The sequence below is a fragment of the Sorex araneus genome, chromosome 2 (assembly GCF_027595985.1).
Source record: "Sorex araneus isolate mSorAra2 chromosome 2, mSorAra2.pri, whole genome shotgun sequence".
Classification (NCBI taxonomy): domain Eukaryota; kingdom Metazoa; phylum Chordata; class Mammalia; order Eulipotyphla; family Soricidae; genus Sorex; species Sorex araneus.
In genome coordinates, this window is record NC_073303.1 from 365,163,778 (window position 1) to 365,307,956 (window position 144,179).

Consider the following 144,179-nt stretch of genomic DNA (forward strand, 5'->3'; position numbering starts at 1 on the left):
TAACCCTAAATGCTGATTTTTTTGTAAGTGTCAGGATCACAGGCCTGATGAATTATTAATTCTCATTATTTTTCCTCTCCCCTTTCTTTTTGTTGATGCTGGTCTGATGGCAGGGGTCAGACACGCTCTTGGTTGTGGTGCTTGCATATCTGGTCATGGTTCCTGCGCATCGAACATGGTGTTTTTGCCTTGGTTGCAGCCCTCATGCACATTCTGATTTCATTGCTCACTGGAGTTCACCATGTTGCACCCACATCCTCACTGGTGGCTTCCTAGAGGTGTCCAGGCACAGAAGTCTCAGTAGCAGAGTCATTGGAACCAGAATGAGCAAAGCCAGAAGTAACCCCTAAACATCATCAGGTGTGGCCCCCAAACTAAAACTAACCAAAGAAAACAAATAAGCTTAGCTACAGAAAATGACTTCCCTTAACTCTTACAAACTTAAGACACCAGATGTGCATAGAATATCGTCATACAAACATACCAATGACACCAGTTTGATGTGTCATTTGCATTTTCTATTTTCAGAGGCTCGGAGTGACAACACGCTTGCACTTTCAGAGAGCAACTATTTCCTCCTAAACAAATGTGACTGCTTCCCAAACTGGACCAAACAAGTCCTTCCCATGCTTGGTTCCCTCCACGTCCCCTCTCTGCTGGCTGAATTTGTGGTTGCTTTTTTCCTTTTTCCTTTGGGACCACACCCAGTGGAGCTCAGAAGCTATGCCAGGCTTTGTGCTCCAGGTTATTTCTTCAGCAGGGGGCAGGGGACCATATGGTGCTGAGGGTCAAGCCTTTTCCCTACTTGTGCTCAGCTGTTGAGCTGTCATCTCTCCAGCCGTTGGCTAAGATTTCCCTAAAGGACCAAAGTACGAACTATGATTTGACCAGATTCTGTCCAGCAACCCCAGCTCCTTACTAAAACCACAATTACAAGTCACTGATCCTGGCTTTCAATACTCAGGGACTGGAGGCGAATATAGTCCTGACTCTCCTTGGGGTACAATGTTACCTAATTCTGAGGGTCTCCCAGGAGTGCTCAGAGTCAGGGGATCGATGCTCCGATCAGTGCTCAGTCAACCTCGCAGGATGTTCAGTGCTTGGGCCAGGCAATGCAGTGCTGCTTAGCTCAGCCAGTTACACATGTCCCCCAGCATTACTTGGGGGACACCAGGGCTATACCTGGCAATACTTGGGGAGTGCGCCAGAGATATATGTACCTGGAAATGTTTGAGGGTCAACAGGACTATACTTGACAGTGCTTGGGGGAACATGTGTCTTAGGGTATTAATCTCAGGCAGGATTAACCTATACATGCATGGCAGGAGTCCCTGAGCCCTGAACTATCTCCTGGACCCTGATTTTAACTGAGTTCTTTTTTTGTAGGATAATATTTGGTTTGTCCTTTTAGCCTTGATGTAGGGAGCTTAGTTTACCTTAAACCAATGTCCTTTCTGTATAGACACAGGAAGACAGTTAGTTAATGTTATGCTTTGTAACTTGGGAGTTGATTAACTCCAATAATATTTACCCCTGGGCATCTGCTTTCTCAACTCAGTTGCCCTTAGTTCTTAACACCCCAAAAGCAGGATCCCGACAAGGGACAGAATGGACCCAGGGCAAGCTGTGAGCTACCCCTGGCATCAAAATGGGCCTGGCCAAAGTGCCACAATACTCAACTATAAGTTGATAACATGGTCATAGACAAATGATGTCATGATCCAAAAGTAATAATGAGACTAGGACCTGCTGGGGTTGGGAAGACTAACCTGGCCTGAGGACTGTGGTTTGGAATATATAGTGAATGTCCTCAGGAAGAACCGAACTTTAAGTCTGATATATCTCTTTCTGTGCTCATACAGAATGACATTGCTAGAAATACTAGAAGTAGATTTATTACAACTAATTAAGTGGATTACTAGCTGAGGAAAGAAGAAAGTGACACACCCTGCATGGGATCCCGTAAGCAGATCTCCATTTAATAATCCAGAGTGATCTCCTTAGATGAGATTTTGACCTTGAGTTAATCTCCTGGAGGAGTGGTCTTACCCCTCTTTGTTGATTTGTCAATGTTCAACCCACCTTTGTGTTACTGCCCTATGTGATTGCTATATAAACTAAGACTGTAACAGAAGTGGAGAGAAGACACAGAAGCAGAGAGAAGACACTGAAGCAGGGAGAAGACACAGAGGGAGAAGAAGCAGGAGAGAAGACACAGAAGCAGGAGGGAAGACACAGAAGAAGGGAGAAGACACAGAAGCAGAGCACAGAGCTAAAGAGAATTATTGGAGCCAGAACCAGGGGAAAGGAAGAGCACAAAGCAAATGAGAACCAGAGTCAGAGTCAGAGTCAGAAGTAAGAGCGAGTGGGGCTCCAGAGACTGAAGCAGAAGGGCTCCGGAGAGAGAGATCGGAAGAAAAGAGATCGGAAGAGACCAGAGGAGAGACAGAGACAGAGTCAGAGATAGAGAGACAGATAGACAGAGCACGCAAACAACACATCATCACACATCACCCCTTCCGCTTTCGTGCCTTTATATTTTTTACACTTTTTATTGTTGCTATTGTTGTTGTTGTTTTAGGGGCTTACACCAATAATACTCAGGAGTTATTTCTGGCTCTGCATTCAGAAATTACTCCTGGCAGTGCTCGGGGAACATTATGGGATACTGAGGATCAAACCCACGCACCCTACCCACTGTACTATATCTCCAGCTTCTAGCTAAGAGTTCTGAGTCCTCCATCATCTATAACCTCTCCTAAGGTAACCCATACTCTATCGGATTTAATAATCTGCTTGCCCTTCCATTCCATACTGATTCATTCTTCATTCTTCCTCTCTGTTAGGGCTGTGCAACTTCACCATTTTTTATTATTAAAAACGGATGAAATTCTGCACCCTTCCCTGATTCAAATTACAGCTTCTACCACCGATCTGCATACCTATAGGCCCCCCCGCCGCCCACACAACATCATTTCCAGTCCAGCTCGTATCCGAGGCTAGAAACCGGCCAGCTTTGAATATCCTAGAGAATGAATCTAGGTGTTCATTTGCTCGGATGGCTAATTGGGGGACAAATCAGAGAATGCTCCTAATTTAAACACAAAGCTATTTGCCTAAGAAATGCCGACTTGACTGAAGATTTGAAATGAAATGTCAGATGAGCCGGAGAATGGCACATCCCACATCCACTGTCAAAACAGGCCCCATCCGTGCCCACCGGGAACACGTCTGCTTCCTTTTAAGGATTGTTTTAAAGACAAAGTGAGGGGTTCCAAAGTTCACCATCTCTCCTCCAGACCCAAAGCTTAAGCCCCGTATATCTGCGTGACCATAAAGCCTGGGTAATTACTTAAATGTGGCTTATTCACTGTGCACCTCACGGGTGTGTTGTCTGAATACATTTACGGGACTGAAGGAGCGACAGGGACCAGCAGGTCTAGAGAGAGTTTTGTCTGTGAACGTGGCACATTTGAGCTCAGCAATGGTTTGTGTGAGGACCTGTTGTTTGAGCAGCTTGCTTTGAGGCAGGTATTGAACCCTCTCTAGCCCCGAGGCCCTGGCCTGGAGCCCACCCACCTGCTCCCTCGCCCTCTCTCTCCTTCCTCCCCTCCTTTCTGCTCCTTCCCTTTTCAATCCTGAGCTTGTAACCCTGCCAGAGACTGGTAGATCAACACCTCCCCTGCTCCTCACCCCCTGAAAAAAAAGAAAACCTTATTACTGTAGCTACAATCAGAGCCAGGAGCGGTTTGAATGCACATATTGATAATCACAGCTGGGACTGCATAAGCAAAATAAAGCCAGCCAACTCAGAGCCCGTGGACAGTCAGAAACCATGGCAAAGCCATCGATTGCTGCCGTGGCTTCTTCCCCCATAGCAGAACGCGCGGAAGAGCTGCACTCTGGGTAATTTCTAGCAAACAATGTGCTGTAGAACGTTATTTGTAGGTCCTGAAAATCGAAGTGGGACCCCCAGCTCCCAGTAGAACATGCTTCGTTAGTGTGGAACAAAGGGCCGGCTGCAGGGGGGAGGGGACGGGGGAACAGTTGGAGGAGCCCGTGCTGAGACCCCATCAGGAGAGCCAGCCTCTTTCTGGGTGCAGCCTGCCATTTTTGAGGTCACAGCAACCAGCCTCCACACTCGTTCAGAGCCAGGCTTCTTCGGAGGAAGCGAGTAGGAGGCAGGGGTGTAAAAGCACCTGTTTGGGGCTCACCGGTATAGGATAGAGCTACGCCTGGCTTTCCGATGGTCAGGCCCTAGGGGAAATGGGGACGTCCCCAGGCAGGGAAATAGGAGGCGAGTTTGATGAAGAGGCCCCCCTGCACGTCCGGACAGGGTCAGGAGGAAGCAGGAGGGGAGGGCAGGATCCAGGGTGAGCTCGCCAGAGAGGGCCTGTCCCCGTGTCTAAAAGGGCTGGAGGAGGGGCTGGAGCTATAGTACGGCAGGTAGGGCGTTTGCCTTGCACACGGCCAACCCAGTTCAATCCCCATATGGTCCCATATGGTCCCCCAAGCACCGCCAGGAGTAATTCCTGAGTGCAGAGACAGGGGCAACCCCTGAGCATCCCTGGGTGTGACCCCAAAAGCAAAATAAATAAATAAATAAATAAATGGGCTGGAGGAGCAAACAGTGGAGGCTGTCAGGGGGTCCTTTAGCTGTAGGAGGGGACAGTCAGCACCTCCCAGAGCTGTGGCCTCCGCTGGGAGAACTTAGCCACTCCCAGAGCAGCCGGAAGAAGTGGGCGTGGGGAGGGACCTTGACTCGTCTCTCATCCCGGAACCCCCCAACCTCACTCAGGCAGAGACCAACATGGGCCCGACCCAGAGGGAAGCCGAAGGACGAGGAAGCCGCCCACGCAGCTCTCCAGGACGCGTCTCAGGTCCAGCGTCAGTGCGGGAAGGTGGAGAACCTTCTAGAAATGTCCCGCGTGATGGCCCTGCCCTGGAACCCCCCCCCCCCCGCACTGCCGTGAGCAGTGTTTTTTCCCTGCCCGCCCACCCACAGATAGGGGCTGGCCTGACTCCAGGGGGCTGGACACGGGAGAAGCGGGGACTCCTGGGCGCGGAGCACCACGGCACGCTCAGGGGGCTGTGAGTCTCGGCCGTTTCCCACGCGTTTCCCTCCACGTGACGTGCTCCAAGCCTCTCCTCACTCTGGCCTCGGTCCTGCATGGTGCCGGGGGTCCCCAGGATGCTCGGGACGTGAGGATGAGCAGGCGAGGGAGTGATGCCTGCGCGCCCCAGACGGTCAGGGAGCAGAGGCAGCCTGAGCCTGAGAGCACAGGCCTGGGGGGCCCGTGCTGAGCAGAACCCGCAGCCTTGCAGAAGGAGGGGCGACTTGCAGGCACCGTCTGCCCCCTGCTCTCACCTCCGTCACCTCCAGCTCTGAGTGCGCCCCGCTCACCCATCCTGACTCCCTCACGCGCTGCAGAGTGACGGGTGACTCCGTCTCCTTCCCAGAGTCGCTGCATCTCCATCCCCACCGCATCCCCATCCCCACCGCTGCGTGCCGTGTCCACCACTATCTTCCTGGCTCTTCTCCAGAGACGCAGCCAGAGGCTTGGACCTGGGGAAAAGAAAAGATTCTTGGTGGCCGCAGCGATAGCACAGCGGGTAGGGTGTTTGCCTTGCACGCAGCCGACCTGGGTTCGATTCCCAGCATCCCATATGGTCCCCTAGGCACCGCCAGGAGTAATTCCTGAGTGTAGAGCCAGGAATAACGTGCATCCTGGTGGAGGGATGGGTGTTTGATCATTGTGAGATTGTAACCCAAACATGAAAGCTTGTAACTATCTCACGGTGATTCAATAAATTTTAAAAATTAAAAAAAAAAGAGTAATGTGCATCGCCAGGTGTGACCCAAAAATCAAAACAAAAAGAAAGAAAAGACTCTTGGTCTCCACACTCCCACACTCTCCTCCATACATGTGGCTGTGAGGAACAGAGGCCCTGGAACAGACTCTTAATGCCTAAGGGGGAGGAAGCAGATGGAGGAGGAAGAGGAAGAGAGAGGGAAGAGGAAAAGAAGTCTGCCTCGGTCCACAGGAGGGTTAAGAAGGCGAGACAAGCACCACAGTCTCTCCAGGACACGGTTAGGAGGTGTCCCCACATTTTACTCTCATTTGTTTTCTTGGTCACAGCTAAGTTCCATGGTAACCCTGGGCTGTAAGAGAGGCTGCAAAACGGAGTCTCTGCTTTCAGTGGTCTTTCTTGCCAAAATCAGCATTTTTTCTCAAAGAGGAAGAAAAATAACTTTAGGGAAAATAAACAGACCCAGCTAAGTGTAAATATATATAAAACTTGGTATAGTTTACATTAAAACGTAGATTTAACTCCTGCTTGAAAAATTGGAAAGATATAGAATACTAGAAGATATTCCCAGGGCCTACAGTGATAGTACAGTGGGTAGGCATTTGCCTTGCACACGGTCGGCCCAGGTTCGATTCCCAGCATCCCATATGGTCTCCCGAGCATCACCAGGAGTAACTCCTGAGTGCAAAGCCAGGAGTAACCCCTGTGCATTGCTGGGTGTTACGCAAAAAGCAAAAGAAGAAGAAGAAGAAGAAGAAGAAGAAGAAGAAGAAGAAGAAGAAGAAGAAGAAGAAGAAGAAGAAGAAGAAGAAGAAGGAGGAGGAGGAGGAGGAGGAGGAGGAGGAGGAGGAGGAGGAGGAGGAGGAGGAGGAAGAGGAAGAGGAGGAGGAGGAGAGGAGGAGAAGGAGGAGGAGGAAGAGGAGAAAGAGGAAGAGGAGAAGGAGGGGGAAGGAGGAGGAGGAGAAGGAGAAGGAGAAGGGGAAGGAGGAGAAGGAGAAGGAGAAGGGGAAGGAGGAGGAGGGAGGAGGAGGAGGAGGAGGAGGAGAAGGAGAAGGAGAAGGAGAAGGAGAAGGAGAAGGAGAAGGAGGAGGAGAAGGAGAAGGAGAAGGAGGAAGAGAAGGAGAAGAAGAAGAATATTCCTACAAGATAAAACTCAGCTGGGCTTCCTAGGAGCCGAGCTCCTTCCAGGGGGCAAGTTTTCACCAGCTCCCACCTTCCACTAAGTGGAATTTGTACTGAGTCTCTCTGGGGGGTGGGGGGGGGGGTGGACAGTGTATAAGAAAGTAACAGTGTGGATTGATCCAGCTCCAAGAGGCGGGTCTCTCTCTAGCCAGGGGTTCTTCTGCACACCTCACCTCACCACCCTGGTCAGTGCCGTGAGAGCAAGAGTGCCTGCCAGTACCGCTAAACCACAGGGCTCACTCACTCATCCCCGAGTACGTGTCACAGACCCAGAGAGACAAAGAGGGAGACACAGCCTTGATTTTCAAATGCCCCCCACCTCGTTATTCTTAGTATTAGTATTTTTACTTTTGGAATCATTTGCTTTTTTTTCCCTATTGGACCTTCAATCTACTGTTTTCTTAATTAAATCAATCCCTATATTAATATGTGCCTGTTAGTCCTCTGCTGTGAGCTCAAAATAGGAGTTCTTAGGGAGGCATTTTATAAAGTTCAAGACCCGGCACCTGCTGGCACCTGGAGAACAAATAAACACAATAGAAACAATCAATCCTGAAAGGTTTCGCTGTAGGGACTTTGGGGGGATTTCTCCGACCCACCGTCCTTCTCACCTCAGATGTCTGTTACCAGCGTGGAGGGCAGTGTGCTCTTGTAGGAACGGAAAAGCCACATGTCCCCTGAGTGGAGCCTCTTTCTTTTCTGAAAGACGGTTGGTTAGCAGCCCCCAAACAGAAGCAGCCGCTGCCTTGGCTGTTCCTTTGTTTTCCGCTGAGGGTTGATTCCTCATCACTGGGTTTGGGAAGATCAGAGCCGGCCAGTTCTGGGGACCATCACATGACGAGCATTTGGGACCCACAACTTGACCTTGGACTTTGACTCTTTCATCAGATTCTACTCCCAGTCCCTAAGGAAGCATGCAGCAAATGGAGCGCTGTGAGGGATGGCGTGAGACCAGATTGTTTTGATCCCTTTGGCACAGACTTGGCGAGACGGAAAGTGGCAGCTTCCCAGTCCCCCCCACCCCCCACCCCCCCGTGCTCTGAGATTCCCCTGGGCTCCCCGCTGCCCAGTCTCTCTTTCCAGGTCACACACACCTGACTTCAAACCCAAGCTTCAGAGCGTGAACCCTGAGAGACTTTGGAGGTAAAAAGAGTGCAGCTGGCTCTTTCTGTTTGGGGGTGACACCTGGCTGTGCTCAGGGATTACTCCTGGCTCTGTGCTCAGGGATCACTCCGGGTGGTGCTCAGAGAACCATTTGTGGTGCCCGGGATCCAACTGGGGATTGTAAGGCAAATGCCTTTACCCCTAAGCTCTCTCTCACCCCTCTCTCAGCTTCTTTTGGAAATGGTAATTATGGTCTTGACACAGAAGGAGCTGAAGTGTGGAGCTGAAGTATGGAGCACCAGGTCACTTTAAGTCTCTCTCCGAGAAGAAGAAGGATTGTGCCCGCCACAGAGGCAAGAAGTGGGATGGGGTGGGGGTGTTGGGTGGGACACTGGAAACACTGGTGGTGGAGAATGGGCACTGGTGGAGGGATGGGTGCTGAAGCACTGTGTCACTGAAATGTAATAATGCAAGTTTGTAATTATACCTCATGGTGATTCAATAAAACTTATTTTTTTTTAAATTTTATTGAATCACCGTGAGATAGTTACAAGCTTTCATGTTTGGGTTACAATCACACAATGATCAAACACCCATCCCTCCACCAGTGCACATTCCCCACCATCAATATCCCCAGTAGACCCCCCCTTTCCCGCCCTCCCCCTGCCTCCATGGCAGATAATATTCCCCATATTCTCTCTCTACTTTTGGGCACTATAGAAAAAATCTCTCTCTCTCTTTCTCTCTCTCTCTCTCCTCTCTCCTCTCTCCTCTCTCCTCTCTCTGTCTCTGTCTCTTTCTCTCTGCCTCCCTCCTATCCACCCACCCATCCCCTCTCTGAGCACATGCTCTCTGGACTCTCCCTTCTGTCCCTGAACCAGGATCAGGTAAGTCAGCACACCCAGACATGGGGCCGAGCATGGGTGAAGGGGGGTCAGTGTTGGGGGGCGCAGTGTCAGACAGGGACAGACCACAGGCAGGCTCAGATGCCCAAGATAGCTCGGGTACAGGCAGAGCTCAGATGCCCAAGTAGTGACAAGGTACTGAGCACAGGAGTCTCATCCATGGGCATGTGGCCATGGCTGGAGACTGAGGGAAGTGTCCATGCAATGCAGACACAGGACCCGGACATTGACCATGGGAGGGGACGTAGACTGCACGGGACCAGACAGGGAAATCATTCATGGGACCAGGCAGCATCATAGACAGGACCTGCTAAAAATTCATGATTAAAAATGAGGTCTGGACATCTGGGGAGGAACCTGGACCCATCTACCTTTTCTCTACAATAAACTAACTTTCAACCTCCCAAGTTTTGTTTGTAACTCTTTTATACAATTCTCAAGAACCACCGGCACAGGAAAATCTGCTTTTGTGCTGACAGTAACCACTTAAGATTGTTTATAAGAATCGTTCATTCTGGGGCTGGATCTATAGCACAGTGGGGAGGGCATTTGCCTTGCACGTGGCCGACCCAGGTTCGATTCCCAGCATCCCATATGGTCCCCTGAGCACCGCCAGGGGTGATTCCTGAGTGCAGAGCCAGGAGTAACCCCTGTGCATTGCCGGGTGTGATCCAAAAAGCAAAAAAAAAAAAAAAAAAAAAAAAAAAAGAATCGTTCATTCATTCAACATACCCCTGTGAGCTCTTGCAATAGAAACACAGGTTCAGAACTTCCACTTGCATGCAGGCACAGGTTCAAACTGCCCTACTTGGGTACAGTTCATACAATAGTTGTGTGAAAGGGTTAAACACAGAGCCCAGAATGTGGTAAGTGCATTGTTAGAACAAAGGCAGAAGTGTCTACTCTGTACCAAGAGGCTCAGCCCCCCCCCCGCCGGCCCCCCCCCCCCCGGGGTCCAGGGAAGGCGCGAGAGAGGAAGCTCTTCTCCTAAACCGCCCTTGGCGCCTTGGAGCCTTCTTCCTCCTGCACAGTGCAAGCCAACTTCCCTCCTCCTTCAGTGCTCAGGGACCTTAAATCCCACAACAGGAAGGCAGGTTTGCCCTGTTGCAGCTTCTGCATCGCATTTGGGGCATCTGCTTGCTAAAGTGGGTCAGAAACTATTGAAAATGGAAAAATACCCAGAGCTATGCCCCTGACAGACTCTGGAGCAGGCTGCCTCCCCCTCGCGTGCTGCTGGGTGCAGGGGAGAGCGGGAGGGGAACTGCTGTGGGTTTTAAACACCTCCTTTCTGCCAGGCAAAGAGGAGCGACTGTGAATAAACACCGTGTGCCTTGAATAGCAATGAAGATGAACCCCTTTTGGCCCGAGGTGCCATATCATTCCAGCCAAGGATTTCCAGGAAAATCAAACCTGCTGGGCAGACTTCCTTGGAAAAGAAGGGAGGCAAGAGGAAGTGGGCAGAGGCTTCAGTCACTAATGGGCAATAATCAAGGTCAGCCGCAAGCCCAGGGGGGTCAAGTGTATCTTTTTATATTTATAGCCGGAACAGCAGGGGACGAGCCAATAGCAATTGCTCCCGTGGCTTCTGGGGCAGTTCAGCTCTCCTGGCAGGAGGGAAGAGGGTCCAGAAAATGAAAAGGACCAGCACAAGTGACTTTACAAAAGGGTCACCAGCAGACACTCATCCCCTCAATCCCCCACAGCCCTGGATGACTCTCCGCCTTGCTTTTTGGGGGGCTTGACTTGAAATTAAATGTTTTCTTTAATATATTAGTTTGTGAGGGCTTCATTGATTATCATAAGATAAATGATGTCACTTTGAAAAACATTTTCTCTCTTTCATCATCTTAAATAAAGGGGATGATACATCAAACGGCAAAAACTCTCCTTAGGTTTGGATTCTTTCTGGGTCCATATATTTTGCAAAATAGATTTTTTTCAATGCAACGGCACAAGAGACCCAGAATGGGAAAGAAAATGTAAGGGTTCCCTCTGCGATCCTTGCCAATTTCCTTGAGGCTGAAAATCCATCTTGCCTGGCCCGATGTAGGCTAATTGCCAAATTGGGCTGCTGTCTCCTCCTTCCCCTACTTATTTAGCTTCCTGGACGGCCTCCGACCACGCTTAACTGGGGCCAGAAAGGCCTGTCTGTTTTTTCACCCTGGGCCAAATTAGAGAGGGATGGGGAGAGAGATCCCAGGGCTCTCGCATCTAATACTGCCCCCAAATCCGCCCCCTTCTCTGGCGTCAGGCACACTGGACAGGGCTCTCCCCCCGGGGACCAATTTGCAACATGGCTCAGATCCCTTGTCTATCCCCTGATCGCCACCAGAGCCCCAGTGAGGACCAAGGTCAACCTCAGCCGACAGGATGGAAGGGGTGAACATTTCCTAAACTGACTTCCGAGAGAGATGAAGAGGAGGTGGTGTGGAAGGGCTCCTGTGGGGATGCTCTCCGAGGCCCGGAGGGACCAAGAGCTCTGCTCCCCGCAGCTCGCTGTCTGTGGCACTCAGACCCATGAGGCGGCTATGGGTGGCGGGGGAGTTAGTGTCCTGGATTTGGAAACCGGGGTGCGAGGCCAGGTCCAACCCACACGGCGTCTATTCTGCTCTGCAAAGCGGGTGGTGCTGGCTCCCACTCCTGACTGAGCCCCACAGGAGACCATTCAGAGGGTTCAGTGAGCTGCAATCGGCTGCCAGTGCAGGGGGCCAGGAAAAGTGCCCCCCAAGGAGCTTGTTCCAAAGCTGGTTTTCAGACCTGCGATGAAGGTGCAGGCAAGTGTACAATGGAAGTCAGGGAAGCTTCTGGATCATACAGAAGCTTCTGGATCATCCGCTCCGCAGGCCTGTGCCCAGGGCCTTGTGCTGGCTTCCGCCATCTCCCCTGAACAGCTTCTTTCCCTCACACACCCTCAGCTCTGTCTCCCTGAGGCTTCCTGGGGTCCACCTCGCAGCCCTCTGCCTCCAGAACCTCCCATGTCACCCGTCTGTTGGCCCCTCCCACGGGGATCGGGCTAAATTGCAGCTCAGCGCTGGGAGCAAGAGGAAGCGTGGATGCTCCCCTCTGCATTTTCACCTTGTGTCTGCAGTAGGGTTGGGAACGCCGGGGGGGGGGGGGGGGGCGGGAGGCGGCAGGGGCAGGGCCTGACTCATCTTTGCACCCCTTGGGAGACAGCAGGGTTCTAGGTGCCGGGTGGGGATGGGGAAATCATTCCTTCTCCGGAACTCTGTTCAGATCCCCAGAACAAAAAAGAGCAAAAAGCACTTTACAGGTTGATCTGATGGAGCGGGCGCGTATGCTCGGATCGCAGCCTGGCAAAGAATGACGTGCCTCCATTTACCTGTTCTCCCTCCAGGTCCTGATCCAGGGAAGGTTCGGATGCTAATTTACTTCAATCCTCCCACTAACTTCAGTCGGTAAGGATTTTTTATCTTCATTTCTACAACCACGATTCAGAGAGGCGGAACAGTGAGGCGAGCAGGAGCGTGCTTGGAAACGGTGGTACTGGAATTCTGAGGACGCGCCACTGTTCCCACAGCTGATGGCTGACGCTACGGGGTTGGCATGTGGCAGAACGGGACAGTGTTCAAAACGGGATTCAGTCTCCTACCAAATCCCTCCAGATTGGTGGGGAGATCTAATAAGCGCCTCCTAATGGGGGTGGGGACTGGCCACCATCTCCAACAGAGCATAGAAGGGCGCACGTCTTGGGAATTAGGGAATTTGCCAAGGTCCCACCTGGGGTATGTAGAGACACACTCTGTGCGGAACCTGGAGCTTGAATCTCAGAAAAGCATGGTGGATGCCCAATGAAAGAAAGGTAGCCAGGTACAGGGATAAGCAGACAGATCCACGGAAACGCAAGACAGAAAGTCCAGAGCAAGTTCAGAAGTACAAATAATTGACTCTGTAATAAAGGCAACTTTACAAGCTAATGGTCACAGGATGATTCAGCCAAAAAAACTTGCTAAAAATAAAAGCCATATTATGGCCTTATATAGTACATAAAAATAAATTTCCAAATAAGAACTTACATGAAAATGATTTAAAAAAAACTAGTATAAAATATGTAAATATCTGAATAGTTTATCTTCTAGGAGGAAATTTTTAATTATATTTGCAAAGGAAAGCTTACACATAAAAGAATAAACAGATTCAACTCCATAAAAATTTTAAACTCCTACAGATCAAATCAAATACCATTAAAGCTTAAATGGTACAAAATAAACCAGGGAAAACATTTGCAGCATCCATGAGAGACAGAGATTAGTATTCATAATACATAGGATGGATGCACTTACAATTAATAAGAAAAGAAGATTCATTTTTTAAAAGATTGGCAAAGGATATGAATGGCATAATTCCCAAATAATAAATGCAAATGATCAATAGGCCTATGAAAATAGATCCAAACACTAAATATTTTAAGGGCAAATTAAAATCTGAAAAGTAAGTGCATCCTTTGTTTATTTGTTTTTGATAGTAAGTGTATTGACCTGGTCCCAAAATCAAAAACAAAGAACGCAATAAACAGTTTCTCTCGACTTGTTGAAGCTTCACTGCTCTCTAAGCAGGCAGCCCCTGCCCTGAGTATCTAGCGAGCTCTCCCAGGATTTCTTTATATTCACAAGCATGTACCAGAGTGAATTTTTATTTTTCCTCCCTTTTAAAGAAAATATACCAGATTCACAATTTTATGCTTAGCTTTTTCTTCATAATAGTTCTTACTAGACATATTTTCATATGCATCTATTACAAGTTTCTTTTTTAATATGTAATTAAATAGTTCCTCCTCTGTGTATATTATACAGTGACTTATTTATATGGTTTTCAAATTTTCACTCCTACAAACAAGGCTTCAATAAATAACCTTGAACATACTTTACTTCTCCAATATGCCCGGGTATCTTTAGAATGGATTCCAAGAAGTGAATTTACTGGGACCAAGGATATATGCATTTTTTATTCTGAAAATGTTGCCAAATTGCCTTCTGCAAGGGTTTTTATCAATTTATACACACCTCTACAAGGTACAAATGTGTCTGTTTCTCCAAAGTCTTGGCAATAGGGTGTGTGATAAAGCTACCAGAACTTACCAAAGAGATGAGTGAAAGGAGGCATCTCAAGATATTTTCAACTTTCATTTTCCCCTTATAAGCAAGACTGATTACCTGCCCATTTAATAACCATAAATTTAACAAGCATTTTTATTTCTTTTCCTATAAAATGTGTACTTACTCCTTTTTCTCAAAATTTTTTTTGATAATATCTAGGGAGCATAAGAGCACAACCCAGACACAAATTGTAATAAATAGGAATAAATACTTATAACGTTTTTTTCCCCCAGGGGTCATATGGCAACATCGCTATATCACTGTATCACTGTCTTCCCGTTGCTCATCGATTTGTTTGAGCGGGCACTAGTAACGTCTCTCATTGAGAGACTTATTGTTACTGTTTTTGGCATATCCAGTACACACGGTAGCTTGCCAGGCTCTGCTGTGCGGGCTCCATACTCTCAGTAGCTTGCTGGGCTCTCCGAGAGGGGTGGAGGAATCGAACACGGGTTGGCCGCGTGAAAGGTGAAAGCTCAACTGCTGTGCTATCACTCCAACCCATGGCAACATATATGACAATTTTTGTGTGTGTGGGTGGGGGCACTTGGTTGGCCACACCTGGTGTTGCTCAGGGCTTACTCTTGGTTTTTCAGTCAGGAATTACTCCTGGCAGGTCCCATTCTAATTTCTAGTATCTGTCTGCTCTTCTGTTTTCTCAGGAAGATGGGAGCTTACTGCATTTGAAACAATCCACTAATGGATTTATTCATTCTTTATTAGTTCTGTTCAATGATCTTTGCTTTTATTTTGTCATCTCTATTTTTTGTTGTTTTGTTTGTTCTGTTTGGAGGTCATATCCAGAGATGCTCAGGGGTTATTCCTGGCTCTACACTCAGAAATCACTCCTGGCAGTGCTTGGAAGACCACAGGGGGTGCTGGGGACTGAATCCAGGTCAGCTGCATGGTAGGCAAATGCCTTACCCACTGGACTATCGCTCCAGCCCCAACATAGATAACAATTCGTAAAATGTAATTTAAATTTTTTTATTTTATTAGGTAGTTCACAATATTTGATTACATTTAATATTCAAACACCAATCCCACCACCATTACACTTTCCCACCACCAAATTTGGGATGTTTCCATCCCAAGCTCCAATCCCTGCCCCAAAGCACAACCAAAATAATATATTTTGTACTATCTGTTATGAAGAACCACTGAAAATGCTTACAAAAAAAGTATTCATATAGGAAACAGTGTAAAGATTGTCCTATTTTGGCAGGGGCCATTAAAATATTCTTTGATATCACTAACATGTTGTTAAAGGTTCAGTGGTGTGAGATTTCATATATATACATGAAAATATGTTTATATGCATATATATTTCCCTCTATGATTTTTTGCCTACTATCTGAACCCCATCATTTGTGGTGTGATATTTATAGAGAATGGTAGGTGTGTCTTATGATGTGTCGCACAGCTGCATTTGCGGCCGTGATCCAGGAGTACATTCACTCATGTGTGGGCCTCGACCCAAGTGTGTGGGAAGCGGCCTTGGGCATGGCGGTGGTTGAGTTCGGGAGGGTTTTGACTGCCAGGGCTGGATCCCTTGGGATGGGGAGGGCTCTCATCCGCCCCCCTCTGGGGTACCCTGAGTGAAACAGCCTGCTGTGGAGTCCGGAGGCATGGCTATGGCAAGCGTCGTGTTATGCTCCCTTCCCAAAATGTAATTTTTTGATTCAAAAACTTCACTCACATGAAGTCATCATTTAAAAAATAATCACAGGTATAGAAAAATGCACACATATAAGGATGTTCATCAGCACACCATTTATAGCAAATAAAACTCTTATAGTCCTCTCTCTGGTTTCTTTTGGGTGCTCACACATGCTTCTTTCTATTCCCTTCTTTTGTTTTTTTTTTCTCTAGTCTGACTTTTCTGATGCCTGTCCATGTGGATCACTAATCACTGCCTTAAAACAGCTGCTCCAATACTACAGGGCCAATAGCCAAGATGGCCTACATTGCCAAACAATATTACATCAGGACCAAAGTTGGCAACTAAGCAAGCCCAGCCTCTCTGAATTCCAACTCCACATTCCTGTGAGAGGAAACAGCACTGTCTCAGGAGGACTCTGAGGTGAACTTTCCATCTAGAAAATTGGTTTCTTTGGAAGAAGATGTTTATTCAAAAGATACTTCTTGTTGCAGAGCTGAAAAAAAAAAGAAAAAGAAAAAGCAGGACCCTGGCAGTTAGATATTAAGAGCATAAAAAAATACACATCCATGTATTACTTCCCTCCCACCACCCACCACACCCCCAGAGCAGACCCCAGAAGTTTAAGAAAGCAGGGCTGGACGAATGGACTTCAGCCATTCTTCATCATATTACAGCAGTGATTTCTTCAACCAGTTGGCATTTTGAAAATAAAACTTAAACTAAGTTCTCAAGGTCTGTGATTTTACTGGTTGCATCTGCAGCCACTTTTTGTGAAGACGGAAAAGAACATGTCAGCTCCTGTATATATATGTACAGGGCAGATATACTCCTAGTGTTCTGAGAGCATTTTGTCCCTGAAAAAATCTTCATCCTAACTTTGTTTGTAGCTGCAAGGTATGAGAGGTTTACATGATTTATTCACTGAAAGGGGAAAAAAAACATGTCCTGGTGACTTAAGCATTTTCTATCAATTTCTCCTCACACCACGGACAGATCTGGAAAGTTCGAAGATTTAAGTAATTTGATGTGATAAATGAAGTAAAAGAGAGAAATCTACTCTGGGAATTCCAGCCTAGGAACTTGAGAGGATCATGTTAACATGGGGTGATCCACAGTGCAGAGAAGGACAGAGGCAGAGATCAATGGAAGGATAGGGCAGGACTCAATATAATGGGGTTTGAGTCGAGTCGTGTAGATTTTGGGTGACAGAAGTCTATAAATGCTAATATTTGGAAATCTGAAAGTCTTCCACTGAAATTTCAGCTATAGACTGTTCTTGTTTGGGTTCTCCACAAAGGGAAACTAGAAACACTAGCTTGCATGAGGGTAGTTTATTGGAGAGGCGACACCAGGGAACAGAAGAGAGAGAGCGAGGCAGAGAATGAAGAAAAGTCAATAAAGTGTATGTTATTGAGTTGCTTATCACTGTGGGCAACTGGAGCTCAATCTCACTTAGAACCCTCTGAGGAAACGCGCAGAATTACATAGCAGCAACCACTTTAGAACCAGCCCTCTAAAGATGAAAAGTTGGAGCATTTATCCACTGACTTACATTCCCCTTTGGTTAAAGAATCAACCTGGGGAGTTCTAACTCTTTCATACTTCCTACACTCCAGCTGGTCTTCCACACTGGGCAGAACAAGCCCTGTAGGCTGGGGAAATGGCTCGCGGTGCTAGAGAACATGCTTTGCATTGTGGGAGCCCCAAGTTCAATTCCTGTTGCTGGATATCTTCTGAGCACAAGACCCTCAAGCAACAGAGTAAACTGAAAAAGAGCTGGGTGTCGTCTCATCTGCACCCCGTTAAAAATGCCTGTGATAGAAAAGTGAAGATGCTCCCTGTACACTGTTATGTATGGGGCTCTTTGGAGTTCTTGTACACAGATCCTGTGAGTACATAGCATATAAAAACATGCTACAGGAATGAAGAAGGGTAGGTCTCAGTTGAAAGCATGAAATATGGCAAATTAGTGAGTCCAGGCATAAAAGAAGAGAGAAAAGAATAGAACCTCAAGACTGAGAAGAAAGGGCAGGAGTAAACAGAGGCAAGGGAGTCAGGATGAGGGACATCTCAGCTAAAACTGCCATGGTTACTAAGAAGGAGAGGTCAACAGCACCAGAAACTGCAGGGATCCCATGGGCTGAGGCCAATGCCGACTTTAGTGAGAAAGGAAGATAAAGTCTTCTTTTCAATTTTTGCTTTTTAGGTCACACCTGGCAATGCTCAGGGGTTACTCCTGGCTCATGCACTCAGGAATTACTCCTGACGGTGCTCGGAGGACCATATGGGATACTGGGAATTGAACCCGGGTCAGGCACATGCAAGGCAAACGTCCTACCTGCTGTGCTATCGCTCCAGCCCTGATAAAGTCTTCTTTACCTTTGGAGACAACAAGTAAAGAAGGCAAAGAGGTACAAGCAACCCCTTCAAGAACTTCGATTTTGAAGGAAAGAAGAGATATATTAATTGCTGGGAACATAGGGGTTGGGGTGGTTATACACTGGTAAACTTTAACAACCAACTCCCAGGTCACAAAAACCAAAACCCTGATATCGGGAGTATAAATACACTCATGGTAGCTGATTTCAAGCTACTAACCTAACAGCCACTATCTTGCAAAATTCCTGAAATTTTAACAGTTCACTATTATGAGCTGATAGGAGTGACTCCCAGCACACACCTAGATGAAAGATTAAGATGTGATGCTGATATTCTCATTACTGTTAATAAGATCAAAGTTTAATTGAGGGAACAAGTTTACAGAAAAGGAAAAGATGAAAGACACAGAAGCAAGAGCACGGTGAATACCTTTGGGGTCAAATGTAGAAAGAACCGGAAAGGGATGGGATAAAACACACAATGACTAATTGTTTTGGAATGGAATAGAGTTTATGAGTGAGGAGCATAAAGAGTTTAGAAGTAGAGAGTTACTTAGTGAAGGTGAAGTGCATGACTTGGGTTTGAGGGTGGAGGAGCCTTCATTTTTCCATAGGTAATGTCATATACTGAAAGTCCAGGAAGGGTATGGGAGTTGGAAGCAAAAGGACCACAGGATACAATGGGAAGAAGATACTACTGGGAAGTCACAAAGGGAGTCTGTGTACTAGCTCCAAAGTTTAGCCACTGGGAGAACCAGGTACATTATTTAAGATCTTGTCTTTGATTTTTCATTTTTGGCATTTTTTTAATTATTTTTTTTCCTTTTTGGGTCACACCCAGCAGTACACAGAGGTTACTCCTGGCTCTGCACTCATGAATTACTTCAGGCGGTGCTCAGGGGACCATATGAGATGCTGGGAATCGAACCCTGGTCGACCGCATACAAGGCAAACACCCTACCCGCTGTGCTATTGCTCCAGCCCCAAGATCTTGTCTTTGATTTTTCAATAATAAAACTTGGACAAAATGCCTGCTTTCAAGAAGTCACATGTTGATGAGAGAAATCAGTAAGAGAAAATGAGACATTGATAATAAGAGTCACTTGTGCTTTTAAAGCATTTCAGCTTGTGCTAATCTGACTTCACAGTAATCTTAATTAATCCAGCGGCCCCGGGAGAAAAATTCTTTCCTATCCCAATCTAACAGGGCAGAAAATGTCTAGTGGCTTTGGCAAATAAAGAGAGCCTGTGTTTACTACAGACATAATTTGAACTGAAACAACTTAATGCACCAGATACAGCACAAAATGCCTTGCCTGATACCCAGCACAGATAAATCAACAAATGCCAATTTGGTCCTTTCCAAAATAAGAGGGACAGCTGAATCTGAAAGAACTAACACGTGGTCTGGGAATGGTGTTCAACTGAAGATGCAGGAAAGAATTCCTACGCAGTATTCACAAGTGATGCAAAAAGTTATAAACTCTTCACAGTGCTGGCCAGTCCATAAATATCTGTTCAACTAAATGAGATACTAACTACTTCCCTGTGAGTCAGTTATAACAAGAAGCTAAAAAATGAAGAGACACTGAGGTTAGGAGAGTATGGCAGACACATTGCCAAGAGCCAAAATAGTTTCTTTCCTCTCTGCTAGATTAAATCCTACCTAAATGGTTTACTGGAAGGACAAGAAGAGGATTACCTGAGAATCCAGATGTAACCCAACAGAGATTTACGACAGGCATGGTCTGACCAGTCCCCCATGCCCGATTCAATGTAACTAAGATGCATTTCTAAAGAATCGATAGTCTTGGCATCTTTCTCCCTTATTATACTTGGGATAAGAGAAAGAAGGCAAATTTTGACTCTTCTGCCAATTTGAGATCAGAAATCTGACCCTCAAAGGTTATCACCTAATGCTAATAGGATAACAACAGTGTCTAGGTTTTGGAAATAGGCTCTGCTTATTCCCTACATTGTCGTGGACTTTGGAAACCTGACCGGATAATTTGGCCATTCTAGGCAGTAGTCTCACAAGACCTGAAAGACAAAGAGATCCACAAGATGGAACAGCTGGTCTTGACTCATGTGCTTCCTTTAAAGAACACGTGAGAAGACAGGAAGGAGACCCAATGCTTCCTGAGTGTCTGTGCAGTTATTAATAGAGTCAAGTGGCAATTGTATTTACTACTCAGTCATCTGGTCAACCCAAGCCAGTGTTTCACCAAAGAACAGCTATTAGGGGGGAAAAGACCAATAGACTAGAGCTCTGCCTCTCAAGGACAAAGCCCTTTTCTGGCCCATCTTCTGAGGGAGGGGTTTGGTTGAGTTTCCAGGTCACCGAACGTTAAGTGGTGGAGTCACCTCTCATGTCCTGTAACAAAGAGATTGCAGGCAGGCCTGGCAGTTGTTGGTATGACAAACTGTCTCATAGTTTTTAATGAAAAAATGATACTTCATCTTTCTAATGACAGAGAACTTGGAGGCAGCTTACAGTAATATATGCCTTTTTTAATACATGGCTCACCAACTCAGGGCAACGGCAGTATGAAGGATGGTGCAGCAGACAAAAGGTTAATAGAGCATTGGGCCTTTTCTAATTGAAAAAATGACTGAGAGAGCCCACAGTAGACTGAGTGGTAATAGTATTACAGACTGTAAGCACCGTTCCGGAGACTTACTAGTCATCTGGGGGTAGAACAAGGGACGTCAAACCCTGTCACCAAGCCTTCACATGAGCAGGATTCTGTTCCCAGGGACATTCATGAACAACACACATTTTCCAAAAGATATATGTATTTTTGAAATTGGCCTCTCTCTTTTTTTCTGGATCTTAATATATTGTTTCCAGTAATAAATGAACACACCACATATTAGTCCAATTTGAGTTAATTCTTTGTCAACATGTCTCACCCAAATTCGTCAGCTGTTTTTCCCACATTGGCCCTCCGTCTGAGCCAGTTTTGGATTTTGCTTTCTCTTTTGCTTTACTTTTTCCTCCTTGGACAACAGAAAGAATAGACATATTTTCACTTGAATATATATGCTCCTGAAAGGGCTACTGTGAGAGAGAGAGAAGTTCAGCTGGACAGGCAAAGAGATGAGAAAAAGAGAGAATGGGTGGCGCCAGACTTAGGAGGTAGAGCTCTGCAAATAGGAACAACTCATTCAGCCTGATCGAGGGCCAATGCAGTTGTTCTTACTCGGATTTTCAAAATCTCTGCCTGTTGTGTCGCAAAGGTCCCTTGGGTTGAGCACCGTGAACAGATCCATATGTGAATAACTCATCCCACGGCAAATAAGGGGCGATGTCACTTCTCCTTGAGCTCGCAAGCACTCCCCCCTCCCCCCGAACCCAACATGCCTGTTGAGAAGTCGATGTAGAGAGCTGAGCAAACAATGGCAGAGTTGGCTGAGGAGCTGCCCATGGGGCACTAGCGGGCACTGTGAGGTGCCAGACCTCTCAGGCCCCTCATGCATAGGGCCTCTCCTGGTTGACATTCTAGTATTCTTCGCCTATTCCCCCAGGTGAGGAGAAATGACTCCAATCTTGTTGAGGTCCCTCAGCCCCTGCCCCAAGCAAGAGGAGATCCAGGAGAGGGTATTAGTGCAGTGATGCAGCGGAAGGGACAGCCATGTTCCCAGCAAGGAGCTGCCAACCCAGCCAACGATGACACAATTACTGACTCCCTTCTGGATCTCTTTCCAAGCCCCAAAGGAGCGATTTTCTGAGTTACCAGAACATGTGCTCTGGGCTCTTCTCTTGCCCACAAACTGAAGCATTTCTAAGAGACACTCCTGCTTCTTAGAAGCTGAACACGTCTTCATTTTTTAAATACTCAGTACAAGGCCAACCATGTACCAGGCCCGACTAGTGAGCACAGGAAGGCCCTTCCCACCCCCGCTGACCTGACAACAGGCACCTTAACAATGTTCCACAGGTGCCTCAGGACACACAGCTGCTCTGTCGTTCCTCTGCTTTCACATCATGGAAATGCCACCGTTTGGGAGACAAAATTACAGACCTTTTCCTTTCCTTTCTGCTCTAAAACAACGGGTTTATTAAACACCAGTCTTTGGGGAGATTACGTAGCCTGAGAGACAACTGAGTGTGGGTGAAAGGCATTTTAGCTCCCAAGAAGTGAAAACAACAGGTCCGCTGAAGCCGCTGCCCTGAGACCCATGTCACTTTCTTTTTTTTTCTTTATTTTTCTATTTCTTTTGTCATTGATCAATTTATTCTATTGTTCTTATTTTTTTCAAACAATATTAAAGTAAGGCATTACATACCTTGCAAAGACTAAATCGTGAAAAAAGAAATAACAGTTCCCTCTTGTATCTTTTATGATCCCTCTTGCTTTTATTTTATGGTTATAGGCATTTTCTTTTTTTTTTTTTTAATTTTTTCTTTTCATTGAGCCACCGTGAGATACAGAGTTACAAAGCTGATCATGGTCAAGTTTCAGTCATACAATGTTCCGACACCCATCCCTCCACCAGCGTACACGTCCTACCACCAGTGTCCCCAGTTTCCCTCTGCCACCCTCCCCCAAGACTGTCTCTATGGCTGGCAGCACTTTCTTTCTCTGTCTCTGTCTCTGTCTCTGTCTCTCCCTTTCCCTCTCCCTCTCTCTCTCTCTCTCTCTCTCTCTCTCTCTCTCTCTCTCTCTCATTCTCTCTTTCTCTCTCCCCACATCACTTTCTGCGGGGCACAATGGCTACCCAACGCCTGGCACCAATACAGGTGCCCTATCACAACTTCCATCTGCCACAGTGGATCACTTCTTCCCTGCAGTGTGCATTTGCTGTTCTCCTCACGTCCCTATTGTGAGGGACATGAAAATTTACATGAAATACAAAAAGTACATGAAAATACATATGTATTCCCCTGAAGTCTGCCACAATCCATGACAGACAGGAACAGGGAGTAAGCAGTCGGACCACATTTGCATGAACTTTTGGGGGTCAGTTGATGAGGGGTTAATTGGAGCTAATTTGAAATGCACAGGCTAGAAATATTTTCCCTGGAGAACCGGACAGAGGCGGCATTGGGACTTCCTGACTGAGAGATGATGGCTTCCAGCTTACTGTCAGTTGTTCCAGGTTTCTCAGAGAAATGATAGGTACTGGGGCCCAATAGAAAACATAAAAATAATAAATGAAACTAATAATGCAAAAAGGGTTCAGGAAAGAAGTAGTCCCTCCTGACAGAAGCTGTTGGAGAAGCCTTGGGGAAAGAAGGCTGGAATATTAAATGAAAGATGTAAATTGTAAAAATTGGAGCTGTAAATTTTCCTTCGGAAGGAGAGGGAGCTCTCTGTGCTTTGCATAGGGAAGGAGCTCACAGTAGCTGCCTTCCAGTGCCTGGTCAAGTCAAGGAGGGCCGCACCCCCAAAGAGACCTGGCAGAGGAGAGGGGTGGGGTGTGGGGGAGGCCTGCAGTCCTTGCTAAATAGGATGTACTGATTGAATGTGGGGTCTTCAGAGGCTGGTGGGCGGGCATGCAGGGTAACTCATCCTTGTCCAACATTCATTTTTTTCAACAAAGATTCCCTGATCCCCACATTCCTCATTCCCCTGTGATGACCAGCATGAAAGTACCATCATGGTAGTCAGCTGCGGAATCTTGACTAGAATGAACACAAGTGCCTGATGGAATTTGATGGAAATCTATCTCCCAGTAAGTGTGGGGCCCCAGGAAGGGAAGTTGGAGTTTGTCAGTCTCCTTGGCTCTATGAAGGAAGGAAGCGTGGGGGAGAGGACCCTCTTGTAAAGAGAAACTGTTTGGCTTCTTGTCTCTGTGGATGCCACTCAGATCGGGATAAGAAACTGCTTATCATTCATTTGGGTCATCACTTTCAATTCTCTGCTTGTGGGGAATCCCCCTGGTTATGACGGGGAAGCCCAGTCTCTCCAATTCCATCCTTTTGCTAAGGTACCACCTTCCCGAGCCCCATGGCCCCAGCCTAGAGCCAGCTCCCAATCCACACCATCCACTTTTCCTTTCTGAGCAGATCAGAGCTCTCAGGGCTGCGGAGTCACTGCTAGAGGCTCATGATTTCCAAGTGCCGGCCCCCACCCTGAGAGGCAGAGCTCAAAAGCAGGCAGGGCTGACCAACCCCCCGTGGTGGATCCTGCCTGCTGCCCTCCCGCCCCAGAATGAGTATCAGGAGCACCCGAGGGACAAGCTGCATCCTCGTCATCTCTCACAACTAAACAAGGCACAGCTTATGCTTCCTTTGTGCAAGTGTGTGCCAGGCCCTGGGTCTACAGTCATTAGTGGGGCCTCCATGGCTTCTCAGGCAATAAACAACAGAGACACGCTGAGCATCTGAAGTGGGGAGAGGAGGTACCATTTCTGCAATCCAAAGCTCTCAGTCCCACTGGTGATGCCTTAGTTCAGACATGGAGGGGAAACTCCAGGCCTCTTCATTCACTGGTGAGATGAGCCTGGTTTGGCCAAGGTTAAGTGTAGAGCTGAAGCAGAAACCCCGTCGACTCATCCTCACTCGACTGAGTGTGAGGAGGCATCAACCTTTTGAAGCCCTTTCTTCCAGGCTTGATGACTGTGGTGATTCCGCCTGGCCAGCTCTTCCTCTGGTCCCTTTCCTGCTCTGCAGCCAGTGAATGCTCAACTCAACGGCTATCAGGGGGAAAACCCTGCAAACATCAGGCTCCCGCCACCTCTGCATAAACCGTAAGTATCTAAAGTATCCCCGGCTGCTGCCTCAAAGTAGCCCATACTCAGAGCCTGAGAACAACTGAGATTTATTCTCTCCCATTCTAGAGGCTGGGATCACTGGTCTGCCAGAGTGCCCGCACAGTGAAACTTCCTATCCATCCCAGCTTCCGGGAAATTGCCAGTTCTTGGTACCCCCTGGCCTGTGGACCCAAGAATCCATTCTCTGTCTTTGTGGTCACCTGCTGTTCTCCCTGTGTGTCATCGAGCTCTGGGTCCAGTGTTCCCTCTTCTTTTAAGGGTGTGGTCCTATTGGATTAGGGCCCAGGTAATATAACTCTAGTATGACACTCTCAATTAATTGTATCTGCGAGGCCCCCGTTTCCAAATCACATCTTTAGTTCCTGGGGACGTTATGACCTCAACCTAGCTTTCCCAAGACACAATTCAAGCCCTAATATGAGAGCATAGCCAGAATTCCATGGGGGCCCTTAAAGAAGCTTCCAGAACTATAGGGAGATGAGAAATGTGTCACCTCTTTTGCTGCGGTCACCTTTTTTAATAGAGGGCTACCAGATGGTCACTTTGGTGTGGGGAAAGACTTCCAGTGGTGCCCCAAAGACCCAGGGACCCCCATGTCCAATCAGTTCAATGCAAGGGCCTGAGATGCGCTGGTGATTTGCAGTAACAGGAATTACTGGACCGCCCTGGCAGTGCTGAAGCCTTCAAGGCACACCCAGTGGTGCTCAGGAGATCTGAGGTGCTGGGAATTGAATCTGGGTCATCAAATGCCCTAAATGCTTACCCATCTCCTAGTCCCATTATACTGGTTCTCTCCGTGCTTCTCAAGTCTTGCTCTACTTCAAGAATCTTCTTCTAGACAAGTACAGCTCATCAGAGTTAGCTGGATAATTCCAATTTATGTTCCTTAAAGATGCATTAGTCAGCAACAGATCACACACATAGCTGAGGTGTGTAAGAGGCAGCACCTTTTCGTTTTCCACTTTTCACAAAGTCTGTGAATAGGCAAAGGAAAAACCACTTTTTACAACAGTATCCTGTGAATGTGTTTTTAAATCTAACATTATAGAATGAAACTTCCGTCATTATTTAAATGTGAGACAATGAGAAACTAAGCCATAACCAAGAGGCTAAATAACAGCAACCCTTGAGCCTCTGAGACAGCGGTGTGGAATTCAGATCATGTCAGGGAGAAATCTGCGGGGGACTCTTTGCTAGCCTACAGCCCCCAAGGCGGCAGCGTTGTTTCCAAGATGCCACGCTGTCTGCACGTCCACTGAGACTTTCTGCTGGGTCCTGATTACAGACAGGACTAGGAAACTCCACTCACACGATTCAGGGGTGGAAAATCTGGCTGACAATTGGTGCCTCTGAAACGAAGAGATGGATATTCTTTTCCCAGTGCAACTCAAAATTAGGCCAAGCACTGAGTTTTATGATGAATCCCCAGAACGACATCACATATCCACTTCCATTCTGCTTACTCCCATCAAGGACATCAAGGACATCACAGCCCTTCTCAACTATGTGCCTGATCCTGTGTGTTAAGCGGCAAAGCCTCTTTCATAGATGAACAAGAAATTTCCAGCATGGCCCCTGGCTCACCGTCTAACAAAGCCACCTCCACCATGCCTTTGAAGGGTGCCATTCCAAAACAAAAGCCCAGGTCCAGATGGATTTGCTAGTGAATTCTCCCAAACATTTAAAAAGAACCTATTGCCAGCTCTTCTCAAGCTTCTCCAGAAAATTGAAGAATCAGAAACTCTCCTAAGCAGTTTCTCTGAGGCACATATCTCCCTAATACCAAAAGCAAACAGATGCCACAAAATAAAATGAAGGGCACTGTGTCTCTGCAGGGGACCCTCAACCTTGCATAGCAGGGTTTATTTTATTTATTTATTTATTTTGCTTTTTGTTTTGTTTTGTTCTTTGGGATCACACCCAGAGATGCTCAGGGATTACTCCTGGCTCTGCACTCAGCAATTACTCCTGCCTGTGCTTGAGGACCATATAGGATGACGGGGATTGAACTCAGGTTCACCGCATGCAAGGCAAATGCCCTACCCGCATCACTATTGCTCCAGTCCAGCAGGGGTTTTTCCCTGAGCGTCAGTAACGGACATTCCAAGTCCAGGACATTGCAAATGTTGATGGCTTCTGCTGAAAGCTCCCTGCCCTTCGCTCTTCCTAGTTACCTTGCTGTCTGCTCCGTGAGCCACTGGGATGCAAGGCCCCTTTCCCGTCACTGGTCCTACACGGGGGACCCAACCTCACCCAACCTCCAACCTTCTTGAAGGCTCTCCAGAAGTGGAAGAAGAGTGTCCTACCCACCATTTCCCCCAGGAATTTGCCTTCTCTTCTCACACCCCGTCCTGTGAGACCCCCTCCTCCTCCACCTCTGTCCCCTCCCTTCCCACGACTTTGCAGACCATCACCAGCCTTCTTGTAAGCCCACCAGAGCCTATCCAATTCCGGGGTCTGCACCCCCAGTGAGCTCATCAAGACCTTCTTTGCACATCAGAGGCTCATGAACCAGCCCTTAAGGAGAGAGAATATCCCTCTCCATTCCCCTTCAGAGACGCCCAAGCCCACAGACCTGTAGAAGGTAGGTTGCTGCTTTCTTCTCCCAAAAGAGAAAGCTGAGATTGGGGGGAGGTGAACAATCTAACCTTTGACCTTACCCTCCTGGTAGGTCAAAGGTCAGATCACAGGGAAGGGATGGGAGGTGGTTACAAGCATGGGTATGATTCTAAAGCCTCTCCATGAAGGAACCTCAGAACTTTATCCTGGGATTATGCCTCAAGGGGAGATGGGCGGGGGAGGGGAGTGGGGAGAGGAGGACAAAGCAGCCAAAACGCAGTGAGGTTGACAAAAGCTCTTTTCAAGTTATTTAAAATAACCTGGAAAATAGAATCCTCTGGAAGGCTTGTAAGATACTGCTGGGCAAGAATTCTAACGGTCCCTCAGACTCTGCCATAGACACCGCCAGGCTGCATCTACGGCAGGTCAGGGATGAAGGATTAATTCCATTCAAGAATCGGAGAATAACTATTGTTATTATTTAGCATTGATTAATTGTTCCTTCGGCCCACAAAGCTTCTCAGAAAATCATTACTCTCCTAGGGCTCCCTGACATTCGGAGTAAAGCGCTCGTGTGTGTCCTCCTAAGATGAAGGCCATCTCAGAGTGGCCGGGCCCGAAAACCACGCTAGGGAGAAGGCCCAGCCCAGGCCCGGCCCGCAGGATGCACTGGGAGAAACACCTCACCCAGTCCTGAACACCCACTTCAGCTGCCAAGAGTCAGGGTGGGGATTCAGCTAAGGGGCGAAAATCACGGCCCACCACCTCATTCTAGAGAAAACCCAGAGGTTCCAAGTGCCTCCCACTATAAGCACTTTGGGGAGTGTATACATATTGTGTTCTAACTGATAAGGATAAGGCCTCTCTTCTGGGGTAATTATAGTAAAACAACCCCCTCTGCTCCCTCCCCCCCACACCCAGACACACTGGTGAGGCCCCTGATTAAGTGCAACGTTGTAAAGGAAGCAAGCAGTGAATTTCCATTCTGACATCCAATAACACTGCCTGACCCTTTGGATATTGTCCTCCCCAGAGGTGAAAAAATATGAATAAATTATAGTTCTGACAACCTTGACACTGAACAGCAGGGTGGGGTGAAAAGCTCCCGGGGAGAAAAAAAAATCTGACATTATATCTATGATCACAGAGTATAAAGGAAAATCCATACCCTGATTTTGCTAAATTCAGCCTAGATGGGAAGAAAGGAGGATGACGGGGGTGTTTATTGAGGAGGCCGGGTGGGCGGGGGGGCTGTCAGAGCTCAAAGCCAAGGTCCAACCTCCATCAGTCCCTGCAAGGCCATACATTTCTAGGGATGCGAAATGCTGGAGCAGGGGAGATCACGATTGCCGTGCAGGAAAGAGGCCCTGAAACAATCCGGTGGGGGGGGGGGTTGTTTCCTATGTGAGGGTGTGGGGATTGTGGACACATGTATGTCCTGATTGTGGGGCCATCTGTCACGTGCAAGGCGTGTCATTTACAGACAGACAACTGTGAGCCGAGGCAATCAGCCGCGAGCAGCTGAGCTGGGATTTATAAGGGGGGCACGAAGGTGGTGTCTTGTCCATGCGCGGGGAGGGGGAGAGCGGGTAACCAGGCCAGGAACGAGGGAGGGGAATTTACTTGGTTGGCCTTGGGGAGATGGTCTCTGCAATGAAGGGTAGGGGGTCAACGTGCAAAGACCATCCATCCATCCCTCGGAGCCAGGAGCCCATCTGCAGAGAGTTCAAAGACCCCGCACACAGAACATAAAACCTCTGGGATCTGTCACTTTGGCAGCGGGAAATGTGTGTGAGCGGGAGGGCGCCATCACTCAGCCGGGCTGGACGGGTGGCAGGAGGAGGATGAGCCAATGTCCTTGTCTGTGGACAGCGTGACCTTGGTCGGATGGTGTCATCTGTGCCCACAGAGCCTGCTCTCGACCCAGGCAGGTTCCCGGGGCTCCGAGCTTGAGAAGGGTCAATATGCCCTTGGCACAGACCCCAGAGCACTGTGACTTAGTTAGCGCTGAGAGGCTGGCCCCTCACTGGCAATCTTCCTTCACAGAACAGTGAGTCCAAGTGACTTGGCAACTCAACAGCCTCGCCCGCTGTTCCTGCGGCTGCCATGATGCCTGGAAAACTTCCTCTGGAAGTTTCCAAGCAGCAGAGGGCAGTGATTCTGCATGCAGGCGGAGGAGTCCAGGGCTGCAGCATATACCTGGCTCTGTACTAGAGCTGCGCTTTGGCTGGATGCTGTGCTGTGCCACCAGAGGTTTCTTGGGGGTGAGGTACCCCATTCTCCCATCGTACACAGCCTTGCTGTGCCAAACCTGACCGCAGCTGTGGCAAGTGGACCATGACGGCCACTTATTATCCAGTTTGATTTCCAAAGTGATGAGGTAGACCCGAGAGATAGAGGGGAAAAGGCTCGCGGGGGCCTGTACCCCAGTTCACGGGGGTCCAATGAAGGCAGGAACATGTCGCCACGTTGATATGTTGAGTCACCAGCCAAACATGGCCCAGGATAAGGATGGCTGCCCTGAGCCCCAAGCAAACAAAAGGTGCATCCCTGACCCTCCCTGTGCCATACTCAGGCCCTGACCTAGGATGGCAGTCTTGTCTGGGCTTCTGGTCAACCCCCAAGTAATAGGATGGGCTGATCCCAAAGAAGAGAGGGGAAAAGAAAGAGCAGACAATCTGCCAGGACATTGAGAACTTTTCCAGGGGATGCTGGGAGGCTCCAGTAGGTAGCCGTGTGCTTCACTGAGATCGAAGACCCTCCTCCCCCGCCCCTTCACCAATAAATTCCACTGTCCCCTCAGACTTCACATACAAAACATACGTTCAAGAACAAAATGAGTTTGAGTTTCAAAACTCAGGTGTGTGGTGTGTGTGTGTGTGTGTGTGTGTGTGAGAGAGAGAGAGAGAGAGAGAGAGAGAGAGAGAGAGAGAGAGAGAGAGAGAGGGAGAGAGAAGAAAAGTATCTGCAAAGAGACTTGCTGGGGAGATTGGGGGACAGTAGTGGGCGGGAAACTGGGGACATTGGTGGTGGGAAATGTACCTGGTGAAAGGACGGGTGTTGGAACATTGTATGACTGAACCCCAACCACGAACAACTTTGTAACTGTGTACCTCATTTAAAAAATTAAATGAAAATATTTCATTTAAAAAATGAAATATTTTAATATTAAATTGTTTTAATATTAAATATATTAATATTAAATATTTTAATATTAAATATTTTAATATTAATAAAAATGAGATATTTTAATATTAAATATTTTAATATTAATAAAAAATGAAATGTTTTAATATTAAATATTTAAATATTTAATTTTATTTAATTTTTAATATTAAAAATTAAATGAACTAACCCAGATGATCTAACCCTAGCACCACCCTTGTGGCTCCAAACAAGGCTATTGTTCGAACAAGACTGCTGGAGTTCGTGCCTTGTTCATTTTGGAGCTGCAGCAGACCCGCTGGACCCCGCAGCAGGGCCAGCCTCTGAGTGACCTCTGGGTCTCCGCTGGTCCCTCACTCCTGGGTGATGGAGATCAAGTGCCCAACACTATGGCTGATTCTGGGCAAAGGTCCCAGCGATGGGAGGTCCCCCAAATCACATGGGGAGTCTCCATCCCTACTGCTGCAGAAACTAGGGGTTCCTGGGCACCAGGTGGGAGGCCAGGCAGAGGAAAGAGGTGGGGGTCTAAATAGACACTGAGGGAAGGTGGCCAAGAGCATCGGTGGGACTGGAAGAGAGTGGTGGGGGGTCAGTGTGTTTCTGTGCCCGGGCAGGGAGGTCCCCAAGCCAAGACCCAGGCCCAGACTAACGGACACTACTATCTGGTCTCTGTAACTGAGGGAAGTGGAAAGTCTATCGGGGAGGGGGTTACAGGGACCCCAAACAGTGGTCCGGAGGGAAATAAGCCTCGTGTCTGTGAATTTAGAGAGTCATTTGAAGAGAACCCCAAAGCCCGGGCGTCCAGTGCGTGGAAGTCATGACGGTGATGGATTTCACGTTTTATCACACAACGCAATTAAGGGGGTAGGGTCTCACCCGCATCCTACGCCTGTTCGGAGGGCTGGACGGAAGCCGTCCGCCTTTTCGACAGCTCCCGAGGAGGCTGCTCCGCGTTTGTGGGGCTCGCCTGGCCTGCTGGGGGTCCCTGGGTCATCCTGTTGGGGGCTCATGTGCTGCAGGCGACAGGGAACCTCGGAAGCACAGGCCAACTCCCCCCCCCCACCCCCCACCTGTGACTCTGCAGCAGTTCAATACATCACTACTGTGGCCCCTGTCACCTCTGACAGCAAATATGATTTTAGCTGTCAGGCGGCTGGCAGAAAACAAAACGTAATTTACAGCCAAATTCAGCCTCCAGGAGCACACACCTGGCTCCCACAGGCCAGGCGAGAGCTGCCGGAACACTCCCACAGGCAGCCCCGGCTGCACGGGCTGAGAACTGAGGGTCCCCTCGCCCCGCGCCCCCCCAGCCCCCATGCTCTCTCACAAAGCCATCCCGGGCCTGCACTTCTGGGAGGAAGGGGGTGCAGCTCCGTTTCTCACATCTATAATTTCTGAAATACACTTTGGAAATTTTATTACTAATAATACATTCTGCCATAATTATATGGTTAGCAATAAATCGCCTACTGAAGCAAGGGCTTTTCTTTCTGGTTTTCTTTTTTTTTTTTCATTCTCCTAATTCCTAGGAGGAAATGATACCTTTCTTTCTGTTTTTTTTTTTTTCCTTCTTCTCCTAATTCCTAGGAGGAAATGAGACTTGATTTCTTTCACTGCCTGCTTTGTTCCTGTTCCCTCGGAGAAGGACATAATTTTTAAAACCCCCGATTCTTAAGCTGAATACTGGGGAAATGGAGCAGGTGGGAAGGAATCTGGGCGGGTGGGGGAAGATCTGGGGAAGGATGAAAACTGAGAAATGTCAAGATCTATTGCAAGCTTGGCAGTGAGCCCTTAGAACAGAAAGGATGGTGGTGTGTACATATGTGCTTGCAGGTGCCCTCCAAGAGGTAAATCTGCATCAGAAAATACGAGAAAAAGCCAAAAAGATTAGGTAATAAGAACTCTAAATTGTCTCTGTGAATGGAAAAGATTATCCTTGAATTAATTGAAAGGTTGCTGCTCAGCTCCCCGGAGAGCGGGGTTCCGAGGGTTCTGAAGCCTGGAGCAAGACCTGGATTCTGGTGGGGTTTGCTCCTAGCTCCCTGGGTGCCCGCTGTTCAATATGGTGCCGTGGTTAACAGGAAGTGCTGGGCCAAGTTCAATTCAGCTTTCATCACTTTCTAGCTCTATGACCTTAGCCAAATCCCCTAATCTTACTAAGTCCCCTCTGCTTTCCCCTCTGTGAAATGAGGATGAAGAACATACCGATCACAGGGGGCTGTAGAGTTAAATAAGACTAAGTATGTCAAGATTCAAAGCACTGTGGTCAAGATAGACCAGCCCCACAAGAATCACAGCGAGACAAGATACACATTGGTCAATTCAACAAATAATAAGCACAATTCTGTGCGAGCTCACAGAGATACGGAGGGCTAAAGGCCCACAGAGCTCCATAGCGGGGGCAGGAACTCCAAGGAGAGACGATTAAAGACCTTGACTAGACAAAGAACTCCGGAATAGGGGAGAGGGGGAAGGAGAACTCCAAGCTAGTGGAGAAACACATTATCATTTAATCAATCCATCCAACTCCCCTGTGGAAATGGGTACCATGATCTTCTCTTTCTTCTCACACTGGACTTTATATGAAGTCCTAAACAAATGGTACAGACACAAAGGAAGGAAGGAAGGAAGGAAGGAAGGAAGGAAGGAAGGAAGGAAGGAAGGAAGGAAGGAAGGAAGGAAGGAAGGAAGGAAGGAAGGAAGGAAGGAAGGAAGGAAGGAAGGGAGGGAGGAAGGAGGGGAGGGGAGGGAGGAAGGAAGGAAGGAAAGAAGGGAGGAAGGAAGGAAGGAAGGAAGGAAGGAAGGAAGGAAGGAAGGAAGGGAGGGAGGAAGGAGGGGAGGGAGGAAGGAAGGAAGGAAAGAAGGGAGGAAGGAAGGAAGGAAGGAAGGAAGGAAGGAAGGAAGGAAGGAAGGAAGGAAGGAAGGAAGGAAGGAAGGAAGGAAGGAAGGAGGGAGGGAGGGAGGGAGGGAGGGAAAGAAGGAAGTGAGAAAGGGAGGAAGGAAGGGAGGGGGAGGAAGGAAGGGAGGGAGGGAGGAAGGAAGGAAGGGAGGGAGGGAGGGAGGAAGGATTCTTTTCTCTCTCCAGGAAGAAAGAAAGGGAAGGAAGGAGAAGGGAGGGAGGGAGGGAGGGAGGAAGGAAGGGAGGGAGGGAGGGAGGGAGGGAGGGAGGGAGGGAGGGAGGGAGGGAGGGAGGGAGGAAGAGGGAGGGAGGGTGGAAAGGAGAAAAGGATGGAGAGGGGGAAGAGGGAAGGAGGGAGCAAGGAAAAAAGGAAAAATTCTTTCTGCTCTCCTGAAACTACACCTCATCAAGCTACCTGGTACCGTCTGAGCCCAGCCCCACGCACCATATGTACAAACGTATCCACCCCGTGCCCATCCCTGCCAGCAGCACGATGCCAACAGCACAAGAATACTTACGGCTCATATGATGCTCAAATTTGGGATATGTGAGAAGCACCTGTGGGCAAGTTCACAGGAAGATTTTTAGGCCCCACCCAGCAGTCGCTGAGGGAAGAGGAGGGGCCACAGTCACATATTTAATAAGAACTAAGCCATGCTAATGGTCCACATGTGGAGAAACACAGACGATAAAATTAAGGTTTTGAAAGGTAAGTGACCTACCCGGGAAGCCAGGACCCACTAACAGTAAAATGCATCAGAACTGTATTCTTCTGGCCAAAAGGACCAGTGGGAAGGGGGAGTGGCATTTTAGCCACCCACAGGACCCAGTGACCCACACTCACTACCTCTCCTATTTCCCAAAGTTTTCGAGACAAAAAGGGAACAAAATCAGAGACTGGAACTGGGAGCAAGAGTTCTCTGGATACACAGGAGAGCGCCTGAGCCCCACGGAGCAGCTTCGTTCCTGGAGTTTCCTCTGTTCCTTGATGTGTCCACCTCCTGCCCACCGCAGTCTGCACAGTATGGAAAGTGGGAGTGAGCCAAGGTCTAGGAGAAATGGCTTCATGAGTGGAAGCCGGATGCTCCCTTAACGGCGCCTTCTTTGCTCTCTCCCCGCCCAGGTGGCCCTGCAGCCCCCAGCTCTATCTCTCAAAGACCATTTCATACACATCCGCTTGGGGCTAGAAAAACTATCTTTCAAGATTATCAGAGGAATCCAAGGTGAGCGTGATTTCACTCCCCCCCACCCACACACACACTGGGCTTGAACTTGGGAAGACTTTCAACATAATGGTTGACATATAAAAGACATTTATAATAATTACTTAGGACCTAATGGCAGTTTGGACAATAAGAAGCTTGGTTCCAAAGTTCCTTGACCAGCAGTGTTTGCTGTGACTAAGGCCCAGGTAGACGACGGCCATCGACTTTGTCTAACCTTTGCACTTGTAATAAAAATGCAATAAAGTAATTGGTTAAAATAGAGACAAGTCCTGATAAAGAATATTTGCTTTTTAAAGTAACTGGCTAAAATGGGAGCATATCTGATAAATGACTTTATGGGGGACGGAAGGCCAGGCCTTGCTAATTAGTGGAGATTCTGTTTCCTACATAGATTCCTTCTTTCCCTCTTTGAAGAGAAATGAAGCAATGGAGTGAGAAAAATCTTCTATATTGCTGGTCATGAGCAAAGATCCCCCTCAAATGCCAATGTTGTTCATCTGCTATGACAATTGTTTTTAAATTCCCTTGCTTCTAAACTCTAGAATATTTTCAGAGTATTCTACAGCCTATTTAATCGCAAAACAATGATTCCCAAGAGCACCCAAATGTGCATTGACCTTTCTTGCCACAAAGCAGAAGTCAGTAAAATGCTGAGAAAGGGCCTTATATCCTCCAGGATCTTCATTCATTGCCGTCGAGACAGGAGTTGAAAAATCCATGACTGTTTTGAGCCACTTTACTTCCCTGGTGAAGGTTCCTTTTAAAAAGTTCCGATTTTTAAACAAAATTAAATGTCTCCATAAATGAAGGATGACCTTTAATGTCATAGTCAGGACTCATCTATGGAGCAGTAGTGGTGACAATACAGGAATTGGCATAGCCTTGCAAGTGCGATGGCCCCACATGCCACCTTCCCCATCAGCACCACGAGTGTGGCCACAAAGCAACATCAACAACAGAGAATAAGGAGAACCCAGGGCTGGAACAAGCAGGCACTGATTTGCTCACCTTGCTGTGTCCCTCCAACAGCAGCCAATAAACCTAGAAAGAACCAGCCTGGCTCTGAACCCTCTATAAGATGTGGAGCGCACCCCTTCACCCCATTATATCCAGGAAGTGATGCTCTCGGAGCCCTGGTCCTTGTGACTGGTTTCCATGGAAGTTCTTGAGGTCTTTTTTGCAGCGGTTGAGGGGGAGACACACCGGTGATGCTTAAGTTACTCCCAACTCTGCATTCAGTGGGCTCAAGGGACCATCTGGGATGCCATAGATCAAATCCAGGTCAGCCATGTCTAATCTCCGGTGCACGACGAGTGCCTTACCTGCTGTACTGTCACTCAGAATCGGGGGTCACCATCGTCTACTGCCTATCAACTATTGCTCCCCTACGGTCTCCCAAACATTGACTGGCTTGGGGAAAACATCAAGAGTGATACAGTTTGGGGGGGGACTTGCTTTTACAGCAGCTATCCAGTAATCCGTCCCTTTGAGGACTAGAGTCTCTCCAGCATTGAAAGGGACATTCCAAAAGAAACATTCCCAATTTCAGAGCTGGAGAAATAGCACAGCTCATCAGGATGTTTGCTTTGCCTGTGGCTCACCCTGGTTCAATCCCTGGCGCTCTATATGGTTTTCCCAAGCACAGCCAGGAGTGATCCCTGAGCACAGCACTGGCAATAATTTTTGAGCACCACTGGGTATGGCCCAAACCCTCCAAAAAAAAGAAAAAAGAATAAAATAGTTCCAATTTCAGAAGGGAGCTCTTCCAGATGCAGGTATGGAAATAGCAGAGCTCAGATTTAAACTTCTGCTCCTAAATTTCCTGAGCCTCATGCACATGCCCCTCCCCTGGGAAAGAATCTTGAAGGTGACATTCAAGGCCCGGGAAATTCCTTGATATTCTATTGTCTCTCTTAGAGGGATTCTGGGAAGAAGCTGCATCTCTCAGACCCTTCGACGTATCACAAAGCCCTGAAAAAGGCACAATAACTATTTTATAGCCAAGGATACTCACTGATGAGATTGCTCTGTTGGAAGGAATGTCATTCTCTGTCCTTGCGCTAGTGACCACAGAAACCGACTCACCATGTCCGCAAGCAGTATAGACATTCTGAAAGCAGGTTTACTGAGCATGGGCCATGGTCCAGACCCTGGTCTAAGTCTTTACGTCCTGTGAGCCTCCTCATAACCCTGTGAGATTGATTCTAACGTGACCCCATTTTACAGATGGAGAAACTAAAGCACCAAAGTGTTCTCCAGATTCATCCCTTGATAGGAACTGTTGGAAGGTCAGCCTCAGGCAGGCCATGTCTGAAGCTGGGGAGGAAGCACCAATGCTTAATAAAGGATTATTGATTGGATTCACAGAGAGATTGTTTGCTGTGGTTAGTCACTCTCGCACGCTGAGCAAATGTGAAGTCCACAGAAGACAAACATTTGACTGGCTCTCTGATAAGGCTGGAATGTCCAGTTACCAGAACATGAGGCCAGCTTCTTGCAAGGACACGATGGGAAGTCATGGGCAGGAACTGCCGGCAGCTGGAGGCTAGACCCCAGATCTGGGGCACATCTATTCAAGACATCTCTAGGAGAGATATGGGGCTCCCACGAGACTCTCGTTCCTGCAGGCTGCTCAGGGCCTGGGAGAGCAGAAGAAAGTGCTCCCACACCCACTTCCTGCTCAGCCCCGACACCAGGACGCGGGGGGTCTGGAGGCAGGCTCCTCCCTCCACACTTTCCCCTCGAGGGCACAGGATAAAGATGTGGGCAACAATCCAGAACATTCCTGCTGTCTTAGCCTTTCTTCCAGTATAAGCTGACAGGCAGATTTTGCCCTCACGGAGTCTCTCCTCCCCGCTGGGGCCCGACACCCACATCTCAGACCACCCACAGAGAAGGCCGGGCTGCCAACTGCCTCCTGAGGCCCCTCTTACTCCCCCAGCACACAGTGAACTAACTGCCCGTTTCCGGCTCCATGGAACAATCCTATTTGTTCTGTGAGCTGAGGTTCAAGGAAACCATTTCCTTATCTCCAGATCTGACAGCTGGGGTCAGGGCTGCCCCGTGGGGCATGGGGAGTTGCCCCAGTTGCAGGCCCTTGGGGGGGAAGGTTGTCTCCCAACTAACTGTCCTCAGACACTGGGGCTCGGCCTGGCAGAGGCCCCTTGCTGGATTGTCGCCCTCTTCAGCCTGTCTTACTTTGAGTTGAGATGCACCAAGCTAAGTTTTTGAAGTTGGTTGTCATTTTAGTAGGACAAAAAGGGTCAAACTCAAAGGCAACTCATCCACGAAAGAGACACATATTCTATCCACAGGTTTCCTTCTCTTGCATGAAACCTTCATTTCTTCGTCCCTAAGAAAGTGTGATCTCACCTGGCAATGGGATAAAATATCCAGGAAATGGGTCCTCGCTGGCACAATCCAATCCAGAGCTTCTGCAGTAGAGATTTCCAGCCCCTGAGCCCCAGACAAGACTGTTGCTGTTTTCTCAGTAGTGCATCCCCCCGCCAGCTAAAGCCAGTGCTCTGACTTCCTGCCCCAGCTTCACAGTACCTGAGGCTAAGGAGTCGCAGGCTTAACCAGTGACTTCACACGACTCTAACTCAACTTGGGGAGAGCGAATCCGTGAACCAGCCTGGCCATTGCCCCCTGCCCCCAAGCAGCACTAGCGGATGACCCCATTCACTGAATTCCATCACCTTCCATCTACCCACGCAGCTCTAGCGCCCACCAGGCCAGGAAAAGAGCATCTGAGTAGACAGTCACAGATTTCGTCTCCCCTGGAAATGCTGGCTTTACCCGGAAACCGTCTCAGCTGTCAGATACTCAGAACCCTGGGCCTTCTGAGCCTGGGGGTCTTGTAGCAGTTCAACTGTTCCACTGGCCTGTTATTTGTAGGTGCAATGAGCCGGAGCCGGATGGCGTTTGAGCGGTATAGTCGACTCACATCAACCCCAGGTCCTTGTGGGGGGCCATGGCCATCATCCCAGTGTCATTTTGACTCTTGGTCGGCAGTTGGCGGAAGCAGGCATGGTTAGGGAGTGACGGGCAAGGCGCACAGCAAGAATAGATCCAGCTCTGCTGGGCGCCAGCCTCCCCGGGCTTCTCCAGAGGTGCCTCAGGAAGGGCTGCTCTCAGCTCTCAGGAGGCAGAAGCAGGTGGGGACTCGCAATTAAGGCTCCGCTCAAGACACCGAGACAGTTTAAGTTCAAAGTGCTTCCCGGCCCCGACGGTTGCTCAGGTGGCGGTCCCTGGAGACAGGTGCTGCGGACACCCGCCTAATGAGAGTCAGCTCAGACACTGGGGACCCACAGGGTGGCAGTGGCAGGGACACTCCTCTGCAAGAGGCCACAAAGCTGGAGGTGGGGCTTCAGCAGGTAACAGCGTGTGGGTCCTGACTCATCTCTGCCAATCTCCCCCTCTAGGGACAGCCACCCCTCCACCCCCCACCCCAACATACATAACTCCAGGCTGGTTTGGAGTAGCCATTGGCCTGACACAGAGCCCAGCATCCTTGGCTTCCAGGGACACTGAGGCAGCTCGGTGAGGTTAGGAAAGGTGGAGCCAAGCCAATCTTCACACTTAAACCTGGCCTGGGAATTTGCAGGGCGGGACTCCTGCGCCTCATTGAATCTGAGCTTCGGAAAAGCCAAAGACTCCAGTGCGACCCTTTCTCCTGCTCTTTCTTTGCAGAGAGAACAAGGACCTGGCTCACCCGGTCCCTCTCAGCTCCAACTGACAAGGACCCTGAAGAAGGACCCACGGATTCCAAAAGGAGCGGTAGCACAGCGGGTAAGGTGTTTGCCTTGCAAGCAGCCAACCCGGGATCGATTCCCAGCATCCCATATGGTCCCCTGAGCACCGCCAGTGGTGATTCCTGAGTGCAGAGCCAGAAGTAACCCCTGTGCATTGCCAGGTGTGACCCAAAAAGCAAAAAAAATAAAAGTGAACCCTAACTCCTCTGACATTCCCATCACGGTCCTCCCTCCTCCAACCCCCACTCCCCCACCCCATCCCCCACCGCCCTCACATCTCCTCCCAACAAAGGAAATGTCCTGATTAGCCTATTAGGAGGCCTTGACTGATTGATTCCAGAGAGTTAATTTCACTGGAATCAACTCAGCCTCTAGAATCCAAACTGCTCAGATCCTTGGGCGAGATGTGGTCTACGGCAGCCAACAGCCCCTCTCTCTGGCAGAGTCACCATGGACAGGCGGACAGGCGGACAGGCGAGTGGCTTGCCACCGTCAGATGGGTCAACATATGAATCGAATCAGATGGCTATCTGGACCCGCCCTTGCTCCCCGCAGCTTGAAAGGTTCAGGGTGGGAGGGGGGAATAGAGTGAGAGCCTAGCGTTTCCCTGGTAGGGAGCTGGGCCTGTGGTATTTGGCATGTTGCCGTGTCATGTGTGAATTTGAATGGAAAGAGCCTATAAGGAAAAGGGGGATGATGTCTAAAACCCTTTCCAGTTTAGCATTCCTCAGTTCTCCAATGTGCTTTAAATCAACGGCCCCTCTCAAAGTCTCCTATGGATTAGGGTGTGGGGGTTCTGTGGTTCAAATGCTGCTTCTTAAGAATTGGATTTAGAAGCCAGAACCCAGCTTCCAAAGCTGGCCAAGGAGCTGAAGAATCAAGGTGAACTGACAGACAGCACCATCTTTTTAGGGTAATTGGAAGCAATTATCATGTAACTTCTAATTCATCAGGGACCCAGCCCACCAGCATGAAGACTTTTAAAAGGAATGTTAGGCTGTTCTGCTGTTTAACATGAAATTAGAGAGAGAAATTGGTGTCATGGTCTACGTCCTTCAACTACAAATTAGCAGGTACCTTTCGCTCCAAATATTCAAGGCTTTTGTTGTGGAGCCAAAATTGATCAAAGGTTACTGCAATCTAAAAACAAAAGAAAGAAAGGGAGCAAGAATTCTCCAGTTGCCTCGTTGCTAAGCAACCATAGTCTGTTCTGGTAACTGGGTCCGGGGGTCTTTGCTTTCATTTGCTGCTGACTTTCTCTCCATATATAATATATACCAGCATGTTTATTCTCCTGTAAATGCCCAGCAAATAAAAAGCGATAAAGCCCTTTCACTGAAATTATTCATGTGCTAAAAGCTTTTATCCACATCACTGGTGTGATTGACAATATCATACCAGCAAGCTTCCCGAATTAGTTCTTGTTCTGCTATTGTACTCCTGGGCTTTCTTTCTTTAATAAAAGAAAAGGAGCTACAGTTTTATTTAAGCTTTCTGGAGTCTGACATTACAGCTCCTCAGTACCAATGATTAAGATGTCACGTCTATACCGGGCACATTTTTCTTTCCAGTTGCTGTCAACTTTCTAGAGAAACTACCGTTCACAGGATTTTTTACCACTTCCGAACTTTGGTTTGCCTTTTGAACTGATCTGCAAGGGGAGAATTTGGGTGAGTTATTTGTCATTCTGGGAGCCTTTGAAGAAACCCAAATGGTAGCTAAAACCCTTACAAGTACATTTCAAAACGTGTCTCAGGACTCACATCAAAACTAAAAGCCTGGGCCCAGGGAATCTGCATTTCACTCACCTCCATGTTTCTTACCTGGTCACACAACATGGATGGATATACACTGATGTTTGATAAACACTGCCTGTGAGAACATGAAAGTTTTCATTTGCACACATTCACTTGAGGCAACATTGCATTTTGATATCAGAGGCGTTATTTCTCAACTCTAAGATGAAACTATGCATGTTGCCATAATATGGATGGAACTGGAGAGTATTGAGCTGGGTGAAGTTAGTCAGGTGAAGGGTAGTTACAGAATGACCTCTCTCATAGGTGGGATAAAAAGAAGCTTAGGAAGAGAATAACCAATGGCCTCAAGGCAACAGAACCTGAGAACTGGTCTACAAAACTGAGCTTACTATGATGGGGAATATAGCACAGGGGGCTATGGGAAATTGGGGGTTGAGGGGGATCCCTCTGGTGGGGGGTGTGATGTTGGAACACTATGCATGAAACTCTATCAAAGAATATTGCAAGTATGAGTGCTTAACTTTTTAACTATAAATAAATAAAAGCAGAAACATGAGGTCTCTATTTGACAAAGACTTCAGGGAAACTCATAAATGCCCAATTTCTATAACTGATTACTGTGAAAATTGGAAAGTCTGATAGTAACAGTTATCAAGATTTTGGAAGTAGTCACATAATTGAGGTTACATGGAGCAAAAGTGTTACCTCCAAAGGACCTCCGCTAAAGATGGGGCTTAGTGCCTTTTATATGGAGGTTTGTGGACGTTTCAGGCACAACTAGATTCAGGACCCCAGATGGTTGTGAGAGCGGCTTCTCCAGCTCCTGGCTCCGTGGAAGGTGATCTGATACATCAGACTACTGTGTGAAGTGAGACTCTGGCTCAAACTTACATCCCTTTGGTTTAACAATCCCAGTGGAACCAGACAGGAAGAATATTTAGGTCTGGAGGAGGATCTCATTAACTTCCAAACTGTGGACTCTTTCTGTTCAAAGAGTTATGTAGGCTGGAGCAATAGCACAGCGAGTAGGGGATTTGCCTTGCGCACAGCCCACCCGGATTCAATCCCTGCCATCCCATATGGTCCCCCAAGCACCGCCAGAGTAATTCCTGAGTGCAGAGCCAGGTGTAACCCCTGAGCATCACTGGATGTGACCCAAAAAGAAAAAAAGTTATATTACCAAGTGGGAGGGAATGTTCAGATATAACCAACTAGAAGACGGGATGCTGCTGGGCTATGCATTTTGAGACCAAAAGAGGGTTGATGGCAGATGTGGCGGTTCAGTCAGGTGTGATGATTTCCCACTGAAACAAGAATCTCACGGGTTCCTGGGAACTTATTTGCAAATCAGAAGCAATGGGGGAAAGCAGAAACCTGGGAAGAACAGAAGCTAGAAACTCCCACTGGTTTGGGTTTTCCCTTTGCTAACCCTCTTTCCCAGTATCGACTGAGACAGGCAGAAATCAATGGTATCAGCTGGGAGAGGTTCTGACTCAGAGTCACGGGCTGCATCTCCCTGACTGGGTCACTGTGACCAAGTCCCTGAAGAATGGCCTAGAAGCTTTGCCAGCCCCGAGTGGTTTAACTAGCCACGGACTTCACAGACTGCCCTCTTCCAGCTTCATCTTTTAATGTGGCATTAATTATTTTCCCCATTTCTTCCATTGAAAAAGCTTTCAACCAGAGAGAATTCTAATTAATTTGAGGCAAGAATAATTTTTTCCAACATCTTGCTGCTTCCAGTCTGTGATTAAAAGGAGTGCTCTCAAAGAGGGCATCATCGAACCTCACATGCAATATTGAGTGCTTCTGCTAAATAGCTTTTAGATGTGCTGTTCTGTGTTTTCCTGAGGAGAGTTAGTGACAGTGTTCATTTCTGATGGACTCTTGCACAATGCCAGCTCTCTTCCTCACTAATGGATATCTTTGTCCAGAGGGTTCTGCCACCTTGCTTAGTCAGATGCAGAGATTTGGGGGGTCGTGATGCGGCGTCTGCTCCTTCTTTTCCTGTGCCCATCCTCAAAGGCTGCGAGACCTTGACTGGGATTGTTTCACATCCAGACCTTTCATCTTTCCTGCCGAACTGCTATCTTCCTCAGAGCGGGTTCAAGCTTTGCCCTAATGTCACAGCTAGAGTTCTCTTGATTAAAAGGATCAGCTCATTTCTTCTGGCTTGGATTAAAAAGGAACATCTTCTTTTTATAAAAAGAATCAGGTACCCAGCGGCTTTTGGCAGAAATGCGTCCTGACTTTGCATTAGGTTACCGGTGCCGGGCTGCCCCAGGTGGGAAAAGGTGCCGTCCCTCCGCCTATTCACCCTGGCGGCTCAGTGGCCGCCATCTTCCAGAAGCCAATGTGCAGGCAGGTATGCGCCAGCAGTGAGGAGATACAGGGGGCCTCATGGGATGGGGGTGGAGCCGGCCCCTCCTCCCCACCCCCATGAGACCCCGAGTCCCCACCCATGAATGGCCCCTCTGGCTACTGATCAAGCTGCTTAACGCCCAGGATCCCAGAGCGCAGAAACAAATCTCGGAACCCAGTGGCTTTTGGCAGAAATTCCTCCAGATTTAATTAAAATTTCAGAATTCCAAAATCGCGTGGCTGCTACCCAGCCATGTGACATCGTATGCTATTCATAATCAGCAATAATCAACAAACTGTCTACTGTTGCCTTTTCAGCAGATCTGAGTGTTGGGGTAAAATTCCAAATAATAACGGGGGTCTGGTGTTGGAGTATTGAATGTAATCAAAGTAGAGAGAGAGATTAATGTGGAAATCATCTGCCACATAGGTAGGGGAAGGGTTTGGGATGGGGGTTATACTGGGGGTCTTGGTGGTGGAAAATGTGCACTGGTGATGGGGCAGGTATGAAATCATGGTATGACTGAGACTTAAACCCGAAAGCTTTGTAACTGTTCCCACGGTGATTCAATAAATAAATTTATAAAAAAAAATTTTTTTTTACAAATTTATACATTTTTTTTATTTTTTTATTTTTTATTTTATTTATTTATTTATTTGTTTGTTTTTTTAAAGTTTTATCACCATGTGGAAAGTTACAGAGTTCTCAGGTTTATGTCTCAGTTATACCGTATTCAAACACCATCCCTTCACCAGTGCCCGCATTCCACTACCAAAATCCCCGGTATGCCCCCCGCCCCACCCCAACTGTATAACTGATGAACCTCACTTCATTTTCTCTTCACCTTGATTACGTTCCATATTTCAACACAAAACTCACTATTGCTGTGGGAGTTATATCCCCAAACAAGATAGCCCTAATAAGGAGGCATTTGATAATTAGTTTTCCATTCAAAGATTGTATGTTTTCAGGTTTTAGAAAAGGTAGCGCGGCCGTGCTAGCGGCCGCGCGGCTCGGATCTGTCCCAGTCCCGAATCCTGGAGCCGTGTTAGTTGCTGCTCAGTGGCGCCGGGGTTCCATCCGGAGAAGGTGTGCTGGCGGCACCTCCTCCCTCCGGCCCCCCGGTGTTGCTGGCCCCGAATCGGGTCCGGAGCATTGTCCGGGCCGCGTTGCTCACCAGAATGCCTGCCGCTTCTCTAAAAAAAAAAATTTTTTTTTAATTATAAAAAGAATCAGGTACCTTTCCTGCCCTTCAATGGGGCACTGACCCCAGAAATAGTCTCCCTGGCATTGAGGTGGGTACTCAGGAGAAGCATACGGGATCTCCGCATGTGGTGGGCAAGGGGAGCTAAGGGCACACATGAGATACCTGGGGCAGAGGGCAAGAGAGGAATGAGAACCGGGGGTCACTCTGAGGCGGTACCGATACCGTTGATGAGTCCCTGGAGAAGGAGCCTCCACGGCACTGTGGGGAACAGAAGGAATGCAGCTTCGCCTTGCGTGAGGAAAGTCAGCTCCATTGCTGGGGTGTGCTCAGGAAGAGACGAGGGAAGGAAGCCCTAACTTGTCCGTGTTTGCACCCTGCCGTGACCCTGCTTATGTCGCCCTTGAGGTTCCGACATCCATTCTTGTTCCAGGGGCACTCGAGCCCTAACAGCCCCTCTATTGAAGACATTTGTCTAACGTTTTCAGAAAGATGAAAGTACCCTTAACTATACCGTAGACCCACTTCCGAAGTTTTGTTGCTTTCTTGAATCTTTGCAATTTAATTACTGTGGCTCAGGTTCCATGCTTACAGGGCTGGGAGGTGGGAAGGAACCTGGGGATATTGGTGGGAGGGAATTGACCAGGGTCATGGGATTGGTGCTGTAATATTGTATGCCTGAAACACTACTATGGACACATTTATAAATCACAATGCCAAAATTTTATTTTTTAGTTTTTTTCTTTTTTGCTTTTTGGGTCACACCCAGCGATGCACAGGGGTTACTCCTGGTTCATGCACTCAGGAATTACTCCTGGCAGTACTCGGGGGACCATATGGGATGCTGGGAATCGAACCCAGGTCGACCGCGTGCAAGGCAAATGCCCTATCCGCTGTGCTATTGCTCCAGCCCCACAATGCCAAAATTTTAAAACTTTATTGAAAAAGCAAAGAATATTTGTAGTTTAATCGCCACAACTCATCCACTGAAACTGCTCTCTAAATATTTTTTTAAAAAATTTGTTTTCAAAAAACAACCAGTACTGTCCCTTAAGCCCTTTCCAGACTTTATCCTGTACTTCCCTCTTCCTGTCTATAATCTGTTTGCTATTTTCTTTTTAGTAACCTCAGCTTATTGTCAATGCCCTCCAGTGTATTTCTAATTTGTTTTATCTGTACATCAATTTTATTTATCTGTATTGCCCACGTGGAAAATATCCTTCAGTACTTGTCTTTCTCCTCCTGGCTTATAATCCCCATAAGTTGCTTCCATTTTTTGCTGCAAATGGCAAATTTTCATCTTTTTTTTAATGTACAAATAGATTCTCTTGTGAATATATAACACATCTTCTTCATCCAGCCATCTCCCTGTGGCTGTTCAGTAGATTCCACGTCTTAGCTGTCGTAAATAATGCTGTGATAAAAAATGGGGCAGATAAAACTTTTCAAGTTGACACTTTCATAGTCTTTGATAGACACCCAAAAGTGGAGCAGCTGGTGGTATTGTAGTTCTATTTTCAGTTTCTTGCGGAAGCACCATATAGCTTTCCGAAATCCGGAAATTGATTCCAGCAATTACCGCTTCCATCAACAGCACTTGGAGGCTCCCTTTCCTCCACATCCTTCCCAGCATTTGTTACTATTATTCTTTATGTTACTTTTTATGTTTGCCTTGTTTGTTTTGGGGATACACTCAGTGGTGCTCGGGGCTTACTCCTGGGTCTGTGCTTGGGATCACTCCTGGCAGGGACTGGGAGGCCATTCGGGGTGCCAAAGGTCAAACTTGAGTCAACCACATGCAAGGCACAGTCCCCTCTCTCCAGCTCTGCAGTCACTCACTTTTATGAACCTTTTTCAAATGTGTGAGGTGGTACTTCACTGTGGTTTTAACTCGATTCATCTAATAGTACTTTTTATGAGCACTTTTTCATGTGCCTTTTTGGCTATCTGTATGTCCTCTTTGGAGACCTGCCTATTCAAATATTCTGCCTATTTTTTAACAGGGTTGTTGGCTTTTTCTGTTGTTGAATTTTATAAGTTCTTTATATACTTTGGGTATTAAGCCCTTATCAAGTGTACAGTATGCAAACATTCTCTCCCATTCAGTAGGCTATCTTTTCATTCTGCTAATATTTTCTTCTCCTGTAAAAAGCTTTTAAATTTGATAGAGTCCAGACTGTTTATTTTTACATTCATTTCCCTTACCATTGGGGTCAAGTCCCCAAAGACATCTCTGATGCTGATGTCATGGAACATTTCATCCATGTTTTCTTCCATGTATTTTATGGTTTTAGGTCTCACATCCAGGAACTTTAATCAATATGAAATTTATTTTTGTGTCTGGAGTTAGAGTCTTGCAGGCTCATTCATTTGCAAGTGGTGGTCCACTTTTCCCAATACCACTGGTAAAAGAGATTTTTCCTTTCTCCATCCTATGTTCAGACTCTTTTATCACAGATTAAATGCTTAGATGTGTGATTTAATACATATGCATATATATGTATATGTATATTTCTGAGCTCTTGATTCTATTCCACTGATCGTTTTTTTATCATTATTTCAAAACCATACGCATTGGTATGGTTTTTATTACTATCACTGTTTGTATATAATGTAGATAGAACACTTGCTTTAGTAATCTAGGGTCATTTTTTGTTTTATCTCCTCTTGAGGGAGGTGTCACATTTGTTGGCGCTTGGGGACTGTTTGCTCAGGAGGAGAAATTCTCAGCAGTGCTGGGTGGGGGGAAGGAGGTGTGAGGGAGGAGAATATGGTGCCAGGAATCAAACCCGGGGCTCCCACATGTTAAGTATGTAGCACAACCCTTTGAGCTATATGCATCCCTAACATATATATATATATATATATATATATATATATATAAATCATTGAAAGTTTGACAGGGATTTTATTAAATCTACATATTGCTTTGGTAATCTGGACATATTAACTATGAATATTTTTCACCCATGAAATAGGAATATCTTTCCATCTCTTCTTGTACTTTTCTAGTTATCATTACATAGGTCTTGCACCTCTTTTCTGTTAAATTTATCCTAAATATTTAATTCTTATAAATAGTTTTTCCTAAATTGCTTATTTTTCTTATTTGTTGTCTCATATGAATATGCAACCAATGTTTGTGTAATAGTTTTGCAACCTGCCATCTTACTGTGATAATATTCCTAGAAGATGTTTAGAAGACATTCTAGTGATAGGAATACTCTTCTCGACTGCAAATTTAAAACTTTAACCTTTTTTTTTCTTTTTGGGTCACACCCGGCAATGCACAGGGGTTGCTCCTGTCTCTGCACTCAGGAATTACTCCTGGCAGTGCTCAGGAGACCATATGGGATGCTGGGAATCGAACCCGGGTCGGCCGCGTGCAAGGCAAATGCCTTACCCTCTGTGCTATATCACTCCAGCCCCAAAATTTAACCTTTTTTTTCCAATTTGAATTCCTTTTGTTTTCTTCTTCTTGTTAGTATCACTGGAAAATGTCTAACATTTGGTTGAACTAAAGTGGTGACAACTTTATCTTGTTCCTAATTTTAAAGAAAGATGCCGTCAATTGTTCACCATTAAAAGTGATGCCAGTTCTTCATTTTGTTAAGATGTGTTCCTTCTACTTAAATTTTGTTAAGAGTTTTTATCATTAGTGGACATGAAATTTATCAATGCATTCTATACATCTATTTACATTATCATTTGATTTTATATCTTTCTTTTATTTTATATCTTCCTTTTAACTTATGTAACAAATTAATTGATTTTGAAAAAATGCTGAACCACCCTTGCATCCCTGGACCAAACCCCAAGTCTTCATGGTGTATGATCTCCCTTTAATATATTGTTGAATTTTATTTGCTTATATTTTGTTAAGAATTTTAGCCCCTAGGCTCTCCTGGGAGATGTGACTCGAGTGGCCTCACGTGTGCGGCCTCTCCATTGCTGGATGACCATGATCTCGGAGGCCAGCTAAACTACTTTTGGTACCAACAGCATCTTGCAGAAATATCTCTAGACAGTGAACTAAGCCATGGCCCCATGCCACCCCAGGAGGGGAAGGTTTTTCTCTCTCAGCTTTTCCTTTCTGTGGGGGGTGCTGGAGGGGAAGGCATGGCGACCGCCATCTTATAAAGACCACTAAAGAGAGGTACGAGCTTGCAATGATGCAATTTCTGGCAGAAATTTCCCTGGACTTAGTTACTAAAATACTAAAATACAGAAATCCAAAACCTCATATCTCTTCATTCTCAGCAATGGAAAACAAATTATCAAATGCTTCCTTTTCAGCAGGTCTGATTTTGGGGGGGAAACTCCAAACAATAATAGTGAGTTTTTTGTGGAAATATTTAATCTAATAAAAGTAAAGAGAAAGTAAAGTGAAAATTATCAGCTACACAGGGGGGAAGGGTGGGGCGGGAGTTATACTGGGGTTCTTGATGGTGGAATATGTGCACTGGTGAAGGGATGGGTGTTCAACCATTGTATAACTGAGACTTAAGCCTGAATGCTTTGTAACTTTCCACATGGTGATTCAATAAAAAATAAAATTAAAAAAAAGAATTTTATCCCCTATAGTTATCAGAAATATTTTTCTGTATTTGTCAATTTGTGTGTGAGAGAAAGAAAGAAAAGGAGAAGAGAAAGAGAATAAGAGAGCAATCCTTGTTTGGTTTTTATATCAGCGTATTACTGGCTTCATAAAAAGTATTACTAAGTATTCCTTTTTCCATTTTCTGGAGATCTTCAGAAGAGTGGGCATCAATTATTCTGAAACACTATACAAATGTATATAAATCACAATCAAATCTCAAATAATTTGTCTGTTTCTTTTCTTTTCTTTTTTTTTTTTTTGCTTTTTGGGTCACACCCACAATACACAGGGGTTACTTCTGGCTCTGCACTCAGGAATTACTCCTGGCGGTGCCAGGGAACCATATGGGATGCTGGGACTCCAACCCGGGTCACCTGCGTGCAAGGCAAATGCCCTACCCACTGTGCTATTACTCCAGCCCCCTCAAATAATTTGTCTGACCACCTTACTCTTATTTCTTTAAGACAACTCATTTGAAATTCTCTTATTGGTTTCTTAACTCTTTCTACCACTTCTTCCTCTATACCCTTAATGACTTCCAGAAATTTCCTCTTAACCTCAACACATCTAAAACAAAACTCACAGTCTTTATTTCAAACCGATTTACGTGTGTGTGTGTTTGTGTGTGTGTGTGTGTGTGTTATGTCATTTCCACCTCCGGGTCTATCAGGCTGAATACCAACTAAGTAGTTGTTGACTTTTCACTAATCTTACCCCCACGCTCCATTAAACTCCAACCCCTATTGATTCCTCCTGCAGAATGTGCTGTGGACTTATGCCACTCTCTTCTCTCCCTCTTCATTATCTCCTTCTTGATGCATCTTGCCTATTATAGATGTATCAGACTTCTTAAAACATTCACTGAGTCTCACCACTGATCTCTTCCCACATGATACTAAAGTCCTTGCTTTAAATTTAAACCTCCTAAACGTCAGTCACGTCTTGCTTGATCACCTTGAGTTTCCGTAACTCTATAGGAGCGTTTCCCTAAGTGGACAATACTGCCCCCTTAGGATGCTAAGGAACCATGGGGAGGGGGAGAGTGAGGAGGAAGGGGAGGAGGGAGAGTAGTAACCTTGGCACAATAGAGAGGTGTTTTCTGTTCGTTTGCTTTTAAGTTAGATTTCCAGGATCAACTGAGTTTGTGTGTGTGTATCTGTGTCTGTGTCTGTGTCTGTGTGTGTGCGCGTGTGCACGTGCACCTGCAGGTGTGTGCCACTCCTGGGAGTGCTCAAGGCTTACTTCGGTGCCTCAGATGACCATATGTGATGCCAGAGACTGAACTAGAGTTGACTGCAAGGCAAGCAAGCACCTTACCCACTTACTACTATCAGGACCCTAAGTAATTTGTCTTAAATTTCATCCACTTTGATTGACAATACTGGTTGTGATGGGGTTTTTTGTGGGTAACAATCTAGCACCATACCCTCCACTAGAGTCTATGATGCTTCCATCTGCCACTGTCTCAGGGGTTCCCCCTAGTATGCCCCAATCTCCCTTGCCAAAATAAGCTCAGTTCTATAGACCAGATCTCGGGTTCAGCTGCCTTTGGCCACTAGTTATTCCCAGACTATGATTTTTTTTTTTTTTTTTTTTAGAGAGCAGTAGGTCAAATGTGTTTGGGAGTTTCAGCTCTGCAAGGAACACCTCTTGCTGCCGTCTAACTCCACTTGTCATACTTCTACCTTCATGCAAACACGCAGTAGTTGCTTGTCTCACCAGCAGCATGGCGATGGTGCTCCTATCTGCCATGGAAACACCTTCCATTCCACTCCATTTTGCCTCCTCTTATTCATGCCTCAGGGACCTGTTCAAACTTCACTTCCTCGCTCATGTACCTGCTGACACCTGGTCACCCTGAACTCCTTTTCTTGTTTTCATTGCTGATACTTCTTATATTAGTACACGGTGCTAATTACTTTATGATGGGTGTAACTAGTCAACTCAACATATGTTAAAGATTTATTCTGACCAAATATCTAAGAAATTGAAGAGGGGAGAGGAGGCCCAAAGATACTCTTTCATGGTCTGTCACTGGCAGGCTTGGAAATAAGGAGAAAGGTTTGAGCTGTCCCTTTCCCCCACCCCCCTTCTCTTATCTTTGTTGGCGTTGCTCTGGCCAGGGGTCTCATTCCACGCTTGGGTATGCTGCTTATGTATTAAGTTATGCTGCTTGCTTGAGTATGAGCTTGCGGTGCCTGGACACTACGTTGTGGTGCTTTCTGGGGGTGGTATTCCTTTCGTGGTGCTATTCATACCTATCCTAGTTCCAGTGCTCACATACATCTGCTAGTACACACTTCCTTGAATTGCAGTACTCACATACTCCTGACATCAATGTGACTGGACGTTGCTCTCCGCACTGGGGATCATGACAATAACGCTGCCAGATGTAAGTGGCAAAGTCTCCGTGATCACCATGGAAGTACTGGGAATTGAACTCACAACCTCATATCAATTATAAGCCAGGTCTTTCAGCCACTGAGCCATTTCTAGTCCCCCCTTAATGGTCCCAGCTCTAATCCTCCCTTAATCTCCTTCAAGGACTTCATCCATTCTTTAGCATGAGTAATTGATGTTTTCTTGATTTTATAATATATGGGGCCTGTGGAAATATAGCTTTCTCTTCCATCAAATGGAAAATTTTGGAATGTCTTTTGTCTATTGTAAACCATCAAGGAAAATTTTTTACCATGAATCGGTCACAATGCAATAAAATTAGATATTAGCAACAAAATGATAGCTACCCAAAAATATCTATACTTGTATTAAATAAAGCTAGACCAGGTTGAAAAATTCTCCAAGCATACAAAATTATTCAAACCATGTAAGCAAATTAAATATATTGTATTTCATTAACCTTAGTGAAATTTATACTATTCCTTATAAATAAATGGAAGATATACATAATGAATACTTAAATCCTCTTCAAAAAATGGTTTAACATAATCATTTTTGAAAAACTCCTGTTTCCCAGAGGTCTCCATTGTAACACCATCATTATAAAGGTTAAATCACTTCCTCATTTTTACTTTATTAGACATCTTATAACATTGTGCCTTAAGTTTTGAATTTAAAAGCTGCTAGCTTTTAACCTGTTTTTATATGCATAATAACCATCTCTTTTAAATACTAATTTTCCAATCTATTGGTTTGATTGTGCTATTTCTGAATATCTGACACTTGACGTATTTAAGACAAACATTGTATATCTCTCAAATTAGAGAAGAATACAAGCAAATAAAAATTATTTATAGCCCATGTCAAAGACATAGTACAGTGGGTGGGGCATTTATCTTGCACTTGGCCTACCCAAGTTTGATTCCCAGCATTACATATGGTACCTCAGTGCACAGCCAGGTATTGTCTAAAAATCAATAACAAAAAAGAAAGATGATTTATAACCTAACAAGTGAACTCCTTAGCAAGTGTTATAGGATATAGACAAAGCAATGCTCAAAAGTCAATGAATACCAATGAACAAATTTATTAATGAAAAAATAAATTTCAATTAAGCAAACTCAGCTTTCTACCATGAAATGTAAAAGATCAACAAAATAATCTAAGAAAGTAGAAGGGGAGAAATAGAGATTAAAAATTATGAATTAGCCCACTTCGCCGCGCCCGCCGCTCCAGTAGGACCGAGGACAAGGGAGCTGCTTTGGACACCAGCAGCCCACTGAACAACTTGCAGTATGTGAGCTGAGCATTTCCGCCAGGCCGCCCGTGCGGGGGCCCGGCGTCCCTCTTTTTTTTTAATCTCTCTCTCTCTCTCTCTCTCTCTCTCTCTCTCAACCTCTCCTGGGCACAGAACAGCCTCCACCCCACTTTTCTGAGCACAAAATGGAGACACGCACCCAAATGCGCGGCGCAGCTTGCAGGAGTTCGAGGGGCGGGGAATTACCAGTCTCCGCCCACCGAGGACACTTAAGGACAGTGCAGCCACGTGGGCTTCCCATTTCGCCTCGCCCGCCACTCCAGTAGGACCGAGGAGGACAAGGGAACTGCTTTGGACACCAGCAGCCCACTGAACAACTTGCAGTATGTGAGCTGAGCATTTCCGCCAGGCCGCCCCTGCGGGGGCCCAGTATTTCTCTAGGTTTTCCCCATCTTATGAGCACCATAAAAGGGTAAAAGATTGTAGCGAGAGAATTTCAGGCAGAATTTTCCCTGGACTTTATACGGAAACCCCAAACCGCACAGCCGCTGCCGTGGCAGCGCGACCTAATATCATCTGATCATCAGCAATATAAAATGGTTCCCTCTTAACGGGTCGGATTTTGGTGGGTAACCCTAACAAGAATAGTAAGTTTTTTGTTGAAATATTGAAGGCAACCAAAATGGTAGCCATCTCTCTAGACTGAACTAGGCCATACACCCACACCAGCTGAGAAGAAATATCCTTCTTTCTCAGGAAGAAACTCGGTGTGGCGTTAACCATAGTATGATGTCCATTAAGTTGACACGGACCTGGTGGCATGGGAATGGGATACAAGGGAATAAAGTATTATGTACATGGAACAGCGGGACGCTGGTGGAATCTCGAACCGGGGCCGATACCAGCGCACTACTTTTGGTTCCAGAAACTGCAGACTTTCTACCAGACTATCAACTAAGCCAGAGCCCCATGCCGGCTGATGACAGGGAAATAACCATCTTTTTCGTTTTTTTTTCCCTTTGTCAGGCAGCATGGTGAATACTAAACATGCGTGAACTCAGTGGCTCGGGACGAGGGGGAAAAAAATAGAAAAGTTATGTAACAAACAGCGGGACTTAATATCTCTACATTCTCAGCAATGGAGAACTGTCAAATGATTCCTTGACAATAGGACTGTCTTTTTCTTTTTTGGGGGAAACCCCAGCAACAATAGCGAATTATGTGTTGAAACATAGAATGTAACCAAGATAAAGCGTAAACGAAGTGAAACTTATCACTTACAAGGGCGGGGACGGGGGGCGGGAGGGGGCGGGAGGTATACTGGGGTGGTTGGTAATGGAATAGGAGCACTGGTGAAGGGAAGGGTGTTTGAGTATTGTATAACTGACATAATCCTGAGAACTATGTAACCCTCCACATGGTGATTCAATAAAATTTAAGAAAAAAATTAAAAAATGATAATAATAATAATAAATAAAAATTATGAATTAGTGAACAAAATAAAATAAAAACAAACGTTCTGCTTCTCCTGAGACAAGATTAAGTAAGTAACAAGCATTAGAAAGTTTCAGAATGTGGGATCTGATTTGGTGTGAACTAGACTGACTTTTCAATTATTTCACAAAATAAACCAGACTCAACAAAGACTTGATGCATAGCAGAAAGAGAGATAGAGAGTGGAAGAGAGAGGGAGAGAGAGAGGGAGGGAGAAAGAGAGGGACAGTGAGAGAGATGGAGGGAGAGAGAGGGAGAGGGAGAGAGCAGGTGTGTGGGCATGCATTGCGCATCAGGGAAAACTAAAAAAAAAACATTGCTCTTATAAGGAATTGTTAGTGACTGAAAGAGGAATATTTGAGTAATTTTGTGTAGTTGAAATCACTTGAAGACTGTCGCTGGTGTCCTATTTCTTGATTTGGACACTAGCTCTACAGGTGTGCTTGAATTGTGGAAATTCCTCAATCAGTGTGTCACATTTATATTATTAATTAAAATGTACAAATGTCACTGTCACTGTCATCCCGTTGCTCATCGATTTGTTCGAGTGAGCACCAGTAACGGCTCTCATTGAGAGACTTATTGTTACTGTTTTTGGCATATCCAATAAGCACGGGTAGCTTGCCAGGCTCTGCCATGCGGGCGTGATACTCTTGGTAGCTTCCGGCCTCTCAACTCGGGTTGGCCGCGTGAAAGGCGAAAAGCCCAACCGCTGTGCTATCGCTCCAGCCCAAAATGTATAAATGTATGCGTTTTAATTAATATTCTTATATAACATTTCTAGGGTCCTAGAAAAGTGAGGCAATTCTCTGTAGGTTTTCTTTATGCTTCTCTGCCCCCACATATGAATAACTTTCCCCATTATCAACACTAGCCACCAAAGTGGTTGCATCTCTTAAAATGGATTTTCCTCCATGGCATGACACCTTCACTTATAATCCTTTCAGTGACCTATAGTTTACATTAGATTTTTTTTCTTGGTGTACATTTGAAAGTTTTATCATATGGACATGGATTTGCCACCTTAGTCTTATGAAGAATAGCTTTACTGAACTAAAAATCCTCTGTACTCCACTGCTTGATTGCTCCATCTGCACTAACTCTACACAATCACTGACCCTTTTTCTATATGCACAATGTTACATAATTGGAGTCATTATCACAATACATTTTTCAGTTTGCTTTCTTGCACTTATTAATATGCATTTTAATTACCAAATGTCTTATTTTTCATGACTTGGCAGCTCCTTTCTTTTTATAGGGCTAAATAATATTCTAATAATAATATTGATTGACCCATCTGTCCACTAAATAACATCTTGGTCACTTCCAAGTTTTTGGCAATTGTAAATTAAACTACATGGTCCCAAGGACAGGTTTGTATATACTATATTTTCAACTCATTTTGGTAATACCATAGTTGGAGCATAGTTGCTGCATCATATGGTAAAGTTGGATCTAGTTCCAAAACTCCAAAACAGTCATACCATTTGCATTTCCTCCAGCAATGAATAAATGTTGTATATTAATTTTAATTTACAAAGGTCTTTTAAAGAAAATGCAAAAATCTCACCACCAAATCCAATAAAATAAGAAAATTTTAAATATTCCACAGGTTCTAAGTATAATTCTTCAAAGAGCTTTCAGACACATTTTTAAAAGTCCTTAAGGAACTGTCAGTAGGGGCTGGAGAGATAGTACAGCAAGTATGGCATTTGCCTTGCATGTAGCCAAACCAGGTTCAATCCCCAGCACCCCATCCGGTCCCCCAAGCACCACCTGGAGTGATCCCTGAGAGCAGAACCCAGAGTAAGCCCTTAGTACAGATAGGTATGGCCCAAAATCAAACAAACAAATAAAAATAGGTATTATCAATAGAGCAAAATTGATATCAATCAACAGAATGGTAAAAAATATTTGCAAGTCAGATATTGCTAAGGGATTAATATCCTGAATATATAAAAAAAACTTCTAAATCCAACAATAAGAAAGCAACAAAAAAACCCAAATCCAAACAGTCAAGTAACTTTAAAAGTTCTCTAATGGAGAAATATAAGTACATGAAAAGTTTCTCACCATCACCAATCACTAGGGACATGCAAATCAAGTCATTTATGAGATTGACACTCATTAGAATAGCTACTATTTACCTAGCCACTGCAATACAATTCTATTTATACAACATGCCTAAAGTTCAACTCAGAGAAACAGAAAGAATAGTAGCTGTCAAGAACTGAGGGCAGAGTGGAGAGAAGTTGTTGGTTAATGGACATAGAGTTTTGCTTTTCAAAGCATAGAGTTCTCAATATGGATGGTTGCTTAAATCTTGAATGTGTTTGATACTACTTTTTAGCTGGTCAATATAGGAAAAAATGGTTAAATATGTCTGATAATAGTTTTTTTTTTAATTTGGGAAAAAGCAAAGTCCCTAGAAAGATAATTAATACATACTCTTCCTGTTTTTAGCATCATCAGATAGATATTCAATCGTGCTTTTCGAGAACAAAGCAGGGTAAGCCTTCCAGGCCCAAATGAAGCTTCCAGTTCTACTAGATTTAAAAGTCCTTAAGAAACACCCAAAAGAAAATAGAGAACAAATTGAATACCCTGCCACAGAGGCGGGGTGGGGTTGGGAGGGGACGGGATTGGAGGGTGGGAGGGATACTGGGTTCATTGGTGGTGGAGAATAGACACTGGTGGAGGGATGGGTTCTCGAACATTGTATGAGGGAAACACAAGCACGAAAATGGGTAAATCTGTAACTGTACCCTCATGGTGACTCACTAATTTAAAAAATTAATTAATTGATAAAAAATTAATAAGAAACTGTCAAGAGGGGCTGGAGAGATAGTACAGCAAGTATGGCATTTGCCTTGCATGTAGCCAATCCATAAACAGGTCTTTAGCAAAAGTGGCTGTCTTCTGAGTGTAATGTGGGTATGTGTCCAATGTCCTTCGATTGTAAATTGTGTACTTAGATATCAAATTCCATTTTACTATTTGTTGGTCAGCACATCTGTAATGCCCCTTGTCCATCTTTAACACACACACACACACACACACACACACACACACACACGCACGTACAAGATTCTTTTTGTGACAACGAACTCACCAAGAAGGAGAGAGAGGCAATCAATCACACGACCAGCAGAATAGAAGCTTCTAATGAGCATCTTGGGGCTGAGAGGTTATTCTCCTGGAGTCAGAGAAGGGCTATCTCTGCTCCTTGAACTATAACTAAGAAATGGAAGTCATAGCAGAAACTAAAATGACTGCAAAATCCCTTTAATTTTCTAAAGCATTGCCATATTCACTTGTATATTCATTCAACATGCTTCAATAAATTATCTTGCTTCCTTTTGCAAAACAAAAAAAAACTCTGAAGAAGTTGTGTGAACATTGCCCTCAAGAAATCCTTAAATACTCAGTGCATACGGTCTGTGTGTTCACAAAGCAGCTGCTTTGCCATTAGACACTAAGCTGTATTAAGAACATGAATTTTTGCACAGTAGATGATGATCATATTTAGAACAATGATCTGCCTATGCTATATCAAGGGGAATGGACAAGAACTTAGATTCAAGCCTATCATGTAGTGATCTCTCTGAAGGAGTCAACCAACTCTCTTTTGAATTTAGAACCGAGAGTATCTCACGCACCCGGCAGAGCCTGGCAAGCTACCGTGGCGTATTCAATATGCCAGAAACAGTAACAACAAGTCTCACAATGGAGACATTACTGGTGCCCGCTCGAGCAAATCGATGAGCAACGGGATGACAGTGACAGTCATTCTTTATAAACAGTCATAACTGTGACACACTGCCATTGTTGGCACAAAACTGCCACCTATAATATGTAAAATAGACATGACTGTGTCGCCATAAGACATCATTTGGAAGCATCATCAGGGAGAGAGCTGGACCCATGGTCTCTAGTTTAAAGACCCTGGGTAGTAGCTGTATACCCAGTGCCTGGGGTTGGAAAACAAAACCATAGGCACCGTTTTCATGGTTTCATTTTTCTGTGCAAAACATACAGAATGGGGCTAAATTTAATGCAAAGTTGGTACAAGTCTATTGGACTTCACATCTGCATTGTGAGTTCTGTGGGTGCTCAGACACAGAAGAGACAATCGCCAATCCTCACAGAGATCTCTAAGATGGAAGAATCAATAAACTGTCCATGTAGATTCATACTTGTCCTTTTGTCCAGAGGTGAGCACTGAGATGCGAGGGGAGGACACAAAAGTCAGCTGTAAACCAGATGCTGAAAAAGCAGCTATAAATTTCCTAACCGGTATCCTGGGCTTTCTGGATGGATGTCCACTTTAGCCAGGATCAACGGTGATCCTGCACACTTTGAAAGAGCTACAAGATATAAGGGACAGGGGCCCCTGAATTCCTACATGGAGGTTCCCATCAATCAGTTGACATATCGGGAGGTAGAGATATATATCTCCCAGGATACAGCTCTTAAATGTGAGGATTTGTCTCTTCACTAAATGACACAACATTCCCACAAAGAACACAAGCCACCTCAATGTCCGGCGTAGTCAAATCCTATTAATGATGCCCTGCAAGAATTCAAAGAAAGGAATCATGCTTCATGGGACAGACACCTCCTAACTTGGATTTCTGGGAATATATATCACAGAGCCAGTTTTTATTATGAGTCCATCTGAGCTTCTCAAACAACTTCATTATCACCAATCAACAGAATAATACTCTGAGGTGCACAGCAGTCAAATAACCTGGGCAAAGTCGTTCTACTGGTCCTTCTAGAGCCGGGACTCCTGACTCAACTACATTCTCTTCTTCCAGCATAATACTGACTCAAAGCTCCTTTTGGAGACGTCCAGCCTACAAGCCGGAGAATTGATTGGATTTGCCAGGGTTAAGCAAAACCTTCCTGCTCTGTCTGTCCCACAAGTGAGCTAGCGTCCTCTTCCAGCAGCAACCCCGCTGGACGACTCATTAGAAAGTCAACTCCGTCCCTTCCTCCCAGGCCAAGCAAACCAGGACACAGGAACTTGGGCAGTGTCTTGTCCGTGTCTCGCCCGGGATGGAAGTCCTTCCTCCAGTCGAGCATTGGTGTCCACCAGAGAAGCTCACTGACCCCTCAGCATCTACCAGCAGGCCCGGCAGTGTGGAAATACAAGGCAGGCAAAAGAAAGAAGCACAGTGGGAGAGAGGGGGAAGAGAGAACTGCTTCTTTTTTCTACTTTGAAAAGAGATTTCTTGACACATTAAGTACATGAATTTTAATACACCTGCAACACACCAAAAAAGTCAGTTTCCCAAATGTAGCTCTTACTCCAACGTTCTTCCTGCCGAGATCAAACGGCCCCCACATTGCCTGGCTGTCTCTTCTCCCTGAGCACACCAAAAGGAGATTTCTTCCTCTTTTTCCCCTACTGAACAAACAGCCCTTGATTCAGCGGACTCCAGACCTTGGGATGAAGATGTGCCGTTCTCACTCTGCACACAGCACACAGCACTCCAGTCTCTCTGCTTCCCCCCCACCCCCGTCAGCTGTGCTGAACACAAGCTTCTCTCCTTAATACTCAAGTGGAATGTATGGCAGCGGGGGCCTTGCAGCCTTGCTCTAGAATAAGAGCTGGATCGCAACCCACGAATCAGTCTTAAAGAGCACCAGAATTCACAAAAGCAGACTGCAGCAAGATAAACAACTGAAATTACATTAAGTGTTTGAATTCTCTCTCCACGACACCTCTGCCTTGCCTAGACTCACATCTGCAAACCAATTTGACCTGCCCTACCGCTGGGGTGGTAACCTGTGATGACCTTTCTGACCAGAAGTATCCCAAACCCTTAAAACCTGACATTTCCTTTGCCCTAGTAATTCCCCTTCTATCTACTGAGCTTACAGAAGTAGTCAGGCAAGCATCAAAGGTTCATAATCAAGCATATCTATCAAAACACTTCAAGCGCAAGTTTAATGGCAAAACCAAACAAACAGAAAAATTCTCCAATATTGGAATTTGGGGTATTTATATGAAATGGAATCATGTGAAGTCATTTAAAATGATACTGCTTTTAGTTGACAGAAAAAGAATAGGATGTAAAAGTCAACTTAAAATCAGTAGCATAGAGCTTATAAGACCAAAAATGTGTGTGTTGGCACTGAAAGTTTGTCCATGTAAAACTTTAAAATGATAAGAAAGGGGCTGGAGTGATAGCATAGCGGGTAGGGCGTTTGCCTCACACGCGGCGCACCAGGGTTCGATTCCCAGCATCCTATATGGTCCCCCAAGCACCGCCAGGAGTCATTCCTGAGTGCAGAGTCAGGAGTAACCCTTGAGTATCGCTGGGTGTGACCCAAAAAGCAAAAAATAAATAAATAAATAAATAAAATGATAAGAAAGATATAAACCAAAAGGCTTATAGAAAGATAGATAGCACAAAGGTTAAGATACTTGTCTTGCACACAGCTGATCCCAGCTCAATCCCTAGCCCTGTATATCGTCCCCTGAGCACCACCAGGAGTGATCCCTGAGTGCAGAACCAGGACTAAACCATGAGCACCTCTGAGCTGGGACCCTCTAAAACAAACAAAACTAAAAATATACGATGACAAAAGTATTTGATGGGTATGAGCCTTTGTAGAAATCTGTCATAATTTACTATTTTATCCATGTTGTCTTGATTTTTTTCACATACAAGACCACTAGGCCTTGTCCAGCCTTCCAAGGCCCTTTGTCATGGCACTTCAGTGAGACTTGATACAAAGGCAGTCACTGGAAGCTCCTTCCAGTCCTCTCTTTCGGTGGCAAGAGAAACAGGAGCCGTAGGGAGGAGTCTTCTGGGAGTCATGGTGGGGTGGGGGCTGGTCTTTGTTTACTCGAAGCAGAAGAAAGAGAAGGAACAAAGAGCAACCTTCAGTTGACAGGTCACTTGATGGATGCCCAGGCCATCCTCCGAGATGGTCCTGGAGCACTGGGACCCTGGGAAGTCAGCCAGGAACCAGCCATCCAGGGGGGCTCTGCAGCCTAGGGGTCCGCTTGGGGCTCCCCTCAGCAAAGGCGGGGCTGGCGGCCTTAAAGAAAGCCTGCAAGATCCATCTGCTTAATCAGCGAGCTCCCCAATGACGCCGGGAGTTGGATATGGATCATTCCAGCCTCTCTCCAATCGATCAGCCGGTATTGATTGAGTGCCTACTGCTGGCCGCTTTTGACGCAAGGCATTTCGGGAGATGCCGTGTGAGTACAGAACAAGGTCCGTGTCCTCTTCAATTAGCACGACAAGCCTATGTGTGGCCGGGTGGCAAGCGCACGCGTGTGTGAGGAATGCGAGCTACAGACATGCAGAGGGCACAGCACGCCGAGATGGGGAGGCCAGCAGGCCAGAGGACCAGAGGGAGACTTGAACCAGAGGTAGGGGTCAGGATTGCAGGTGCATAATTATGTCTTAGGGGAATGCCAGCGACAGTGACAAAACACTCTGAGCCCTCCGCGCCTTAGCACCAGAAGAGTTTATGGCTGGCTTGCATGAAGGTTAGCGGGGACTCTCCTACACTCCGTCCATCAGGGCTCCGTTATCCTTCACGTAAGTGTTTCCAGGCTATTCGTGGCTTCTGCTTTCATCTAGCAATAGGGAGAAAGGTTATCACATGGGGACTTCCAGCATCCTGGCCTGCAAGACGTTCCCCAAACTTTCCCACATCCAGTGGACGGATCATTGCCCCCACTGGGGTGAGAGTGGGTCAAGAAAGACCCTCTCTGGTGCATCAGCCACTTCCCAGCAACCTTGTTTAACAGGGGGGACACAGATCTTGGAGAAGTCAGCCATGGAAGACAAAGGCGGGATGTGAAGCTCCAGGAGATGGTGCCACCAGGCAGGCTGGTATTTAGAAGTCTAGTGAGATCAGGTGGGGAGAAAAACAATGCCAACCACAGGTGACTAGGGCTACTGGCAGCTACAGATAGCGCTGCTTTCAACAGCGAGTGCAGATAACAAGCTACAGTCAGGAGGAAAGCTCATGGAGCGAGAAGCCTGCCATCAGGACCTGGAGCTTGGCATGACTTTAGCTAGGGCCAGTGTTCCCCAGTGGCACAAGCAGGAACATGACTGAGGACCGGTGGGACCAGGGATCCCGTGGGCCCACCTTACTGCAAGGCAAGTACTGTGAACTGGATTGAAACCTCTGGTCCTCAGGCCTTCATCCGTGCTGCTCCTCTGCTCCTTCCCATGTCCTCTCACACCTGCCCGGGTCTGAGGTCAGCACTCGGCAGACTCCCCTTCCCCTTTGACCACCCACCAAAGAGCGCCCCACCTGAATGACAGTGTCCTCCAGTTGTGCTCTGGATCCAAGGAGCCTCATCTTCAGATTAGGAGCTGTTATTTATCACTCTCAGGACAGGGGTCATTCCCCGCATTAAATAGCCTGGTGCAGGGTCAGAGAGATAGTTTCAGTGGTCTTGTACATGGCCGACCTGGGTTCGATGCCTGGCATCCTATATGCCCCCCGCCCCGAGCACCACCAGGAGTGATTCCTGAGCACAGAGTCAGGAGTAACCCCTGAATGTAGCCCCAAAACAAAAAATTAAAAACACCGTGGTACACATTATTTTCTCACCAACGAGGATGACATGGGGTCTCTGTCTACCAGAGGGTCCTGAAATAGCTGTGAGCATCACTGGAGGGATTAGGCTCATGGCTTTCACCAACGTGCATGGGTCTTCTCAGCCATTGTGCTGGCTCTGAAAGGGGTCTGAAGCTGTCATTCCAGACAGAGATCTCTCAGACCTACAGCCCCGCCTCTGCGTTAGAGAACCCCCCTAGACAGACAGATGTGATCCATGAAGCTAGGCTCCATCTGAATCTAAATAATGGTGGTTTTTTAGTGATAACAAAATAAATATTTACATTCTGATCATTTAAAAAATATGTGGGGGGCTGGAGCGATAGCACAGCGGGTAGAGTGTTTGCCTTGCATGCGGCCGACCTGGGTTCGATTCCCAGCATCCCATATGGTCCCCTAAGCACGGCCAGGAGTAATTCCTGAGTGCAGAGCCAGGAGTAACTCCTGTGCATCGCCATGTGTGACCCAAAAAGAAAAAAAAAACAAAGAAAAAATATCCAAGACTTAGGACTGAATCAAGTTGTCTTATTAGGGAGGGAAACTGAGGACATTGGTGCTAAGAAATTTACACTGATGAAAAGCTGAGTGTTAGATCAATGAATGACTGGCACCTAATCATGATCAGCTTTACAACGGCCTATCTCACAGTGATTCTATTTTTTAAAAATTGTAATAAGTTAACAAATTTATTTAAATAAATAAATTTAATAAATCAAAGAGGGTAGAGGGATAAAAATAGTCTTATTATTATCTTCATTTTATTATTCTGTGCTAAGTACAGATTTGGGCAGCAGCTGTACACAGGGATGAGAAAGATGAAAAAAATGATCAGAATCCCTCAGCATGAGACTGGAAAGTCTGTTCAACCCCTTATATTCATCTCTTCTAAGAGCTGTGCTTTAGCATCGACAACCTCCACTGAGCAGGTGGTCACAGCAGAAGCTGCCAAAGATCAATCAACTATTCAACAAGTATTGAGTTAAATGAGCATTACTGAGTCCTTGCTATCAGTCTGGTACCTGCTAGGACCTAGCAAGATCCGGTCTCTGCTGTCTGGCATTAACATGGTCTCTTGAGCTGAGATCAGGAGGTCCTAGAGAAGAAGCTGAAGAGCAGAGACCAAAATGAAAATCTAGGAAGCCAGGGCATGCCTCCTCGCTGGTGCCCTCAAGCATTAAGGAAGCCCTTGTCAGCCAACTTCCCTCGCCAGTAGCACAAGTCTGGTCACAGGACCTCACCAACAAAGTCAGAGAAAGATCCCGTTTGAAACTGTGTTGTGGACTCCTGCATTTCAATACCTATGTGATTCAGAAAGTCTTCTGAACGCTATGGCAAGAAATGGCTTAAGGACAGAATCTCTTTCTAGACCCAAACAGACTGACTCCCTGTAGATCCCAAGAAGTTTACAGGTAGAGTAAGAAATGAAGTGCTCTACACAGCGGCCACTCAACACCTTTATTGCAAACCACAAGAGCTAATTAGAGAGAGAGAACAGAAGGGAATGCCCTGCCACAGTGGCAGGGTGGGGTGGGGGGGAGATGGGATTGGGGAGGGTGGGAGGGACGCCGGGTTTACGGGTGGTGGAGAATGGGCACTGGTGAAGGGATGGGTTCCCGAACTTTGTATGAGGGAAGTATAAGCACAAAAGTGTATAAATCTGTAACTGTACCCTCACGGTGATTCTCTAATTAAAAATAAATAAATTATAAAAAAAAAAAAGAAATGAAGTGCTCTAAGGAGGTGGGATATGGCCCTCCTCAGGAAGCCAGCCCCTTTTTAAGCCCCTGGTCCTCCGGGGTACCCTTCCCATGCTGGCTCCTACAGCAACTGAGATCAGAAAAATAAAAGCAGCAGAGATGAGCCACAGGGAAAGGCAACCAATGTCACAAGGTGTGTTCCGGAGTGCCTCTGTATGCCTGGGCTCTTGTTACCTTCAACATAAAACTCAAGCCCATTATAGCTCGTGTGAGAGGTGCTCGTCTGCCCCATCTTACAAGGGATGGGTCATAGACTCAATTTCTTCCCACTAGTTGAGTCGGCTAAGTAGCTGGATTTCCGAATCTGAGCTCATGTCACTCAAACCACCATAATTCAAACGCAGCAATAGGATGGAGGAGCTGCCCTGGGAAGAACGAGGAAGGTGCATGATCTAAAATGTGGTGGGGAGAGAGGCTCCACGTGCTACCGGCAAGACAGTCTGCCCGGCATGTGCAGGAGAATGCCAGGGAAGCCATTCCTACTGCCATCTCCAACCAGAGACTGGATGGTTTGGTCACAGGCCTGTCAAGCCACAACCCAGACCACTCCCCATTTTTCAACCCCTCCCCCACCCGTCAGGTGACCACTGCATGAATGCAAATGTAGATAAAGTCATTAGTACCGCCAAGGCACAGAGCAATTTCTCAGCAGTAAAATACATTTGAATGGTCATAGCAAGTTTAGCAAGTTTTCAGCTCAATTATTAGGCATTTTTTTTTATTTTTGGGTCACACCTGGCGATGCACAGGGGTTACTCCTGGCTCTGCACTCAGGAATCACTCCTGGCGATGTTCGGGGGACCAAATGGGATGCTGGGAATCGAGCCTGGGTCGGCCTCGTGCAAGGCAAACACCCTACCCGCTGTGCTATTGCTCCAGCCCTGGCATCATATATTTTCTTTCCCAGAACCTTAAAATGATGTTGGTATCTTTTGAGAACAAACTATCTGATATTCAAAATAGCCAGAGAGATAGTTCAGCAGTTTGGGCACATGCCTTGCACGTGGCCAACCCAGGTTTGATCCCCAGCATCCCATATGGTAAGCACTGCCAGGGGTAATTCCTGGGTGTAGACCTTGAGCATTGGCAGGTGTGGGCCAAAACCAAACAAACAAAAAGTCGTATAATTCTATTGGATAATCAATATGTAAAAACACTAATTTTTTGCTCTTTTTTGTGTGTGTCTCCTCCCAACTCTTGACTGCCTGGTGGCTATTTCACATGCATAGCACATCTCCGTCTGGGCTGGCGTTCTTCCAGTGACACATGTAGCTCGTGACTACTATCTTGGACAAACCATTTTAGAGAAAGCCCTCCTTTAAAGAGCGAAGACTCTCCCACACTAACTGGGGGGTGGGGAGTGGGAGGGGTGGATCATTAGAGTAGCAGGTGGTCCTGTTGGTTTCTGGGCCCCCAGGGAATGTGTCAAGGAGTCTGTTTCTGGACATAGCAAATCACAGTCACCCAAGTAGGTCCTGCTGGTAATACATTCATAGAGTTTAACACACCAGCACACAAACAAGTTCTGGCTAAATAGGCTTTTAAAAATACCTTCAGATTTGTAACCAGCCCTCCTCAAAATCCACTTCCTAGAGATCACACGCCTGTATCCCCACCCGTCCCACCCCCACTCATAAATGAGCCTCCAACGCTGCCACTCACCCAGCTCTCCGGCAATGAAATGATGCTAAATAATTTATCTGGTTTTACAGATTTTCTAAGCAGCCACTGCACTCTAGGCATCCTGCTAGATGAATGAAGATGCAGTTCCTGAATGCAAAGCTGCCAACGAGAAAACAAAAGTAATACTAGGACAACCTTTCCCAGATTTGCTTTTGGAATTTTGATCAGAACATGTCTCAGAATGGGAAATGTCACGACTACCTCGTTGTGGCTCTGGCCACTACTCTTGACCTGGGCTAGTTTTCCTTTGGTCATTGTGTACACAAAAAGAAAAAAAAACAACATTGTGTCTCTTCACCCAGCTACTCTAAATGCCATATGTAAGTGATAACATCCTGTGTTTGTTCTTCTTCTGGCTTACTTTATTGAGCATATCTTCTGATTCCATCTACGTTTCTGAGAGTTGCATGATTTCATCATTCCTTACCACTGTGTAGTATCACACCAGTGTTCATGGCAAATACCAAAAATAATGGGAACAATCTGTGTTGACAGGGATATGGTGAAAAAGGAACTCTCATTCACTGCTGGTGAGAAAGTTATATAGTTCAACATCTACGGAAAAGAGTATAGAGAGTTCTCAGCAAACTTAAAATTGAGTCAGCCTATTACCCAGCGATTTCACATCCAATGACTCAGAAATTCCACTTTTTTCTATCTACCCCCAGGACAGAAAAACATTTATTCAAACGGATGCATGCACACCACTATTCATTGAAGCACTCAGTGCAATAGTTAAGATTTGGAATCAACCTAGGTGTCCAACAATCAATCAGTGCATCGTGAAGATGTGGTATATAAACAGAATGGCACACTTTCTGTTTATATACACAATCTGTATGCCGCCTACTCAGGTTTGATTGCCAGCCCCGCATATAGTCCCCTAAGCACAATCAGAAGTGATCCCTGAGCACAGAGCCAAGAGTAAGCCTGGATCACTGCTGTGCATGGCCCACAAACAAACAAATAAACAGAAGCCACTAGCTAGAGAGAAATGAACAACTGAAAAACAAAGAGACATACCAGGGAATTGAGGGTAAAAGCGGGAGAGCCCTTAGAGCATATTGACAAGACTGATCTTTCTCTTTTAGTTGAAAGTGTATTAGAAGTCTCTGCGCTGAAACTTAACTCCCAGAATTAATCATTCTGAATGCTGTGAAGACTGGAATGGCAAAAGGGAGGTGCTGAGGCAGGAAATCTGCATGTGGTTTCAGGTACCTGCTATTCAATTCTGGATACACTGATAAGGTAGAACCAACGACCAGGATTCTCTGGTCAATTGAATGCGGAGTGTGAGGGGAAAAACGAGAGTCATGATTGACTCCCAAAACTTTGGTCTAACGCTTAGGAGGATGCAAAAGCTAAGATGAAAAACCCAGTGGGAGAAACCAATTTAGAGGAGAAAATGAGTGTTCTGTTTGGAAGATGGCAGTAAAGGTGTGGTAACTATGTAAGTGCAATTTGGGAGTTCAGAAATGGGAACCAGGCTAGAAATAGAAAATTATGAGTCAATGGCATGTACTGTCACTGTCACTGTCATCCCGTTGCTCATCAATTTGTTCGAGCGGGCACCAGTAACATCTCCATTGTGAGACTTGTTGTTACTGTTTTTTGCTTATTGAATACGCCACAGGGAGCTTGCCTGGATACTTAATTCCAGGAACCTAGATAAGATTAGCAGGAAGTGAGAGAAAAGACGGAAAATATGAGGTCCAGCAATGAAGCATTGGGGCACGCCAATATTTTGGGTTGGAGAGATGAGAACAGCAAAGAATTCTAAGAAGTGCAATCCACAAAGATGCCAGAATAGCACAGCACCCAAGACTCAGGAGAAGAAAATATTCCTGAAGAGAGAGAGATGCACTGAGTGAAATGCAGCTGTCATACAAGAGAGTGAGGATGGGGAACCTTCATCCATTGTTGATAGGAATGCTGACAGTCCCAAACTCTTTGAAAAACAATAAGAACACATCTCAGAAATAAAACTGAAAAATCATGCTCCATTGAGTATGGCACTCACTAATGAAGCATATTGTTGTCCTCTACTAGATTGATAGGTTAAAAACATATCACAATTCATCATCACAAATGGAATTTTATTGATTTATTTTCTGATAATCCTATTTGCCATTCCTTTAAATTTTATTGGACCAAGTAATATGAAATAAATTTGCTTTATGCCTGTCAGAGGGTAGGGTGGAAGATGGGAAACAACCTGGGGATACTGGTGATAGGAGTGTGTTGGGATATTGTATGCCTAACATAACTCCATGATGAATAACTTTGTAAATCATGGTGTCTCAATAAATATTTCTGGAAAAATTCATGCTCCAATATGACCCAGAAATTTCACCTCTCAGCATCTAACCATGGACCCCCAAAACACTATTTCAAAAGGACATTTGTACTTCTGTGTTCATTGAAGCACTATTCACAATAGCTAAGAAGTTAAAACAACCTGGGTGTGTAGGGACAGATGGCTGAATCAAGTAATTGTGGTCTATAGAAACAATGGAATACTACGAAGCACAATCAAAGATGAAATTATGCATCTGGTACTACATGGAAGGGACTATAGAGTTTCATTCTGAACAAAGTCACCAGAAGGAGAGGGGATGATACAGAGTGACCTGCCTCATATGTGGGATATAAAGAAACATTAAAAAGGAGCATCAAATGACCAAGGGCAACAGAACTAGAGAATTGGTCAGCAGTATTGAACTAACTTGAGGGGATGGGGTAAGGGCGTTGAGAGAGGTCCTTGGGACATTGGTAGAGGGAAGTGGGCATTCTGGTGGTAGGTGTGTTGCTGGAATAATGATTACTTCAAATCCTATCATTAACAAATTTATGAATTATGGCGCTTCAAGTAAGATCACTGTATCACTGTCATCCCATTGCTCATCGATTTGTTCAAGTGGGCACCAGTAACATCTCCATTGTGAGACTTGTTTTACTATTTTTGGCATATCGAATATGCCACAGGGTAGCTTGCCAGGCTCTGCCATGTGGGCGAGATACTCTTGGTAGCTTACCGGGCTCTTGAGAGGGGAGGAGGAATTGAACCTGGGTCGTCCGCGTGCAAAGCAAACGCCATACCCGCTGTGCTATGGCTCCAGCCCTCAAATAAGATAATAAAAATACATATATGATTTGGGGCTACACTTAACAATGCTCAGGGGCTACTCCTGGCTCTGCACTCAGAAATTACTCCTGGCTGTGCTCAGGAAACCATATGTGATGCCAGGGATAAAACCCAGGTCATCCACGAGCCAGGCAAAGATCCTGTACTATTGCTCCATCCCCCCAAATGAAATATTTTTAATTAAATTTTAAAGAGAATGAGAATGACTCACTGATATTTGAAAAATGGGAGCTATCACTGGCTTGATGGAAACAAAGCTTTTGGCAATAACCTTATTACAGTAGATTCAAGAGAGAATGAAAGACACCAGCTGGCAGTATAGATCATCTTTCAAGTTTTTGCCATAAAAGAGGGAAAAATGTGAATCAATGGCTAGAAAGGGACCAAAGAATTTGGGGTTCTATTTAAAAGGTGTGAAATAACAGCATGATGTCATTTTACATGACAGAACTGATCCAGTAAGGAGAGATTGCAATTTGACAATGCAAAAGTGAGAAGGAGAATTTCAAGGACAGTGTCCTTCAATAGGAGAGGAGAATACAATCCAATGCAAATATTGAGATTTTAGACCAACGAAAACAGGAATTACTCATCCAAAGCAAGATCAAGGAAAGCAGAACTTTCCAGAAGAGTACCATTAAAAATACTAGATCAATAAAATAGTACTTAGTAGGAGTTTATTGTATATATAAGAACAGCTCATGAACCAAAATTTCTCCTATTCAAAACACATAAAACTCAAGAGGCAATGATACTATAAGTGGTTCCTTAACCTTAATTTGTATTAAGGTGAGAGGGGGATGTGGGGAGAGAGGGGGGCTCTGGAGGTCAGGAAATTTGATCAAAAGTGAATATTAAACCATCTTTGGACAATTATTTAAGTTTCTTTACAGTATCACTGTCATCCTGTTGCTCATCCATTTGGTCGAGTGGGCACCAGTAACATCTCCATTGTGAGACTTATTCCTGTTTTTGGCATATCGAATACGCTTGCCAGGCTCTGCTGTGTGGGCAAGATACTCTCCGTAGCTTGCTGGGCTTTCTGAGAGGGACGGAGGAATCGAACTCTAGTCGGTGCGTGCAAGGCAAATGCCCTACCCACTGTGCTATCACTCCAGCACAGTATGGTTTATAAAGTGAAAATAAGAAAGCTATTTGGCCTTCACAATAATAGGCTATTATAATTAGCCTTTCTGAATAGCCAACATTGGTTAGGACTGAGTAGTTCAGTCCATTCCAGGATGACTGAGTTTCTTTTATTATGATCATAAGCATTTTCAAGAAATAACTGAACTTTGTTTATATTCAAAAGCAAAAGGTAAGTGTAGTTTTGCTAAATGGCTTAGATGGTATTATCTGCTCAGGGCATTTTAAGTCAGTTCTACAATTTGCAGTTAAGCCTGGGCACAGATGCAAGTTGATGAGTGGATTTGGTTGGGGGTGGTGTGTGTGTGTGTGTGTGTGTGTGTGTGTGAGAACTCTCTTTGTAGGGTTCCGATCTTCCCAATCTTGATCATAAACTGGCAGTAAACCTGGGGAAGGGTTGAGGAAACAACAGAAATAGGATCCAATATGAAAGCATGAGTCCTCCTGAGAAAAGCAGAATTGTAAAATTGTCCATGAAATTCAGTGGCCATGAATGCAGCAGTGTGACCACGTGGATTTCTCTACTCCCCGGGTGCACGCAATAACAGCTTCAGCACAGGAATTTTGAGAGAAGCTATGCAGGCAGGCATGTAAGGAAGGGTGTCAAGATAATAGGGCCCCTAATCTAGGGTGGGTCAGGACACTTCCATGGTGGGACCCTAGGGAAGCTAGTAAGAAGGTGCTGGCTCAGTGAGTGCAGAAGCTGACCGTTTGAGTTCATCTAGGATGAGAGAGTGAACCCAGTAGATGGGGTGTGGAGGGTCGCAGAGTGAGATGATGGAAATGGAGGGATGAGTGTTTGGCTGGCAGTCAGAGCTGGGAGGTTGGTAGAGTAAGGGGTGAGATTAATTGGGCAGGTGCCAAGGAGTGCGAGACTAGGGTGAGAAGGATCATCTCCTGATCCACACCACCTCTTTCATTACACCGTGAGTAAGGGGGGACAGGGTGGTCTCCATCCTGATATGTTCACTCCCTTGTGGGCTAAGCTGCCAAGTGTTTTTGTTTACAATTCAAAGACAGGATCCTGGAGGGTCCACTTACTAGCTGAAAAGCCACAGTAAGCCCTATCCAGTTTCAGCTGGCTGTATGATGGGTAACTGGACATGTCCCCTGAACCTTATTATTATTTTCTTGAGAAACATCCAAACTTTCCCTGAAACGCAATTCCCACGTATAACTCTCTATGAATATGTATGACCCCTCTATGAATATGTATGACCTCCCTATAAATATTCATGGTCTGCAAAATCAGGCACCCATTGCCAGCTGGGGAGCCTGGGTTTTCGTTTCAGGATCATCTCACTCCCTGCTTGTTGTAACCCAACAAATTCCTTTCTGATTACAAATAGACTAGGGTCTTTGGGGTTTCCATTGGCATCAGCATAAGACAAGGAGCCCCCAGGTGTTCTGTCCAGTTAAACTACCAACAATTACAGCAGGAAGATAATTGGCCCGAGTGACAATCACCTCAGCTGTAGCATCTTCAAGGCAGGAGGAGGAGGATCTGGGATTGGGGAATGTCTAGAGCACGGATGGAAGTGGGTGGCAGAGGAGGGGAGCATGAGACCAATGCCAAGATTTTAGGGAAGCACCAGGCCTAACAGCTGAGAACACCGGCAGGGCCCGTCTGCCTGGATTTGCCTCTCAGCTCTAACACTAATTCACTGTGTGACTTTCTTTCTTTTTTAAAAAAAATTATTTATTTATTTATTCTATTAGTGAATCACTGTGAGGTACAGTTACAGACTTACAAACTTCCGTGCTTGCGTTTCAGTCATACAATGGTGGAGTGCCCATCCCTCCACCAGTGCCCATCCCTCCACCACCAATGATCCCAGCATCCCTCCCACCCCCCTCCCCCCACCCCATAGATCACAGAGCTTCTTATTGTTGGGGAAGGGAACCAGATTCAACCCCAGTTGGTGCAGGGAAGACTGGATGAATGCAGATCAGCCCTTAGCACGGGAGGGCAAGTGCTACCTCTGATACTTGTCAGTGCTCTGGGGAGGAAGATCATGGATGTAGAAACAGACACAGCACACTATTTTAACAAGCTGTACAAGGTCGTCCGGTTCGCAACATTCTGGGGCAACCCACTTCCACCCTGCTCTGAAGTCTACTCTGCGCCCACAGGCTACACACTTGAAATGGTCGTGGAAGACAACCAGGGACCCAGCAGGACTGCTAGATGTGACGTGCTTGCCCCCGTGCCTCCTGCCCCTCTCTCCTCCCTGTGGGCCTTGTCCCCAGGGCTCTGGTGCTCTCAGGAAAGCATTTCCATTTGTGCCAAGTGTAGGAGGCTTGAAATAGGGTGGCAGCTTCCTCCACGTCTTGGCTCGACAACAAAAAGAATCCAGTGTGAGTCCCAGTGAAGGGAATTCCTTTCTGAGAAGGGGCCCTAGAGGGATAGCTGGGCTGTCCATGGCCCCCTAGGGTCCTTTCCTGGCCTTTCTTCACTGCCTATATAAACAGTTATAGTTGTCCGATGAGCCCAAGAATATTGTTGAGGCACAGATGAGCAGGATGCTGGGACAACTGGAGAAGGTGGCAACAGCAGAGAGGAGCACAGGAAAGGCCAAGAAATGGGGATCAGCCTTCAGAATAGAAATCTAGTGACCTCGTGGGAACCCACAGGAAATTCTCTAGACTCAGGGGTATAAGATGCTGCCTTGAGCTGCTGCGACAGAACCAGATGGTACCAGGACATCTAATATCATTCCAGAGCTCTTTGCACATGCAGTCCCATTCTCTGGACAGAGCCAGGCGCTTCCACCCAGACAGGCGTGGAGGCGGCTGCTCCCCACACTGGAAACACCTTTTTCTCTGAGAAAGTCATCCTGAAGGGCCTTCCCCCTCACTTTGCCACACAGAGAGTTTAGTCACTGCACCATATGCTCCAGTGAACACAGAGAGAGTCTTGGACAAAATTAGCTATTAAAGGCTGAAAAGGAAACCATCCAAAAGCCAGAGTTGGAGGCGGGAGAGTAAAATTGTCTTCCTCAGCTTGACCGTGAATCCAGACCATCATCCAAGCTGGGACAGGCTGGGACAGAATCTCCCCTGTCACATGCCAGGTAGGTGTGAGGGGAGAATGAGGGGCAGAGAGACAGGGTGGGAGACAGAAGGTGTGATGGATGGGGGTGATGAACCCGTGTGGGTGATAAGAAGTACTTACAATATTTCCTCGGTACCACATACTCTGCTCTCCACAACCCTTTGAAACATCAAGTATTATTCTCTTTATTTAGAGATGGTAACTAAGACACAGAGATGTGAAGATGTCGTGACAAAAAGGTCCTACTTGGGCCTGGAAGAAGGAGAAGTAACTGTCAGTGGCTTTTACCTTTCTATCTCCATGCTGAATCTTGGTTTCAGTGCACAAATCTGCTCTTGTTGCCCAGTTTAATAAAAAGAAGAAAATGTTTAAGTTTCCTTCGGGGACTAGAGTGATCACACAGAGGTTCAGACACAAGATTAAGCTTAAACATGCAACCAATCCCGGTCCAATCCCTGAAGCCATGATGTGGTACCCTGAGCACCCAGGAGAGACTCCTGAGCATAGAACCAGGAACAGGCCCTGGGGTTCCTCAAGTGTAGCCCCAAAACAAGCAAAAGAAACGCCTCTTTACATGATCAAGAGACTAACACACTTTCCTTCACACCCACATACTTGAAAGAGAAAAAGACACTCCCGGATCCTGCTTTCTCCATTCTGGGGCTCTCCCAGCGCCCCCAGGACACCTTTAAAATGACACCAGCTAAATCTCTCTTGGTTGGACCCTGTGTTCCTCCTCCCCAGTCTCTCTTACTCTCTTTCGGTCTCTCATTCTTGAGGTACCAAGGACCATTGCCAGTCCCCTCCTTGGAGCTTCATCCTGGTCATACTGAGGTCCCTCTGCAACTCCACCCCTCTCTCCTTCACTAACTTCTCTTTCTATGCCTACTAAACTAGCACTGCCTCCAGATCCCAGGATGGCTTTGGGACAAAAGCACTGTGACCTGGGCAGTGGTTCTCTGTCAGGCAAGACACCAAGTTCTCATGCCAAAATTAATTGAATGAATTGGTCTAGAATGATGCTGTCCAATACATACATATATATATATATATGTATATATATATATATATATATATACTTAAGTCCACCCACTCTGCGCCAGGCGATTCTAATGGGTGACCACAATGATAATCCTTTGTCCAAGGACTCTGAGCAGATCTTAGGGGAAAGGAGCCCTGCTCAGGTCAGAAGAAAGGGCAAAGGAGGACAGGAACTTTCCTCCACTCCAAGAAAGTGCCCCGTGCCTGTCCTACATATGGCTCCTTAAGCCACTTCTAAATCTTTTCTATTTCTAAATCTTCCCAAGTAAATCCTTTCTCCTCCCCCAGTGCAATGCTGAATGGTTACAAAGGAGAAGTGCAGAACAGAGCAATTTCTCCTTAAGAGGCCTTCATAAGAATGGCATTGGCACTTTATTTGGAGCTTGATTTTGTACAGGATGGAATGAAAATGGGTGCTAATATTCCACACAACCACAGAGGCAACCCTTGGTTTTCAATAACAGATGCAATAGGCCGTCCATATTCGGGTCATGTCTGGTGATATTTTTTACTCTAACACTGCCTTTGTGATTTACATCACGAAATGGAGGGGTCACAGGTCCCTGCAAGGCCATCTGCTTCAGCCATCACTGGTGAAGAGTCCTGAGGCTTCATTTGAGCTCAGACTTACCACCAGGCCAATCCAAGTTCGAGCCCCAACATGGCCACTTGCTAGTTGATGCACCTTGGACATGTAACTTAGAGCGAGGCATCTAAGCTTTTCCACTTGTGATCCCCTTTTCCCAAGAATGCAACATCACTGAGAGCTCCCAGGAACACCACACATTCATGACACAATTGCTTTTGAGTTAAATTTTGGCTGTTGAACACAAGGCTCAACCTTTAACAACATGTTGGCGATCTCTTATAGAAGGGTTTAATGGCCCCTGGGTGAAATACAATAATCTTCACACTCTTTTCTCTAAGGAAACTTTTATGTAGCATTTTCAGCAGTTTTTCATAACAAACAATACAAAATAAATTATTTCGGTTCTTCTTTGGAGCAGGGGTTGGGGTTCAGGATAAAAACATCCAAAATATGGTGATGGGAAGATGTAATGGTGGTGGGACTGGTGTTCAAATATAAAACGTAATCAAATATTGTGAACGACTTTATAAAATAAAAAAAGAATTTTGGCTGTTGAATGATCAAAAACCTTTGCTGTTGCCAAAATTTTCATAACTCCATGTTAAGTTATCCAAATCCATAAGGGGTCACAACCCACAGTTTAAGAAGCTAAAGTTTAGAGTGAGCATTCTCCCATTTGCTTTTCAATAAAACTGGGGTCATGATACCCACTTCTATCATTCCACAGCTATTGGGAAGAATGAATGGGTTGGCTAATGACAGATGCTAATCCTCTTGAATTTTGAAATATGAAAACAATACTTCAAGATGTGGTCCCCTTACCTTGGCCATACACAAAAGCATGTGATACTACCAGTATCTGTAATTAGCACTTAAGATGTTCTGTGACATCAATTTCACTTGCATGCAATATTCAGGGTACACCACTACTGGCCTACCTGACTGAGAAAGTAGGATGGGAGATCAGAGGCAGCCCATGCAAAGGAGACAAAATATCAATGGATCCCAACTCCACAAATTTATGTCTGTGTAATCTGGGCAGCAACAGAACCATTCTAAGATTCAGTTTCCTCATCTAAAAGTAAGCATGACAATTTTCTCTTATCCATATAACGGGGTCAAATGAAATTGTGTTGAGAGTAGCTTGCAATGAGATGCAGTAGGACCCATAAAGAACATGGAGAATTGTGTGTGTGTGTGTGTGTGTGTGCTTGATTATATAATGTCTCCTTTCTTTTTTTTTAATTAGTGAATCACCGTGAGGTAAAGTTACAGACTTACAAGTTTTCATGCTTATGTTTCAGTCATACAATGATCGAGTACCCATCCCTCCACCAGTGCCCATTTTCCACCACCAATGGTCCCAGCATCCCTCCCATCACCCCCACCCCGTCCCCTTCACCCCACCCCGCCTCTGTGGCAGGGCATTTCCTTTTGCTCTCTCTCTCTCTTTCTCTCTCTCTCTCTCTCTCTCTCTCTCTCTCTCTCTCTCTCTCTTTGAGTGTTGTGGTTTACTATAGAGGTATTAAGTAGGCATCATCTATAGTCTATTTTTAGCCCGTATCTCCCATCCCGAGTGGGCCCCCCTAGCACCCTTTGCTTGGTGATCCCTTCTCTATCAGAGCTGCTTCTTCACCTAGCGTGTGAGGTCAGCTTCCAAGCTGTGGAATAATCCTCTTGGTACTTATCTCCACTATTCTTGGGTGTTAGTCTCCCATTCTATTACTTTATATTCCACAAATGAGTGCAATCTTTCTATGTTTGTCCCTCTTTTTCTGACTCATTTCACTTAACATGATGCTTTCCAGAACATGGAGAATTTAGATGAATATCTCCCATTACTTTTTTTTTAATTTTAGTCAGTGATAGGGTTTTGCACATGCAATGCTCAAAATTGAAGGTGGGATACTTCTTGGGTCTTTTATTTTGGTATGTATTTTGAGGCCATATCCAGTAGTGCTCATGACTTTCTCTGGGTTTTGTGCTCATGGGTCACTCCTGCTAGAGCTTGGGGACCAAACTTAATGCCAGAAACTTGAACCAGGGTCAGTTATATCTATCCCTTCAGTCAACTACTTATATTTTTCAAAGAACCATCAGACCCAACATGAATAATAACAAATTCTTTTTCCTTTTGGTTTCTTTTGGGTCACACCCGGTGATGCACAAGGGTCACTCCTGGCTCTGCACTCAGGAATTACCCCTGGCGGTGCTCAGGGGACCATATGGGATGCTGGGAATCAAACCTGGGTTGGCCACATGCAAGGCAAATGCTCTATCCCATGTGCTATCGCTCCAGCCCCAATTCTTACCTACCCCAAATCTGTTCCTTCTCCACACCATCAATGACACTCCACCCATCCATTTGTTTATGAGCTTTTTCTACGGTTCTCTTTCAGCTCATCACCAATTCTAGCTGATTTTCCCTTTAAGGCATTAATGAATCACATAAATTTCTCTGTCCCTCCACCCTAGTTCAAGCCAACACCAGTTATTACCTGGATCACTGGCATGTTTTTGTACCTGGCCTAGCCTTCTCTTTTTCTGATCCTTCACTGACTTTTCTTTTTTTTTTTTAATTTAAATTTTATTGAATCACCATGTGGAGGGTTACAAAGTTCTCATGATTATGTCAGTTATACAGTACTCAAACACCCTTCCCTTCACCCGTGCCCATATTCCATCACCAACCACCCCATTATACCTCCCGCCCCCTCCCACCCCCCCAGTCCCCGCCCTTGTAAGTGATAAGTTTCACTTCGTTTATGCTTTATCTTGGTTACAGTCCATGTTTCAACACATAATTCACTATTGTTGCTAGGGTTTCCCCCCCAAAAAGAGAAGACAGTCCCACTGTCAAAGAAGCATTTGATGGCTCTCCATTGCTGAGAATGTAGAGATATTAAGTCCCGCTGTTTGTTACATAACTTTTCTATTTTTTCCCCCCTCGTCCCGCGCCACCGAGATCACGCCTGTTTAGTAATCACCACGCTGCCTGACAAAGGGAAAACAAACCAAAAGAGATGGTTATTTCTCGTCATCAGCCGGCGTGGGGCTCTAGCTTAGTTGATAGTCTGGTATAATGTCTGCAAGCAGTTTCTGGAACCAAAAGTAATACGCTGGTATTGGCCCCGGCTCAAGATTCCACCAGCGTCCCGATGTTCCAAGTACATAATAATTTATTCCCTTGCATCCGGTTCCCACGCCACCAGGTCCGTGTCAGCTTAATGGACATCATACTATGGTTAACGCCACGCCGCGTTTTTTCCCGAGAAAGAAGGATATTTCTTCTCAGCCGGCGTGGGGATATGGCTTAGTTCAGTCTATAGAGATGGCTACCACTTTGGTGGCCTTCAATATTTCAGCAAAAGACTTACTATTCTTGTTAGGATTTCCCACCAAAGTCCGACCCGTTAAAGTCCAGGGAAAATTCTGCCTAAAATTCTATCGCTACAATCTTTTACCCTTTAACAAAAAACTTAGTACTATTGTTTGGAGTTTCCCCCCATGTTAAGCCCTGCCAAAAAGGAACATTTACACGTTGCTGACAATCAAGAGATATTAGGTCGCGCGGCTGCTATCGCAGCCGCGCGGTTTTGGATTTCTATATGAAGTCCAAGGAAAATTCTTTTGGTAGTTGCATTGCTCGCTGGCAGTGCCTGGGCCAGAAGCTCCCAGCACACAGTTTGGAGGCATTTTGGGGGCGCCGCTCGTGTCCAAAGTGGTTCAGTTGCCTCCGGGGTCGATCTCGCGCGGGGCCGCAAAGGGACACTGACTTTTCTTGATAATCTGTCTCTGTCTATCTCTCTCTCTCTTTCTCCCTCTTTCTCTCTCTGTCTCTCTCTTGTCTCTCTTCTTTCTCTCTCTCCCTTTCTCTCCATCCCCACCCAAATACACATTCACATTAAAGCTGCTAAAAAGTCCTTCAAGTGTTTTTAAAAACCAAATTTCTTAACACCTCCTTGCCCCTGATCTCAGTCTCTTCTTTCATCCTCAATCATTATCCTTCCATTAGAGTTGACCAAACAGTGCTGGGACTTCTTTGGCTTCCTTGAAACCAACATGCCCTAAAGACTTTGTACAGGGTAAGGATCTTTACAGCCCATAACATCCTGAGTGTACCTACAACACGTCTTGCCCCCTACCTCCACCCTATCCTTTGTGTACTGATGTAGTACTTTATACTAGAAGGCTGTGATTCGCTCCGTCCCTCTGAGAACACCTACGCAAGTGTATCTTGGCCAAAGAGATGATCTGAAGATCTGAGGATCTGCTTTGCCTACATCAAACCCTGACTTCCCTGGGGCACACCCAGCAGCTCCAGAGGAGAGCCCACACTTCCCTGGGTGGAGGGGCACCTTGTCCTCCTCTCCTGCACATGACCAGCCAGCTTTGAGCAGAAGCAACACCCTACCCAGCCATGGCTGCCCTGAAGATGATGCCTTTCAAGACGTGCTCTGAACATAAGACTGGATGGAAAATATACTATGCTACATATACATCATGGAATTCTTCTCAGCTTTAGGAAAAGGTAAAGCCAGGCAATTTGCTACAAGGTGGATGGATCTGGAGAGTACCATATTGAGTGAGATCAGGAAGCGGGAGAGGAACACACCCAGAATGGTCTCGCTCATATGTGGGATAAAAAGAAATCTAATAGGGGAAAATCAAATTCCCAATGGTAATAGAAACAAAGAGCAGGAGAACTGGTCTTCAGGAGGAAGCTCGGCACTGAGGCAGGGGCAAGGGGAATTTGTTAGGGACGGGAACACGAGGATAATGCAGAAGAGGGAAAGTGTCTACCCCAAGGCAGGCTGGGGGTGGGGGGGTGGGAGGGAAACAGGGGACATTGGTGGAGGGTAGTGGACACTGGTGAAGGTGTTGGTGTTGGAAAAATAGATGCTTGGAACTCAATCATAAATATCTTTGTATTTTTGTGAATCACGGTGATTTAATTTAAACATTTTTTTTTTATTTTTTAAAAAACAGGTGCTTTTACTATTTCTCTGGCTAAACAGTGCCTTCCCCACGTATGAAATCCCAGTCAACTCCACTGCCAGGAACCAGGCTGGGTCACCTGAGCTGGACTGAGGGGGGCGTGGGGCTGATCTGCCTCACAGGAGGGGGTGCTCCTTCATCTCCTTGAGGCGGGCCTCAGGAGGCACCTGAAGGGTGCCCAGGTCTCTTCTCCGCATCCCTCTCCAGAGAGCAGACCTCAGATACCCTAACTGTGAGGATACATATTTCTACAAAAATATATAGATATCAAGTTTCCGACCAAGGGAGATTTGAGCCAGGATGAAAAATGAAAAGCCCTGGTTTGGATTTGTTTGTTTTCCTAAGGTCCTCCGTGTAACATCCCATGAAAATAGGTTTTTTTCCCATACTCTGATATTCCTTGTCTGAGTGCTTAATTCTAAAAAGGACATAAAAGAGAGGAAGAAAAACTGGGGCTGGGGGAGAAGAAAGAAGAAATAAAGGACTCACACAGAAAGAAGGGAGATAGCAAGGAGGCAGAGGGAGAGGGGGATGACAGGAGGAAAGAAGCTTATGGGGGGAGGGGGTATTAAATTCCAGCCCAGTGAAGCCAGGGTACACAGGCACCTCCTTTCCTCCTTCTGAAGCCTGAAGGCAGACCAAGATGCTGTGTCAATTACAGAAAAAAAAAATCAATGACAGTGCTGCTAGAGCTCTTCCCGCCCTCGGTACGGATGGGAGCCTTCACTTTCCAGCCCTGATTCATTTACGTGTAGCCTCTCTGGAGGCTGCTGACATATCGCTGTCTCTCAAGAGCTGGAAGGAAAAGCCCCTTTGTTCCCTACTGGAACCCGCTCACCAGCACTGTTGGTAGAGGAGCTGCTATGGGAGCTGGCGAGGTCCTCACTGGGCCACCCCAGGGGCGTGGGTGCCTTCCTCCACCAACCAGACCTCTCCCCGGAAGTGCCCCGGGGCCCCTAGGAACTCCATCAGTGGACTGAGAAACTCTATGAATTCACACCTTTTTGCCGGCTCTGTGTCTTTCCTGGTTCCAGTATGTGACGCCTGATCCGGTGCTAGCATCATCCCAGCCTCAGAGCCCACCGGAAGATGCCCTTGTGTGTGTGTGTGTGGGGGGGGGGTGTTCATTGTTCATTCCAAAGCGATGGCCTGACTGAAGGACATTCAAACGGTCAAGGAAGCCCTGGGGGCAGGCGGTGGATGAGGGTCTGACCCACGTACTGGGATGAAAATCTCACGGTGCACAAAACTGTGCACTTAACCTTTGGGCTCATTTTATATCTTTACTTCTTAATTTTTATTTACACACCAGGATTTACAATGTTGTTAATAATAGAATTAATACAATGTTCCACCACCAAACCCACCACCACTGTCAGCATCCCTCCACCAAAGTCCCAAGGTTTTCCTTTTCACTGCCCCATCCTGCTTCATAAACTCAACATTTAAATTAAATTACTATAGTTGGGCCATTGGGGCACATGTTTACAGTAGCATTGCCCCTTATAGTTTTGACATTCGTCATGACCTCACCTCTATACCACCAGTGTCCAAGTAAGTTCCCCGATCAAGGGCCTTATATCGCCATCATTCCGCCTCCTCCTTCTCTCCTTGCCCACAAGTCCGCCCTGTCTTTGCCATTCTCATTTCCAGGAGCAAGGGTTTGTTGGGGCTCATTTTAAATTTTAAACGTTTCTTAGGGAGGTTTAACCTGCAGGGCCCCAAACTAGTTTCTTACAGCTGCTCAACAAGTCACACAAAAAAATGTATGGCTTCAACAACACAGACATTGTCTCATCGTGGTAGAGGTCAGGGGTCTGAAATGGGTTAGCAGGAATGCTTTCCCTCTTGGGGGCAGGAAGTGGCTAGAAAGAGACTCTTTCTAGCTTATTTTTATTTATTTATTGGCATTTAGGAGCTGTCTGCCTTCCCTGATTCAGGAGCCTCTTACTCCACTTTGAAAGTTACAGCTTAACATTCTCCAAGCTCAGATGTTTCCATCATTGCCTTTGCTTCTCCGTGTCCTTTACCTTGTCTCTTCCTCTGCCTTAGACGCTCCTGCCTTCCTCCTGTTCCTCCCAGTGAAAAAAAAGGGGGATTATCATCGTCTTGATTCCATTAGATCCATCCAACAGTGTAAGATAAACTATCTCCAAACCTTTACAATATCATCCTAAAAAGCTCTTTTTGCTCCAAGTGGCGATAGAGCCTGTGTTGGAAGAGGCATTAGTCTAATGTAACTACCATATTTCCAACTTCTACCTCTCTCTGTCTCTCTCTGTCTCTGTCTTTGTCTCTCTCTCTCTCTAAAATTTCCTAAATTTCCTAAATAAAGTGACTTCATTATCTGTCTTTGCTGGAAATTCATTTCTGCAACAAAAAACAAAGAGCCTAAAGCCAGGTAGAGATGGATTGGGACTGAGTTGTTTTCCTGGGTATCAATATGACCTCACTTTCACCTGAGAAAACCTAGGTAATAGTGACCAACTCCCATGCTGCGTGGAACCAGCGGGCCTAGGGCATAGCTCTATGGATGTTTTAGTGAAGCTGGCTGGACCTTGATGTCCAGGCCATGCAGGAGCTCGTACCCTCACCAACCTGCCCTCCCTGGTCACTCAACCCACCAAAGATAGTTCTCTCAGAATTATAAGGGCTGCTAATATATATGTGTGTGTGTGTGTGTGTGTGTGTGTGTGTGTGTGTGTGTGTGTATTGCTTTTTGGGTCACACCTGGTGATGCACAAGGGTTACTCCTGGTTCATGCTCTCAGGAATTACTTCTGTCAGTGCTTGGGGGACCATATGGGATGCTGGGAATCGAACCCGGGTCGGCCACGTGCAAGGCAAACGCCCTACCCGCTGTGCTATGGCTCCAGCTCCTCTAATAGATATTTTTGTAAAAAAAAAAAGTATATATTGTTTTTTGGTTTTTTTTTGCTTTTTGGGTCACACCCAGCGATGCTCAGGGGTTACTCCTGGCTTTGCACTCAGGAATTACTCCTGGCGGTGCTTGGGGGACCATATGGGATGCCGGGGATCGAACCCGAATTGGCCGCATGCAAGGCAAACACCCTACCCGCTATGCTATCGCTCCGGCCCCCAAAAAAGTATATATTGTTAAAATTTTTTAATGAAGGATATTTTTAATAAAGGATATTCTTTAGCAAAAGTAATCATAAAACTATGGATAAGGGATAAGTTGCCTAATGAAACCAGAAATTGCAAACCACACAGGGAACTTTAATTAACTGTAGTCAGTTAAAAGGGAGGGAACTAGGGGTCATTGGTGTAGGGACAGGGTCAAGGAATGGTGGGACTGAAAGTGAATTCTAGGATTTCAGATCTGTGCCTGTAACCCTATTGTAAACAAATCTGTAACTCACCATGTCTAAATAAAAATTTTAGAAAAGAAAAAAGGACAGTCTGTGTTTTACTTTTTCCTCTTTGTAATGTTTCGTTTTTGCGGTGCTTGAGATTGAACCCAGGGTCTCAACCAAAGACTTTTCATTGTATACATTATGACATTTGGATGGTTTTTCCACAATGTTTTGTTTTAAAAAATCTTTGTTGTTTCAGTGTTAGTCACTATTTTGTTATGTTAAATCCCTAGCTAGACTATTTCAGGAATTTGTGACCACTCTGATAAGGCCTGCCCTGGTTTAAACAGAAGGACCTTTTAATTTCTCTCCATTGAAAAAAGTACAAACAGTTCTGGACTGAAAATTCAAGATGTGATGACTTTAACAACCATGCCAAAAATACACAATCAGAATGGATAATGCCTTCAAAAAGTGGTCTTAGGGCATTTGTAAATCTACATGCAAATGCATGAAAATGGACATTTATCTGATACTATACATTTAAAACAATTCAGAGTGAATAAGAGATTTAAAATAAGAAAACAAAGAGTAAAACTCCTATAATAGGAGGATTTGCATTTAGCCAACCCCAGTTTGATCCCCTGAACACCACTAAGAGTGATTCCTGAGCAAAGAGCCAGGAGTAAGATCTGAACACTGCTGAGTGTGGCCCAACCTGTCCCCCCAAAAGCTCATAGAACAAAACATTAAGGAACAGTTTCAAACAGTTCAATTTGTCTTGACAATAAGGTATTAAATTTGACAGAAAGTTAATGTCCCTAAAAAATACAGGTAAGAAAAGCAAAAAGGAGCAAATGAGTTCTGCACATCAAAAAGTAATATTGAAAGAAAAAAAATACCTATAGAATATGTTTGCAAACGACAAACAAGAGCTAATTTTCAAAATATATCAAGAACACCTAAGCTAAATAGCAAAAAACAAAAGCAAAATAATCTGAAGCCTAATAACTTGATTTTAAAATAGGTTAAATATTAGAAACAGGGCCAGAAGAACTGGCCTATGGTTGGAAGTTTGCCATAAGTGGGGCAGGAGGCACAAGGGGAGGGCAGTTAGGATAGAGAAGGGACCACTATTATAATAATAGTTGGAAATGATCACTCTGGACAAAAACTGTGTGCTGAAAGTAGGTAAAGGGATATACATACTAACCTATATTGCAAATCCTGGTGCCTAAAAGGAGACAGACAGACAGACAGAGAAGAAAAGTGCCTGCCAAAGAGGCAGGCTGGGTGTGGCAGGAGGGAACCTGGAGACATTGGCAGTGGAAAATGTGCACTGGTGAAGGGACGGGTGTTGGAACATTGTATGACTAAAACCCAACCATGAACAACTTTGTAATGGTGTACTTCATGCTGATTCAGTTTAAATAAACAATAAAAATAAAATAAATGAAATAAAATAGTTTAAAAAGCTGGATAGGTATTTTTCCAGAGAAAAGATAGAAATATCCCGTAAGTACATGAAAAGATGTTAGATGTCACTAATCATCAAGGAACGACAAATCAAAAGTACAATGGGATCTTATCTCACATCTGTTAGGATGGCTAATAGTAAGAAAAGAAAGAGACAAGTGTTGTCAAGGATATAAAGAATACTAGTACAGGCAATAGAAATACAAAATAATGCTGCCTTTATGGAAAACTCAAATATTAGAAATAAAATGACTGTATCGCCCACTTATAAGTTTATATTCATAGGAGTAAGATCCAAATCTCAAAAAGATATTGGCATTCTTCATTATTACCCACAGAAGCCTACATCTGGACGCAACCTAAATACCCATTGACCAGCAAATGAAGGAAATGTGATGTATACCTACAATAGAATGGGATCCACCTATCATGGAGGAAAAGAGCAGGGAGGGACCAGTCTCTGAAGGATCAAATTAATACATCATAATTAACATGTGTGACCCAATCTGTCAACCTCTATTTTCGTAAGGGGAAGGCATCATCTTGTCATATAAAAATGTTTCTGTGCCCATATAAAGACATGTGCAAGTGAGTCCCATAACCACCCCACACTCTCATTTGCAACCAGATCTGTTGTTCCAATAAAATGATCTCCAAGGGTATAACCAATCAGATAACAGAAATAAGTAATGGGCAGGATATGCAATGAATATGAACCCAGGTCTCTGTATAGAAGGGGTTGTCTTTTTCCCCCTTGCTTCTGTCCCTGCACCTTACTGAGCTATCTACCTGCCTGCCTGTAGTGATATACCAAGTTGAGCTGTTAAGTAAAAGAGACAGAGTCATAAACTAGAAGGCCGGTGGTGACCGGCATGCTAATAATCTTACACGCTATCCACAAGAACCCAGAGCAGATCGGTATCTGCTCTAACACATCTTTTAATAAGAAGAAAATCCCGCTGCATGCAACAGCATGAATGAAGCTTCAAGTGTTCTGCCAAGCAAAATAATCCAGTCACAGAATGACCGGGAGGGCATGAATCTGCCTGTGTGAGTAAGCTAAATTACTCAAACTCAGAGGAACAAACAAGAGAATAAATATTAATTAGCGAGTATTAAAATTTCAGTTATGCAAGATGAACAAATCCCAGAGCTCCACTGCAAGTCACTGTGTCTATGATGATAATACTACATTGGACACTTAAATTTGAGTTGAAAAGATAGATCCCGGACTGGGAAGAGGGTACAAGTCTGATCCTTGCGCCAACTGGTCCCTGGAGCCCTGCTGGGTACAGACTTATTGACTGCCAAGTACCACTGAGGTGACCCTCAGGCTTCTGAGCACCACAGGGCCAGAGTCACCTCTCAGCCTGGGCCCCAGCACTGACCAGCTGGCCAGGTTGCCTGAACATACCTGGGAGTGGCGCAAACATTTTGAGCACAGCTTGGATTGGGCCCAAGATACAAAAAAAAAGATGGCAGAACTCAGAGCCCAAGGATACAGCTCGGTGGCAGAGAGCCTTCTGGGGCTCTGTCTTTCCTGCATAAAGGCACGAATTAGATCCCTGGCACCACCCCACATCACTGGGTGTGATCCCCAGAACACAAGTGAGACCCCTGGAATCCTACAAAAATGCATGTGAGCCCCAGAGCTCCATAAGCAAATGTGCAGGCACCTCAACCTCAACCAAAGGTTCAGCCCTGCAAAAAAAAAGAAAAAAAGAAATGTGTGACCCCCCAGACCCCACAGCAAATGCACCCCCCAACAACGATGACGCCACCTTTACAGAGGAAACGGCACAAAGGAAAGGGGGTGGTAAATGAATGGGTAAATAAAAGACAGAATTTATTCTAAAATGGTAGATCTCACAGTTAGAGCTCTTATTGCAATAAAATATTTCCGTTTCTAACTTTAAAAATGAAAGGTGGGGGCTGGAGTGATAGCACGGCGGGTGGGGCCTTTGCTTTGCATGTGGCCAACCGGGTTTCGAATCCCAGCATCCCATATGGTTCCCTGAGCACTGCCAGGGGTGATTCCTGAGTGCATCAGCCAGGAGTGACTCCTGTGCATCGCCGGGTGTGACCCAAAAAGCAAAAAAAAAAAAAAGAAAGGTGTTATCTTGAATCCATGTCTGCCATGTGACAGCAAATTGTCTCCCTCAGAGGCAGGATCCAAACAACGGAGTCAGGCGGAAGGCCAAGTCTCCTGGTCTAGGTTTCAGTGATTCTTCCTTTTTCATGTTTGGGAGCCATACCTGACTGTGCTTAGGCATTAGTCCTGGCTCCGTGCTCCGTGATCAGTCCCAGCGGTGCTTGGAAACTATACATGATCCTGGAAATCTAACTGGGAGGCCATATGCCAAGCCAGTGTCCTACCCACTGCACTATCTGTCTGGCCCCTAAATTTCAGTAACTTTCACCGCTCTGAGAGCACCCTTCTGCTCAGACCTCCAGGGAGCTTTCTCAGCCCCATCTAAAGGAATCTTCCCCTCCCAGGCCACCTCAGAAATGCCTCTGGCCCTGACACAGTGGAAACTTCTCCCTGGTTCCAACTACTCAAGCAGGTGACACCAAGACACAGGAGCAGGCTAGCTGAGACAGGGGCGGCGCACCTGGGCGTCAGATTTCCACACGGCTTCCACTCCTGGGCTGTGTGCCAGGCCTGTTGGCTTCTCTGTACTCACTCTTCGTCTCCTGCCTCTGATCCAACACATCAAACCGATCAGTGTTCTGGTGTGCTGTTTCCCAAACACAGAACGCAGGGCAGGCAGACCTTTGGGAGGAGAGCAGAGATGTAAAAAGATCTACTGCGGCCAAAATGCATTCTCTCCAGAATACACAAGTTTTTCTGCGTCATATCTCACACTCTGCCCATATTTACTTTCAAGCAGAAATCTTGTCGCCTTCTTCAAGTAAAACTGATACCCAGGAAACCATTCCATTTCATCTTATACTGAGAGGGTGTTGTTTCGTGGAATCCAAAAGAGGAATGAGTTGAGTTTGGTGGGGGGTGGGGTGGAGGAGTGGTGGACCCCCTAATGGTGTTCAGGAGACCAGGGTCCCCTCCCAAAGACTGACTGACTCCCTGAAAAAGTGGCGCCAGGGATTCTCCAGGGACTGCCAGGGTGACACCATGTAGTGCTTGGGGGACCCCAGGATTGTGTCCAACCATGTGCCAGGGACCTCACCAGGGTCATTCACATGCAAGGGATGTGTGCCTAGCCCCTGTTCTATATCTCTCTGACCCCAAGAGGAGGGGGTTAGAGAGGACACTATTGTCCAGTGGCCCCACGCAAGCAGAGAAGGAAAGGCCATTGAACTGTAACAGTGATTGTCATGCTTGAGTCTCACTGTGGGTTGGAATCACTGAAACACCTTCCAGATTGCATTCCCAGGATGGACTGAAGTTAGTTACACCACCGTTATGATTGGTCTGCGCTGGGACCTGAGCATCGATATCATTTTTAACTTTGGTGACTTAATGAGCAGGGAGAGATGAGAAACACTGCTTTAAAAATAAAGGGATTTCAGAAGTAGAACTAGGTTGCAGAGAATAAAAAAGCAGACGTGTGGTTTTGTTTTCGGGGGGGGGGGGGGGACTTGCTTTCAGCAGAGACCAGCAGTCTTCACCCTCAGACATGAACGTTTCTCCTCACTCTCCTGCTACCTTGCTGGGTGATTTAACCTTCTCGTGTCTTATCTGTAAAATCAGAATAGAAATACTTGCTGTGCCCAACTCGCAGTTTCCTTGGGAGGTCAAGATGGGATAATAGATGTGAGAGCACTTTGAAAAAAAAAGAGATTGAAGTGCTATAAAAAGGTAAGATTTATACGGTTGTCAGTTTTCCCCCCCAAAGATGGCCCTAAAGATAGTGATTATCAGCAGTAAAGACCTCCGTGCAGGCAGCATCCCCGAGCTCACAAAGGGAACGTCCTTTGACAAGTGCGCTCAGTCACTCTAAGTGTCCGGCGCTGGTGGTGATGCTCGCTTGCCCATAACCTGCCTTGCAGTAGACCTATCGCAGAAGCAGTTCCCATCAGCTCGCAAATCCAACCTCAAAAAAAGCTGAATGCGGGACTGGAGCGCTGGAGCGATAGCACAGCGGGTAGGGCGTTTGCCTTGCACGCGGCCGACTCGGGTTCAAATCCCAGCATCCCATATGGTCCCCTGAGCACCAACAGGGGTAATTCCTGAGTGCAGAGCCAGGAGTAACCCCTGTGCATCACCAGGTGTGACCCAAAAACAAAAACAAACAAACAAAAAAATCTGAATACTCAGCACACACTGAAAACTCCAGTTGCTCTAAAGGGGGGGAAAAGTAGGGTCCCAGTCTGTTGTCCATCCTGGCTGTCATAGAAGACGGGGCAGGGGACTGAGGGTCACCTGTCAGGACAAGACGTGTGTCAGGAGCAGAAAAGCCTGATTCCCCAGGCAAACAGAGAAGACTTGTCAAAGATGAGAGCCCGAACCTGCTGTAGAACTCAGTTCCATCTCGACATCTGCTCCAGCTGCCTGAAGAAGCATCTCTGTAAGAGACAGTTCCGGGTTACTAAGAAATGAAGGGACTTGCTCCACCTTCTCCCCGCTGGTCCCGAGGTGCAGGGGGCCCCTCTAACGGGGAGGCTGTCTGGAACCATAGATGGCCACAGAGGTGAAGAGTAGGATTTCAACACACTCTCCCCTCTCTTTGGTTTGATGTGTTCCTTTGGTTAAGAAATATCAGCGTGGGGCTGGAGCGATAGTACAGCGGGTAGTGCGTTTGCGTTGCAAGCGGGTGAGCCGGATTCGATTCCCAGCATCCCAGATGGTCCCCTGAGCACTTCCAGGAGTAATTCCTGAGTGAAGAGCCAGGAGTAACCCTTGTGCAACGCCAGGTGTGACCCAAAAAGGAAAAAAAAATATATCAGCAAATACAGCTCTTTGTCAAGGAAATCACATTCAGAACTGTTAGGTCTCTTTATATTTTTTTCCTAATGAGCAGCTTGGGCTCAGAGTGAAATTGAAGAGAAGCCAGGACTTGGCTAGGAATGATCCAGGTCGTAGGTACAAGCATCAGAAAGATGCGGGGCAGATCAGTTACCTCCTTCTCCTCGAGTCCTTCCACTCCACTTCAAGGAGGGAGGTCTCATTACAGGCGTCTGCCTACTGGCCCCTCCGCTCTTCCACCCAAACCCCTAACTTACCTCTAAACTGCACCCCCTCAAAAAACTAGAAACCTGCGGGCCAAGGAGAGTAAAAGGGTTTTCCTTGCATGTGGCAGATCCCAGTGGATCCCCAACACCAAAAATGATCCCTTAAGCCCCACCAAGAGTGATCCCTAAGTGCAGAGCCAGGAATGATCCGGAGCACAGCCAGGTGCGACCCAGACACCCCAGCCCTGCAAAGAAGCCAGAAATACACTCAGCCAAAGCCAGCTACATCCTGATCTTAACACGTCTCAGATCCCTTTGCAGGTAAAGTTACAGTCAAAAGCGAGACTTGGGGTCCAAGACACAAAGTTCAGAAGCTAAATGTCAGCAGTCATGGTCCCATATAAGACCTGGCATCTCATTTTCCCGTACCTATGGAGAGGAGCAGACACTTGTGTGTGTCAGACAGGTTTTCTCATATAGCACATTATGAGCAAGAATAGCTGTTAAAGAGGAAGTCCACAGAGCACAGCATAGCACAAGCTCTCTTTCCAGTAACGGAGACTAACGTCTTCCTTCCTAGGAAGTCCAGGAACTTCCTACATTTTGTGTCCTGTGACAAGACTCAAAAATTCTCAGGGGCCAGAGATATAGCACTCAAGGAGTGTGGTAATCATAGGAGTTAAGACACTTGCCTTGCTTGCAACTGACCCCAGTTCCATCCCTGGCAACACACAGGGTTCCCCAAGCACCACCAGGAGTGATCCTTGATCATTGCCAGATTGGGCCTTGAAATGAAATTAATTAACTTTTTTAAGATCTTGGATAGGGGTATTTATCCTGAAGTAGGGACAAGGGGTTCAGAGCTCAGGGAAAAAAAAAACACTCAGCTGTTCATTCCTCAAGAATTCCTTCTCTTTCTTTGGAGGAAACAATACTCATCAATAAAGCAGCGAGAGGTTCTGCATTTTCTCAGAGGACGTGGAAATTGTACCACTTTTGTGCTGTTAGAATTACATGCAAACAAAACAGTAGATTTTTTTTCCTCTCTGCTCTCAAAGAGAGACAGTTTCTGGTGCACCAGGGATAGACAGGCCCCAAACTCAAAGTAAAGGTTAAAATTAGATTTTCTTGTAAGATAGCTCCCGGGGTACTCAGGTTAGTCGCTGCAGCTGCTCCCACAGGGACCACTTCCTCCACCCAGTCAGCCTAAGAAAGAGACACAATACACATAATAGCCTAAAACTTGGCTGTAAGATAATTTTTTCAAGTAGCTTCTCTAAGAATACCTTTGCTTCCAGAAAAAAATAACCACTGCCAATATTTGAAAAGTCAAAATTCTATGCAAAAAGAATAATACAATTGAACATAAAAGCTCCTTTCAAACCATTTCCTGGGGACTGAACCACCCCAAAAAGCCTCACAACAGCCTTCCAAATATGTTTTATTTATTCACCAAAGAAACAGCAATTTAGAGTTCTTGTATTCGTTTCACATAGAGATGCTCCACTGAGCTTTAAGGGAATCATTCATCTTTTGGTGCGAAATGAGTAATTCCTCAGCTTCCAAGAAACATAATTGTTGCAAACATCTGAAATGTGAACATTTACTCAAATTATCTTCTATAGAGGTATAGACAAAAACCTCAAAAAAAAAGTCCTTTACTCCTCTCAACATTAATGTTTTAAAAATTAATACACTGACCCAGCCTCGAGTCCCAGCCCCCACCACACATGGCCCCCCACCTGCTCTGCTGCACTGCCAGATGTGTCAAAAACAAACAAACTTCATGCACTTTCAAGCAATTAATGTGTACAAAGTAGCGCTGAACGCTGTTTCCAGGGAGAAACCAGGTGGCTCTGTCCATCCCTCCCGTGCCTGAAACATTGTACTAAGGACGAGCACTGAGACTCACCTAGCTTAGGCAAATGGCTTCGTTTCATTAACCAAGGTCCCTTAAATAGAAAAGCCAACTGATCCATCCATCCCTGGTAAGAACAAACTTCGTCTGTAGTCAGCGCAGGAAACGGGCCTTCTCCCTAGCCTGGAGCCCAAGTACCCAAAGTAAAGCGTAGGGAATTCCCCTTCCTTCCTGTCATACCGTGCCCCAGCCAAGCAGGCACCCAGGGGTCCCCTGGAAATGAAGACCAGAGAGACAAGCCAGGGCAGGGGGCACAAGTCTTACACAGAGCCAAGCCAGATTGGATTCCTGGCACCGAATATGGTCCAATGTTATATCACTCTAGTGATACACGGCATCATCAGGAGTGGCCAGAGCAGAATGAGGAGTAGGCCTTGAGCCCACCAGATACGACACCCCCTACACACACAGAAAATGAGATACTCTCTCCAGCTGTCCCCACAGGGTGGCTAAACGCTGCGCCCCCCTACACACACACACACACACACACACACACACACACACACACTCTGGTCCCCCGGCTCCAGCCCTAGAACAGGCCATGGCTATGAGGTCATTCGGTTCCCGCCCTCCACCTTGGGTCCAACCAGCCTTTTATTGAGAGGCCAGTCTCCTCTCTTCCTTGTACCCACAAGACACAAGGAGGAGATTAAAGCTCCTGTTCCTCTGAGTCCAAGAACAAATCCACACTAGCTGCTACTGGCCCTTGCCCCTCTCTGAGTCCAGCTTCTTCCTGCTTGAAATGGTCATGGCCATCCCCTACCCAGGAACTGTGACTGAGACCCGTTATCCCCTGGTCACCACGGAGAACTCTGCAGGCACCAGCGAGTCCTCAGCAACCTGGACCACCAATCCCTGCATTGTGGGTGGGGGGAGGGGGCAAGGGAAGGGGGACCTCAATCGTCCTGTCCTCGACTCCCTGATGTCCTCTTCTGGCGTGCCTCGGAGGGTAAATACACTCAACTGGCACACGGGGGCTAGTGGAGACATCAGCTCAGCGCAAAGGTCTGAGGTTCCCTCTGCACAGGGAAGGATGGGCGGAAAAAGGGATTAATTTTCTTTTCCAATGAATCTTAACACCAGTAACAGATGTTCTGACTGACACAGTGAAGAATTCAGAGGCAAAGAGGTGATCCTTCCGGAGTTCTCTCTCTTATGTGGTTCCTGAGCTGGGCTCGGTCCCCGAAGAAGATCTAGAAGGTCTCCGGTCTGTCCCCGTGCCGAGGTGCGGCCACCGCGAGGGCCAAAGCGGGAGACCACAGGGTCTGAAGCTCCAGCCTTGACCAATGCCAACTGCGAGCTGCGCGTCAGCCCCTGGGAGGGACACCGCTGCCCAGGCCAGGCCTACTCACTGACAGCTCCCCTCACAGGGAGGCCACTCACCCTTCAGGCAAGTGTGTAGTGGGCCTCGGAGGTTCTGGAAAATTCCAAGGAGGCCATAACGGTTCCCAATGCAGACAGAGGCAGCTCCCTCTTGGGGGCTTCCTTGCTGGGTGGGATGCGTGTTGTCAACGTGGAGGTGAAGGTTAGGGTGCTTGGGGGTGGGAAGACTGAGAAGAACTGAGTGCGCAAACACGTGTGCCTGTGTGCGCACACGTGTGTGTGCATGCATGTGTGTGTGCATGCATGTGTGTGTGTGTGTGAGTGCGTGTGTGTGAGTAATCACGGCCCCGGCTCGGGCCGGTTGCATGTGGGCCTCGGTCAGGCCAGAGCCACCTCCTAACCTGCACGGTGCTCGGGCGGGCCCCGGGGCTCCACGGCTGCAGGCCGCCTCCCGTTGGGCCCTTTCCTCCACCGCCGCCCGCTCCCGCTCCTCCCCGCGCTTATTGGGGAGATCCGAGTTCATTAATTAAATCCTGGGCTCAGATCGAAGTGTAACGTTATTCCAATCACATTTATCTCGCAGGCGGCGGAGGAGGTGGTAACCTCGCTGGCAACGCGCGGGGGAGCCGGAGCCGGCGGCCGGGGACGCACGGCGCTGCGCGCTCTCCGCCCCGCCGCCCGCCGCCCGCCGCGCAGACCCTCCGCCTTCCGGCTCCAGCGCGCCCCGCGCCCCGTGGCCTCTGGGGTCCCGCCGCCCTCCGGGGCTCCCGCCCGGGCCCTCCCCCGGCCCCCCGCGGCTCCCCTGCCCCGGGCCCCCTCCCCCGCCACACACGCGGCCACGCGCGCGCAAACACACACATTCACACTCACACGCGCTGACACGCCGGCGAGCGGCCGGCAGCTCCGTGCACCGCGTCCCCCGCTTTCCCCGAGCCCGGCGCGGCCCGGGATGAGAAACTGCAAAATGGCCCGGGTCGCCAGTGTGCTGGGGCTGGTCATGCTCAGCGTCGCCCTGCTGATTCTCTCGCTCATCAGCTACGTGTCCCTGAAAAAGGAGAACATCTTCACCACTCCCAAGTACGCCAGCCCGGGGGCGCCCCGAATGTACATGTTCCACGCGGGATTCAAGTGAGTGCGGGCCTCCGCTCGAGCGCCCTCGGGGGTCTGGTTTATGGGGGGGGGGTAGGGGAGGGTGGGGAGAGGGGTCTAGGGCTTCCCGGAGGCTCTGGGCCGGGAATTGCGTGGTTCTGGCACTCTGAGCTATCCTCCCGGTCTCCCTTTTATTATTATCATTGTTGAACCCGAAGCCCCCAAGCCTTTGTCCTAATCGATGTGATTGCATGCTCGAGTCTCGTGTTCCGCGGCCCTTCCCCCATCTCTGAGAGGCAGAGGGTGTGTGTGTGTGTGTGTGTGTGTGTGTGTGTGTGTGTGTGTGTGTGTGTGTGTGTGTGTGTGTGTGTGTGTGTTGGGGGGGGGGGACGGAGGGAGGTGGACACGCGCGCGATCGCGCCTTCCCCGCGCCCTGTCCGCAGCCTGGGCGCCTCGGGCTCGGCCGGTCCGGCGCGAAGTCATGGCGCAGGCGCCCGCCCCCTCCCCGCGCCCCTCCCGCGGCGCTGCCCCCGCCCAGGATGCGCGCCCGTGTCCCCTGCAGCCCCCGGGGGACTCGGCCTCTCTCCCCCGCACCGCCCGCCCCCGCCCCCTGCCCGGGATCGCCGCAATCCCCCCGCGCGCTGCGGGAAACGAGGCTCCCCCGGCCCCTTCAGCTAGATGGTGACAGGGGGCAGTGGGGGGGGGGGGCGGCGCAGCTCCTCCAGAGCCCCCCTAGAGCGGGGCCTTGCGCGGGACCCGGAGCCCAGCAACTGCCCCTGGAGGGCCCGGAGGTGCCCAGCCTTTGAGCAGCTCCCGGCGGAGTCTGCGGGCGCCTCCCGGGGGGGTCCCCCTCCCCGACCACCCCGGCGGGGCTGGGGGCGGGTCGGGGCGCGAGAGCGGAGCGGCGGGGAGTGTGGGGGCCAGCAGGGCGGGCGGGAGCAGCCCCCACCCCCGGCCGCTCGGCCCCCGCATCCGCGCATCCGTCTCGGTGGCGCTGGCGCTGTCCGCGGTGCTGACGCCCGGCTCCGCGCGCGACGGCCATTTTAAGGTCGCTCGGGCACCACGAGGGGCGGCCCTTGCGCCCACCGGGACTCCCCGGCCTCCCCCCGTGGGCCTTCCCGGGGCGGGCGAGGGGCGCGCGGTGGGAGCGCAGGCCCCGGCGGGGCGTCCCGGGGGGCCGCGGCCCGCCCCTGGGCCTGTGCGCGCGCGGGCGGCCGAGCCTTAATGGCTCCCCGGCCGCCGCCCGGGCCAGCGCGCTTGTCTGTCTGCTCACGCTCCTCTCCAGGTCCCAGTTTGCCTTGAAGTTTCTAGACCCGTCATTTGTGCCCATTTCGAATTCTCTGAGCCACGAACGCCAGGAGAAACCTAAGTGGACATTTAATCGGACTGCGTTTTTGCATCAAAGGTAGGCTAGCGGGGGGAGAAAGAGCCCCCAGAGGTGCCTGTTTGGATTCTGCAGCTCACAGCAAAGCAAATGACCCAAGGCCACAAAAGTCTGACCCCACACCCCACCCCACACCCCCAGCCCAGGTGTAGTTTTTGCATTGGGTGCTGGGCCGATTGGTTTCTTCGTGCGGAGTGTCTTCCCATAAAGAGAAAAGCACCGGGAAGATCAATTGGAAAGGGGAAAAGGAGGCCTCGGCGTCCTCTGCCCTGATTTACAGCTAGCAAGTCTGGCTCTACTGCCAAAGCCATCTGTCAAAACAAAAACAAACAAAATTCATTGCGAAAAGACCACCGATACATTTTTTCAGTCGCCTACTGAGGGGAGGGCGGGGGGGGGGCGTGGAGGAGGCTTGAAAACAATCGAATAGTATTAGCTCATTGAAACACACACCCAACGCGATCTCTGTCAAATGACCAGTGAAAATCCTGCCTAGATTTTGGGCAGGCGTCTGGACGTGGTTTTGCCTGTTTGTTTCTATCAAAAACCTTGGTAGCTTTTTAACGTCTGGCAAAAGCTACGTAACCTCATCCTTGGTTTTTCTCAGAGCACCCTCTTGTATACAAGGAGGAAGAAAAATGGATGGAGGTGGAGTGGGGGCGACTTTAGGGTGGGTGGGTGGATGGGTGGGTGGGTTTTCTAGGTGAGGGGAGAAAGGTTCGGTCCTTTAAATTCATGCTCAGTGGTTCTGCTCAGCCTTGGGGCTCAGAGAAGCCCTCCCTCCTCCATGCGTGGTGGGGGACGATGCTGGTAAATGGAGTGTGAGCCATCTAGTGTACTCATTAGGAGTGGAAATGCTTCTTTTGCAGATCCCGCTTTTACATTGCAGGGAACTGTGTGCCATACTCATAGTATCCCTAGTCGGTGCATCTTCTTTTATTTCAGTCAAAGTATGGAATTCCAGCAAATTTAGTACCTCTGGTATGACAAGAATGTCACCTGAAAAGGGTGATGGTGACTTAAAACAACTTAAGCACTGCTTAATTAGTAAATAGTCTATGACAATAATTGGTGTATGCTAAAAACTCTAGAAGTGTTCATTTTTATTTTGGGATTTTAATCCAAGGTGATTTTTATGGACAACCTAGAAAATGTTCTTAGGTAAACAAATAATACCTTTTCCCAAAACATAAGTATAATCCCATAAAAATAGTCTTCTTACTCTATACTATGTAATTTAAGTAAGTAACCAATTAGAACAGCATTTTCCTTTCAACATACCCCCTCTTTTAATCCACTTACTAGGTGATTTTTCATTAATTTTTCAAGTTCCATTTAAATTTACTTTATCTTGGTTGTGAGAATTTGTAAAGAACCTGACTGGCTTAAAATTCTAGATTAAAGTCTTCCTCTATAGTTCAACAAAAGAAAAAAATTCAAAAAATTTCAGGTAAAGGGATGCTATGTAAAGCACCTAGTGTCAAACCTGCTGATTTTAGACAAAATAAGCAGGCGATCGAATATGATTTCTGAGCGTTGAATAATCTAGTGGCAAAGTAATATGCTTCTGGTTTTCTTAAATGTTTCAAGAGCTGAAGCTTTAAGAAGACGTATGTAATTTTACTTAGAGCTCAGCATGAAAGCAAAATGAAATTAGTGCTAAATATCCCCTCTGCCTGTTTATCCTCCGAGTTCTTAGCATATACACACATTTTTCAGGACTTACCATTGCTTCTTTTGCTAAGGATTAGATTTCCCTGCCTAAATTGTGCTTTTATATAATCAAAATTTTTTAAAATCCCTGTTCCATTATTCAAAGGTCCTTAATGAGATTATCATCTCATTTCTATTAAATATTCAGCTACACCCACAGCTAGCACCATTTTCATGTTTTAATAATAGATAGTACAATACTGACTCACATCTATTTGACTCTTATTTGGACACCAGAGATATTTGATAGTCCTTGAACACTGGAGGCCAGTAGCAAACAAGTAGTGCCTAGTTACAAACTCTTGAGTTCCCAATGACAGTGCATTAATGTGAGATCTTTAGGGCCTGTGTCAATTTTTTCCTTGTATTTTCTGACACCGTTTGTTCTATGTCCCTCCGCCGCCACCTCCCCCATCAAATAGAGTTTGCACTTAGAGCAGAAAACCAATGGATGGCAGCTCAAACACTGCATTGCAACATTTACAAACCTTGAAGGATTACCTCCAGAACTTGACTAGAAGAGGAAAACACGTCTGTAGGCTCTAAAGCAGTCCTTCCCGCGCAGACCAGAGAGGGTCCCATCTCGGGTTTAGTGTGTCTTACGATTCTTGTCTAAATGAAATGGGAACATAAGACATAAAATGGGAAATCAATTCTTTTGAATGGGATGCAATTTAATGAATTTCTTTCTATTTTAGGCAAGAAATTCTTCGGCATGTCGATATAATAAAAAATTTTTCTTTGACCAAGAGTAGTGTTCGGGTTGGACAACTGATGCACTATGATTATTCCAGCCATAAATATGTTTTCTCTATTAGCAATAACTTCCGGTCGCTGCTTCCAGATGTATCGCCCATTGTGAATAAGCACTATAACATCTGTGCTGTGGTGGGCAATAGTGGGATCCTGACAGGGAGCCGGTGTGGACAAGAAATAGACAAGTCCGATTTTGTTTTCCGTTGCAATTTCGCCCCCACGGAGGCTTATCAAAGAGATGTTGGAAGGAAAACCAACCTTACCACCTTCAACCCCAGCATCCTGGAAAAATATTACAACAATCTTTTGACTATTCAGGATCGCAACAACTTTTTCCTCGGTTTAAAAAAGCTTGACGGGGCTATTCTCTGGATCCCTGCATTTTTCTTCCACACTTCAGCAACTGTTACCAGGACATTAGTTGACTTTTTTGTTGAACACAGAGGTCAGTTAAAGGTCCAGTTGGCTTGGCCTGGAAACATAATGCAACATGTCAACAGGTGTGTATATTTTATTGCCTATAAGCATACCCCACCAGATGGCAAATCAATAGTGTAATCTCTTGGGGGTAGGAGCTACCCAGTTAGCTTAGCTGGTTGGTTTTGGGGTTTGTGTTGGGGTTTATTTGCTGGGGGAGGGGCTTCACCCAACAATGTTTAGAATCTACTCCCAGCTGGACCTCTGAGAGTCATTCCTGGTAGTGCTTAGGAAACCATGTAGTGCGAGGGAACAAACCCTGAGCTACCTCCCTTGTTAGCTTAGTTTTTAGGGCACATTTTATGTACTATGAATGAATGATTCGTTGTAAGCAAGAAATTCCAGGTAAGGAATTTAGTCTTCCAACTCCCAAATGAAGGGACTGTTATTTCCCTGGTCTTCCTTCTTCATTCTCTCTTCTTTCCCTTGATGAGGAACCTAGCCAGAAATCATGAACGTCACCACAGATCAAGAATTTGGGGGGCTGAGTGGTAGTACAGTGGGTAGTGCACTTGCCCTGCATGTGGCAGTTAACCCAGGTTCAACCCCAGGAATCCCATATCATCCCCACAATCCCACCAGAATGATTCCTGAGTGCAGATCGAGGAGTAAGTCCTGAGCACCACTGGGTGTGGCAACAAAACAATAAGACAAAATGAATAATTTTCATTCTAGAGCTATCTCCCAATAATATCTATGGCTAAATTAGATTAAATGGTATTTTAAAGAAGATGAATTTGAAAGGAAGACTTTTAAAAGTCTTCCTTTTTATTTGACGTTTGAATATTTTGTAGATGTCTAGGACCAATAAACCATCTACATAAATCACAGATTGCATAATCTGTCTTTATAATTTACGATTTGAGTGCCAAAACCCCATGCAAGGAGATCTTATGAGCTTGTTCTTGTGCCTGGCCTTTGATAGACAGATTGGCCACGGAGACAAAGTTTCCAATCGAGTTTGATGAGCTTGAATTCTGGCTGCACTTTAGAATCATTGCCGAGCTTTAAGAAATACTGCTGCCTGGGCTCTATTTCAAGACATCTTAAGGTGATTTTGGTCAGGGAGGGAAATTTTGGAATTTTCAGGTTACTGCCCAGATAATTCTGACATGAAGCCATGAATCCAGAGCACTTTCAAAAGCAAGGCTCTTTTATTTGTTTCTCTTTTGCTTTACATGTACCGTCTCAGGGCCTGTGAGATAATGCACTGAGTAAGGTGCTTGCCTTGCGAAGAAGCTTACAAGGCAAGACTTAGCAGTTATTGACCCTGAGGCAGTGTCCACCCCCCCCCCCCGAGAAAAGGGTAGAAGCAGAGTGAAATGCCAGGCCTCTTGTCAGGTTGCCCTGTGGCCATTTGACCTCAACCTCTTGCTCTTGAGATGCTCAGCTGAACTCAGAATGTCAGAAGTCACTCTGATGCCTTCGGTAAGATTGGCTGGAGTGAGATGGGAGTTTTAAGATTTCAGCTGACAGGGAGGTCTTCATCTTTGCAATCCTGGAGTAGTGAAGGAGAAATATGAGTGCTTAGAAACTTCAGGATAGGCCCTCAGAGCTGGTTGAAAGCATTACCTAGAACACTCCCTGCCACTCCAACCTGAACCAAACCCAAAGGGTCGATGAAAACTCCGTTGGCATCCCATCCATAGAAACCTAATTCTTGGTTCTGCCTGTATGACCAGTGAGAATAAACATGCACCCCTAGCCGTCTCAAATGTTCAACAGTGTAGCTAGGAAGGCTCCAGGACTAAACAGGAAAGAAAACATGATCCCTCATGTAGCCTTTTTTCAAAAAAAGAAATTCAGACCATGTATAAGTGCTTTTCCTAGGTTGTAGTATGTGAAGGAAGGGCTTGGACACCTCTAACTGGAAGGCTAAGGAGAGGTCACTGCATTTTTTTTCACAAGAAGGCCAGGAAAGAAAAGTAGCCTGCCCCCCCCCCAATCTTTCCAAACTTGAAAAGACTGAAATGTGCAGTTTTGATAAGGGGATTACAGGGGACTTAGCCTGTGTGGATGGTCCTCTCCTGGGTGATCTTGATGGCATCACCATGGACTCAGAGGTCCGATGGAGTACACACCCCCTCAAAGAGGCAGGGCTGGCTCTGGGAAAGCACTGGAATTGTGTGCTCAGGAGAGTCTGGACTTAGTTTAAATCCTCTGTTATAACTCCCGTGGGATATCTGAGTTTTGTTGATGAAGAGGCCCCCATCTCTGTTTTGCACATTTGACTGTTGAGGAGCCAGCCCTGCCCAGGGGTATTACATGGGCTAAGAGATTAGGGAAAGTATTGCTTAAGGTCTGTGGACATCTCCCTCCCTCCGCTCCCCCAGACTGATCACGTGATTGGACGCTGCGACCCAGGCCTCTGAACGCACCTGTACTTATTATCCCACAGGTACTGGAAAAACAAACATTTGTCACCCAAACGGCTGAGCACAGGTATCCTTGTATACACCCTTGCGTCGGCAATATGCGAAGAGATCCACTTGTATGGATTTTGGCCTTTCGGATTTGACCCCAACACAAAGGAAGAGCTTCCGTACCATTACTATGACAAGAAAGGAACCAAATTCACCACCAAATGGCAGGAGTCCCACCAGCTGCCGGTTGAGTTCCAACTGCTGTACAGAATGAATGAGGAAGGGCTCGCCAAGCTGTCCCTGTCTCACTGTGCCTGAGAACTCCAACAGAAAGTGCCAAACGGCTGTCTAAAAAGTGCCCCAAATCAAATTGAGTCGTCTTCAGATCAGAACCTTAGACATTCTTAGAAGGACCGTCTGCCCTTTCTGAGGAGAGCGATCTCCTCTCCCCCTTTTGTACTCACGGCTCTTTGGCGGGTCTTAGCAGGACAGGCCTGGGAGCCATGCGGTTCACGCTGGATGGATACGCAGCGTGTTGCATTTGGAGCCATGCTGCTAGCGAAATGGAAGTATTTTCATGTTTGTATTTTAATAATAAACTGTCTCTCCCACTTTTTTTAAATGAGGACCAGAGCTGGGGTCTCTGCAGCTTTGTGCAGAGATAGACCTCCTCCTCCTCCTCCTCCTCCTCCTTCTCCTCCTCAGAGGCTTCTAGCCAATTTGGGCAGGATGTCGACTTCGCTTGGGTAAGATCAGACTCTTCACAGTGGAAATGCACACACAATCGGTTTGCATCTCCCAGCTGTCTCACTCTCCCTCGCTCCTGTCTAGCTTCACCTCTCACCTCCACTCTCTCGCCCCACCATGATGCGGTTGAGAAATTGGCTAGGAGCTTTGCTTGCTTGTTGTTGCCTCTGTACTTGATGTGTTCAAGGCTCTGGGTGATCTTTGATGTTTTATGACAAGCAAATCATGATAGATACCCTACTGATGACAAATGCCTCCTAGACAGTAAGAAATGCCTCCTAGATGTCCTCGCTAGTCCTTTTGTGGTGAGTGGCATAAAATCCCATGTATCTTTTCCTGTCACTTAGCAGGTCGCTATAGTGGGTTGCTTCCAGTCTCTTGACATAACTTACCAGGGCAAATCATTTTGTTGCTTTATCTATGAGGGTGATGGCCTTCCAGCCTGGGTTTAGTGCCAGCCATCATTCCAACCCAAACCTGGCACTAAGAATTCCCTCTGGTTGTATGGACAGTGGATTGGCCTAAGCTCCTGGGACAGAGCGAGGAAAGGGAAGGAGAACGGATGGTATTAGAGAGTCCTGTCTACCCTAGAGTGTTATTACCATGTTGCCCTTGGAGAATCAGGAGAGTTGGGAGATTATGGAATTGTTGACGTTGGCCAGGCTCAGATACCATTTGCAGCATGCTAGATTGAGGTTACCTTCTGCACCGTGATGTCCACCAGTGCTGCTCCAGAGTGTTCTCTTTCAGACGGCTGCAGATGCCGGATGGTCCTCCTTTCCACTGAAACTGGGCATACCCAGATGCCAATAAAGTGTTTATCAAGGAAAGCCCATTGTGCTGTAGCAAGATTTGGTACTGATTAACCCTTGGAATTTGAGGTGTGTCGACCTACCCTGGTAGAATTAGTTGGCTGTTCTCTTTTTCATTATTTCAGCCTGAGGAATAGGAATTACATCACTCTCGTCCCTGGCTTTTCACTGAGTAGCACTTTGTTCTTTCCAGTTCAGCCCAAAGTCTGGCCAAGTGGATGTTAAATTTTAATAAGAGTTTCTTCTTTCCAAATGCCAGTCAAGCACATTTGTTATGCATTTAGGAAGGGTGGCTTGTTCTTTTCCAGAAATCACTTCTAAATTGTTTTCAATGTTACAGAGACTAGTTAAAAATCATGGCTGGCATTCGTTCAGTCATTGGGTCACTGGCCCTCTTTGGAGAGGAATGGTCATATCCCCCCATGGAAATGGAGAGTAAATTAGACTGAGTCCATATGTTCCACAGGACCTCAAGGGGAGCATCCTATTCTGATTTTTTTCCCAGAAAGCTAAACAGAGGAACTTATATGGCTCTAGATACTAATTCATGAAAGGAAAACTAGACAGGCTCAGTTTTCCTGTTATTAGTTGTGTCGTGCCTTCCAATACCTGACCAATGACCATTGCCCAAAGAGATAAAATGAAGCAGTAGTGAATGTTTTGAAACAGGAAACATGAAACCAACTAGATACTCGAGATACTTAGAAAGAAAAAGATTCACTTTTTAAATTTTTTTGTTCATATTTTAACTTTGGTGGTATGACTTGATGGACATCATAGCCACACCGGAACTGTTCCCTGTCACTTTAAAGAGGAGAGGGCCACACTTCTCCTGCTGTGCTGTCAGGACCACTGGAGATGGATGAGTGACAGGAGTGTCTAGTTGGCTCTTCCTAAGCACTTAGTTCACTTGGTTACAGCTAAGTGATATTAATGCCAATGTTACGTGGGCCAGATTCTGACTCTGGAGTTTTAATCCCAGAGTGCCCATTAAGCTTCACTAAATAAAAATAAATGCACAGACACTTTGAACCAGGCAGGCTAAAATAGCAAAAGGCCGAATCCCTCAAATTAGCCTATTGTTCTGTGGTGGACCTTTTAGACTAGATCTCATCCTCATGCCAAGCTTTGGTTACTTTCTTCCCCCACCAAGTTCAGGAATATTTCTTAAAGCTCATCTAACTCTTGGTTCCCAGAGTAGCGTTAAAGGGAGAGGACTACCCCACCTTTCAATGGTGTCTATCACTTTCATGAGGACTCTGTGTGTCGAGGAAAGAGTTTTTTCTCCCAGCACTTCAAAAACTTGACGATCAGCATCAACCCATTTTCCTCTAAGCAAGACCTCCTGGAGCTGATCCGCAAGCTCAACTGATTCAGAGGATGATGTGGTTTTAAGACCACCTCACTTTAAAAAATAATCTCAAGTCAATTCCAAACCCTGTCCTAGCAGTCACTCACAATTATCGTCATTCTTTACATATTTTCAAATTACTTATATCCCTCCTATTTGCAAAACATGGAAGGTTTTCTTTTCATCTTTGGGTCACACCCAGCGATACACGGGGGTTAGTCCTGGCTCATGCACTCAGGAATTACTCCTGGCGGTGCTCGGGGGACCATAAGGGATGCTGGGATCGAACCCGGGTCGGCCACATGCAAAGCAAATGCCCCACCAGCTGTGCTATTGCTCCAGCCCCAAAACATGGAAGTTTTATGTGGGAAATCTTTTGTCTCAGTTTTACGAACTTTTACTGTCATTGTTTTTATTATTGTACCTGTGACTACAAGCATAGATTATAGATACTCGGTGATCATACAGAAGCCCAGTTTGTTGTTGTTGTTGTTGTTGTTTGCTTGTTTGTTTGGGGGCCCACACCAGGTATTGCACTCATGAGTCACTCCTGGTTGGTTGAGGGGCCATATGGGATGCTGGGGATTAAACCCAGATCGAATGCGTACAAGTCAAATGCCCTGTCCATTGTACTATTGTCCCAGCTCCTACACGCCCTGTTTTTAAAGACAGATCCAAAAACTAAACTTTCATCACCATCATCAGAATCAAAAAAGGAGGTGGCGGGCTTCCTGATTAGGAAGGCAGCAATGCAACCAGAATACCTGGACCTGTTGCTCAAAAGCAGAGAGCTGGGCAGAGGAGACCCACGTTTCCCCACCACCACCACTTCCTGCTTCAGCTGTGAAACCCACCCCTGGCTTTTGCAGAGCCCTTCTTCTCTCTATTAGTTCAAGGGTAAGTGTGTCCTATTATTTTTTAGGATACCCACCACAGAGTTTATCCTCTCGGCTACTGGAACCAATTTCATCATAAGGCCCCCAAGGCTATCTGCACAACATAAATGACCAATTCAGCTGCCCAGGGAAAATGCCCAGAAACACTTATCAGCGTGTTTAATGCTGACCTGCTAGGTTTTTATTGGTCACCTCCAGGGAATTGTCGTGTACAGACATGTAACTCCCAGGGAGACAGGGTTAGAAGGTGGGTTCAAGACTCCCATATTCAGTGGTCACATCACTGCCTCCACTGCCTTTGCTCTGTCTTTGGTGTCCTTGATCATTTTACAGTGCTGTGTGCATAGTGTGCTGTGTGACCAGCAGTGCTGACTGTGACTTCAGTGCCATCTGTCTGGAACCTTGATACCAGGTGGCTGACCCTGGCGCTCCTACCCAGAACAAACAAAGAGAGTGTCCCTCAGCCTCTTGTGCCTGCACCTCCAGTTACCCACCAGCATGAATTCCAGGCCTCATCTGGGTATTCCCCAAGATGAAAAAATGGATGTGGAAGCATTTCTGAGTGTCCCTATGCCTGATTTTTGACACTTGAAATGGGAAACATTTTTAAATGTGGTTATTACTGTGTTACTCAGAGTCTCTTAAAATTACTTTTCTTTATGATGGTTTATTAGTGAAGACAGACATGGGTTTGAATCAGTTGTGATCCTCAGTGAGGCTCATTCTCTTATTGATACCAGTGAGATCACAGCCTGCAGCGGACTAACTGCCTCTAATTTGAGATTACAGCGGTGTTAGGGGGCGGATCTGCATGGTGCTGCTGATCCCCCAGCAAACAGAGCTGTGTGCCAGGAGGGGCTCTTTAAAATACAGTTCTTGCCCCCAGCCAAGACCTTTGACTCAAAATATCCTGGGATAAACCCAGCTTGAAAATATTCCCCCAGTGACTCCCATGTTGGAAACCAACAATATATAGTAAAATCATAGATACCATTTTTACCAAAAGTATCTGAATGCTTATCACTCCTCACGCACTTAGTATCAGATCTGTTTCTTTATGTCATTATGGTACGTAGCAGTATAGGTGGTTTTAGAGACTCTCCTATAGCTCTCTTGGCTGGGTTGACTTGTCACTAATCTAAGTAAAGAGTAACTGGTAGTTTCATCAAAATGGTCACAAGCCAGAAGACAGTGCAGAATATAGCTTTCCTGCATTTTACCCCAAGACTAACTCTGGGTAGTCCATTCTTTTTGTATTTCAAACTATGGTCATCTCAGGTCACGTCTCTTTGCAAATAGGTTGAAAAACAGAAGTTAAATAATTCATTCAGATTCTACCTGGATGTCATTATAAATATTCCTAAAGGGATCTGATTTCTTGACCTCTGAGTAATGCCCCCAATTCAAAGGTCCTCAGGTTAGATTGAAACCCAAAGCCCAAGGAGTTAAAGGACAAAGACCAATCCAGAATGTTACGATGGGATATCAGTCAGCATTGGCTGCTCTGTTCCAGCCTTTGTTGGATAAAATGTAATTATCCTAAGGGACTATTGAATAGTCCTCTCAGCAGTGGCACATGGGTGAAGCCTTTAACTTATCTACAGTCTTAAAGGGTTCCTTTGATTTCCCTTCTGTGGGATTCATAGACAGTCTTGGTTCTGAGTGTGCTGCTAAATGCTTAATAATGGACTCCAGAGAAGCCCTAATTTGTAGCGTTGGCCCATTTCTGGGGTGTAAATACTCTTATCGTAGATAAGTTCACGTCATTAACTTGATGTCAGTTAGCTGAAAAACATAACAATAAGATTTCAAGCGCCCTTGTTCCAGCTCCAGCATCACACTGCCTGTACTTTCTGACTCGGAGCTCCAACTAGGAGATGCCAGTAGCAATGTCCTCACCCCCCCAACCCCCCAACCCCCCAAAAGGCATTTATATGTTAGTTAACTCTGCTCATTTTTTTGGAGTGCCACATTGTTTTTAATCAGATTACTGTGAGATGCACAGTTACAAAGCAGTTCATGATTGGGTTTCAGTCCTACAATGTTCCAACACCCATCGCTCCACCAATGTACATTTCCCACCATCAATGTCCCCAGTTCCTCCACCTCCCACCACCTGCCTCTACATGTCTCTCTATGTCTCTTCGTCTCTCTCTGTCTGGCTCTCTCCCTCTTGCCCTCCCTCCCTCACTCCCTCCATCCTTCCCACCTCCCTCACCGCCCTTTTGGGGGCATCATGGTTTGCAATACAGGTACTGAGAGGTTTGTTCCTTTACCTACTTTCAGCATGTAGCTCTTATCCAGAGTGATCATTTCCAACTATCATTGTCATAGTGGTCCCTTCTCTATCCCAGTTTCCTTCTCCCCCAGCACTTGAGGTAGGCTTCCAGCCATGAACCAGTCTTCCTGGCCCTTATTCCTACTGCCCTTGGGTATTAGTCATACACTATGTTGTTTTTTTTTAATATCCCATAAATGAATCCAATCATTCTATGTCTTGTCCCTCTCTGACTCATTTCACTCAGCATGAAACTCTCCTTGTCCATCCATCTATAAGCAAATTTCATAACTTAATTTTTTCTATCTGCTCATTTTTAGTATACTTTTGGGTCCTTGAGACCAAGGATTAGAAATGTTTCCTAGCCCTGAGTCTCATAGGAATCTCTATCCGACTTCCTATTCCTTAGGGCACCACATCTCATTTCTAAGGCTGACCTTCCAGGTAGATGTGCTGTAATGATTGCAGTGTATTTTGGTTTCATTTTTTTGATCTGGGGGGCCACAGCTGGTGATGTTCAGGGATCAATCCTCACTCAGCACTCAGGAATTACGTCTGGTGGGCTTGGGCACCATATAAGATGACGGGGATCAAATCCAGGTTGGCCATGTGGAAGGCAAATACCCTACCCTCTGCACTATCGCTCTGGTCCCTTGAAATCATATTTTCAGATCTTTTTGGCCTATCTGACATCACAATTGACCTGATTCACTTATTTTCCCATACACTTGCTCCACATCCTTCTGACACAGCACAAAATATTGAAGCAACCAGAAACCAGTACCCACTGAGGACCAGGGAAGAATAGGAGAGCCGATCAAGTCCCCTTGTCCCAGCTTACATGAGAGGAAACTTGGTTCCAATGTTTTTGCCTGCTGGGGGACATTCAGCTGCATCTGCCCTAAGTGGAGTCCCTATAAGTGACAAGAAACACCAGTAAGAGCACTATTAGGCACACTCTGAAGAGGAGAAGGTCCTGCTGCCCGTCCTTGGCTAAGCTAGGGCAAGCCTGCTCCTTGGCGGAGTGGGGGGCGGGGGTGGGGAGACACAAAAAAACTTTCCAGTAAGCATTTGGTCAGGACCTGAGCAAAGCTAGAGCAAGGATGCTCCTTGGGGAAAAGAAAAATACCTTCCAGTAAGCATTTGGCCACTGAGGTCCCCTGGGCACGGAGCAGTGGTACAAGGTTCCATCTTCCTCAGTTGTAAGTGAGGGCCCTACTTATCCAAGTACTGAGAAATCAGAGAGCTTGGTGAGCCACAGAATGAGTTGTTTGCAAATTGACCATATTTTTTCTGCTACAAGTCTTTGACCAGCAGGTTTAAGAAAATCCTTTGAAAGCAATTCTGGGGAAAACATACTTAATTCCCCTCCTACTGTACATGGCCATAAGGTTAATTGTAAGTATAGTAAAGCTAAATTAGACTCTAAAGTACTAGAAAGATAGAAAGGAAGGAAGGAAGGAAGGAAGGAAGGAAGGAAGGAAGGAAGGAAGGAAGGAAGGAAGGAAGGAAGGAAGGAAGGAAGGAAGGAAGGAAGGAAGGAAGACCTGTTTTCCGTGCTGTGGCACAATTCCTACAAATTCAACAAGGCATTTCTAAACCATAAATGTTTAAAGTCGGGGCTGGAGCGATAGCACAGCGGGTAGGGCGTTTGCCTTGCATGCGGCCGACCCGGGTTCGATTCCCAGCATCCCATATGGTCCCCTGAGCACCGCCAGGGGTAATTCCTGAGTGCAGAGCCAGGAGTAACCCCTGTGCATCGCCAGGTGTGACCCAAAAAGCAAAAAAAAATAAAAAAAATAAATAAATGTTTAAAGTCAACTTACACACTCTCTAAATTAAATTTAAAAGGCTGAGTACACGTCTGTTCTCAGTATTCCTCAATACTAAACCAGCTCTTTCCTGTTTAGAGTGAGTCAAGTTCATGTTTGGATGTTATTCTGTACTTATTTTAAAAAATCACATGTAACCTGGAAACTGGGTGCAGTTTCATCTTTGGCTTTTGTCCAGGCCCAAATGACAAAGCTAGTATGGAATGCGAGAAACTGGGGTGCAGGTAGAAATACAAGGGACACGTCCATAGCTGAGCAGAAAGTCCTTGGTGGTGGCCTCTGTCTTAACTGTGAACAAATTTATATAAAGCCAGTTCTGAGGAATCAGTCACTCCACACCATTTTCAACTAGAATGGAGGGTAAGAAAGCAGTCGGCCAGGAGAGAAAGGCCTGGTCTCTGTGTGACAGTGGAATCGCGCCATCAAATGCTCACAAAAAAGGAAGCGGAAGCTTCCCTCTGAGCTCTGGAATCTAGACAGCTTTCCTGAGGCAGAACAACCGGCCTCCATGTTAGCAATTGCTTCTAAGCACATTTCAGGATCCTTACTCTGCACAAAGGCAGCCTTGCAGCCAGAGCCTGAGGAGGCGTGATGGATGAGTAGAGATCCAATCACCAAGCCTTGGTCATGAGCTCTGAAATTCTCCAGGGATGCAGGGGAGAAAATGGAAACACCACAAAATAGCAACATCTACCCTCCTAGGACTATCAATCTGCCCTGCGCTTCACAGACAGGTCTTAGTGAAGGCCTAGATTCTAGATCGCCATCACCATGGAGCTAAAGACAAGTGATGTTCAGAAAGTAGGAAGCAACTGCCTTGCCCCAGTGAGTAACTGGAACTAGAGTCTGTCTCCCAACCAGAGGGTAAGTGACCAGGTCACATGGTCTCTGCATCTTCAGATGGAGAGTGAACGATGCATCGGGAAAGCGTTGATTAAAAGTCAAGGCAAAATAATGTGGTATCTTCTTTCACTTGCCCTGCATGGTTTCACCATTTCCTTTTAGCATCTTTTTAAAGAAGGGTTAGATCAGTGGAGCATGAGGAGAGCAGTGTTTCCAGAGTGGGTGATGTCACCCTCCGGGGCCAATTCAGGGGGGCATAGTAGCCTCAGGTGCGATTGGGGGAGGGGGACATGTCCTGTTTGCTTAGAGAAGGGAGCTTCCCAGAGGCAGGAGAGTACTAGTGGTTTTGGGGGGTTGGCTTGATTTGTTTGCTTTTCTTTTTCTGAAGGGGGTTGGGGGGCATTAGGCCAAATAAATTTGGGAACCTCTGGTCTAGACGAATGAGGAAGCCAAGTGGGAGAAGAGTGAATGTAAGCAGTTACAGGAATAAGCAAGCAGTGTGCCAGGACCAAGAAATGTATTTTGTATTTTAATAACCGTGTCGCCCTCCTTCCTTCCCACGCACACTTGTTTAGGGAAATGTTCTTCTGTGTGGCGGGGTGGGGGGGCTGGCACGGAAGACATAACTGCTTCCCAACCACGTCAGAGACTCTCCTGCTCCTTGTAAGAAGCTGCAGCTCGCAGGAAGCCAACTCGCATCTCTGCTGAGAAAGGCGGCGTCAGATGCCCTCAGAGACCAGCTGGAACTCACAGGCATGGAGAGCAAGAGGGCCAGCACCGCGGGACTGAGGGACATGTACATATCCCCTGCCTTCTTGGCCAGCGAGACTTCCGTAGGGGTAATCATATGTATCGTGACTGTGCTTTGTGAAGAAAATGCAATGATTTGCTTGGACAGCTCCCCAAACGTACCTGTTAGGTGTGAATGTGCCTGCCTCATTGCCTCATGTGCCAAACACATTACTGGATGCTTTGTTTTTAAATAAACCATTTTATTGTGCATTGGAAAACACCACTGGCTCTCTCTATCCTGCTGAAGGACTTAACACGCACACACACACACGCACACACACACACACACACACACACACACACAACCCACTCCGTCCCATGGAAGATTAAGGGCATGTTCCTCTTTTCATTCTTTGTGTTTTAAGGAATTCTTGGAGATTCTGGAACTTCACAAAGGCCAGCTGTCCTTTAATGAGAAGCAAATCCTGAAGGTTCCCCGTGTACAGATTTCTCCGTAGTGCCTTTAAATGCAGAGGCCTGTGCAAGAGGCCGAGACATTACAAATAATAACACATCACTCTCATTTTATGCCATCAGTAACCCAGTCGGAGCGGGTCCGAGGGACTGGGTCCTCACTGCAGTCAGCAACTCAGAGTTGCTGTTCATGTGTCAGCATGGAATGTGGGAGATTCGGAACTGCAGTCAGAGAGCAGGGGGGGGGGGAGATCATTCGAAGGTCTGCAGCACAGGCTTTGCATGCCGAAGCCCCGGTTTCATTCATCCCCAGTATTACCTGGTTCATGCAGTGGCCCCCGAGCACTGAGCTGGGAGTAACCCCTATCACTGCCAGGTGTGGCCCTAAAGCCAAAAAATAAAAAGTGTAGCCAAGAGAGACAGGGATGGCGGTCCCACTGATTTTCAGTGGGACAACAGAAAATTTAGAGACACCCTACACACAGGACTTATATTTTCTGAAAACTCTTTGCCAACCCAATGAAGAGATGAGCACACCCAGGGCCCTCCTGCCCTCGGAGCAATGGCAAGGCGTTCAAAGGGGTACATTTCACAAACTTGGGCGAGTCATTAAATCGACACCAAGTTTATTGCAGACTCTCCTTGCCTGGAGCTGACTAGTACAAATTCAATTGTTCAATAGTGTTTTTTTTTTAAATCCCCTAAGAAAATGCATTGCTATAGTATGATCAAGGCAAAGAGGATTAAAGACATTCACCTTGATACCCAGGTTATCCTTGACCTTTGGTCATAGAAACAGTAAGGACAGGGAAGAAAAGAGACATACAGAGGGTAGCGGGGCCAGGTTAGATGCCTGAGCTCATTGGCGGTACAGAGGTATGATATAGGCATTGATGTACACATACGTGATATGGGTTTACATAAAAAATATATAAGCTACAGAGCCAAGAACACCTCAAGCATAAGATCTAAAGTGCAATAACCAAATTTTAAAGTGCACATTCCAAGGATGCAACGGGGGTGGGAAGGAATCTGGGGACACAGGTGACGAGAAGTCAACCCTGGCAGTGGGATTGGTGTGGAACATCAGCCTGAAACTTGACAATGAACAGCTGTGTAATTCACAGTGTCTTAATATAATAGCACTGTAGCACTGTCACCCCATTGTTCATCTATTTGCTCAAGCAGGCACCAGTAACGTCTCCATTGTGAGACTTGTTCCTGTTTTTGGCATATCCAATATGCCACGGTAGCTTGCCAGGCTCTGCCGTGTGGGTGGGATACTCTTGGTAGCTTGCTGGCCTCTCTGAGAGGGTTGGAGGAATTGAACCTGGGTCGGCCGCGTGCAAGGCAAACACCCTACCCTCTGTGCTATTGCTCCAAAAATTTCATAATGAAAAATAATAAAGAACCCTCTACCTTTTTGTACAAGGGCCAACATGCCCTAAGATTTCTGGGTCAGGCAGGAAGTGGCCTCGTGCATAGGCTGATTCTGTGGGCCTGTCCCAGAGCAGAGAGGCGAGCATGGGGCCTGCATGTAGCCTGGATCTTGAGGCAGCTCTCTGAGTGTGCTACTACAAGTACAGCAGTGTGACCAAATGGGAAGCCCTGAGCACTACCTCCTACTACCAGAAGGTAACAAGGGGCCTCGGGAACTTAAGAGATTCCATCCATGCAATGTGTTCATCCTCCCTCGTCTTCGTGGGAAATAAGGCTCAGGAGAGAAAGTCCCTCGCCCAAGTGGATGCTCCTAGTGACTGTTTATACACTTCACCAGTTTATTCCAAAGCCAAAAAAAAAAAAAGAAGACTGTTTTTATTATTTACTTATTTATTTTTGCTTTTTGGGTCACACCCAGCGAAGCTCAGGGATTACTCCTGGCTCTGTGCTCAGGAATTATTCCTGGGGGTGCTCAGGGGACCATGTGGGATGCCAGGGACAGAACCCAGGTTGGCTTCGTACAAGGCAAACACCCTACCTGATGTACTATATCACTCTGACCCAAAAGGCTGGGGGAGGGGGTTGGTTTTATTTTTTATTTTTAGTTTTTTTTTTAACTTAAATGAATCACTATGAGATGTAGTTATGGACTTATAAACTTTAATGATTGCGTTCTTGTCAAATAATGTTTGAGTACCCATCCCTCCACCAGTGCCCATTCTCCACCACCAATGTTCCCAGCATCCCTTCTTCCCCCACCCCCACCCCTTCCCACCCCCTGCCTCTGTGGCAGGCACATTCCCTCTTACTCCCTCTGTCCTAAAAGGCTGTTTTTAATATTACTAACAGTCATCATCTCTCAATTAAAGTATTTGAAGACATTTTACTTACATTGGCTTTTTGTTATTACAAAAAATATTCTTTGTAAAGTATCAGAACGTGGAGATTAACAAAAGCATGTAAAACTGGGGCTGGAGTGATAGCACAGCGGGTAGGGCGTTTGCCTTGCACGCGGCCAACCCGGGTTCGAATCCCAGAATCCCATATGGTCCCCTGAGCACCGCCAGGGGTGATTCCTGAGTGCATGAGCCAGGAATGACCCCTGTGCATTGCCGGGTGTGACCCAAAAAGCCAAAAAAAAAAAACAAACATGTAAAACTGGGGCTGGAGTACAGTGGGTAGGGCATCTGCCTTGCACGTGGCCAACCCGGGTTCGATTCCCAGCCTCCCATATGGTCCCCCGAGCACCACCAGGAATGATTCCTGAGTGCAGAGACAGGAGTGACTCCTGTGCACCGCTGGGTGTGACCCCCCCCAAAAAAAAACCCAAAAAAAATGTAAAACTTTCACATCTCTTTTCAATAGCACAGCGGGTAGGGCATTCACCTTGCACACAGCCGACTCGGGTTCGATTCCTCCGCCCCTCTCAGAGAGCCCGGCAAGCTACTGAGAGTATTTCACCCGCACGGCAGAGCCTGGCAAGCTCCCCATGGAGTATTCAATATGCCAAAAACTGTAACAACAAGTCTCAGAATGGAGACATTACTGGTGCCCGCTCGAGCAAATCGATGAGCAATGGAATGACAGTGATACAGTGATACTCTTTCCCCAGTAAGAGCACATCAAGAGCATCTTTCTATGATGCTGAATTTTTTTATAAGCTCACAGTATAGGAACATTAAAACTTATTCAACAAATCTCTATGACTTCCAAAGTATGTTTGTTTTTGAGGGAGTGGGTGGCAGAGGGCACACCTATCAGTGCTCAGGGGCTACTCCTGGACCAGTGCTCGGATCACTCCTCATGGTGCTTGGAAGACCATGCATTGCTGGGAGTCTAGTTCAATCACCAACTTTCTAAACTGTTATTTACCTAGAAAGCTTTTCAAAGCTTATAAGAGCCTGGATGTAGCTCAGCAGTAGAGCACTCACCTTGCATGTGTGTGGTCTTGGATTCAATCCCTGACACAGGGGAAAAAAAAAAGAATGTAATATGGGTGAGAGAGATAGTACAAGGGATAAGACACAGGCCTTGCAGGGGGCTCATCTTGACTCAAATCTCAGCACCACATCTTATAGTTGCCCATCCACCCCCAGGTGCGGCCCAAGCCACCATTCAACTCCCCAAAAAAGATCAAATCAAATCAAAAAAATGTTTTTAATGAAAGTCCTAAGAGGGCAAAGAAGCTTGGAGGGAAACATACATCATCATTGAGGAAGCCTGCCTCAACAGAGAAATAAAACCTTTTCTGTATTCAACTAGGTAAATAAATAAGCTATTGCTGTGTGCTGCTGAAATTCACTTACCTTATCTCTTCTCTAGTAGCTGGGAGAACTTCGCACACCTCGAGAGAGAAAGCTCCTCAATCGCTTCCTCATTGCTAATCAAATAAGATGCAGCCAGGACCATCTGGGAGAGACGGACCTTCAATAACATGATAGATAGCTCTTTCCCCTATTCTGAGAGTATGTTTATTGCTTACTCAATCCTACTAACCTAATAACGCTTCCAATTCACATTAAGTCCGAGAAGTCAAAATGAGGAGGTTGAATTAAACCATCTACCTTGAAGCGACGTAAATACTATACATCAGCAGTTTTTTGTTGAACTTTTTGAAGTCAATATGTTCATTTTTATAGGGGAAATATGACTTTAAGTAAATTGAAGCTATGAACATACAGATTTTCAAAGGAGGTATGTTCAAAGTGGCCAAAGAAATTATTATTCCCTGCCAATGTCCCTTTAGTTTTTACTTAACCTTATTTTTTATTGTTGTCATAGTTAAGGTGACATGTTCACAATGGTATGAACATTTATGAGCTAGATGTGTAGTTGTGTCTAGACCTCACCACCACCAAAGTGCTCCAGTCCCTCCACTGCTATCCTCTTATTACTCCCCGTCCACCTCTTCACTCCCCGCATCTACTTGCCCGCCACTTGGTAATCTTAGTTTTGTAATCTTTAACAAGGCTTCTTTAACAGGCTTTGTCCTTGTTAAAGCTGTCTATTTCCTCATTTCTCAATGTTACAGATGAGTCAGAGCATGTAGTATTTGTCTTTCCTCTGACTTCCTTCACTTAACATGACACCCTCCAATTGTATCCCAGGCGCAGTGAACTGCACCTACTTCTTTTCTTACAACTGCATGTAGTCCATGATATATATATATATATATATATATATATATATATATATATATATATCACAATTTCTTTACCCATTCACCTGCTCTTGGGCATTTGGATTGCTTCCATACCCTGCCTATCATACTAAGTGCTCCCATGAACAGAGGTATGTATCCACCTTTCAAATTAATGGTTTTGTGGTGTCTCAGGATAGAAGCCGTGGATGGGGGATCTCCGGGCGCTATTGTTAGTTTTTAAAGACTCCTCACTGAGGGGCTGGAGTGATAGCACAGCGGGTAGGGCATTTGCCTTGCATGCGGCCGACCCGGATTCTAATCCCAGCATCCCATATGGTCCCCTGAGCACCGCCAGGGGTAATTCCTGAGTGAAGAGCCAGGAGTAACCCCTGTGCATCGTCAGGTGTGACCCAAAAACCAAAATAAAATAAAATAAAATAAAAAAATAAAAAATAAAGATGCCTCTCTGAGGCTGAACCAGCAATGTCCCTTTCTTAAATATATCTCTAGTTGCAACTATAGCAGTAAAGATATTTATCTCTAGGAGCCTAGAGCTCCTATTGTTACAACTTCCCAACCCTGATGCTGAAGCAGAAGAGCAGCCAGAGATGATACATAAATGAATGAGTGTGGCTGTGTTCCAATAAAACTTTATTTACAAAACAGACTGTGGCTAGATTTGGCCCAAGGGGCTGTATCTGCCAACCACCGCTGTAAGTAATATGTCCCTCACTATCTGCAAAAATTTTAAACAATACCTTCATAGTATTAGTATGCTAAGTTTGCCTAAAGCAGCTGAAATTTATTCTGTTATTTCAGAAGTCTGAAATAAAGGTGTCAGCAAGCCTGATTTCTTCTGAACTTCGAGAGAGTCCACCTCCCGCTCCACTCCTCACTTTCGGTGCCTACTGGTCACCCTTGACCTTTAACCTTCTTTTTTGGGGGGGTCACACCTGGCGATGCACAGGGGTTACTCCTGGCTCTGCACTTAGGAGTTACTCCTGGCGGTGCTCAGAGGACCATATGGGATGCTGGGAATCGAACCTGGGTCAGCCGCGTGCAAGGCAAACACCCTACCCACTGTGCTATCACTCCAGTCCCTAACGTTTTTTTAGTGGCTGCAAAACTCCATCTGCTTCTGTGTACAAGTGGCCTTCTCACTGTGTCTACATCTGCTTCCTATCCTCTTAAGAGAATGTATCATCAGTCTTCATCATTGGATTTCATTACCTGTCCCAATTCGAAGTGATCTTGATCTTGATCTTGAGATTCTTGACTTGACTACACCTACAAAGACCCTTATTATAAATGAGTTCAGATTTCAGGTGGGCATTTACTGAGGGGCAGCGCGCACAATTCCATCCACTGGTTCTAATTACAATAGCATTCTAACCCCCGAGTAGCTCAAAGGCACCTCAAGAAGGGCCTGTGGAGCACAGAAAGGCCATACACAGACTTCTGTGTCCTCAGAGGTGATTATTTCCTCCTAAGGTACAGATCCCTGTGGCAAACAGCCCACAGCATCACTAGTTAGTAGGTGGCGGAAGCAATGCCTAAGGTTACATGGAATCTAGTTTTCCAGTATTTACGGACGGAAACAGACGTGCTTCCAACCACTGGACGGGAAAACAAATCAAAGGCCTCCTCTCAAATCAACAAAATCTAAAGGTGTCCTAGTTCAAAAGTATACAGGAATTCATTTCCCACACCAAGAAGACGGGCGCTCAGTGCCAGGGTCATTGATCTTGTGTAAGTGGGTTTTTTGGCTGGGGTGCATGCGCCACGCTGAAGAAGAAATGTGTACTGAGAAAAATAGTGAGGTGGGCCAACCTATGACATGAAGGGAATGAAAAGTTCAGAAGAAATTTCTGAAATGTTTCAGTGGACACAGGGGTCCAAACTTAAAGATCAATTTAAAAACTCATTCTCATTTACAGCAGATAAAACTGATACGTAGATATAGATCTAAACAACGTTCGTCACAAACACTAATCTGTCTGAGTTAGCTCCCAGGAACCTTTGTGACCCAATCATCAAAGGCAAGCCTGCTGGGAACGAAGGTGGGAACTTAGCGGCAGGAATTTTCCTCAGAAATGGAACATACTGAAACTATCTTTAATAAAGTGTAGAAGAGGGTGATGGAGCGACTTAGAAGAGAGAAAATCAGAGTTAAATTGAAAATCAGAAACTGAAACAGTCACGCAGATGTGTTTCTTCTGTTGGAAATCTGTCCTTTGAAGTTCGATGTGGACAGGAGAGTTCTCCGCCCTCTGAGGACGGGCTGACCCCTGGAGCTGACCCCTGGAGCTGGGTTCTCAGGAGACAGGTGAGGCACAAGGCAAAGGACTCCGAGCGGCCAGCGCCTTAGATGGCGTCTCCTGCAGGCTGTGGAGAGTCCTGGGAGGGGAGTCATGACCCCACCCCCGCCCCCCAGCCTGGATGTTCTAGACCTGCCTGTCCTTTCTCCCACTTTACTCTGGTTCTGCTATGAGAGGGAGTTTCCCTGTGCCGGATCCGCAGACAGGAGATAGGGAGAAGGTCCCTGGCATAAAAGGAGGAGGAGTGGGTTGATGTCCAACCTCTCTAAAGAGGAGACTCCTGAACTATCAACTAGGGGCGAGAGACCAGAGAACTTTGCTCCTCTCTCCACCTCTAGTCACGCTCTGCTTCCCTGAGCTGCAGGCTGGCTCCTCCTGGGGCGGGAGTTGCCAGCCTCTTCCTGGGGTTCTGCTTCTGCATCTTTTTTTTTTTTTTTTTTTTGCTTTTTGGGTCACACCTGGCGATGCACAGGGGTTACTCCTGGCTCTACACTCAGGAATTACCCCTGGCCATGCTCAGGGGACCATATGGGATGCTGGGATTTGAACCTGGGTTGGCCGCGTGCAAGGCAAACGCCCTACCCCGCTGTGCTATCTCTCCAGCCCCATTTTTTTTTTAATTGAGTCACCGTGAGATACAGTTGCAAAGCTTTCATGTTTGAGTTTCAGTCATACAATGATCAAACACCCATCCCTCCACCAGTGCACATTCCCCACCACCAATGCCTCCAACCCCCAATTTCCAACCCTCCCCCTGCCTCCAGGGCAGATAATTTCTCCCACTCTCTCTCTACTTGTGGGCATTATGATTTGCAATACAGATACTGAGAGGTTATCACTGTTTGGTCCTTCAAAAACTAGAAATTGACCTCCCATATGACCCCCCACACACACCCCATGCCACTTCTGGGAATATATCCCGAGGGTGCAAAAAGCACAGAAGAAATGACATCTGCATCTGCATTTTAAATAGAGCCCCAGGGCTCTGCTTCCAAAAAGCCTGAGCCTCTGTCTCCCTTTGTTTGTTTGTTGACCACACCCTGTTGTGCACCGGGCTTACTCCTGGCTCAGTGCTAAGGAATCATTCCTGGCAGGGCTCAGGGGAACAGACGTGGTGGTAAGGATCAAAGGGTCAAGCCACATGCAAGGCAAGCTCCTACCCATGGTCCTGTCGCTCCAGCCCCTCTGCTTCTACTCCATTGCAGGGGCCTCCCTCCCCCTCATCTCCTGGCTTAGAGCCCCCTTCTCTGGCCTGCAGGGATTCTGTGGCACCAAGCTAGATTCTGCCTTGTTCTGCACCTGGAGAATTTTGCTAAATTTGTCCCCTCCTTTTGTTAAAATAACACTGCCATCATTTCCTGCTTCTATGATGCTCTTCTCGAGAGGCCTTTGGAATGTGACTGTGGTCACGGTAAGACCAGCACACGGGAAGAACTGTCAGATTAACCTAGGAGCCTGTCTTTGACGGCCAGTTTGGGGGTATTCACAGGAACAACTCGAGGAGAAAGAAAAAGGAAGTATTACAATCAAGAAGGAGAAAGAGACTGACTCCCGGGGTAGAGGGAGAGTGGGGTGGGGGGAGGAGAGTGGGTGGAGTGGGCGTGGGAAGGGGCATGACGCTGGGGAGGGGGGCTTCTTACTCGTCCCTAGACCATCTTCAGAATCTCTGTCATGATCCCACCTTCCCTGCCAAGTTCCAAGTTCCATCTCTAGTTCTGCAGGCAAAGCCCTGAGCTTGGGAGGTTCATTTCTTACCCAGCCATAACCTGGCCTGTCTGGTTGAATACCATAGTTGTTTAAATTGAAAAAAAAAAAAAAAGGTAACAGGTGCTGGAGCAATAGCACAACGGGTAGGGCGTTTGCCTTGCACACGGCCGACCTGGGTTCTAATCCCAGCATCCCATATGGTCTCCTGAGCACCACCAGAGGTAATTCCTGAGTGCAGAGCCAGGAGTAACCCCTGTGCGTCGCTGGGTGTGACCCAAAAACCAAAAGACACACGGGTGTGACCCAAAAACCAAAAAAAATTAAAAGGTAACAATGATCACCAAAAGATGGTGTGCATCTAGGAACCATCCCTACATGACCTCCTGTTCTAGATATTTCCTCCCCAGAGAAGCCTATGTACCTCCTCCGGCAACAGCCTTAAAAGAGACTCACATGGTACAGAAGTCTGGTCATCCCAGTGAAACCTTTTGCAAAAGAAATTTGCACCTTGGGGTGGGGGAGGGGGCCCCAGAGCGGGGAACTTAGCCTGGGGTCTCTAAGTGACCCACAGTTTGCAGAGGACTGCTCTGATTTTAGCTGACAGTACTGAGACCAAATCCTAAACAGAACCCACAAGTGGGAAAGGAGACCAAGTGACAACTTGATCGTGACTGAGCTCTATCAGTGATGAACAAGATCCTGTCTGTGGTGACAGTAGGCAACAAGTCACACGGAGAGTCGTATGGGTGACTTTGCATGAATGTCCCAGGTATTTTCATAGCACATTAAAGTGTAGCACTTTCCTGAACGTATCACATATTCATCACTGTAGCACTGTCGTCTCGATGTTCATCGATTTGCTTGAGCGGGCACCAGTAACGTCTCCATTGTGAGACTTGTTACTGTTTTTGGCATATCGAATACGCCACGGGTAGCTTGCCAGGTTCTGCCATGTGGGCAGGATACTCTTGGTAGCTTGCCAGGCTCTCCGAAAGGGGCAGAGGAACCTGAGTTGACTGTGTGCAAGGCAAATGCCCTACCCGCTGTGCTATCGCTCCAGCCCCACATATTCATCATGACTTTGAAATTGACAGGAACAAGGCCTTCCACGCGAGCTTATCAAATGTGATCATTTTATTTCTATACCTAAATTGGGGTCGGCCACGTGCAAGGCAAACACCCCAATAGCACAGCGCGTAGGGCGTTTGCCTTGCACGCAGCCGACTTGGGTCTCGGAGAGCCTGGCAAGCTACCAAGAGTATCCTGCCCACACGGCAGAGCCTGGCAAGCTCCCCATGGTGTATTCGATATGCCAAAACAGCAACCACAAGTTTCACAATGGAGACATTACTGGTGCCCGCTCGAGCAAATCGATGAACATCGGGACGACAGTGCTACAGTGCTACCTAAATTGGGGATGTTACTATTTTGACAGGTATAAGCAACATAATCCCATGTCTTAAATGATATTCTGTGGTATCAAGATTTACCAAGCCTGCTAAAGAGATCCAAGTGCACATGCACACGCGGTCCAACACTACAGAGGCGCCATGGGAGCTGAGAAACGGCCGTCGTTAGCAGCACCCCATGCTGGGGTGTGCGCTGAGAGGTTTTCAGGCAACTCCTGTCTTATCCCCGCTCCCTCTGCCTCTGACGTGGTTACTGGCCTCACATGGTCACACTGATGAGGTCTGTGCCCTTAGCAGCTGGTCAGTCTGACTTCACGAGGCAACTTGGGACGGGAGGGGACCCAACGCGGGCTCTTCAGGAGCAGAGGTCCCAGGTACACAGATTAGATGCCTGGCCCGCCAACTAGTTTAGGGACTGGCTTTGTTTTGAAAGAATCTTATTTGTGAGCCAGCAAGCTAGTACAGCGGGTAAGGTGCTTGCCTTGCACATGGCTGACTGGGCTTACGTGGTCCCCGTGAGTACGGCCAGGAGTGATCCCTGAGCACAGGGCCAGGAGTAAGCCCTGGGCACCACTGGATATGGTGCCAAACAACCACCCCCAAATCTTATTTGTTTCTAAGAGTCTCTGAACCAGCAGGGCCTCCTCTCCTTGCCCGGAAACTTCACTGTGAGGAACTGTGTGGAGGCATTTTCCAACTTGCTCCTAATCTCTACTACTTTCAGATATAGATGTAAATTTTCCACTGGGTTCTCTCTGGAAATTAATTTTAGATATAAGACTCTTCTGTCACTGTCACTGTCATCCCATTGTTCATCGATTTGCTCAAGTGGGCACCAGTAACGTCTCCATTGTGTGACTTGTTCGCACAGTGGGTAGGGCGTTTGCTTTGCACGCAGATGACCCAGGTTCGATTCCTCCGTCCCTCTTGGAGAGCCCGGCAAGCTACCAAGATTTTATCCCACCCACACGGCAGAGCCTGGCAAACTGCCCGTGGCATATTCAATATGCCAAAAACAGTAACAATAGTTACAGTAACAATAAGTCCCTTCTAATAAATCAAATTCCATCAATGCTTCATTATTACACTTCAAATTAGTCAGGACCCTAGTCACTTGGACCTTCAAGTATCATCAAGCACTGGCAGCACAGAGAAGACACTAATATTTTATCATCTGAGTCTTTTTTTAATTTAATTTTATTTTTATAAAGTAGTTCACAATATTTGATTACGTTTGATCCTCAAACACCAATCCCACACCATGACACCTTCCCACCATCATATTTCGGATGTTTCCATCCTGAATCCCAACCCTGCCCCAAAGCAGAACTGAAATAAATTATTTTGTATTGTTTATGAATAATCTGCTGAAAATGATCCAAAAAATGTCCTTAGAGGAAAGTGTGTGAAGATTGTTGTTTTTCACCCAGGGGCCATTAAGCTGTTCTATAAGAGATCACTAATATGTTGTTAAAGGTTGAGCCTTGTGTGCATATACATATATATATATACATATATAAATACATTTCCCTCTAAGATTGGTTGCCTTCTACTTTAAACCCCATCAAATGTGGCATGCTACTCTTGGAATATGAGTGGTGTGAGGTATGAGATGTCCAGGAATAGGTTTATCTTCTGAGTCTTATACATGCAGGCTACTCCGGTTCTTCTGAAAACTGGAAGCCAAAGGAGCAACTGTAATAATGGGGACCTGCTGTTTTCAAAGCAGGGAAATGGGGCCCATTTGTTAATGCATTGAGGAATCAGCCTCCACAGCAGCTTCTGATCTAGAAGTGCCAGTGCCCCCAAACCGGAAGTATCGCCCCGCGAGCTTAGGAGGAGCAGCCCATGGATGGAGAAGGGCTGAGACCACCTCCAAGAGCTCCTCATTTCCCCCTTACACAAGGGATGTCTCCCGCTTTCTTTCCCTATGAAGTGTGGTTTACATTAAACAAAGCATATAGGTCCTGAGTCTACTGTACCATAAATATCAACATCCTAAACAAAATTAAAAAAAAAAAAACACTTCAGTCACCAGGCCAGGAAATTTCAAATGGCTGAGTGCATGCTTAGTAGGTGGGAGGCCTGGGTTCGATACCAGGCACCACATGGTCCCACCCTCACTGGGAGTGACCCCAGAGCACAAAACCAGGAGTAACTGTACGAAGACAAATATGCATATGTGTGTATCCATATACATGTATATATGGGTTGGAGCGATAGCACAGAGGGTAGGACGTTTGCCTTGCATGCAGCCGACCCGGGTTCGATTCCTCCATCCCTCTCGGAGAGCCCGGCAAGCTACCAAGAGTATCCTGCCCACATGGCAGAGCCTGGCAAGCTCCCCATGGCGTATTCAATATGTCAAAAACAGTAACAACAAGACTCACAATGGAGAGGTTACTGGTGCCCACTCGAGCAAATCGATGAGCAACGGAATGACAGTGATAGTGACAATGACAGTGTGTGTGTGTGGGGTGTGTGTGTGTGTGTGTGGGTGGGTGGGTGGGTGGGTGGGTAGAGAGAGAGAGAGAGAGTTCAATCAATCCTGAAATACTCAGTCGGCCTCTTTCAGCCAAATCCTGCACCCTCAGGGCAAACACTTGGATCTCTGCTTCTGAAAACTAAAACTAGGCTAGCGTCCTGGTCTGAGCTGCACCCACTGAACCATCCATCACGCAGTGGCCCGTGGGCCTCAGCCCTGGCACCCTGACTGTCATGCCTGCGGTGGCTCTCCTTGCATTCTCAGAGGTGGTGGGACCTGTGTGTTCGTGTCTTTGATCAACCTTGATAAATTCTCAGTCACTCCCTTCGGATGCCTCTTCTATGTCCTCCTCTCTCTCCTCCTGTTCCTCCGAGCAATCGGGGCTGAGCTGAGTCTGGGTGTTGCTGAAGCTTCATCAAGGTTCCACCTGACCACCGGCTTTGGACATTCCACGGACAGAATCAGAGGTTCCATGTAGTGTTACTTGGGGTCAGGGTAACAGCCGGAAAACTGCTCTAATGCTGGAAAAAGGCAGCCAGCAGTTTTCCGAGTCAATTCTTTCTTTTCTGTACAGCCCTGCTACCACAGGGGGATGTGGAGAACTAAAAGAGTCTCTCTGTCCTGGGCTTTATATACATTGACCTCTCTCTTTCTTTTTTTTCTCTTTCTCTCTATCTGTCTCTATCTCTATCTATCTATCTCTGTGGGTGTGTGAGTGTGTGTATGTGTTCCTCCCTCCCTCCCAGTGCATCCAGGCCAGAAGGATGTGTCCTGCTCCTCTGCTCCTTCCTGTTCAAAGAGCTCCTCTTTTCACTTTTGTATCCCCTCCTTTCACTTTTACTTAGCAAAATCCTGCCATCCTACACTGCTTCAAACACTCTCCCCTGCCCCAGCCACCAGTATGGTGTGCACTGCACTTAGAGGGGCTCTGGATACTTAGGACGGGCTCTCAGAGCCCAACTTTGCCCACCGCCTTCAGCAACATGACCTCGAACTTGGAGAAGGATCTGTGTGTCACTGAGGAGTCATCACTTCATTTGCCTTCCATATACCCAGTACCTGGTATATGTCACAGGATGGGTTTTATACTTCACCTCCAAATTCCTATGTTGACTCCCAGGGAATGACATTATTTGTCACTGCAGATAGAATGAGCTAGGCGATTATTTATTAAATCTATGCCTGGGCTAGGGTGGACTCCTGATCTGGTAGGAAGTGTACCCATAAAGGGGTAGACTGGGACACAGCCACACACACAGGAAGAACCGCATGAGAATATGAAGGTAGAGTTTGAAATATGATTTCTGTCTGGCACTGAAAACCAAGAGTTACTAGAAAACGATCCAAAGTTGGACTAATCTTGGAAGAGACACCAGCCCAGTAGAACTCTCAGGTAGTTTGGTCTCCAGGCTTAGAGCTATGGTATCTTCTTGGGATGGGGAGGGCCAAGTCCCCACGCTGCTAAAGCCCCAGAATTCATACCCACAATTGACATCCTCTGACATATAAACAGCCCAGCTTCACAACTCTGTGACCAATCTCAAAGAAACGCCACTGTCACTGTCACTGTCATCCTGTTGCTCATCGATTTGCTCGAGCAGGCACCAGTAACGTCTCCATTGTGAGTCTTCTTGTTACTCTTTTTGGCATATAGAATACGCCATGGGTAGCTTTCCAGGCTCTGATGTGGGGGCGAGATACTCTTGGTAGCTTGCCAGGATCTCCAGGAGGGGCGGAGGAATTGAACCCGGGTCGTCTGCGTGCAAGGCAAATGCTTTACCCGCTGTGCTATCGCTCTAGCCAACAAAAACTCCCAGGTTGATGGTTCTCCAGACAGAAAACTCCATGACCTTCTTGAGATGGGGGCAGGCCAAGTACCCCACCTCTGAGGGCCCAGTAGCCATACACAGACCCAATGGTGCTAGCATATAAATGGCCCACCTTCACAACAAATCTCAAAGAGACAACAAGTCAACAAATCGTCCCAGTTTCATAGACCCTGAAGTGTGCAGCCACACATGCAACACCTCCACATTATACAAGGTTGACAGCACAGTAGGAGCACAGCAAATTAGATGGGAAATTTGCGTACAAGTCCACTCAGCTCCATAAGCGAAACGATAGCACGGAAGGATCAAATTGCTCAGCAAATCCCCAGACAATGACTTTACAATGCCATTCTGAGATACAAAAATTTTCATGGACCAGAGCAATAGTACAGCAGGTAGGATGTTTGCCTTGCACTCAGCCGACCCAGTTTCAATTTCTGGCATCCCACATGGTACTCCGAGCACTGCCAGGAGTAATTCCTGAGTGAAGAGCCAGGAGTAACCCCTGAGTATCGCCGGGTGTGACCCAAAAAGACGAACAAAAGACAAAGTTCACAACTTGTCTTTTGCTGAACTATTTTTTGGTAATTCCATTTTGTTGAACTAAGCAATATAAAGTAAATTATTTCTTGCCTGCTAAGGGGCCAGGCTTGGGGGTAGGGGGTGGGGGGGTAGGGGACATAGATGGAGGGATGGTCACACTGGCAGTGGAATTAGTGTTGGAACATTGAATGCCTGAAACAGCTACATTATGAACAACTTTAAAACCCATGGTGTTCGGCAGCCACACTCACACCACACTGCGGCAGCCTCGCCAAAGACCCAACTGCACCCCTTCATGTGTGTGTGGCTGTGTCCCAGTCTACCCCTTTATGGGTACACTTCCTACCAGATCAGGAGTCCACCCTAGCCCAGGCATAGATTTAATAAATAATCGCCTAGCTCATTCTATCTGCAGTGACAAATAATGTCATTCCCTGGGAGTCAACATAGGAATTTGGAGGTGAAGTATAAAACCCATCCTGTGACATATACCAGGTACTGGGTATATGGAAGGCAAGCTGAGTGAAAACTCCTCAGTGATACACAGATCCTTCTCCAAGTTCGAGGTCATGTTGCTGAAGGCAGTGGACAAAGCTGGGCTCTGAGAGCCCGTCCTAAGTATCCAGAGCCCCTCTAAGTGCAGTGCACACCATACTGGTGGCTGGGGCAGGGGAGAGTGTTTGAAGCAGTGTAGAGACACAAAACCACAAATAATTCCAGTTACCCCGAGCCCAGGCTAGGAAGCTGTGAGATAGGCTGATTCTTTCAGGGGTTAAAAAGTTTCTCATAGTTGCTCATAGTCAGGGTGGGCAGTGTCCCCCCACCCAGCCCCCTGTATTTCTTTTTTTTTAATTTATTATTTTTTTATTATTGAATCACCGTGAGGGTACAGTTACAGATTTATATAGTTTCGTGCTTGTGTTTCAGTCATACAATGCTCGAGTACCCATCCCTCCACCAGTGCCTATTTTCCACCACTGATGATCCCAATATCCCTCCCACCCCCCCCCATCCCAATCCCCCCACCCCACCCCGCTTCTGTGGCAGGGCATTCCCTTTTGTTCTCTCTCTCCTTTTGGGTGTTGTGATTTGCAATAGAGGTATTGGGTGGCCATTGTGTTCAATCTATAGTCTACTTTCAGCACACGTCTCCCATCCCGAGCGGGTCCTCCAACCACACTTTATTTGGTGTTCCCTTCTCTATCTGAGCTGCCTTTTCCCCCAGTGTGTGAGGCCAGCTTCCAGGCCGTGGAGCAAACCTCCTGCTCCTGCTACATACAATTCTAAATAGTAGAATTATTTCTACTATTCTTGGGTGTTAGTCTCCCATTCTGTTGTTTTATATTCCGCAGATGAGTGCAATTCTTCTATGTCTGTCTCTCTCCTTCTGACTCATTTCACTTAGCATGATACTTCCCACGTTGATCCACTTATATGCAAGCTTCATGACTTCATCTTTTCTAACAGCTGCATAGTATTCCATTGTGTAGATGTACCAAAGTTTCTTTAACCAGTCATCTGTTCCCGGGCACTCGGGTTTTTTCCAAATTCTGGCTATTGTAAACAGTGCTGCGATGAACATACAAGTGCAGATGTCATTTAGACTGTACTTTTTTGCCTCTCTGGGATATATTCCCAGAAGTGGTATTGCTGGATCAAATGGGAGCTCAATTTCTAATTTTTTGAGAAGCGACCATATTGTTTTCCAAAAGGGCTGAACCAGTCAGCATTCCCACCAGCAGTATAAAGGGTCCCTTTCTCCCCACATCCACACCAACAGCGGTTGCTTTTGTTCTTTTGGATGTGTGCCAGTCTCTGTGGTGTGAGGTGGTATCTCATAGTTGTTTTGATCTGCATCTCCCTGATGATTAGTGAAGAAGAGCATTTTTTTCATGTGCCTCTTGGCCATTAGTATTTCTTCCTTGAGAAAGTTTCTGTTCCTTTCTTTGTCCCATTTTCTGATGGGGTTGGATATTTTCTTCTTGTAGAGTTCAACCAGTGCCTTGATATCAACCCCTTATCAGATGCGTATTGGGTGAATATCCTTTCCCATTCTGTAAATTGTCTTTGTATTCAGCTCACTGTTTCTTTTGTGGTGCAGAAGCTTCTTAGTTTAATATGGTCCCATTTGTTTATCTCTGTTTCCACTTGGTTGATCAGTTGCGTGTCATCTTTGAAGATACCGTTAGCTTCAATATCGTGGAGGATTTTACCGACCTTGTGTTCAATGTACCTTATGGATTGTGGTCTGATGTTGGGTCTTTAATCCATTTTGATCAGACTTTTGTGCATGTGCCAACCTCCTGTATTTCTGAAAGCCCCGGTAGCCAAGTCAATCTCCCAAGTCAGCTCATTGGCCCAGAACATAGATCTCAAAGTCTCTGGACCATGCAAACACATATGACACCTCTTAATTCCTTAATACTAAAATTTCAGTAAGAGCACACCAAATTAGATAGGAAAGTAATGTAGAAGCTAACGAAACTCAACAAACAAAAACAATAACACATATGGCTCAACTAGCAACAAATAGCTTAATACACTCTTAGACAATGACAACCCAGTGATCAGATGTAACAGTTTTCACATAAAAAGTATTTTTAAAATATTTATTGACTAATATTGGAGCATTTATCTAAGTCAATTTCAGCTCTGTAATTTTATCAACGGAGTTTTGTCTACATTAAAATAAGTTCTAAAATGTTAAATAATAAAATATAAACCAAAGTTGACTTTTGACTCAACAAAAAAAATCATGTCATTTAAATAACTTTTTTATAAAAAAAGAACAGAACAAGGGGGCTGGAGCGATAGCACAGGGGGTAGGGCGTTTGCCTTGCATGCGGCCGACCCACGTTCTAATCCCAGCATCCCATATGGTCCCCTGAGCACCAACAGGGGTAATTCCTGAGTGAAGAGCCAGGAGTAACCCCTGTGCATCGCCGGGTGTGACCCAAAAACCAAAAAAAAAAAAGAACAGAACAAGAAGTTGGGGAGATATGGACAGACTCTTCTTCATCATCCCTGAAAGAATCAGCCCCACCTCACACCACTGTCTCAGACTAAGAATGAAGCAAGTACACATTCCTGTTGCCTGAACCACTCTGTGTGTGGTACTTTGCCGTGGCAGCCCCAGGAAGCTGCAGTGGCCACCCCCCAGGTGCCTCTGAGTCCCACCAGAGCACAGTGTTGGCAGGTGCCTACCTGACCTGAGACAGGGGCTCCTGAAGGGACTCACTGACCTGCGTCCACTGATATTCACTAAAGGCAAGAGAGCTGAGCAGACACCTCATCAAGAAAGACACATGACGGGCAAATGAGTGCATGAAAAGATGCTGCACACTGTTAGTCATTCAGGAAAGAGACATTCAAAGAGTAAAATCCCCCACCATGCCCTCTTAAGGGGCTAAAATTAAGAAGAAAGACAACTACCAAGGGTTGCTGAGGAGAGGAGAAAGCGCTCTCAAAGACTGCTGGCTGAATTAGAAAATCTGTCAACCACTGGAAAAAATATTCTGATGGTTACTTAAAAGGCAAAGCACACATTTGGGTTGGAGAGATGGTCCCGGGGTAGAGTGCTGGCCTCGCATGCTGCCCGCCCCAGTTATATCCCTGGTACTGCTTTTGGTCCTCTGAGCTCTGTCAAGAGTGATCCCTAAGCACAGAGCCAATATTAAGCCCTGAGCACTGCCAGGTATATGCTCCCCGCTACACCCACCATAAAAAGTAAAACATATCTACTCTAAGATCCAGTTGTTCTACTCCTTTATACCAAATCAAGAAAAAGAACATTTATATCCATACAGGAGCTGGAGCGATAGCACAGCGGTTGGGCGTTTGCCCTTCACGCGGCCGACCCGTGTTCGATTCCTCTGCCCCTCTCAGAGAGCCCGGCAAGCTACCGAGAGTATCGAGCCCACCGCGGCAGAGCCTGGCAAGCTACCCGTGCATATTGGATATGCCAAAAACAGTAACAATAAGTCTCTCAATGAGAGACGTTACTGGTGCCCACTCGAACAAATCGACGAGCAACGAGATGACAGTGATATCCATACAGACTGTGTAGGAAGACAGCATTCTACTTGTGCAGCCCAAAACTGAAGACAACAAAATTGTTTACCAGAAGATGAATGGATAAGAAACTATGCTATAGCTATACAAAGCATACTACTAATACTACTAATCAATAACAAAGCACTGGGGTCAGAGAGATAGTTCAGTGGGTAGGGCTCTTGCCTTGCATGCAGCAACCCAGGTTCAATCCTCGACGTCCCGATGGGAGCACTATCAGGGGTGATCCCTGACCAAAGAGCCAGGAGTAACCCTTGAGCCCTGCTAGGTGTGACCCAAAGCCCCCAAAATAAATAAATAATAAAATATTGATCTTCTCAAAAATTTACATGAATCCTAAAATAACTAGGTAGAAGGAATTACTTTTCCTGGATCATATTTCCTTGAAGTTTTCTTCTGCCCTCGGCTCCCTGATTGATTCTTGAGCCACACCTGGAGATGCCCGGGTGTTTCTCCTGGTTTGGTGCTCCAGGTACTACATGGAGCCATTCATGGAACCCAGGACTCCTGCACATACAGCATGTGCTCTAGCTCATGCATTGAGCTATCTCTCCATCCCTCCCTCGGCTCTGCTTTCTCACGTGTGGTAAAACACACAGGGTATAAACTCTGTGCCACTGGTCCACTTGCCACTTGCTACATCTCGGCGTCATCAAACACAAGTCAGGCCTTAGGACTCAAAAACTCCTGGTTTTCAGCAACTCCTCTCAGGAAATAAGGACGCCACAGACACACAGCACCCACAGCACCCACCGTACCCACAGCACCCACAATACCCACAGTATCCACAGCACCCACAGCACCATGAACTTTCCCACATGCACCCTGAAAATGATCCCCTCTTCCACGATGGAACTCTGTGCTCATTAAACAACAACTCCTGGTTGGATCCCCCTCCCCAGCCCTGACACCCACCATTAGATGTTCCAGTTTCGTTGTCTGACTCCTCTAGGGACCCTGTGCAAGGGGAACCCGGCAGTGTCTGTCCTTTGCAGAGCAAGACATCCTCATGGCTCGCCCACATTGCAGCCTGTATCCAAGATTCCTTCTTTTTTAAGGCTAAGTAATATTCCACTGGATATGCACAACACATCTTTATTCATCTACTTGTATCCATGGTCCATGGTTGCTAAGGTGGTGATTATGTCTATTGAATGTGGTGGGTTTGGGTTTTTTTTTTTGCTTTTTTTGGGGGGGTCACACCCAGTGTTGCACAGGGGTTACTGCTGGCTCATGCACTAAGGAATTACTCCTGGTGGTGCTCAGAGGACCATAGGGGATTCTGGGAATCGAACCTGGGTTGGCCACATGCAAAGCAAACACCATACCCACTGTGCTATCACTCCAGCCCCTCTATTGAACATTTTAGAGTTAAAAGTTTGAGCTGCAATATTTATTCTCCTTCGTGTGTGTGAGGGGGTTGGGATATGGTCCCCTGAAATGTCTCGCTCCCTAATCAGAACTGAACATTTTCTCCATGTTAAATTATCATCTCATTTTTAAAAATCTGTTACAACGGTGGGAAATGTACACTGATGAAGGGACAGGAGTTGGGACACTATATGACTGAAACCCAATCACGAACAATTTTGTAACTGTGTATCTCACTGTAAATCAATTTAAAGGATAAATAACTTTTTAAAAAAAAACTCACAAGATCCTAGAATTGTGGAAAGGGTATCAATAATCTAGTGAACAAAGGCTATCAAGTGATTAATGTGGGCTGAGAGACAGTGCAGTGGGTAGAGCACCCACCTGGCCCTGGCACTGCCTATGGTCACACAAGCCCTGCCAGGCGTATCCCCAGCACATAGCCAGGTACCAGCCCCTCTGCAGGTGACCGAAAGACAAACAAAAGTCACCAGGAATCCCAGAAACCGGGTCGGAGAGCTGCTACAGAAGGCAGGGCCTCGAGATTGGCCGACCCTGTTTGCTCACGAGCACCACGTGTGATCGTGCATGCCTCCCGCTCAGCGTGATCCTGAGCCGAGCCCACAGTAAGCCCTGAGCACCCCCCGCTGGGGCCACAGGACAGAGGCACAGGAGAGAAACCCAGGAAGTCAGGCCTGGGATTGGAAAGCGTCTGTTTCAGCAACTCTCTCGGGAAATGAGGACTCTGCAGACACACAGCTCCCAGAGCACCCACAGCACCCACAGCACCCACAGTGCCCACAGCACCCACAGCACCCACAGTGCCCACAGCACCCACAGCACCCACAGTGCCCACAGCACCCACAGCACCCACAGCACCCACAGCACCTACAGTGCCCACAGCACCCACACCACCCACAACATCCACAGCACCCACAGCGCCCACAGCACCCACAGCTCCCACAGCACCCACAGCGCCCACAGCACCCACAGCACCCAGAGCGCCCACAGCACCCACAACACCCACAGCGCCCACAGCACCCACAGCGCCCACAGCACCCACAGCACCCACAGCACCCACAGCACCCACAGCGCCCACAGCACCCACAGCACCCAGAGCGCCCACAGCACCCACAACACCCACAGCGCCCACAGCACCCACAGCGCCCACAGCACCCACAGCACCCACAGCTCCCACAGCATCCACAGTACCCACAGCGCCCACAGTATCCACAGCACCCACAGTGCCCACAGCACCCACAGCACCCACAGCACCCACAGCGCCCACAGTATCCACAGCGCCCACAGCACCCACAGCACCCACAACATCCACAGCACCCACAGTACCCACAGCACCCACAGCACCCACAGCACCCACAGCACCCACAGTGCCCACAGCACCCACAGCACCCACAGCATCCACAGCACCCACAGCACCCACAGCACCCACAGTGCCCAGAGCACCCACAGCACCCACAGCACCCACAGCGCCCACAGTATCCACAGCACCCACAGCACCCACAGCACCCACAGCATCCACAGCACCCACAGTACCCACAGCACCCACAGCACCCACAGCACCCACAGTGCCCACAGCACCCACAGCACTCACAGCATCCACAGCACCCACAGCGCCCACAGTATCCACAGCGCCCACAGCACCCACAGCACCCACAGCACCCACAGTATTCACAGCGCCCACAGCACCCACAGCACCCACAGTATTCACAGCGCCCACAGTGCCCAGAGCACCCACAGCACCCACAATACCCACAGCGCCCACAGTCCCCAGCATCCACAGCACCCACAGCCCCTAGAGCACCCACAGCACCCACAGCGCCCACAGCGCCCACAGTGCCCACAGCGCCACAGTGCCCACAGCACCCACACCGCCCACAGCACCCACAGCACCCACGACAGAGTCATCGTGGAAAGCTGCCAGAATGCCGCACCCCACTCAGCCTGGCTGTGCCCTCACTCCCGGTGCAGCCTCTGGGCCTCTCGGGAGCAGACCGCGAGCTCTGGAGAGAGACAGCATCACAAATGAGTTCATTGTCACAAACTAACAGCAAACCATTTGATGGAAATTCCAGCTGGAGTTTTCAACTAGAAGGCAGAGAACAAGGCAAAGAACAATCTGCTTTGACAAAACACTATGCAAGTTCACCCGGAAGAATAGCTCTGCCACCCAGAAATTATTGAAAAGCAATTAGTAAGGAATGACTCACCGTGGCAGATGCTAAAACATACTACAAAGTTACTGTAATCAAAAGTGTATTATTAGTGAGTGAGAAGACAAAAAAATCAATACATTTTGTTCTTGAAGAGAAAACCTGAAAGCAGATCCAAGAGTTCCGTCTATGACCATAATGGCATTTTAACCAGTAATTAAATAAATAACGTTGAAAATAATGGTCGGCTATCTGGGAACAAATACGAAAAAAAAAAGTTAACGTTTCAGTCATTTAAGCTCCCATAGCTAAAGACGAGATAGTAATGGTTTTTACCAGCAAAAGATTCCCTGCTCTCCCTTCACTCTATTTTTTGTTCCGTTCGCCATGCAAATTATACCAGGTCACTCCAAAGTGTGCATTGGAAATCCACCTTACTGTCGCTGACAGAAATCAAGCGACATTTTTAGTGGAGGATTCTAAGGGATCTCTGTCACATTAGCAGGACAGAGAAACCTGGGGCCTAGTTTACGGGTAGTTCCTACGCTGCATTATTGTTTTCAAAGAGTCAGTGAGGGCTGGAGAACAGGTAGGGTGTTGGCCTTGCATGTGGCTGATCCTAGTTCAGCCACTGGCTGGCACCACATATGGTCTCTGAGCACTGCCTAAAGGGATCCCTGAGCACAGAACTAGGAGTAAGCCCTGAGTACCACCAGGGGTGACCCAAAAACCAAAACCAGAGCCAATAAGTGTGAATTGAGTCATTTAAAAAATTTTTTTTATTCTAATGAATCACCATGAGATACTGGAGTGATAGCACAGCGGGTAGGGCATTTGCCTTGCATGCAACCAACCAGGATTCGATTCCTCCGTCCCTCTCGGAGAGTCCGGCAAGCTACCAAGAGTATCCCGCCCACCCGGCAGAGCCTGGCAAGCTCCCTGTGGCGTATTTGATATGTCAAAAATAATAACAACAAGTCTCCCAGTGGAGACGTTACTGGTGCCCACTTAGCAAATCGCTGAACAACGGGACTGCAGGGCTACAGTGCTACGATGAGATACAGTTACAGACTTACAAACTTTCATGATTGCGCTTCAGTCAGACAATGTTCAAGTACCCATCCCTCCACCAGTGCCCACTCTCCACCACCAAGGTTTCCAGTGTCCCTCCCCCACCCCCACCCAGTCCTACCCCCTGCCTCCGTGGCAGGCACATTCCCTCTTACTCTCTCTCTCTCTCCTTCTGAGTGTTCTGGTTTGCAATACAGGTACTAAGCGTCCATCATATTTGGTCCACAGTCGACTTTCAGCACGCATCTACCATCCCAAGTGATCCCTCCAACCATCATTGACTTAGTGGTCCCTTCTCCATCCCAGCCGTCTTCTCCCCCAGCATATGAGATCGGCTTCCAAGCCATGGAGTGATACCCCTGACCCTTATGCTTAGGTGTCAATGAATTGAGTCATTTCTGAGGACCAACCAAGATACTGAAGATCCCAAAGTAACTAAAGCTCCGTCCTACCTTCAAACCCTGTCTGTCCGGTTTGTGAGCTCAGTATGTGAGCAAACACCAGCAGTGGGGCCCCCCACAAGCACAAATATTGCACCCTGGTTAACATGGGCAACATCACAGGGTGGCACGGCCAACCCTGCAGCTGCCTGTGTGGTCCCGGGAAGCTCCACAGACAGAAAGTTCCAATACCGCAAGATCAGCGCCACATAGCAGGAAAAGAAAAAAAAATAAAGAGCAGGGCAAAAAAATATTTAAAGAGGATCTTAGATAGAACTTTAAAACACCAGATGAAAATGAAAAACACCAGGCAAAGAAATAATGAGACCTTGTGAGTCGGCTCTGAGCCTCGCTCACTCCTGCACGTTTCCTGAGTGAGACAGACCCCCGGGTCCTGCTCAGACCACCAGGCGGCCACAGCTGGGTGCCCCGCCCCCGCCGCCTGCACCCTCTCCCCAACCCCCAGTGAACCCAGAACGCTGATCACATCAGGCGAGGGCATCCCAAACATGGCATAATTGTTGGCTGTAATCACCACGGTGATAGCTCCTTGAGAAGAGGGATCAAATCCCGTGTTTATACCCTGAATTTCTAAAAATATTGTTTCGTCCCCCCAAAAATCAATGTCTCATTTTTCTAGCGTTCACTTGAAAAGGGTATAATTGATCACGCCTAAATCCCTGACATCACCCAGGCCCATGTGACCTGCTCCAGCCCAGCCAGCCACTTGAGTTAGGGCCCGGCCCAGCCGTCGTCCGCGGGCAACACCCAGGGGCCCTGAGCAGCTTCAAAGCAACAACACGTTTTACAGCCTCTGGTTAAGACTGTGGGGAAAACTCAGGCTCATGGAATATAGATGCCCAGCTGGCTCATTTGGGTTTTGTGGTCCAATTTGTGGATGAGACGTTTATAAAACCCGGTGATTACAATGCCATCTCATTAACATTCGTTAAGTGAAAACCACAAAGTGCAGAACGGGAGTTCCAGGCTGCAGGGCGAGGGAGGGGAGAGGAGGAGCAGGAGCTGGGGCTTCCCCTCTCCGAGCGCACAGACAAAAAGGACCGGGACCCCGTTGCCGTGAAGCGAGAGGGTCTCCTTTGGCTGGAAAGGGGCACCCGAGGGAGGAGGGGAGCCCTTCCTGTGGGCTGTGTTTGCTCCCGAAGCAAACCAAAGCTCAGCTAAGCCCACAGGGGCTCCACCCGCAGCCGGGGTCCCCCCTTCCCTGTAGGGTTCAGCGGGGACCCCTGAAACAGCCAAGGCCCGTGGCAGGCAGCGGTGTGGACAGACTGAATTCCCAGGTCTCCTGCACACAACGGCTCTTACTGTCTGTGCGGCCGTCTCCGGCCTGGGCCTGCCCGAGGCTGCGTGGCTTTGGGAGAGCCGCAGCGAGGGAGGCCGGGCAGCCAGGACCCAGGTCCCCGTCCCAGGCCCCGGGGGCCAGCACCTCTGATAAGATGAGATCTATGGTGCAGGAAAGTCCTCCTGGGGGCCGGAGGGGTCATGAACTGCACGATCAGGATTGTGGTGTTCCCCGAGGATTCATTCTCTCTCAGGTGGCTCAGCTGACTCCAGCAATCAAAGTAGCCTTTCAGGGGACACTGAGTAAGCACCGAGGGGACGCATCAGTGAGGCTGGGCCCAGAGGCAGAACCTCAGGGCTGCATGCAGCTGCTATGATGAATGAAATAGAGTGACCTGGAGGGGACAATGGTCAGTGCGGAGACTCTCCCCAGAGGGAACGGAAAAACTGCCGCACAGTCTTCTCTGCCTCTTCTCTGTGAGCACGGATCTCTGAATCCACCCTCCCAACTCCTCGCTCCTCCCTCATCCTATCATGGACATGCACGCACACCGCACAGGCACGCACCTGTGTGTACACATACATGATCACAACAAGCATGTGCTCCTTCATGTGTGCACATATCTTTGCACACCACACGTATCCATGCACATAAGTTCATAGCACATGTATGCACACAGGCACACATGCACGCATGCGCGCGCACACACACACACACACACACACACACACACCACAAGTTGTTTCAGTTGTGGTTCAGGGTGGACCCAGAGCCTGCCATAAAGTCTGGCTGAGAGGTGGGGGGAACATGAATACTATGCAGCTGTTAGGAAAGATAAAGTTATGAAATTTGCTTATACATGGATGGCCATGGAGGGTATCATGCTAAGTGAAATGAGTCAGAAAGAGAGGGACAGACATAGAATGGCTGCACTCATTTATGGAATGTAAAATAACATAACATGAGACTGACACCCAAGGACAGTAGACACAAGGGCCAGGAATGTTTCTCCATAGTTGGAAGCCTGTCTCATGAGCTGGGGGAGAAGGCAGCTGGGATAGAGAAGGGATCACTAAGTCAATGATGGTTGGAGGGATCGTTTGGGATGGGAGATGTGTGCTGAAAGTAGATAGTGGTCCAAACGTGATAGCCTCTCAGTCAGTATCTGTATTACAAACCATAATGCCCAAAAAATAGAGTGAGAGTATGGGGAAAATTGTCTGCCAAAGAGGCAGGGGAAGGGTTGGAGAGGGGGCATTAATACTGGGGACATTGGTGGTGGAGAATTTGCACTGGTGAATGGATGGGTGTTCTATCATTGTATGACTGAAAATCAAACATGAAAGTTTTATAACTGTATCTCATGATGATTCAATTAAAAAATAAGAAAAAGAAAAGAAAATGAGGCTTAAAGAAGTGCCTGGAAGTTCCCAAAGACCCTGGAAGAGAATCAACTCTCCCCAGGGGATTCTCTGTACCTTTGCTGGAAGGTCAAGTTGACCAACGATACGATCCAGCCAGTGTGTATGAGCTATGCACCCTTATGCATGAGCCCTGAACCCTTTTCTTCTGCAAGGGGTAACCCACACTCCAGAAAGGCAACTCTCCACAGAGAAGGGAGAAAGAATGAGAGGAGCAGAGATCTATTGGTACTAATGGGGAGGAGGGCGATCTGACACAAAGAAGGAGTCCCATGAGTTGGACTCATCCAGGAAACTGAAGAAAAGAGGTGAATTTTGAAGTTTTGAGAAACAGAAATAGTGGGAGTGAGGGTGGGGGTTCCCACCGGGGAAAGGCAAGGCAAGGGTTTGGGAGAACCTGAAGAAGAGCAAACTGGGGAGATGGCTGTGGAGGAGTCAGCTCGTGCTAGTTATGCACTTGGCCTGGGCGGCTCTATGCCCCCCACGTGCCCCCCAGCATCACAAGCATGGTTCAGTGGGTCCAACAGACTATGTCGTCAAGCCAAAGTCCAGACCAAGGGTCCTCGGGACTGGGGAGAAGAGGTGCGTCCACGGCAAGAGACGTATCACCAGCATCTTCTGAGCCCATAATTCTCGCCCTTCGTGCCAGTCTCCAGGCCTCCCTGATTTCTCCGTGAATAGAGGGTGACAGTTCTAGGTGATGCTGGGGCCTTGGCCATCCAGTGCTGGCCACTTTCCAGGCCCCAGATCAATCAGTCTACAATCAATCAGCCTACAGTTAATCACCACTGTAATCACTCCAGCCAGCTCACCTCTCCCACCTGAGCCACACAGCAGCCAGCAACCCTCATCCTCACGCAGGCCCAGAGGCAGCGCTGGGGATCTCAGACAGGCCAGGAGTCGCTTGCTTCATCCTCACACTGACCCAGTGAGGCCTTACTCCCAACACAAACCCTCAGAGGCTGAAGAAATAGTACATCACTATTTAAATAGTGGAGCACTTGCCTTACACATGGCCAACCTGAGTTTGATCCCCGGCACCCCATACACCATGAGCCAGAACCAGGAGTGATCTCTGAGCTCTAAGCATTGCCAGGTGTGGCTCCCCACACACAAAACACACAGACACACACACACTATTAAAACCGGGCTGAGATCTCCCCAGAAAATCACACAAAGACAAGTTGTGATGCAATAAGCAAAGGGTTTTTATTGGCTAGCTCGAGCTAGGGTCCAAGTCTCATCCAAGGCAATGGAGTCTTGACGAGGACCCTGACTCCAAATCACAAGCAGTTTATATAGGGTTCAGAGTTAAGAGCGGTTTATATACTAGTCTATGTTTAGCATTGGCCTTATTACATCAGTGGTCAGCAATTAGACAGCAGGCACCAGTAACACTTTGGGGTTCTTTCCAAGAAGGGTGCGGCGACCCCTCAGGACTGGCCATATCCAGCTGCCCAGTTTCTTATCTAGGTGAATTACTCAATTGGGAGTTTACCAGAAACTGCAAGTCCTGCCTTGGGGAAACAGAAACTGAGGCCTCGTTGAGACTTAATGTTGGCTACAGCTTGTCATGACATCAGTTTCACCCTCACAACACACACACACACACACACACACACACACACATGCTCCAGAAAACTGTGCCTCTGACACACAAAATAATGTGCTCAAAATCAAACAGCTGAAAGACAATGAGGATAGGATTTGATCCGGATCATTTAGACACCAAAACCCAAGTACTTTTTAATTTTCACTACAAAAGCATTCAGTACAAACTGTATCAGAGGGAAGGAAAAACAGACAGCCTCCTGCATACTCAAACCTCAACTCTCCTACTTGTCTGTACACTTTTTGTTTCATCTCTCTTGACAAATCCCTTTTCAGTCTTCAGCCAAATCTCCTAGATACAGCTCAGTCCTGAGCAACCAGACCCAGCATTGGTTCCCACAAGCTATAACTTAAGTCAGGAAACATGAAACATTAAAGGTCTCTGAACAGCCCCAGAGGGCAAGGCGCCATTAAATTTTTTTGAAACCCAAAACAGGTTAGAGTAGAAGTAAAACCGGGTTTGGTCCTGGCACCACATGCCCTATCCCAACCCCAGCACGCTGGGTGTGGCCAGCTGTTTCCCAGCCTTGCCTGGCCTGAGCAGTCCTGCATTCTCAGCCCTCACATAGGACCACCAGCCCAGGATGGCTGAGAATCACAGAGAGTGGCCCTGGGCCCCTCAGAGCTGCTTGGGAGACCCCAAAATGGAAAAATAGATTGATTGATTGATTGATTGATTGATAACAGAAATTAGACAGACCAAAAGACAGGTTGATAATAAGTTGATTTTAGATAATAGATGATAAATAACAGTGATAATAAAGAGAGAATGGATGATAAAAAATAGATAATTGATAAATAATAAAGATAGATGGTAGAGAATAGTTGATAGATAATAGAGAAAAAATAGATTGTAATAGATATTAGAGAGACATAGATAATAGGTAGATAACTAGAAAATAGATAATAGTGATAATAGAGAAGAGATAGTTGATAGGTAATAACTGATAGATGATCAAGAACAGATGATGGAGAATAGGGATAGATAAGTCATATGAGTTTGAGAGTGACAGTGGCCCACAGGGTCCTGACTCAGTCAGCCCCTGTGGCTGTGGGCGGCTTTGTCCCCAGGTCTCCTCTCCATGACTGTGTGAGGGTATCTCGGGATGCGGGGAGACAGCCAGCTTTCCACAAAGCAGAGCTCTGAGTCTTGCACTGGGTGCCGAGAGCCAGGTGGCCACAGCTGGAATATGCCTGCACCCAGCGACACACCTGGCCAGAGACTCCAGGGGACACCCAGGGAGGAAGGCAGGAGAACAGCCTAGAGGAGAAGGCGTGCAGACAAACGCATCTTTGTCCTTTGTGGGGAGTCTCACCAGAGAACAGGTCCGGTGGGAGACAGCCCCCAGCAGAGCTGATGGGGGAATCAGTCTCCATTGTCCTCAGCTGCCCCGGTGCTGGGACAAGGCACGAACGGACCACCCTGACGACCCCCACCAGCACAGGCACCCACTCACCGAGTGCCGGCAAAGAGCACGAAACCCCTGACCCTCAGCACCCAGAGGTCCCCAAAGGAGAGCAGCTGGTCATCGGCGCTGAACCTCCCCGGCAGCCCTGTGGAGGATTGACATCCTCAGCTGGACAGACACCCCAGGCATTTGGTTCCCTTCCCTGCACACAAACCTGGTCGGCATCACTCTCCAAAGGCTTGAAAGAGCGTAGACCCACCAACACCCATTCCCCCAAGTGCTCCCTTTCCTGCAGAACTGCTGTGGCCGGGAGCAGTGGCTGGAAGGCGGGGACCGTGCAGACTCAGCAGACAGTCTGACCCGCCTAACAGGACTCAGGGCAGAGCACCAAGTCTGAGCACCTGACAGCCACCGCAGCAGGTACAAATGTTCCTGCAACACCGATGAACAGAGAGTCCCTTTTCTGTTTTCTTTTTTGTTTTCTTTTGTTCCCGCCTGTGGAAAGAGAGGCAGAGACTGCATTTCCCCAAACTACCTGCAACACTATGCAGTGGTTTCCAGCCGGCTTCTGTTTGTCTGAATAGATTCCGACCAAATCACTTCTCCTCAGCTGCTGGTCCAAGGCGCTGGTGGGTGCGCACCCCTTTTCCCTGCTGCTTTATGAAATGAGGAATCAGGGATTGCCATTCTCCTGTGCTGCAAAAATTTTAATGGAACCAAAATCCTCCGAGGATTATCTCAAATCCGGGGAATATTCTCAAGTGGGGCCTGAACGGAGCCAAATAGCTGCATTGAAGCCCGCCTGTGAGATGCGGGCCAGTTGGTCTCCTTCAAGTGAGCCCGTGGGTCGGACCCGGGGCCACGGTACCACGTCAGTGCTGGCATATATATAACAAATAAACTCAGTGACCAGAATCTAAAACACACTCAAGGGCCAGAGCAGGATGGCTGGGGGAAGCTCTGCCAGGCTGGTCTGTCCTTGGGCTGTCCTCTGTACAGTGCCCTGTCCCTTGCTCTTCCACATGCCGGGCAATAGCTGCTCTGCTTCTTGGCCCCTGGTCTGTCTGTCTGTCTGTCTGTCTTCTCCCTCTCCACCCCATCCCCCATTTTTATTGCTGGCACCGTGCTTATAAAAATGTTCATGGCAGACTTTCATGCATAAAACATTTGTAGACCGACTTCCACCAGAGCATCTACTTCCCTCCACCACTGTCCCCTGCCCCTGCCACCTCCGAGCTTCCTACTTAGTTTCTGTTGCCTTTCGGCATTTTTTTTATTTCCCTACTTTGTTTCCTTATGGGTTATTTCGGTTTGGGTTTTGTTTGGGGGTGCGGGGCACACCCAGCGGCGCTCAGGACTAACTCCCGACTCTGTGCTCAGGAATCATTCCTCTTGGCTTCTGGGGACCATGTCGGGTGTCAGGAATGGAACCCAAGTAGGCCACCTGTAAGGCAAGTAGCCCACCCACTGTGCCATTGCTCTGGCTGCCACTGTACCTCTTTATACTCTGCATGTGAGAGGTCATTCTGTACCTGTCCCTCTCCTTCGGACTAACTTCACTCAGCATCACGAACTAACTTCACTCAGCATCATACTCTCCAGACCCATCCATGCAGCAGCAAATTGCAGATTTCCTCTATTCTTAAAGCGGATGACTAATTTAATGTGTGTATGTGCCATAGTTTCTCTATCTAGCCATCCGTTCTTGGGCACTTGGGTTGTTTCCAGATTTGAGCTAATATCAATAGCCCTGCAATAAACATCTTAAAGCAAAGGTCTTTTTGGAATAGAGGTTTTGGGCCCTTGGGGTAGATGCCAAGAAGTGGGATTGCTGAGTCATCTGGAAGTTCAATTTCTAGTGATCTGAGCAGTGTCCATATTGTTTTCCAGAAAGTTATTGCTCTTTAATTCACCTCTGCTCTGTGAATTATCCAGACAGCCCTCTGGTTGAGTCATCCCAACTCTTACCTCCTGCCTCCAAACACGCTGATTTCTAAGAGCCATCGTGAAACAGCATTCTACCCACTGCCTTAGCCATGCCATTGATCACGATAGCGGTTGACACAGTTCTGTGTGGTGAGGCTCCCCCACGAGCCCACAGTAGAAACTGTCCTTTGTCAAAAGGGCAGGAATCCACCAAAGCATTTCAAATACTCATCTGACCACAGCATTTCAATCACTCATTGGGGGCCAGCAAGTCAGTTAACCAGGTAAGGCACTTGCCTTGCTTGCAGTCAACCCCAGTTCAATCCCCAGCACCACGTGCGGTCCCTCAAGGAGTCATCCCTGAGTACAGAGCCAGGAGTAAGCCCTGAGCACTGCCCAGTGTGGCCTCAAAAAAATAAACAAATATTCATTTCTACTAGAAACTGTCATTTGCTCACCTTCGTGGTCCACATTGTCACCACAGGGAAAGTCTACAGGTCTTACAGAGACTCATGCCAACAGGATCAAATTGAGATAATCAGTCCCACAAATCACGGCAGTCAAGTCTCACACTGGATTTGTACGGGTCCTGAAAAATCCCTTCGTGGGGTTCCTGGACCAGAAGAGAAGGACAGAAGGCGTGTAAGGCAAGCTACAGAAGAGTGCAACAGAGGACGTGTAAGCAGCCATCGTGTTGACGGCTCAAGGGCGAAATCCACGTCAGCCTGGGATTGCTGTTTCACAAGGTCTTCAGTGGCTAGAATTAAAGACCCTGAAAGACATGAGGAAAGAGGGATACTCCAGGTGCCCCGGCAGAGCAAGGCAAAGTCCTGCTGGGAAAAATGTTCCCAAACTATCAGCCCTTGGGTCCTACCATTGTCACATTCTCATCAAGCACATTTTGCATTGATTTTAAAATGCTTGTATGTTGATCTAGGTTGCTCAAATCAATAAACAACTGAGCCAGAGACAGAGACAGGAACAGACAGAGACGAGATGGAGAACGGTTCTAAATCCTGTCCCTCA

The 144,179-nt window shown here is 46.8% G+C and overlaps 1 protein-coding gene and 1 long non-coding RNA gene across 3 annotated transcripts; one reads left to right on the forward strand and one right to left on the reverse strand.

Annotated features, from left to right (window-relative positions):
* Window positions 1-15,246: 15,246 nt before the first annotated feature.
* Window positions 15,247-94,749, reverse strand: LOC129401677 (uncharacterized). 2 transcript variants are annotated; one of them, XR_008628417.1, is made up of 4 exons: window positions 94,613-94,749; window positions 87,981-88,141; window positions 25,641-25,851; window positions 15,247-16,272 (listed from the first exon to the last, which is right to left on the reverse strand). It is a non-coding gene; the product is annotated as an uncharacterized LOC129401677 (long non-coding RNA). The 2 variants fall into 2 exon arrangements; XR_008628416.1 differs by lacking the exons at window positions 15,247-16,272; window positions 25,641-25,851 and adding an exon at window positions 81,912-82,645.
* Window positions 94,328-111,295, forward strand: ST8SIA3 (ST8 alpha-N-acetyl-neuraminide alpha-2,8-sialyltransferase 3). Its single transcript, XM_055124420.1, has 4 exons — window positions 94,328-94,870; window positions 96,117-96,236; window positions 98,627-99,184; window positions 101,560-111,295. Exons 1-4 carry the CDS (start codon window positions 94,692-94,694, stop codon window positions 101,840-101,842), a joined length of 1,140 nt encoding a protein of 379 aa, XP_054980395.1. The 5' UTR covers window positions 94,328-94,691; the 3' UTR covers window positions 101,843-111,295.
* Window positions 111,296-144,179: the final 32,884 nt, after the last annotated feature.

Bases quoted from the DNA above. Each gene is read 5' to 3' on its own strand.
- ST8SIA3 (XM_055124420.1), top strand. From the start codon at position 94,692: ATGAGAAACTGCAAAATGGCCCGGGTCGCCAGTGTGCTGGGGCTGGTC. The intron at 94,871-96,116 runs GTGAGTGCGGGC...GCTCCTCTCCAG, and splicing joins ATGTTCCACGCGGGATTCAA to GTCCCAGTTTGCCTTGAAGT. The intron at 99,185-101,559 runs GTGTGTATATTT...ATTATCCCACAG, and splicing joins ATAATGCAACATGTCAACAG to GTACTGGAAAAACAAACATT.